The sequence below is a fragment of the Halichoerus grypus genome, chromosome 4 (assembly GCF_964656455.1).
Source record: "Halichoerus grypus chromosome 4, mHalGry1.hap1.1, whole genome shotgun sequence".
Classification (NCBI taxonomy): domain Eukaryota; kingdom Metazoa; phylum Chordata; class Mammalia; order Carnivora; family Phocidae; genus Halichoerus; species Halichoerus grypus.
The window spans coordinates 75,946,131-76,090,309 of record NC_135715.1 but is presented as its reverse complement, the minus strand read 5'-3'; the positions used below and the strand labels follow the sequence as shown (position 1 = coordinate 76,090,309).

At 40.2% G+C, this 144,179-nt stretch overlaps 1 protein-coding gene across 7 annotated transcripts; it reads left to right on the top strand.

The window, feature by feature from the left end:
• Nucleotides 1–49,688: 49,688 nt before the first annotated feature.
• TNFRSF19 (TNF receptor superfamily member 19) lies at nucleotides 49,689–139,573 on the top strand. 7 transcript variants are annotated; one of them, XM_036117276.2, is made up of 11 exons: nucleotides 49,689–50,194; nucleotides 69,222–69,326; nucleotides 70,724–70,834; nucleotides 83,331–83,509; nucleotides 93,260–93,345; nucleotides 125,519–125,683; nucleotides 126,133–126,258; nucleotides 130,926–131,028; nucleotides 131,627–132,026; nucleotides 134,676–134,723; nucleotides 136,664–139,573. In XM_036117276.2, exons 2-10 carry the CDS (start codon nucleotides 69,258–69,260, stop codon nucleotides 134,712–134,714), a joined length of 1,278 nt encoding a protein of 425 aa, XP_035973169.1. In that variant the 5' UTR covers nucleotides 49,689–50,194; nucleotides 69,222–69,257; the 3' UTR covers nucleotides 134,715–134,723; nucleotides 136,664–139,573. The 7 variants fall into 7 exon arrangements, with proteins under 7 accessions (XP_035973169.1, XP_077926686.1, XP_077926689.1 ...); XM_078070560.1 differs by having other exon boundaries at nucleotides 134,668–134,723; XM_036117275.2 differs by lacking the exon at nucleotides 49,689–50,194 and adding an exon at nucleotides 58,483–58,691.
• The last annotated feature ends 4,606 nt before the right edge of the window (nucleotides 139,574–144,179 follow it).

The following is a 144,179-nucleotide window of genomic DNA, read 5'->3' as shown; positions in this document are numbered from 1 at the left end:
AAAAGCAAAAATGAACTTTTGGGACTTCATCAAGATAAAAAGCTTCTGCACAGCAAAGGAAACAGTCAACAAAACAAAGAGGCAACCCATGGAATGGGAGAAGATATTTGCAAATGACACTACAGATAAAGGGCTGGTATCCAAAATCTATAAAGAACTTCTCAAACTCAACACCCAAAAAACAAATAATCCAGTCAAAAAATGGGCAGAAGACATGAACAGACACTTCTCTGAAGAAGACATACAAATGGCTAACAGACACATGAAAAAATGTTCATCATCATTAGCCATCAGGGAAATCCAAATCAAAACCACACTGAGATACTACCTTACACCAGTTAGAATGGCAAAAATGGACAGGGAAAGAAACAACAAATGTTGGAGAGGTTATGGAAGAAGGGGAACCCTCTTGCACTGTTGGTGGGAATGCAAGTTGGTACAGCCGCTTTGGAAAACAGTGTGGAGGTTCCTCAAAAATTTAAAAATAGAGCTACCCTATGACCCAGCAATTGCACTACTGGGTATTTACCCCAAAGACACAGATGTAGTGAAAAGAAGGGCCATATGCACCCCAATGTTCATAGCAGCAATGTCTGCGATAGCCAAACTGTGGAAAGAGCCGAGATGCCCTTCAACAGATGAATGGATAAAGAAGATGTGGTCCATATATACAATGGAATATTACTCAGCCATCAGAAAAGATGAATACCCAACTTTTACATCAACATGGATGGGACTGGAGGAGATTATGCTAAGTGAAATAAGTCAAGCAGAGAAAGTCAATTATCATATGGTTTCACTTATTTGTGGAACATAAGGAATAACATGGAGGACATTAAGAGAAGGAAGGGAAAAATGGGCGGGGAGAATTGGAGGGAGAGATGAACCATGAGAGACTATGGACTCTGAGAAACAAACAGGGTTTTAGAGGGGAGGGGGGAGGGGGGATTGGTTAGCCCGGTGATGGGTATTAAGGAGGGCACGTACTGCATGGAGCACTGGATGTTATACGAAAACAATGGATCGTGGATCACTACATCAAAAACTAATGATGTATTGTATGGTGACTAACATAACATAATAAAATTAAAAAAAAAAAAAGGAAAGTATTTGCGTTCCATCACATCTACTCATAAACCACTTCTCCCTCTTATAAACTAAGGTTGCATGTGGAGCAGGGAGGAAGCAAATGCTCCTGTTCTGAACACCAGGTGCAATTAGAGCTCCACTTATATTCCTGCTCCCAAACCCAGGTGCCCAGCTGTAGAACATCAAGGAACAGGGGTGGAGATGATTTGAATCTGAAACAGTTATGGGTGAAGTCTTCAGTCTGTCTTACCCTCTATTAATTTGGCTCAGACTTTTCATCCATCCCTATAGGAAAAAAAAAAGATAGAAAGAATGAGAGAAAAGCCAAATTCTTTCCCAAGTGGCAAGAAGACCACAATGAAAATGTCTTCATATATTCTTAAAAATCTCACCCAGGAAAGCCATGTTAAACACTCAAGGTAAAACATGATACTCTTGGATTGTTCCAGAAGTGTTGCTCAATCACAAAAATCTAAATGGCTCCTTGGCAATAAACAAACAAAACTATAAATAATGTTGCTTCAGCATTTTTAAATGATGGTAGCCTGGAAATGCTTCCCCACCCCCCCAAAAAAGATTAGTCTGTATGTTAGACAGGTGTACTGGATAGACTGTCTCTCTTAACCACTGAAAATAATATTCCCTTTCTCACTAACTTAATCCAGAATAATCTTCTCATATTATTATGACACTTTCAGAAAGAAAACACCTGTGTGTATCACCTGGCACAATTTAAAACTTGTTAACAAGGTGGTGACAAGGAATTGGATGCCATTTAGCAGTGGTAGCTACATGTTTCCAATAAACAAAGTCGATTTTGATCTCCCCAGTGCCTTGCTCACCAGCACTTTAAATACGTGCCTTTCCTTTAGCGAGAGGTAGGATCACTGTTCTTTGCCAGCAGGTGGTGCAAAAACCATATTGTAGAAAATATTCACAAAAAGACAATAAGATATCTCAAGTTGGGTACTCACGGTACCCATGGGCATTGTTTTTGGAAGAAGTGATGGTAGAGGTCCATTTTTATTATCAGTTTATATGCTACTTCCACAACACATCGCCTTTTCCCAACCCGAACCACCCTGCTAATCCCACACATTTGGCTGGACATAATGTTGATCTATTTTAGCCATGACAAATTTCATTATTTGTTAGATTTTACCGAATTTCTTCTTTTCCCAGCTTCTTGAAGTTAACTTCAGACCTGCACAGGATCATCAGCTGTTCCCCAGAAAGGCTAAGTTATTTGTGATGTGACCCCAAGAACTTCACACTCTTCTTCTCACCTTACCTGGTAGGGCTCAAGATTAAATCAGGGTCCTATGATCTGATGGATCCTGTCTACTGAGCTTGTGTATCCCTTTCTCTGCTTTACTCTCTGCTTCCACTCAGGGATGAGATCCCATACATCAAGACTGGTCCAAAGCAATCTGCTATTATTATTTAGTGACAGAAATATTGAATCACGAGATATACTGTGAAGAATAAACAAAATCAGCTCAAAAATATAAAGCACTTTGTAAATTAAAATGAACACAGGACTTTTGAATAGTTTAAAATCTGGTTATTTCTTATATGACCTCCTTCAAATTCCTTAACTCTTCTATGCCTCAATTTATTTATTTATTTACTTATGTTTGCCACCTGACAAGGGAGGGCATAGGGTAAGTCTAATGAGCACCAGAGAAAAAAAGAATAAACGAGACCCAAATTTAATTCTTATTTCCCTGTTCCAGGCACTGTGCTTTTGACTTTCACAAACTTCAGTGAAACAGCTAGTCAGGGATAGTTCTGGAATTCAAATTCAAGTCTTGGGTCTCCTAATGTGTTTCTTTTCATCTACTGATCCATAAATGCTAATTCAATCTTAGGTTACAGGCTCTAGTATTCAGGTCCGAGAAAGCCCATAAATTGTAAGTGACACCCAATGCTATGGCCCTCCGTCTGAGAATGCTGCTATTACAGGGTTACTGATCAGAGGAAAATCCCCCTTCCAGACACACATACACACACACACACACACACACACACGCACACACACACATGAGTTCACGTTAAAATGGACTCCAATTTTCCAAATGATAGAATGATCCTAGAAAGACTGGACTTCCTGCCATGTGTCACAGAGATGGCTGGCTGCCTAAGAATCAACTCTCTGCTTCCTTCCAACTTGTATCAGCATAGGGCTAAGTACTCAGACTCAAGTAGGAGAGTAGACAAAGTTTCCCTCATTCCCCACTCTTCCGTGATAGTCAAAGATATCCTTGGGTAACCTAGATAGGACTTAAATGATCTCATTGCCACCTGGACCACTTCCAAGATCTGCACCTTCAGCTTCAAAGCTCATGCTTACGTTCCCTGTTAACTCACTTCTCTTATCTGCACCTGCATTCCACAGGGGCTGGCTGGCTCCTAGCAAACTCGTTCAAACTGCCCCCCTCCACTTCTCTGTTCTCACCACCAAGCCCTTATAAAGGAGACAGTCTGGGGACCTGAAGAGTCTCCTGCCCCCAGCCTCTAAGCCTCCTAGGTTCTCAGATGAACCCTTACTTAGTTATGGTTGTGTTTATGTGCATTTATCTTTCACAAAAAATTTAGGGTAGATCAGATTCATCCCCACAAGTTATTCTCTCCAACCTAATTCTATCCAAACCCAGACCTTTATATATTCCATAAATCCTGGATTTTTATTTACCTATTGTGGGAATATAGGTTTTCTATAGAGTCCTATAAACTTGCATTAGATAGCATATTTTGTATTGATTTACATTACCCACTTTCTCTCATTATATTTGCAGATGTCTTACCTTAAGACACGTTCTGATCCTAATATGTTCTAACGTCACACTTAAGAATCTAAATGCTTGATATATGTTTTATCCTTTTCATTGCTAATTCTACTTGTGCCTAGTTCTTCTACTCAACTTTTGCATTAAGTTTATCAAATGAATGACCCAGGTGATAGAAGAGCCCATATATCATTTTTTTATATTACCCATATTGTTCAGTAAATGTTTACTAAATATCGACCAAAATACAAGACACAGAGCTTAGCCCCAGGAAAGAAAAAAATTAAAAAGTGATATCTCAGCCCTACTGAGGTTTATTATCTTGAAAAGGGAAAAGATTAAGAGTGTACATACAGCTCCACTCAGAAGCAGAATGGAGTAAACGTATCTCAGAGGCATAAACAAAGTGGTCTAGAAACACAGGGAAGGAAGGATTTTTTGGGTAGAGTGTAGGCTCTGATCCATAAATGCTAATTCAATCTTAGGTTACAGGCTCTATCAGAAAATGAATCAGCGAAGGGATGGAGGCAAGGCGGTCTGTACCATTTGAGGATAATGGCATTCACATGGCTGAAATGAGCAGAGGGGACAGTCCAGGCAGGGGGACAGCATGGCCAAATCAAAGATGAGAGGACCTGGCACACTTCTTGCTGGAGCCTACCACTGGTGAGGGAGAACAGAGACAGATAATACCAATAGCCACAGGATTGCAAAGGAGGGTATGGGTTCAAGAGTAGTTGAAGAACAATCCCCAGAATTTGGCATGTTGTTGGGTAAGAGAGCATGAGTCCACAGTGCCCTTCCTAAGCACTAGGCAACGTTTTAAATGTGAAACCTTTATCAAATTGCACTGTATTTGTTTACACATATATCTTATTCCTAACTTACATTTTACTCCTTAAGAGAAGGAACAGGGTCTTGTTTTCATCCTTGCACTTAGGTTCATATTTGGTTGCATTGATAAAGACATATAAAGATCATCTTTAGAGCATTACTAATTTAAATCAGAGATCTATGAGATGCCGAGAGAGAGGAAAGAGAAGACCAGATAGATCTCCCCTTGAGGGGACACCTCTATTGAAAGGATAGGAGAAGGTGGAAGAAATAATTGAAGGAGAGGCCAGAGAGAGAAGAGAGGAGTGCCAGAGAGCAGAGACAGCTACATCACACAAGCCATGAGCTCAGTGGTGCCTTGTGCTGACAGAGGCAGGGATGGAAAACTCTCATAAATGCCTAAGGGCCCCCAGGATGCTTGGTGTTGGCCGGGTGAGACACCGCAGGGGAAGCAGGGACCACGGTCTCATCTTACAGGGCCAGCAGTCCTCAGCTCCAAGGGAATGTTGACTCAGTACATTCAAATCTTCCACGGTTTTGATGAAAGCCAGAATGCAGACAGACCTATAAATATTTAATTTTAGCAACTAACTTAAGTTTGAAAGATAAAAATATGATGACCAAACATTACCTTGATCCCCAAACCAGACAAAGGCCCCACTAAAAAGAATTATAGACCAATATCCCTGACGAACATGGATGAAAAATTCTCACCAAGATACTAGCTAATAGGATCCAACAGTACATCAAAAGGATTATTCACCACGACCAAGTGGGATTTATTCCTGAGCTGCAGGGGCGGTTCAACATCCACAAATCAATCAGCGTGATGCACCACATTAATAAAAGAAAAGATAAGAACCATATGATCCTCTCAACAGATGCAGAAAAAGCATTTAACAAAATACAGCACCCCTTCTTCATAAAAACCCTCCATCATGTAGGGATAGAGGGAACATACCTCAACATCGTAAAAGCCATGTATGAAAGACCCACAGTGAATATCATCCTCAACAGGGAAATACTGAGAGCTTTTCCCCTAAGGTCATGAGCACGACAGGGATGTCCACTCTCACTACTGTTGTCCACCATAGTACTGGAAGTCCTAGCCTCAGCAATCAGAAAACAAAAAGAAATAAAAAGCATCCAAATTGGCAAAGAAGAAGTCAAACTTTCATTCTTCACAGACAACATGATACTCTATGTAGAAAACCCAAAAGACCACCCCAAAATTGCTAGAACTGATACAGGAATTCAACAAAGTCGTGGGATAAAAAATCAACACACAGAAGTCTGTTGCGTTTCTATACACTAACAATGAAGCAGCAAAAAGGGAAATCAAGGAAATGATCTCATTTACAATTGCACCAAAAACCGTAAGATACCTAGGAATAAACCTAACTAAAGAGATAAAAGATCTTACTCTGAAAACTATAGAACACTTACGAAAGAAATTGAGGAAGACACAAAGAAATGGAAAAACATTCCATGCTCGTGGATTAGAACAAATATTGTTAAAATGTCTATGCTACCCAAAGCCATCTACACATTCAGTGTAATCCCTATCAAAATACCATCAACATTTTTCACAGAGCTGGAATAAAAAATCCTAAAAATTTGTGTGGAACCAGAAAAGACCCTGAATAGCCAAAGTAATGTTGAAAACAAAAACCAAAGCTGGAGGCATCACAATTTTGGACTTCAAGCTCTACTACAAACCTGTAATCATCAAGACAGTATGGTACTGGCACAAAAACAGACATATAGATCAATGGAACAGAATAGAGAGCCCAGAAATGGACCGTCAACTTTATGGTCAACTAATCTTTGGCAAAGCAGGAAAGAATGTCCAATGGAAAAAAGACAGTCTCTTCAACAAATGGTGTTGGGAAAACTGAACAGAAACATGCAAAAGAATGAAACTGAACCACTTTTTACACCATACCCAAAAAGAAATTCAAAATGGATGAAAAACCTAAAAGTGAGACAGGAATCTATCAAAATCCTAGAGGAGAACACAGGCAGCAACCTCTTTGACCTCAGCCACAGCAACTTCTTGCTAGACATGTCTCCAGAGGCAAGGGAAACAAAAGCAAACATGAACTATTGGGACTTCATCAAGATAAAAAGCTTCTGCACAACAAAGGAAACAATCAACAAAATTAAGAGGCAACCTACAGAATAGGAGAAGATATTTGCAAATGACATAACTGATAAAGGGTTAGTATCTAAAATCTATAAAGAACTTATGAAACTCAACACCCAAAGAACAAATGATCCAATCAAAAAATGGGCAGAAGACATGAACAGACATTTCTCCAAAGAAGACATCCAAATGGCCAAGAGACACATCAGAAAATGCTCAACATCACTCAGGATTAGGAAAATACAAATCAAAACCACAATGAGATACCACCTCATGCCAGTCACAATGGCTAAGATTAACAAGTCAGGAAACAACAGAGGTTGGCGAGGATGCAGAGAAAAGGAAACCCTCCTACACTGTTGGTGGGAATGCAAGCTGGTGCAACCACTCTAGAAAACAGTATGGAGTGTCCTCAAAAAATTAAAAATAGAACTACCCTATGACCCAGCAATTGCACTACTAGGTATTTATCCAAAGGATACAAAAATAGTGATTCAAAGGGGCACATGCACCCCAGTGTTAATAGCACCAATGTCCACAATAACCAAACTGTGAGAAAAGTCAAGATGTCCATCGACAGATGAATGGATAAAGAAGATGTGGTGTGTATATATATACAATGGAATATTACTCAGCCATCGAAAAGAATGAAATCTTGCCATTTGCAGCAATGTGGATGGAACTGGAGGGTATTATGCTCAGTTAAATAAGTCAGTCAGAGAAAGACAAATACCATCAGATTTCACTCATATGTAGAATTTAAGAAACAAAACAGATGAACATAGGGGAAGGGAAGGAAAAACAAAATAAGGTAAAAACAGAGAGGGAGGCAAACCATAAGAGACTCTTAACTCTAGGAAACAAACTGAGGGCTGCTGGAAGGGAAGGGGGTAGGAGGATGGGGTAACCGGGTGATGGGCATTAAGGAGGGCAAGTGATGTGATGAGCACTGGGTTTTATATGCAACTGATGAATCACTACATTCTACCCCTGAAACTAATAATACAGTATATATTAACTAAATTTAATTTAAATAAAAATTTTTGAAAAAGATTTAAAAAATATGATGGCCAACACTATGTGGATCAAACAGATCCTACCTCACCTGGAGGCAGCCAGTGTAGGACGTCCAGGCAAGAGTGAGAGGGTGGAGAGGACAGATGTTGGAAGTGATGGTCAGTGGTTAGTGATCATCGAGACAAGACAGGACACAAATCCCATACGTGGGGCTAAGCAGTGAGCTGAGTGTTGAGGAAATGGAGGCACAACACATGGAAAGCCACACTCCCTTGCAGGTCTCTAGACTTCCTAAGCCAAGAAGACCAGCCATGGTGGGAAAGCCTGCCTCGAAGGCACACAACGGGAGTCACTTGCTCAGAACCGCTCAGGTGGCTCCATTTCCCTATTTATAGAAAGCTTGGCACAGAGGGAAAATAGAAGTTATTATATGTCTAAAAGCCTTACTACAATACTTGCAGGGGCCAGAGAGCTGAGATGATTTAATCAGTTAAGGTCATACCCATTAGCATCCATTAATGTGGTTGCTATCTTGGTGTCTTTTGAAGTTCCACGTGGTCCAGGCAGATTCTTTAAACCCTGAGTGATTTTGTTTTGGCTGTTGCCGGCTGGGAAGCCAAGATGAGAGCCCCAGGAGACTGAGGATACAATGTATCCGCTGGGTCACTGCCATCACTTAGCAAAGCCTCACAGTGGAAGCGGCAGCTGAATCCATTCAGTGAGGTTAGTCTTGCCTTTCAGAGGGCCTTCACTTGTCAGGACACCTGGGTGTTAACTCTCTAGTGAGGACTGAGTAACCAGGGCAACTTGCTTGTCTCTTCTAGAATTTGCTTACCAAATCTATAAAATGGAAATAATGATAACAAGGCTAAGACCTGATCCAGGAGGTTTCCTGTGTTTATCATAGTGCAACATGAAATTGAATACTTAATAAATGTGTGTGTGTGTATGTGTGTGTTTTTAATGGAGAGCTTCCACCACAAGTGAAAAAAAAATTTATTTATTTGAGAGAAAGAGAGAGAGAATGGGGGGAGGGGCGGAGGGAGAGGGAGAGAGAGAAACTCAAGCCAACTCCACATTGAATGCGGAGTCTGACACAGGGCTCCATCTCATGACCGAGATCAGACCTGAGCCGAAACCAAGAGTTGGACGCTTTAAGGGACTGTGCCACCCAGCCACCCCAAAGTGGAAACAATTTTTAAACTGAGATTTTTTTTTTTCTCTTCTTTTAGTCCATTATCTCTAAATCACAAAAGAGACAGACGTCACAGAAACACAGCCAATGAGCTATTTACAACCACATTCTTCATCTCATTGGAAACATTCATAATTGTTTCATTTCAAAGACAGTGCTATTTAAAAGTTATGAAGCATCTTATTGGAAAGCTCTAGTAAACATATCTTATTTCACTGAGCATTTCTGGAAAGTTACTTCAGAATTGTCTAAGATGATACAGAGCAGTTCTGTCTCACTCAAAAGAAGCAAAGGGTAATTTAGTAGCTGTAGGTTGAAACCAAATAATGTTGCCAAAACAGTAAGAAGCCTCTTGCTCAGGACCTTACTTTAATGGATAGCAATAATTCTCATTTTCATGAAAGTTAAGTACAATTTAGGGTTCCTGAAGTTCTCCCTAAATGTACAGTTGGTTCGCTTAATCTTTCCCACTGCTTTGATGTATGGATATGTTTATTTTGTCATCATTTTGTTTAAAGGCACTCTGTGATTATTTGACTGCTATGCCCATTCTTGAAATCCTTGGGATTTTCAAAACTACCTGTCACAGGCAATCGGTAGGACCTTTCTGCCAAAAGAGAATAACGGGATTAAAATACCACACACATGCAAGGAATATCTAGGAATATAGTGGAGTCAATTTAAATATATACTAAATAGAGCATAAATGCATTGGATAGAACGCAGACGTAAGTTCATTCAGACTCAAGGCTTGTACATTCAAAGCGCCTCTCCTCCGGCTAGTGCTGCTGGTGGCAAAGAGCTGGCTTTTGGGTGGCCCTGGAGACATCTATCTCCTTTGGGACAATTCTACCCCAGGACAACAGCTGGGTGAGATCCTCAGGCAACAACACACTGTTTTGGCTTTCCACATACAAAGAAATATTCTTGCAGGCTTAAGAGAAAATTGACGTGATGTGTTTCCTCACAGCAAAACTCTTTTGCCCTTAGGACACCATTTTCCACCTTCACACACACCAATTCATCTGTTTCGAAGCAAAGGAATGCCTTCACAGTGACTGACGAGGCTCTGGGAAGGGACGTTGGGTGAGAAGCATGTGGAAACCTGGTGAAGTTTGCTCCTGAACAGTGACTGGCCTCGGGAACTGGACACATTTCTCATTTTGCCACTTTCCCACCTAAAATGCTTGCTATAGATTAAATGTTTGTGTCCCCCCCCAAAATTCATAGGTTGAAATCCAACCCCCAAAGTGATGGTATTAGGAGGTGGGGAATTTGGAAGTGATTAGGTCATAAAGGTAGAGCACTCATGAATGAGATTAGGGCCCTTTTAAAAAAGACCCCAGAGGGGCGCCTGGGTGGCTCAGTCGTTAAATGTTTGCCTTCGGCTCAGGTCATGGTCCCGGGATCCCAGGATCGAGCCCCGCATCGGGCTCCCTGCTCTGTGGGAAGCCTGCTTCTTCCTCTCCCACTCTCCCTGCTTGTGTTCCCTCTCTTGCTGTCTCTCTGTCAAATAAAATCTTAAAAAAAAAAAAAAAAGACCCCAGAAAGTCCCCTCACCCCCTCCACACATTCAGGATATTTTCCCTCTTTTTACTGATTTGCATTCCTATGCTGAACAGAAATCTCTAGTAAACTGTGGGCATCATTTTGAAACTCTGGTGTGTCCCTGATATCTCTCATCACCGTCTTTTTTCCGTAATGTCTTTGCCGCAGTTCAATGACTCTACAAGATTGCTGATGTGATTCTTTACTAAGCTGCTTCCTGAAAGGCAAACTGCCCCTGTGTGCACTCAGGAAAACAAAAAGTAGCAAGTGGAGTGACTGGGTTACCATAAACTCCGGTGCTCATGGCTTCAATGAACATTTCTTGAGCTCCTGCTAGAGCATGTCTATGCAGCTACTTAATTACAAGTTGCTTTTCTTGGTGGTCCTCCATAACAACAATCTTCCTTCCATAACTCCTTGTTTCCCTTGACAAACAGCTTTTGAACCATTATTTTATACTCATTCTTTTATGGAACTGGATCAGATATATTATTTCATGAGCTTAATCTGGTATATCAGGAAGTTAAAGAGCAAGATCTCTAACAATCCTTCCAACACTGAAGATTAGGGCCAGCAGGGAGGTGAAGGTACCACTTATGATTTGAAGTTGTTTCATCCAGAGGAAAAAAAAAAAAACTTCGAAGGGATTACTTAATAATTATTGGCAAGGTCTGTAAAGCATGGCATGCCCTTAGTGATGATGCTTTAAGATAGAAGAGGATGAGAGGGTCTAAAATCAGTGGTTCTCACAAATGAGGGTGCTTTTGCCCCCAAAACGCATTTACGATGTTTGGAGATATTTTTCACCACCTCAGCTGGAACTTGGGAGTAGCTGCTACTCTCGTGTCGTGGGTAGAGGCCAGGGATATGGCTGAACACCCTACAGTGCTGGGGACAGCCCCACCCCCAAACGAAGAATGTCAGTAGTGTGAGACTGACACCTAAGGAGACTCAAATTAGGTTGAAGCAATAGTCTCTGGAGCACCACTTACTAGACTGAACCACACGATTAGGGAAGTTTTCCCAATCTTTTTTTTTTTTTTTTTTTTTGAAGTATAATTAACATACAGTGTTATGTTAGTTTCATGTATACAACATATGGATTCGACAATTCTATACATTACTCAGTGCTCATCACAGTAAGTGTAGTCACCATCTGTCACCAAACAGTGTTATTATCATCTTACTGATTATATTCCCTATGCTGTACTTTTAGTCTCCATGACTTATTTATTTTGTAACTGGAAGTATTTCACCCATCCCCCCTCCCCCCACATCTCCTCTGGTAACTACCAGTTTGTTCTCTGTGTTTAAGAGTCTGTCTTTTTTGTTTGTCTCTTTTTTCTTTGCTTGCTTGTTTGTTTTATTTCTTAAATTTCACATGAGTGAAATCATATGGTATTGTCTTTCTCTGTCTGACTTATTTCATTAGATATGGAAGATATGGAAGCAATCATAGATGAATGGATAAAGAAGATCTAGTATCTGTATATATAATGGAATATTACTCAGCCATAAAAAGGATGACATCTTGCGATCTAATAGGGTAAAATGCTATTTGAAGTTAAGTCAGAGTTTTCCCAATCTTTTGATCTAGAGAAAATGGTTGGGGATGTGCTGATGATTATTCACATTCTTTTGTCCCCAGTTGCTGATGCTATAAAATCATTATAAACTAACAGAAACATCTTTACTTCATGGCTACGTGTACATACATCAATCCCTTCACATGTTGCTCTCCCCTTTTGACAAGATTTGGAGGAAACCAGACTTGTAGAAGGTTTTCTGAAGACCTATCTAACTAGACATTTTGATCTGGATTTTTTTTTTTTCTCCTCTTCATTTTCTGAACTGATTTAACTGTGTATTAATGTTATCTTTACTCTGCTGTAAGGTGTCAGAAGACACTTAGGGCATAATATATGTCATTCAGGTTAATAACCCCAGTCATCATTAGATCTGAGATGTGTTCTATCTGCCCACTGTGCCTTAAATTGTAGGCTCCATAATAACTAAATTTAATGTGAAAACATTTTCTGTTGAGTTTAACACGTTTTGACCTGCTCAGTCTACAGGAAGGCAGAAGAGAAAATTGTAAATAGATTTTTAAAAGCTTTTCAATTCAGTGCAAACAGTAATCCACATTCAAGGTTAAACCCTGAAATTCCAGGAAGATTTGAAGGTTTTATAAGGCTTACCCACCCATTATATTAATTTCTATCTTTTTTTTTTTTTTAGTATCTATCTTACGGGCTTTGAAAGACAATTATCAGAGTGAAAGATATTTTTAAAACCAAGATTTTGCCAATATATGTAGCTTATTTCACTAACTCTCAAATAGTTGTGGCCTTTTGGGGCTAATATCTTTCAAACTAAATTAGATAGCAGTAAGTTGGCCAGGATGCTGTCTTAGGTGGATAAGAGTTCTCTGGTGGAACTAATTATTTGGACACTGTGTGACATAGCATTTAAAATCCTGAACCAAAGTTAGATTGCCTGGGTCCAAATCCAGCCTTACCGCTCCCTTTGGAGGATGGCGGAGGTGTAGACATGTTATTCATTTTCTCCATGTCTCAGTTCCGTTGTGTGTACAATGGGAATAATAACCATATCTCCCTCATAGGTATTTGTCAGAATTAAATAGGTTAAACCAGTGACTTCCAAAGTGTGACCCACAAACCAGCAGCAACAGCATTATCTGAGGGCTTATTAGAAGTGCAAATTTTCTGGCCCTACCCAGACCTGCTAACTCAGAAGGCATCCAGGTAGTTCTGATGCATGCAGAAGTTTGAGAAACCAAGTTAAACTACATAAAATGTAAAACAGTGGCTGGAACATAATACGCATTCAATATATGTTAACTATTGTTATCAGCAAATCTTTGTAAGTTTTTCAAAAGTATTTTACTACCTCCTTATTTATTTTAAAACATCTTTGAAAACACCTATTTTTGAAACACCCTGGCTTTCATATACTCCTGGCTTTTAGTCAAGCAGGAAGTGATTCACTCCTTCCATATCCCTCTCCCTTCCTGGTTTCTGGGCTTTCCTATCCCTCCATGCTGGCCTCCTGAAGCCTTCATCTTTCCTCTGTGAATCCTGTACGGGTCTTGTCGCTGTGGGATGAGTTCTCATTGCTTTCTCCAGTACCTCTGATTGTGTGAGAAGGAGAATGTACCCCAATGCCGGAAAGTGCAAATACATTTTCAGTTTCCTCTAGGAAACAGATCTGCTGCTCTGTTGTTTATCCCACTGCACAACGCCGGGCTGGGGCAGGGGGGGGTGGGTCGCCATTCATTCTCTATTCTATATAACCCTGCCCAAGGTGTCATCCTAAAGGACATGTTTAGGACAAATAAGGAGGAAAAATGATGAGCCGATGGCACTGAGACGAATTATTTTTGGGGATGTGGGTCCTTTTGGCACTTCTCAAAGTGCTAACCTTGCTCATACAGCAGAGCTGGAAAGGCTCATTTGGGACTTAGACACCATGTAAAAAGCAAAGAGGCAATGTCATCACTTAGTGAAGGACTTCTGATGAGAAAGCCTGGTATGAGGGGGTCGGATACCAGTGGGATTCCTATCCTCACTAGGTTCACAAATCAATTTAACTGATAGAAAAGAGAACAGCAAACTTCCTTCCAAAGAGTACAGAATAGAGAGAGGAAGGATAGAGAATGCCTTTCCCATGGAAAAACCTGACAAACACCACCTCGGCCCCGTGACCTAGGTCAATATCAACAGCCACAGATCACGTTGATAGCACACATCCTTGATTATATATCCTTGTATTTTAAATCCAGCCTACACTGCTAGCTTTACTTCTTCTATTTAAACCTCATATGTCAGCCAACATGACTATAATTGTCTTAAGGTCATGTTTTACTATGTTTATTCCCTGCAGAGTCTTGTATATAGGATGTGCTGAATTCTTTGAGAAATTGACAGAAAGGGAGAAGAAGAAAGGGAGAGAAATAATCTTTTGGAAAAAGAAATGGATTTCTTAGAAGATACAATGGACAAAATTGGGGTCATAAGGTACATGCTAAGGAAAATTTCTACCTGAAGAAACTTAGCAAACAGACATGGTGGCGACAGAAAGTAGCAGTGTTTCATTTACTATGAAAGATTTAGCAAATCAATTGGACACATTGGCTTTTAAAGGCTCTACTTCAAGATACGCATACATTGTGAGGCCTAGTGGTACTGATACCCACCTATAAGTATTAAGCCAACTAACTAGAACTCATCAATTCAAGTAAAACTTTATTTGTGGTTATCTGCAGAATGCTTTTCTATCATATCCTTTGGCTTATCTCTTTAAACAAACTCTGCAATTGTCTAGATTATCATGCAGATATTGCTACTCACCCGATAGTCATTCCATCACCCTCCTTGCAAAGAACCCTACTTGTTCAGGTATCTCACAGAGTGCTCAGGAAACGTAGGCTCCTCCCCAGGTCCAGACAGTTAACCATGACTGCTGTAAGACATCATGGGAATCCCTTTCACCTTTGCCAGTGATGGTTTAAAGGTAGGGATGTTGGGAGGTTACTCAATTCTGGTCAGTGATATGAAAGAATTTTCTTAGGGAGTTTATTGGAATGGGTTTATTTGCTGACTATGAAGACCCACATGGGTAGAAAGCCCCCTCCTTGGTTAGATATTGTCTGGTCTATATGTGTTACATAGAACTGGGGATCCTCCTTTGATGATGAAGGGTCAAGCCAACAAATCAAACCACAGAAGTAAGATGGAGAGACTTTGAATGCCCAAGAATACCACTGAGCTGCTAAATTAACCACAGAACTTCCTGATTTCTGTATTTCTTATTGTGAAGGAGGGTAATGAGGTTGTTGGTTGGGTATTTTTGGTTGGTATTGTAGTATTTGTAATTGGAATTGTCTTAACTGTCAGATACTCGCTCATTGTCAATAACCTCTTTAGCCCCACTGGTGCCATTATTTCATCTCTACCAAATAGAAATTTATTTGAGTAGGGAAAATAATTACCACATTTTTCTAGTTGAGATTATTTTTCCATAATTTAATGTTTCTGAAATCATGATACATCTTACAATCAAATGTAAGCATTTGATATGTAAAAGTTCCTTTTTTCCTTAAAAATATTATTGCATTGATGGTGCAGATCACAACAGTTGTGTTTTAAACACTAGGAAATGTGGTAACAGATTCAGCTTTACCCCAAAGAAGGGAGAGAATAAAGAAAATGTCTAAAGAACTTCGTTGGAATATGCTTAATTTGAAGTCAAAGGTTTTAATCTCAGAGTAAGATTAGGAGCCAGAGGGGCCTCATGATTATTTAATTTGATTCCCTTTATATACACACATATACACACCCCCATATGTCTAGTCACATGTGAACCTACATAAAACAAGATGGAATAGAGTCTGATACGATAATTCTAGAATCGCAGAGCTGAAAGAGGCAAACAAGAACAAATATAAGGCCTTCAATTTATGGTACAGTAAGAGCAGAGATGTTAAATGAATTGATCTGATTTACATAGATCCATGTGGGAAGACAACCAATCTTTTTGCTTTTATTTTTTGCAAAAAGATCTTTCTAGTGATTTTTATAAAATATGGTATCTTATCATTTCTAAAGTAAAATAATCTCAGGCTGAATCACACCACCGACTTTCCTGGTTCTCCAGCATTCCTGGTTCTCCAGCTTGCAAATGTCAGAATGTGGAACTTCTTGGCCTCCATGGTCATGTCAGCCAATTCCTATAAGTCTCTTTTTATGTATATCTGGACATATCCTATTGGTCCTCTTTCTCTGCAGAACTTTGAGTAATACAATATCCTACTCCACTGATTTCTGCCTGTCCTTACATTAATTCCACACTGTCATGATTATTCTTTGGTAAATCTTGCGATCAGGAAGGCAAGTTCTCCAACTTTATCTCCTTGTGTTTAAAAGTGTTTTGACTATTCTAGGTTATTGCATTTCTATATAATTTTAGAATCAGCTTTTCAACTTCTATAAAAAAAGACTGTTGGGATTTTGGTTGAGCTTAAGTTAAATCTATAGATCAATTTCAAGATAATCATCTTTTAAAAAACACTGAATTTGGGGGCACCTGGGTGGTTCAGTCGGTTAAGTGTCTGCTTTCGGCTCAGGTCATGATCTTAGGGTCCTGGGATCAAGCCCCATGTCGGGCTCTCTGCTCAGCGGGGAGTTTGCTTCTCCCTCTGTCCTCTCCTTCTCTCTCAAATAAATAAATTTTTACAAATCTAAAAAAAATAAAATATTTAAGAAATATCAACCTATCCATATTTTCTGTTTCTTCTTGAATCACATTGGTAATATTTGCTTTTAAATTTATTGACATAAAGTTGTTTATAATATCCTCTTATTATTCTTTTAATATCTGTATGATCTGTAGTGATGATCCACTCTCATTCCTAACATTGGTAACTTGCCTCTTCTTTTCTTAACCATTCTACTATACTTCTTTTCACTCCATCTCATTCTTTGAGCTACTGCTCTTATGTATTTTGCTTCTACATTTATTACAAGCTCCACAGCATATTGTTATTACTACTTCTTTATTTTTTTGTTAGCTTATTTATTTATTTTTAATTTCAGTATAATTAACATACAGTGTTATATTAGTTATTACTTTTTCGAACTGGTCTGTTACATTTACCTACACATTTACTATTTCTGGTGCTTTTCTCTCCTTTTGAAATCCAAGTTACTCATATGATTTTACTTCAATCTGAGGAATTTCTTTTAACATTACTTGTAGTACAGGCCTATTGAATAGGGGAAGAAAATCTTTCCAGATTCTGTTTGTCTGAAAGTGAATATTTTGCCTTCATTTTTGAAGAGTATTTTCACTGGACATGTACTTCTAGGCTCTCACTTCTCTTTCAGAAATTTAAAGATGTCTTTCCATTGTTTTCTGGCTTTCACTGGTCCTGAGGAGAAGAGTGGGACATTCTTAATTTTGTTCTTGTGAATGCAATGTCTTTCCCCCCCAATGGCTGCATATAAGATTTTTTCTGCATCATTGGTTTTTAGTAATTTGAGTACAATGTGCCTTGGTGTGTTTTGCTTCATGTGTTTTTCTGCTTGGAATTTATTGAGATTCTTGGATCTATTGCTTTACAGTTTTCACCAAACTTTTAAAAATATTAACTCCTATACTTCTTCAAAAATATTTTCTGCCCTCTCCTCATTCAAATGATACATTGAATCATTGGATATTTTCCCAAATGCCACTAAAGCACTGTTCATTTTTGTTCAGTCCTTTTTTCTCTTTCTGTCCTTCAATTTGGATAGTTCGTAATGTTATGTCTGCAGTTTTACTGACTTTTCTCTTCTTCAATGTTTAATCTGCTGTTAATCCCACAAGTGAATTTTTCTTTTCAGGTATTATATTTTTCAACCTTACAAGGTATGCATATATAATACTAAATTTGATATCTTAAATATCTATAAGATTATGTTATTATATATTATATATAGTTATATATATTATATATGATACATAAATATATATATATAAAGATATATATATCTCTCTCTTAAATTTTCCTTCTGATTATGTGCATGTCTTCCTTTAAGTCCTGAACGCAGCTGTAAACTCTTCCAGGTCTAAAGCCAGGATGACAGTAGGCCTCACACTGTTTCCCCTCCCTCAGGAATCACAATCCCGTATACTCTATGCTCCAATGTGTTTAAGCACTTGTTTCATTATTTTGTCCACTTTTCTAATTGTCCATGGCAGAAGGGCAAGTCCAGGGATGATGACTACAACATGGAAGTAGAAGTTATTTATAAGCTTTGAACACACAATCTAAGTTCATCTTTATTCCTCCTGCCCCCTTTTATGCCATTTCTCTTACTGGAATGTAAGTTCTATCAGGTCAGGGACTTTGGTCTGTTTCCTTCCTGCTGTACCTCCATTACCTAAAATATGCCATAAATATTTGTTAAAGCATTGAATCAATTATTTGTTTTATCTGTAATTTAAAGTGCATCAGCCAAGAAAGAGTGATAGTATATTTGTTCCAGTAAATTCAAGTTTCAACGTGGCACAATTTTTATAATCATGAGTCCACATCTAGGGGTGTTTAGCCAGCACATGAGGCATTACTTATTAGCATAATGTTTGTGAAAAATGCACTCTCACTGATGGAATTAAATATATTTAGAGAATGGGGATAGGCTAACATATTTCAGAGATATTCCTCACCCTTAAAAGACATAAGAATTCAAAGAGCCTATAGACTGAACCCAGAGAGATGCTTTGTGGCTTAATCTTTAAACAAAATTCACTTGGAATTCAGCCATTGGTCAAGGCAAATATCTGTTTGCCTGACATCAACCATGGAATGTTGTCATGCATTTCATGCGAAGTGCTACTCAGAGCACCCAAATGTACAGAGAGCTGGAATTTCACCTAGATTAGAGAACTGGGTGTATAAACAATTTTATATCCACTTTCTAACCAATATTGGTTTAGTAAATGTTAGTATGTGTACAGAATTTTGTCCAAGATATGCTTTCATTATACCCAGTAGGGAGATTGTGGGCAGTAGCTAACCTTCTCCCACCTCAAACTTCTCAGAGATTACTGCTGTCTACCAAACAATCACAGTTATGCAGGACCAAGTTTATTGAGGTTAGTTTGTAATTGACCAATTTGGGTTTATTCTCAAGAAAGTTAACTTAAATTCTATTAATGGGATTCATCTTATTAATAGATAAAAGGAGGAAATCTTACAATCATGTTAGAAGATACATCATAGTTCTGATATATGATTTCAAACAAATTCATAATTTTTTTAAAATTTAGCAAACGAGAAATGGAAGAGAACTTCTTGAACTTGACAAGTGTTGAACCCAAATCTAACATTAAATAAACCTGTGGAATAAAATGAAAACCAAGGAACAGTTTATTTTATATATAATATATATGCAGTACTCTAGAGGCAACATTATGAGCCAGTGAGGAAAGTATGAACTTCTCAACAAATTGTGCTCCTTTTACTACCCAGAAGGAATTTGACCTTTGTTTTTTGCTGTGGTAATCTAGAAGTCCTAGCAACCTTTGATAAAAAGTTTGAATCACTTTAATAGAAAGTCAAAATGACTACCTAATCTCTCACTAATAGTATTTCAAATATAATCTTATTGTGTGCAGTTAGTTTTATTGCATATACTGGGACAATTAGCTGTCCCCTGGGGGAAAAATACTCCATCTATTTCACTCTGTACATAAAAATAAATTCCAAATGCACTTAAAAATCTAAGTGTGAAAAGCAAAAGATTAGAAACTAGGAGAAAAAATAATGGAATGTCTTTGTGACCTTGGAATAGAGAAATATTACTTAAATAAGACAGAAAAAGTGAATACCTGATTGCTCATCAGAAAAGATTTATGAATTTTATTATGTTAATAATATTTAACCTCAGCATAAAAAGGTATCTTAGACAAAGATAAAAGGCGATCTCTGCACATACAATCAGCCACAAATTAGTATCAAAATTTACATGTAACATTCAGCAAGTCCATAAGTAAAAAAAAACCAAGGTGGAAATTGGCAAAGTATATGTATGGGTGGTTTAAAGAAGAAGAAATATAAATGGCTAATAAGCATATGAAAAGATATTCAAACTCACTAGTAACAGGGAAATGAAGCTAAAAATAATGAAATATTATTTCATACTCATTAGCTGGCCAAAATTTAAAACCAAGCATTGGGTGGGGGTTGTAGAGGAATGAGAACTCAGGGAGCATGGAGAATCAAAACAACCACTTTGGGAAACCATTTGTCAACAGCTAGCAAATCCCTAAATGCTATGTTTAGGCGCCCTTGTGAAGCTCTCATATATGTACACATAGAGGGGTATACAAGTTCAGTGGATGTCCATTGCGGCATTTGGTAATAGTGAAAAGCCGGAAACAACCTAATATTCATCTTCATCAGGGCAATAAACAAACATTAAATGTGAAAATCCATGTGGCAGAGGTGTTTGTCTCAAGCCCTTTCCTGAGGCTCAGCACCTAGAACCATGCCTGGTTCTTAGTAGATGCCTGAAACGTACCTGCTACGTATAATGACTCAATGAATGTTCACATCATGTTATATCATACAGCAGATAAAATAATCTATATGCATTGACACTGATCAACCTCAAAGAAAAATGACCTGCAAAAGAATTTGTGGAGTATAAATTTGTATGTATGCATATTTTCAAAGCACACAAAACAATGTCATGTATTACTGATGCAGATGTAGGCACTTTACACAAATTCAAAATCCACCTGGAATTCATGCAGTCCTACGCACGTCCACGCTAACTAGCAGGCCAAACTATCACCAGCCCTGCGCTGGATTATTATTGTTTCACCCTCTTAACTGGTCTCCCTGCTCTGCCCACGTCCTGCCTGGAATCTATTCTCCAAACAATAGCCAGAATGGTTCTGTTAAACATTTGTCTGCTCAAATCCCTCCAATAGCTCCTATCTCAAAAACTCCTTATGATGGACTGCAAGGGTTCACCTCGTCCCCAGCTCTTGGTCCCCTAACCTTGCTCATTCCTCCAGAGCTGCCCCAGCCTGGCTCCCTTGGCCTGGAATGTCTGTGATCCTGATGTCTGCGTGCTTTGCTTCTCTTCTTTCTTCAGATCTTCCTAAAATGTTACCCTGTCACTGAGTTGTTCCCTAGCAACCTTATCCAAAATTGAATGGCCCCCCACCCCTCCCTGTTTTCTTTTCCTGCTTTATTTTTTTCTTAGCACACCTTCTCATCTAATACACTGTTTATTTTACTTACCTTTTGTTCACTGTCTATCCCTACACTCTTTCAAATGTCAGCCCCAGGACTGCAGGGACATTTGTCTATTTGATTTGCTGCCAAATCTCCAGGAACTAGAACATTGCCTGGTGCAGAGTAGGCTCAGAATGAAACATAAAAGCATAGTGGTCAGGATGCAGACTTCTTTCAGAATAGTGATTGCCTTTGGGGACCAAGAAATGTGGGTAGAATGGGGGGATGGTTCCAAATATATTGTATTGTTTTATATTCTAATCAACAAAAAACGAAGCAAATATGGCAAATGTTAGCATCAAAAGAATCTAAGTAATATATATTGTTGTGTATTATATTATTTTTCATACTCTTAATTGATGAATAATATCTATATAACAAAGTACACTAATCTGAAGTGTACAACTTTTTTTTAAAGATTTTATTTATTATTTGTCAGAGAGAGAGAGAGAGAGCACGAGCAGGAGGAGGGGCAGAGGGAGAAGCAGGCTTCCCACTGAGCAAGGAGCCCGATGTGGGACTCGATCCCAGGACCCCGGGATCATGACCTGAGCCAAAAGCAGAGGCTTCACCGACTGAGCCACTCAGGCATCCCTTAAGTATATAACTTTAAAAATTTTTTTTATTCTTTTAGAGAGAGAGAGAGAGAACATGTGAATGGGGGAACGGGCAGGGGGAAAAGAGAAACCCAAGCAGGCTCCATGCTCAGTGCCGAGCCAGACGTGGGGCTCAATCTCACCACCATGAGATCATGACCTGAGCTGAAACCAAGAGTCTGAGGCCTGACCGACTGAGCCACCCAGGCACCCCAAGTGTACAACTTTTTATGTATGTGTACACCCATGTGACCACCAGCTAAGCTAAAATCCAGAAAATGTTTAGCATTCTATAAATGTTGCTTGTGCTCCTTCCCAGTTTATACCACTCCTGCCCCAGATAATCACTATTCTGACTTCAGTTATTAGTTATATTTGCCTGCTCTTGAAATTCATACAAATGGATTTATACAAATATACTCTTCTGTGTCTGGCTTCTTTTACTCAATATAATGTCATTGAGATTTATCCATGTTGTTATATGAACCAGTAGATCACTTTTTAAAAATTATAGTATTCCACTATATGAATATACACAATTATTTATCTAGCTTCCCATTGTGGGCATTTGATTTTTTTCTCAAGTTTTGGCCCTTATGCATAAAGCATCTATAAATTTCTCAAACATATTTGTTTATAAACATATGCCCTCATTTCCCTTGTTTGTATTCTAGAACCGGACTCTCTGACTCTTAGGTTAGGTATATGCTTAGATTTAGTAAAAATTGCCAAATAGTTTTCTCAAGTGGTTGCTAGGACCAGCAATGTCTGAGTTGCAGTTGCTCCCATCCTCCTCAACACTTGTTATTATCAGTCTTTTTAATTTGTAGCCATTCTGGCGGGTGTGTGGCTGTATCTCATTTCAGATTTTAATTTGCATTTTCCTTATGAGCAATAATGTAAAACTCCTTTATTCACTTGTTGGCCATTTGGATATCCTCTTTTGCGAGGTGCCCACTTTAAAACTTAAGTTGTTTGTCTTTGCTTATCTTTTGTAAAAATTCACCTGTTCTGGAGAAGTTTTCTTCAGATACACCTATTGTGAATCTATGGCTTGCTTTCGTTTCCTTAATGCAGTTTTTTGATGAGGAGAAATGTAAAAGCTTCATGAGATCCACCTTCATGCTTTTGGATATTTAAAATACTGTGTAATTAAAAATTTTTAGTTAAAAAAAAGAGAGAGAAAAGACGGTCTTTGCCCTTCCCTCGTGGTTAGAACATTATATGGTCGGAAGGATCCTTTCTTTTTTCTTCTTTCCTTCCTTCTCTCCTTCCTTCCTTCCTTCCCTCCCTCCTTCCTTTCTTCCTTCCTTCCTCCCTCCCTTCCTTCCTTCCTCCCTCCCTTCCTTCCTTTTCCTCCTCTTTCCTTTTTTTCTTTCTTTATTCTTTTCTTTCTCTTTCTTTCCTTTTTGCTATATATTTTATTAACTTACCTAACACTATGGTCAACGTGGGGGTTAATTTTTAAACAGACAGGACCTGCTCCCTAGCCCCTCCAGTTCTCCTGGGCTCTTCCCCCCCACCGGCTGTGCCCTGTCCGGTGCGCACCTTCCCCGCAGCGCCACCCTGCGGCCAGAGGTGGCCTTCCCTCCCCTGTGGCTGGCGACCGGTGGCGCGCAGGCGTGAAGGGGCGCGGGGTGAAGGGCCTGGCCGCCCCAGGGGAAGGTAGGAGGGGAGCCCCGCCAGCGCAGCCAGGTGGCAGGTGCTGCTGCAGCAGACCCGTGAGCTGCACAGAGCAGGCGGCAAAGATTTCTGGGGCTCCTGCTTCATCAGGTTTCTGGAAAATCCACCTGGCCAGTGCTGTGAAACGTGCTGTAGCGGCAGGGCGGGCCCAGATTCACTCACGTTCTAGGATAAATAGTTCAGATTCCACTTGAGACTAATTAAGTCAACTCTGCTTCATCAGCTTCAGGAAGAACGAAGGGAGTAAAATGAGATTCTCCTGTTTGATCAGTGTGCTGAGAAGCCTGCCGCTCACACAGAAGGAACAGGGCGGAAATGAGCCTTTCGGTGCATGAACTTCATGGGCTTCGCGTTCGGCCAGACACCACTCAGGAGCTAGAGATTGCAGTCGTATTTCATGAATGCAGGGAAAATGTCTTCTAAGATGAAAACAACATTTCCAGCCACTTGGAATAGCCACCGCTGGGTAGACTGCTAAGCTGCGGCATTTCAGTTTGGGATCGGAACGCTGCCTTATTCCACGCTGAGCCTTCATTCCGTGCTTTCTTCCAACTCCCTATGTTTGCTCAGGATTGTCTGGGCACACATCTGTCTCTGTCACCAGATAGGAGTTTCTTTAAGGTCAGGGCTGTGTTTTATGCCCTCTCTCACATAGTATGTTGCTTTTGTAAATAATAATAATAAATACTTTTTAGCTGACTAAACTTCTGGTCATCTAGGCAGACAAAGTCTGTTCCTAAATATCGTATATACCAAGAAAGCTTCTTACTATTTTTTTTTGATGTTGCACCCTCTTTTTAAATTCATTTATTTATTTATTTTAAAATTTTGATTCCAGTATAGTTAACATACAGTGTTATATTAGTTTCAGGTGTACAATACAGTGATTCAACGATTCTATACATTACTCAGCACTCATGGAGATAAGTGTCCTCTTAGTCCCCTTCACCTATTTCTCCCATCCTCCTCACCCACCTCCCCTCTGGTAACCATCAGTTTGTTCTCTATAGTTAACAGTGTGTTTTTTGTTTCTCTTTCTCTCTCTCTCTCTCTCTCTCTCTTTTTTTTTTTTTTTTTGTTGTTGCTTCTTAACCACTTTAAAAACAAGGACTGATTCCTTCTGGAAAACGTTCCTTGTTTCAGGGAGAGCATATGACATTGCAGAGTAAATATGCTAGGATAGGAGGAAAACAAAATAGATCTCTAACTTCAGAACTTTTTGAAGCGTGAGTCTGTTAAAACTCCTATTGTGGATGCCACCACAGCACTGGTCCCTTTGTAGTTTCCAGAAGGAAAGTTTCTTTGAGAATTTTTCTGCATCTCAGACACAAATTTCAACAACTGCCTTAAGTAGCAATGTCTGCTTTGGAAAGCTAGTCACAAAGAATTCTGGATTCTCTGGCGTCCAACAGAAGGTTTCTATTTTACTTCTTAAGGTAACTCAAAGGGGCTGGTTTTAATCTACAAAACTCTATTGTCTAGATCTCCTTAGAGATCTCTGCTTTGCCTTGCACACTCTTCATGGTAATTAAGATGCTGGGCTGTGTTACTGCTTATGATGCAGAGATACAGATTTCAGAGAACATGAAATTTGGTCTTGGAAAAGATAGCATTCTCTTAATAATTCTCTTATTAATTCACATTGAATTAAGCAAGTACAATTCTGAATAACGTGGAATCTGTCTTTTTTGGATGATGGAAAATAAAACTAGGTAGGATGGTGAAATTTTCACACGAAATTGAGGAACATCATAAAAAGTCAATAGATTCAGAGAGTAATGCTCAAGAATTTATAGAGGAAAAAACAGAGATAACATATTACAAAATAAGGCAGAGCTTAGAAAAGAGAATACGTGCTAATCCACCCATTGACAGAGTAACAAAATCAAGGTGATAACAGATAATTCCTGACAGAAATGAGTCATTGATTTACTCAACCACTCTCTCTTGGCCGTGAGATGCTAGGAATGGCTGCCAACTTATACAAGGCATTGAGCCAGTCCCTAAAGGAGCCCTAAGGGCAGGATTGGCCCTAAGCCAAATTAAGAAATCTACAACATAACACGTATCTTCAGTTTTTCTACCCTTCTTTTTGCAAACTTCTCCCTGCCCCTTTCCCTTCCTGTGGTTAATTTCCTAATTCTAGGCACCAGAATTAAAAACATTCTAGGAAACATACGTAGTTAGTACAATTATGGCTTACTAGGAATTGAGGTTAATGTCTCCTCTCAACAGTGGAATTCGTATTTTATTTTTTAAAAAAATTTTTTTTGGAATTCGTATTTTAAAGCTTATCTATTTCAATAGAAATGCTTGACTGGCTCCAGTAAAGCAAATCAGAAGAAGGGGGATCTAAATTCCTCAGGAGAGAATGACAATAAAGAGCCCTTTCTGTTACCCCACAGGTAAAGCCATCCCACGTTTTATTATTGTGAGAAACTAAAGGTCAGCTTGTTTCACTGTAAACTTGAAATAACTTTAGTTATAGTCAAAAAGAAAATCTTGAGTTGGGTCAAATGCTTCAGGGATTTACATCATGGAACAGCAAAGGAATATTCTCTCTGCAATCTGCTTTTGCAAAGACTATAGTTGGACTGCTCGGGGCAATATTTGTTAACAGAAGTAAGTTGATATAGTCGAGAGGGTCCGGAGCAAGGCACCAAAATGATCAAAGGAGTGACTTGTGCATTAAGATCAAAAGACCTGGCGGTGTGTAGATTGGCCAAGTAACGGTGGAGAGAGGGTACCTGGGTACTCGATAAGCGTCTACAAATATTTAAAAGGTGTTAACACTAAAGAAGACAAGTCCTTATTTTGCCCGCTTGGAGGTGAAACAGTAAAGGTAAAACTAAAGAAAGAACAATGTACCTACAATATCAGGAAATACTTCCAACAAATAACAATTGAGGTTTTTGCAAAATTAGACCATGTGAAGCATTAGGTCTGCTATGTCCATAGCAGAAACTAAGCCTGAATAACTTTCTTTGTGAATCATTATATCTCACTGTATTTCTTGCCTCTGTGACCCATTACTTAATACTTACTAACTTATTGTCTTCTGCCTGTTGCCCAAATTCTTTCACAGCTTTATAGGTCCTACCGGTTCCACTGTACCTACTTTTTGGCAGAGTATGATCTATGTAGCCAAGCCGTATTGACATATACAAATAGGAAAGCCTTTGAATGGTTGCATTATGCGTTCTACATGCAGCATCTTTGTTAAGCAAGGAATGCCTAGTTTAGAATGACAGAATTTTAAGAGCCAGAAGCAAGCTTGAGGTAACCATTGTCATCAGAGAGGCTGAGTGACTTCTCCAAAATGTACAAGCCTGATGACCAAACAGGGGCTAAAACCAGGTCTTCACCGCAGTGGGACCTGATTCCCACCAGATGGCAGTTCCTTTATCTTAAAAAAAAAAAAAAAAAAAGCGATCCTCTCTGACTCCATGTGATCATCTCAATTTAGTTTTTCTTAAATCTATGATTACCAAATTTCAGGAATGTTTTTTCCTCTGCCAGATTTCCAAATTCTCACATTTTTATTATTGCTTAGAAGAGATTCATTTAAAACTGCAAACTAGGTTCATAAACAGCACAGCTCTTACTCTAATGGGAAAATGATGCTGGGGCAAAGCCTCATTGAAGGTCAACCCACCCGTTGCCTTTGACACAGCGAGATGCTTGAGCTGAGAAGGGAGGCCTTCTTCCTCACACACAAAATGAACAGTGCTGCTCACTGCAACTTCTCTACCTAGATCAAGTTTCACACTTCACGCTCAAGTCTGAGATAAGAAGACCTCAAGCAGTGAAGATCCATGTTAGCCTTCTCACTACAGTCTGGGACAATCTTTCCAAGTGAAAGTGAGGACCATATCATTTCTTTTTACCTAAAAACTTCAATAGTGTTAAGATGATTGTGGGGAATGAACTGCATCGTATGGTAATGAATGATGTGTTGCCCCCCTGACCTCACTCTTCACTGATGGTCCATTTGGTTCTCAGCTAGACTCGAGGGATAGGAGAATGAGTATGACGTGGATCCTGCCTTCAAAGAGCTCAGGGTCAGATGTGCAGAGTGGAAACAGAAACCACTTTGGAAGACTGTGGGAACTGGTATGATAGAAACAGCAATGGGTTATTTAAGAGGGAGAGACAAGGGGCACCCAATCCTGCTGACATTAGGGAAAGCTTCCTGAAAGAGCAGTCTATTTTGGTTTATTAAGCATTCTTCCTGTATTTCCATCATTTATTTAACCATCTTTCTGTTTTGGACGGTTGGGTTGTAAGTAACACTTCCCTGGCAAGAATAAGTGAGCTAAATATCCTAAGATATTTCAGCTTTGTGGGCAGGATGGGAGGATGTTGAGGTCAACAGTTGCTCAACAACCAGACCCTCTGTTGTTCCAGCCAAGATGGGCAATGTGCCTCTGTTTCATTCTTGAGAGGACATTCCAAGTGGATATTCCCTGATTCCCTGGGCCTCTCTCACCTCCCAGGCCTCCTGAGTTCTGACATTAAATCCTCCATCCACGGCCCCCACCCCTGGCTCAGGAAATTGGCCCCCACTGGAGGGTAACAGTGGAAGCGTCAGCCAAACTTCAATGGAGCCTCTCTCTGTTAGGCTTTCATCGCTAGACATGGACAGAGAATGGACAGAAATGGGCATCTCTTGGTGTCTCCCCACCAACGAAGCTGAAACTGATTAGCCTGAAGTACCTGAAGAAAACATAATTTACCACGAATCTATGTGAGGAATTTTTGATCAAACCTATTTCTCTTATTACCTTGACTCTGACCCTATTCCTTACAAGATAATGACCTTTGCTGAACTATGTCAAAGATGCATCAACCTCTCTCCTGGCCTGATTACTAATTCTTTTTTTTTTTTAAGATTTTATTTATTTATTTATTTATTTGTTTGTTTGTTTGTTTAGAGTAAGCAGGAGGGGCAGAGGGAGAGGGAGAGAGAATCTCAAGCAGACTCCACACTGAGCACAACACAAGGTTCGATCCCATGACCTAGAGATCATGACCTGAGCTGAAATCAAGAGTCCAAAGCTTAACTGAGCCACCCAGGTGCCCCTGGCCTGATTACTATTTCTAATGCCTTCATATTAACCAAGAATGCCTCTACATGAGACATCCCGGCAAATGGCACCATGAGCAATAATTTTTTTCTGGTCTCCAAGTTTCTCCACTGAGAGCAGGGGTGAAACTATTATTTCACCTGCCACACAAATAATACAGGGATGCATACCCTTGTCAGTGATTTTTGCACACACATGGGTCCATTCCCAGTACTAGAATGGATCAGTACAGCCATATTGCCAAGTACAAATTACAATCCTTCCATCAGGGCACTACGGTAAATATCCCTTTCCCTATGCATCGCCAGCTCTTCGTGGGTGAAGGAGGAATTGTAAGGATGAGACGGAATTAGGCAGGGAGGAGAGCAAGGGCGGGAGGAGCACAGGAGGTGCTGCTAGACAAAAGAGCACCGAGAAGACACAGAGGAGAGTGAAAGTTCATGCCTATGAGAACTAAATTCATTCATCCAAGCACTCAATGATTTATTCATTCAATGAATGTTCTTTAAGTGCCTACTATGTGGCAACTTTGGGTATTCAGTGTGCTGGACATATGTTAGGCATTGGGTATGCATTGCTAAACAAAACAGGATTTATGCTGCTGGAACTGGAAGTTCAGAGTTTCAAAGAAATCATGTTGGAAGCTCACAGAAGGTCAGAGACACACTGTCTTATAAGAAAGCTTTGTCTCCATCCTATAGGCAAAAGGGAAATGACATGATGCTATGGACTGAATGTGTGTGTCCCCCCCAACACACACACCCTGTTCATATGTTAAAACACTAATCCCCAGTGTGATGGTATTTGGAGGTGGACCTTTGGGAGGTCCTCTGTTACCCTCCAGTGGGGGCCAATTAAGTCATGAGGGTGGAGCCCTCAAAATGGGATTTGTGTCCTTATAAGAAAAGACAAGAGAAGGCTTGCTTCCCTCTCTGTCTCTCTGTCTCCCTCCCTCCACACCCACCATGTGAGGACAGAGTGAGAAGGCAGCCCGTTAGTAGCAGCCTGATCTTGGACTTCCAGCCTCCAGAACTGTGAGAAGTACATGTTTGTTGTTAAACCATCCAGTCTATGGTACTTTGTTACACAGCTTGGTTGACGAAGGTGCATGATCATAAAGGAGGTTTTAGACCACCCAAACTGACCACAATAGGAAAACAGATTCAAGGAAGCCTAGACTTTAGGACATGGTGAAGAGAAAGGCTTGTCCTTCCTCCCTTGGGAAATGTGAGGAGCTAGCACATTTCTGAATTGAAACTGGAGAATGTATCCCAATGTATAAATTTATGCTTCACTGTTACAGGTAAAGAAACTATACCTTAAAACAGTTATCCTGAAAATATTAACATTCTAAGACATGCAAACACTGAAAACCCTTTAGTGCATAAGCTAAGTATTCTGAAGGTGACTTGAGGGCTTGATATTGCTGTTAAAAATAAGAATACTCTATGGGCCTCCTGGGTGGCTCAGTCGGTTAAGCGTCAGACTCTTGATTTTGGCTCAGTTCATGATCTCGGGGTCATGATCTCAGGGTCCCGAGATGGAGCCGCAAGTCTAGCTCTCCGCTGGGAGGAACCTGCTTAAGATGCTCTCTCTGCCCTTCTACCCTAATCCCATGCACGTGCATGTGCACTCTCTCTCTCAAAAACAAATAAATAAAAATGATACTCTAATTCAGAGAAGATAGCCTTTCCTAATCATAACACAAAGTCCAGAAATCAGGAAAAAAAGAAAATACTGAATTGTTTCTTTGTACATTGATGCACAATGGTGCATACTGGGGAAGGGGATAGAAAATGAAATTAGAAATGAGGATATGGGGCGCCTGGGTGGCTCAGTCAATCGAGCGTCTGACTTTGGTTTGGGTTGTGATCTTGGGGGTCCTGGGATGGAGCCCCATGTCAGGCTCCCTGCTCAGTGGGGAGCCTGTTTCTCCCTCTCCTTCTGCCCCTCCCCTCTTGCTCTCACTCTCTCTCTCTCTGTCTCTCAAATAAATGAATAAACTCTTAAAAAAAAAAGAAATGAGGATAGAAGGGAAAACATGCAAAATAAAATGAAGTAAAATATAATTCAATAAAACAAAATAGAGTAAAATAAAATAATAAATTGGAAGTCTCTACACAGATAATAGTATGACACAAGCTAAGAATAACTTATTTAATTGATTGTGTTATATGCATACACAAACACAGACAAGTCTAAAATACAATTAGCAGGTTTGGCGACAATATTTGCAACATAGATAATAGATACATTATTATTTATAATATAAAAATCATTGTTTCAAATAAATCAGAACATATTAAATAATAGAAAAAGATAGCAAAACACAATACTGGAAATACAAATGGCCAATAAATCTGTGAAAAACTGCCTAACTTCACTTGTACTGTAATAAGGAATGAAAATTAAAACAGTGAGGTAGTATTTTTCACCTATCTAACGGACCGTAGAAAAGGAAAATCCTGATAAAATTCAATGTGAAGCAAAGAGAAAGTTGGAAAAAATAGTTCATTTTCATATACTGTTGACAATTATGTTAATTGGTACAACCTTTTTGAGAGTAACGTGGCAATCCCATAAAACTGTAAATGCATATCATTTGACCTAACGATCTTCTAAAAAGCTTTTCCTAAAGGAATATAAGCACATGCCGGCAAAGACATTAACTACGGTATCATTTACGATAACAAGATGATTGGAAATAACCTAACATCCACTCATAAGGGAATATCATGCTAGCATTCAGATATATTTAGTGTACAAAAGTAAGATTTAAAACAACACGGCAGGATACAGCATGGTCCCTTTTTGTTTAAAAAAATCTGTGTGGGCACCTGGGCAGCTCAGTTGGTTAAGCGACTGACTCTTGGTTTTCAGCTTAGGTCATGATCTCATGGATCATGATATGGGGCGCCGTGGCAGGCTCCATGCTCAGTGGGGAGTCTGCTTGAGAGTCTCTCTCTCTACCCCTCTGTGCCTCCCCCTATTCGCGCATATGTTTGCTCTCTCTCTCTCTAACATAAATAAATCTTTGAAAAAATGTGTGTGTGTGTGGTGTGTATGCATGGTGTGGGGTGTGGAGTTTATGTGTGTGTGTGTATGGTGTGATGTGTGTATGACATAGGGATACTGTGTGCGGTATACGACACAAATGCAGTGTGCATAGTGTGTATGCGTGGTGTATGAGCTGTGTTGTGTTGTGTTTGGGCCTGGTGTAGCATGCGGAGTTTGGGGGGGTGTATGTGTTGTGCGTATTGTGTGTGTGCATGGTGTGACGTGTATGTGTACGTGAGGCGTATATGGTATGAGTGCATGGTGTGATATGTGGGGTGTGTGTGTGGTGTATGGGCAGTGTGTATGGTATGTGTGCATGGTGTGATATGTGGGGGGTGTGTGTGTGGTGTATGGGCAGTGTGTATGGTATGAGTGCATGGTGTGATATGTGGGGGGGGTGTGGTGTATGGGCAGTGTGTATGGTATGAGTGCATGGTGTGATATGTGGGGGGGTGTGGTGTATGGGCAGTGTGTATGGTATGAGTGCATGGTGTGATATGTGGGGGGGTGTGGTGTATGGGCAGTGTGTATGGTATGAGTGCATGGTGTGATATGTGGGGGGGGTGTGGTGTATGGGCAGTGTGTATGGTATGAGTGCATGGTGTGATATGTGGGGGGGGTGTGGTGTATGGGCAGTGTGTATGGTATGAGTGCATGGTGTGATATGTGGGGGGGGTGTGTGTGGTGTATGGGCAGTGTGTATGGTATGAGTGCATGGTGTGATATGTGGGGGGGTGTGGTGTATGGGCAGTGTGTATGGTATGAGTGCATGGTGTGATATGTGGGGGGGGTGTGGTGTATGGGCAGTGTGTATGGTATGAGTGCATGGTGTGATATGTGGGGGGGGTGTGGTGTATGGGCAGTGTGTATGGTATGAGTGCATGGTGTGATATGTGGGGGGGTGTGGTGTATGGGCAGTGTGTATGGTATGAGTGCATGGTGTGTGTGGCCCCTGTGTGATGGGATTGGCTTGGCGGTAAGGAGGGAAGCGGTTCATTTCTACTGTACACAATTCAGTGTCCTTTGAGCTCTTACTACAGAGTCCTGTACTGATATTCTCATCTCTGAGTCATGTTTCTCTTTTCATGCTAGACCTTTACAGAGGAAATGGTGCAATTTCTATTCAAATTCCAGCACAAGTGATCTTTCTCTTAGGAACCTCAGCTGAGGACAGTGTCTTATTTTACAATCTCTCCCCCAGTTTCGGAGACATTCCCAATAAAGGGACTGATTGTCGGAGACATTTGTTTCATAACACCGCACGGAGATACAATTGCGAGATAAAGCAGCAGCAACGCATTTCCTGTATTAAATACCACACTGAAGCAGTGCTTAAGATACCAACCAGAAGGTTAAGTAAATAGGACAGAAGAACACGCTTGGCAGAAACCAGTGTGTTAGCTACCTTCTCTGTTTGGTATTTGCCCATCATGAAAAAGGCAGCCACACTAGAGGCAGCAATGGGAGTGGCCTCAAATCAAAAGAATATCTGTCTAGAAGTACGTTCAACGAGCTGTTGACAGGGGTTACTTCTGGGGGCAGGATGAGGCTTTTGCTTCTTGCTTTAATTATTTAAAACTATGTAATTTTTTTAGAGAAAAGAATAAACCAGAATTATGGATGATATGAGCGGATTTTTTTACTTTGTTTTTCTTTAATTACCCTGTTTTCTATAATAAATGTATGCTGTTTTTGTAATCAGAAAAAAAAATCCCAATACTTGAAATTTAAAATTTTTCAGAGGTGGAGACGTAAGCCTCCTACTGGGAATTCCTGCAGCCCAAGAAGCCTAGATTAATTTACAGAGGCTATTAACACTTAAGTTGGCAGGGCTCCCTACGTGTGAAAACAAAAATAGCATTTTAGAAAGATATTTAATTAACAGAAAACAATAGTGAAATAGTGTGATCTTGTAAAAGAGCACAGCTTTAGAGTCATACACTCTTGAGGTTGATTTTAAGCATGGTATCTTGGAAAGTGACATCGCTCTTCTCACCCTAGTCTCCTGACCTTTGAACTGGGAGATTTGGTATGAATCTAGGAGAGTGCCAGCCTGAAAGGAGATAGTTAACCAGGAACTGTTGTTATCAACTCTGCAGAATACATATGAAAACAGAGTTCTACCATGTTCCCAACCTCTCAGACCCCAAACAAGCTGTCAGATCATCATCGAGACATTGGAGAGAGGGTTGAACATTTGTTGCCTCTGATTATAAAGCCTCTCCTGCCAGGTCCCATGGGCATGCCATCGCAGAATACCTCACTTCTGGTCACTCTCCTGACTTTTTACCAGTTGGATACCTCCACCTTTCACTGGCCAAGGTCTTCACTATTCACCCATTTCTTATGCATTCCTGCAAGGCCACACCTTTAATCTTAGCACAAGAATTCTTGTTCCTTCCCAGAGGTTTCTGCCCCTCTCTTTAGGAAGCCCACACCAGGAGAGCAGAATCACAAAATGCTGCCCCCTCCCCAACCCCTGATACACAGAGACCACCTCTATTGTGTTCCCAATTATGCCTCCCTGTCTCCATGGAGACTCCCACTCTCCACCATACCCTCCACTTGTGCACTTGTGAAGGACCAAATATCCTTCTCTGTTTTGGGACACTCTGTCCCTGGGGTAGTGGGAGACTCACTCACTGTCTCGCTGTACCTGTATATGAAAGTCCTACCAATCACTGAAACTTATACACACTTCATTTATTGTTTTGAGAGAATGTTATTTATTTTTTTTTAATTTTTTTATTGTTATGTTATTCACCATACATTACATCATTAGTTTTAGATGTAGTGTTCCATGATTCATTGTTTGTGCATAACACCCAGTGCTCCATGCAGAACGTGCCCTCCTCAATACCCATCACCAGGCTAACCCATCCTCCCACCCCCCCTCCCCTCTAGAACCCTCAGTTTGTTTCTCAGAGTCCATCGTGTTTCATGGTTCGTCTCCCCCTCCAATTTCCCCCTTATACATTCATCTAAAGAATGGTGCATTCTTAACCTTGAATTCTAACGAGAACAGGAATGAAATATCCCCCTTTAAAACTATCAAAATACACTGAACTTTGTGGTTGTGTAATACTGAGATGTCACAGTTGCAATTTCTAAAAATCAAAGTTGTCCACTTTCAAATACTATAAAACATGTTTCTTGCCAAAATGCAAAATATCTTTTGGCTTCAAAATGAGAAATGCTTTTTCAGAGGGGAATACAGAATGCCTTTCTCTTCCAAAGAGAAACAACTTTTTCTCACCTGTTACAGTCAGAAATAACATGTCTTTTTTTCTAAGCAATGCTTTAAATAGTTGAGACCTAACATGTGTTCCATACTTAGGACATGCCGGGACTATTTTAATGTTGACAAGAACTAAAGAGTAGGTACTCTTATTTTCCTCATTTTAGAGATAAGGGATCTGAAGTTTAAAGTGACTTATTCACCCTCAGAAATTTACGTCGAAGTACTGGACTTCAAGCCAAGGCAACCTCGTGCAAGAGACCACTCACCTAAGTTGTATGGTTCTAACTAGGACATTAAAAGGTAGAAATTTGACAAGAACGGTTTCCTTTTCCAAACTCTTTACATTTACTTCCAATGACATATGTCATTGTCATATCTCTTACTTGCTTTCAATAATCTATGAAACTAAAAGATTAAAAAAAACCTAAACTTTGAGATTCATACAATCCATAGGTTTTGACCTTGAATAATGTCAGAAAAGCTCCATAATGTAGTCGTTTTCTACAAATTATAGATAGCAACAGTGCCATGGCATATGCTTTATAGAAAGGTAGTTTTATATCTAAGGAAGAAATAATACCAGTTTTACACAAACTCTCCTAGAAAAGAAGAGATGAAGTAACTCATTTCCAACTCATTTTATGAGGCCAGCATTACCCTGTACACACACCAAAGACATTACAAGAAAAGAAAACTAGAGGTCACTATCCATCATGAACATACATGCAAAAAAAATCAACAAATTGAACCCAGAAATATTTTAAAAAGTTCATGTATCATAACCAAATCTCAAGAATGCAAGACTAACCCAACATTCAAAAATCAATCAGTATAATTCACTATATAAACAAACTGAAGAAAACCATATAATCACCTCAATAGATGCAGAAAAAGCATATCCTACAAATCACCATCCATTTACAATAAAAACTCTCAGAAAATTAGGATTAGAGAGGGCTTTCCTCTATTTGATAAAGATCATCTACAAAAAAACCCCTATAGCTACCATTATACATAGTGGTGAAAACTGTATGCTTTTTCTTTGAGATCAGGACAAAGGCAAGGGTGTCTTCTCTATTTACTCGGATTCAACATCCTAATGGAAGTCCTAGTTAGTGCAATAAGGCAAGAAAAAGAAATAGAAGGCACACAGATTAGAGAAATAATAAAACAATCTCAATTTGCAGATAGCATTATTTGTGTAGAGCATCCCAAAAAGATTTTTAAAAATTCTAGAACCAGTAAGTTAATCTAGCATGGTGATGGGATAAAAGGCCCATATGCAAAAATCAATTGTATTTCTCTAGATTAGTAATGAAAAATTGAAATTCAAAGTTAAGAAATCAACATAATTTACAACAACACCAAAAAATTAAATACCTAGGTGTAAGTTTAGCAAAATATGTGAAGAATATTTATAGCAATAGATAAAACACACTGATCAAAGAGAACTGAGAGAGATCACATTCATGGATTGGCAAGTTTTATCCCTACAATGTCAGTTCTCTCAAATAAGACCCACAAATTCAACACAATATCAAGTAAAATCCCAAGGAGCTTTCTAAAATAGACTTCAGTAAGCTTATTCTAAAATTTGTATGAAAAGTCAAAAGAACTAGAATGGTCAAAACAATTCTGGAAAGAAAAAAAATTGGAGGATTTACACCATCTGATTTCAAGACTTATTGTAAATCCACAGTAATCAATACAGTGTGGTATTGGCAAAATAATAGAGACATGGGTCAACAGAAGAGAATAGAGCCCATAAATAGATTCACACAAAATATAATCAACCGTTTTTTTTTTTGTGGGGATTTTTGTTTTGTTTTGTTTTGCTTACAAAATTACAAAGGCAATTCAATGGAGAAAAGATAGTCTTCAACATATTGTGCTGAAATATCTGGATGGTCATAAGCAAAAAAAAAAAAAAAAAATTAACCTCAATCTATACCTTATACCTTATACAATATTTAACTCCAAACTGGTCACAGATTTAAGTGTAAAGTGTAGAACTATAAAATACTAGAAAAAAAATAAGAGAAAATCTTTGTGGCCTTAGGTTGGTCAAAGAGTTTTAAAATAGGACATCAAAAGTATGTTCCATTTTAAAAAATCACTGCATTGGTCCTTTTTAAATTTAAAATGTTTCCTCTGGAAAAGACACTGATAAAAGAATGAAATGATAAGCCACAGACTGGGTGAAAATATCTTCAAATAATATTTCTGACCAAGAACTCTAAAAACTCAACAATAAGAAAGCAAGAGATGATATGTAATGAATAAGTCACGAGGATGAGAGGTACAGCATAGGGAATATTATCCCTGGTATTGTAACACTATCATATGGTGACACATGGGAGCTACACATGTGCTGAGCCTAGCACAACATATAGACTCGTTGGATCACTCTGGTGTACACCTGAAACTAACGCAGCATTGTGTATCAGCTGTACTTCAATAGAAAAATAAATAATAAAATAAAATAAAATGCATAGTCTGCAAAAAATATGTATAACCTTAAAAAAAGAAAATTAAAAAATACCAATTTTAAAAATGGCAAAAGTTCTGAACAGACACTTCACCAAAAAATGTATACATATGAGTAGCAAATAAACATATGAAAAGATTCTCAGCATCATTAACCATTAAGGAATTGCAAGTTAAAACCACAAGATACCACTACATATCTACTAGAATAGCTAAAATGTGTAAATGGCAATCCCAAATGCAAGTGAGAGCATGGACCAACTAGAACTCTAATGCATTATTGGAAGGAATACAAAATGGTACAAGCATTTCAGACAACTGCTTGGAAATTTCTTGTAAAACTAAACATACCTGTCACATGACTCAGAAATCCCACACCTAACTTTTTACTCAAGAGAAATGAAAATTTTTGTTCGGACAAGAACTAGTACATGTTTATATTTAGCAGTTTCATTCATAATTACCAAAATTTGAAATAACCTAGATGTCCTTCAACTTGTGAGTGGATAATCAAACTGTGATATATCTATTTAGTGGAATACTATTCAGCAATAAAAAGGAACAATCGTTGATCCACACGACAACATAAATCCATTTTAAATGCATTTTGCTAAGTGAAACCGACCAGATTCCCAAGATAGTATTTGCATAATTCCATTTATGTGATACTGTACAAAGGCAAAAAAAAAAAAAAAAGTGAGGGGAAAACATCAGTGGTTTCCAGGGGTTGGTGAATACAGGGGAAGAGTAGAATATAAAGGAACAATACAAGGATATTTAGAGGTGATAAAACTATTCTGTATGGAGCTGAGGTGCTGGATACATGACTATATATTGGATACATGACTATACATTGATCAGAAACCTGTATGCTATAGAGCAAATGTCTTGAATAAATTCTGTTGTTTAGTGGATAGTATTGTATCAAGATTAATATACTAATTTAGAGATGAAGGAGCTGGCTTTGGGATAAATGCGAACTCTCTGTACAACTTTTGCAATTCTGTAAATCTAAAATTATCCCCAAATAAAAAGTTTTTCAAAGGTAATTTTATATTAAACTGGGTATGCTATGCTGAATAGGATCTCTCACACAATTAAACTCTCCTTTATTTTCTATTGAACATATCAGAAAAAAATAATCTGGACTTAGAAATTTTGTTTTACAAGTGTAGTACAAACTATGTTCCCAAACATGCTCTTAACATATTTCTACTGTCTGAAAGTGAATGAGTCATCATCTACTCTACCACTTTGCTTTGCAATTCTATTTAGCAGGACAACTCTATTCTACTTTTTCTGCCCAAATTTTGTCTTTTTCTGATTTTATCAAGAATTATAACTGTTCTGCGTGTTTTATGCCCCCAATTGTGTGGTAGATGCTCTTACAATTTCACAAATGGTTGCATCATTAAATATTTTGACTTTAGATCAGCATTTCTTAAAGTTCACCTTAGGGCAAGCCTGTGTTTATCTAACATTGTACTTTCTGATGAAGCCAAAATATCCCCCTCTGTCCCTCTCTCTCTCTTCTGTGGTGTTATTCTGAAGAAACTTCTTAGTGTGTCTTTCCCCATTTTCTCACCATTCCATTTGCATTTTTGTTAGTATTGTCAAAATCCTGGGAACCAAGACTCATAATTAGTCTGGGGTATTAATCAGCATAAATTCTGAACAGGCAGAAAATGAAATGGAAATCATTTAATTAATTTAAAATACAAGTGTGATAGCTGATCTAAAAGCTAGCCTGAGCTCAGAGAAGTATATGGAGGGTAATGGTGGATAAGATGATACTATAATCTCTTAAACACTCAATCTCTTAAATTGAAGAACAGAAGGTAGCAAGGCTGCAGTTGGGTGATTTGAGGCAACTTCATTGTGAATAAAGTACCCTTTTGATCACTGATGGTGTGTGTGTCTGTATGTATCTGCTCAATTTATTTGTTGTTGTTTTATCAGAATCAGAACCACTGCATTATAGATAGTTTTATCAGATTCACTGTTGCTGGGTCACTACTTTGGAGCATCTTGAATTTGACAGATTATTTAAATCACTAGCTGTTCTGTTGTCTTGTAGTTATAGATAAATATTTCTAATTTCCAATTATATATTTGGGACATTTAAGAATTAAAACCAACAATGCTATAGCACCCAATGTAAAACAAATGTAAGACTATGAAAATTAAGTACTAATATCAATGAAATTAACTTTATTGCTCTGATAACAGAGAATACACCTCTTTAATTAGACCCATGGTACAATGATAGATTATTAAGGTCACAAAGAAAATCATAAGAAACTAATAAAAATGGAAACAACAAAATTCATAGTATCTAATCATACATTTTCAACATAAAGAGAATCAAAATAAGTATTAACTACTTGGAAATGATGAAATTCTTTTTTAAACCACCAATGGTTCAAAGAAAAAACTCAAAACCAAAATTAATGGACATTTCTTTTAAGTAAGCTCTACACCTATTGCGGGGCTTGAACTCACGACCCCAAGATCAAGGGTCGCATGCTCTACCGACTGAATCAGCCAGGCACCCAGAATATATAGATAATAATGATTACTATTAAACATTATAGAATTCAAAGGACTTCTGATTTTAGCTCCTACACGTAAAGAGATTAGAAATCATGACTCCTATCCTTATAACGAAAAAACTGAAAATCAGTGACTTTTCTAGATCCATCAGGGAACTGAGGTCACAGGACAAACTGCCACCCCAAAATCTGGAGAGATGGGGAAATACAGAGAATTAAAACAGAGATCTGCTTACCCGAAGCAGAAGCCACAGGAGCCAGTTACTATCAGGAGCACTTAAATAGTAATTTTGACAAATTCTTGGAAACTGAGTGTAGACTTGTAAGAAATTCTGGGGGGAAGGGTAGCCCAATCTTTGTGGAGCCACCACACTTTCTTAAATATTACCTCCAGAAGCTCCATCATGTTCTTACAGTGACGATCAGAGAGAAAACCCTTGTGTTTTGGTCAGGGGGAGGGGGAAATTAACCATTTACAAAATGCCCAGAACATTCTCCACAACAAAGCCTGCCCTCCAGAGGAAACTACTTTACCAGAGACTTATCTTATGTGAGGGAAGAGCAACAAGTCAACTCCAACCCCTGCCTTATATAAAATAATTTTTTTTAAGGCTAAGAAATATTTCTGTAGTCCATAACTCAGGGACTCAAGCACACTGAAAAACTGAGAGTTAATCATAGAAGCATAGAAAGCTTTCCCTCCCTAGTGCTTTGCCACCACATCAAAAGGGCTTTAGTAAAATAATAATGGATTACATTGAGAGAACTACAAGGCACAGACTCTATTTAAGAAGAAGTTCTTAGGGAACTTAGGGAAAGAAACAGGGGAGAAAAACAAAACAAGGAAACTAGAGGAAACCAAAACATCTGGCACCTACAGCTACAGCAAAAGATAAACCCAGCCTATATCCAAGCCAGCTTTACATAACTCTAACCGCACATAAGAGATTAACCTTATACAAAAAGTAGCTGATTATCTCTTATGTCATGTTCAGGTCTCAACAAAAAATGACAGGCATGCTAAAAGGCAAGACAAAACCCAGTCTGAAGAGACAAAGCAAGCATCATAACCAGACTCATATGTGATACAAATTTTAGAATGATCACACAGAGAATTTAAAGCAACTATGATTAACATATTAAGGGCTCTGATGAAAAAAAGTAGACTACATGGGTAATGTAGTCTACTACATTACGTGGGTAATGTAGTCTACTACATCTACAAAAGTAGACTAGATGGGTAATGTAAGCAGAGAAAGGCAAATTCTAAGAAAGAACAAAAAAGAAATGCTAGAAATCAAAAACATTGTAACAGAAATGAAGAATGCCTTTGATGGTCCCTCTGGTAGACTAGACACAGTGAGGTAATGAATCAGTGAATTTGGAAAAAATATCAATAGAAACTTCCCAAGCTAAAATACAAAGGGGAAGGGGCGCCTGGGTAGCTCAGTCATTAAGCATCTGCCTTCGGCTCAGGTCATGATCCCAGGGTCCTGGGATTGGGTCCCGCATCAGGCTCCCTGCTCGGCAGGGGGCCTGCTTCTCCCTCTCCCACTCTTCCTGCTTGTGTTCCTGCTCTCGCTCTCTCTCTCTCTGTCAAATAAATAAATAAAATCTTTAAAAAATAAAATAAAATAAAATAAAATACAAAGGGGAAAAGAGAATTTAAAAAAATCTGTGGGACAATTACTAAAGGTGGAACATACAAGTAACGGGAATGACAGTAGAAGAAGAAAGAAAGAAAGAACACAAGAAATATTTAAAATAATAATAGCTGAGAATTTTCCAAATTAATGACAAACACCAAACTATAGACCCAGGAGATTTAGAGAACACCAACCAGGATAAACATTCAAAATTCTACAGGGAGGCACATCATATTTAAACTACAGAAAAGCAAAGGCAAAGAGAAAATCTCAAAAGAAGTCTGAAGGTAAATAAATAAGTACATACATACATAAATAATAAAAGCACTTTACCTATTTAAAAGTAAGGATAAGAATTATATCAGACTTCTCATAAGAAAGCACAAAAACAAAAAGAGAGTAGAATGAAATATTTAAAACGTGGAAAGAAATAAAAACCCTCGTCAACCTAGAATTCTGTATCTGGCAAAATTATCCTTCAAAAGGATATAAGAAATCAATTTTTGAAGAAGAAATAAATGCTCTCAGACAAAAAAAAAAAAAACCCCAAAACTCAAGGAATTTGTTGCCTTACAAGAAATGTTAAAAGAAGCTCTTCACAGAAAAGAAAAATTATATAGGTCAAAAACTTAGATCTACAGAAAGGAAGAGTGAGTAAATGAAGGTATAATAAAATCTTTTATTTTTCTTATTTTTTGTCGATCTAATAAATAACTGTTCTGAGCAATAATAGCAACAATGTGTTGGGTGATTGTGGTCTATGGATAAATGAAATAAATGACAATGTTATAAGAGATGGGAAAGAGGAATTGGGAATGCTCAGTTATAAGGTGCCTTTTACTACCCATGAAACATTATAGTATTATATAAAAGTGGATTTAGATTTGTTCTTAGTGGTTGCCCTAGTGTTTGTGATATACTTTTACAAATAATAAACATATTGAGAAGAAAGAAATTAAATTTTCTTTGCTCACAGATCCCCAAGGAACTGACCAAAAAAATTCTAAAACTAGTAAGTGATAACAGCAAGGTTGCAGGATATAGGGTTAATATACAAAGGTCAATTGCTTTCCTACATATGAGCATTGACAACTGAAATTTGAAATTATAAATGCAATATCATTTATATTAACACCTACACCCCTCCCCCAAAAAAATCCTAAAATACTTAGGTATAAATCTTAAAGTATATAAGATCTATATGATGAAAACTACAAAATTCTGATGAAAGAAATCAAAGAAGATCTAAATAAGTGGAGAGCTCTTCCATGTTCTTGGATAAGAAGACTCACTATTGCTAAGATGTCAGTTTTTCCCACTATGATCTGTAGATTCAATGCAATCTCAATTAAAATTCCACCAAGTTATTTTGTGAATATCAGCAAACCGATTCTAAAGTTCATATGGAGAGGCAAAAGACTGAGAATTGCCAACATGACACTGAAGAACAACAAAGTCAGAGGAGTGATATTATCTGACTTCAATATATCCTATAAAGCTACAATAATCAAGACAATGTGGTATTAGTAAAAAACAAGATGAATTGAATAGATCAATGGAACAGACAAAAGAGCCCAGAAATAAACCTACACATATATAGTCAACTGATCTTTGACAAAGGAACAAATAATTCAGTGGAGAAAGGATAGTCTTTTCAACAAATGGTGCTAGAACAACTGAACATTCATGTGCAAAACCATAAATCCAGACACAGACTTTACACCTTTCACAGAAATGAACTCAAAATGGGTCACAGACCTAAATGTAAAACACAAAACTACAAAACTTCCAGAAGGCAAGATAAGAAGTGACCTTGGGTTTGGTGATGAGTTTTCGATACAATACTAAAAGCACAATTCATTAAAGAAAAAATTGATAATATGAACTTCATTAAAACTAAAAACGTCTGCTCTGCAAAAATATTGTTAAGAGTATAAAAAGGTAAGCCACAGACTGGGAGACAGTATTCACAAAGCACATATCTGATATAGGATTTGTACTCAAAATATACAAAGAACTCTTAAAACTCAACAATAAGAAAAAATACTCCCCAATTTAAAATATGCAACGGATGTGAATAGGCACCTCACCAGAGAAGATATACAGACAGGAAGCAAACGTATGAAAAGATGTTCAACGTCATATGTTATTAAGTAATTGCAAACTAGAACAATAAGATATCGCTACACATAATGGTTAAAATCCAGAAAAACACAATACCTTGACAAGGAGGCATAGCAACTTAAACTCTTACTCTTACTGTCAGTAAGATCGTAAAATGATGCAGTAACTTTGGAAGACAGGCAATTTCTTAAAAATCTATGATCCAGCAGCTACACTCCTAGGCACTTATTTATCCAAGTTGAGTTGAAAACTTACATCCACACAAATACTTGCCCAAAGATGTATAGCAACGTTTTTCACAATTGCCAAAACTTAGAAGATACCAAGGTATTCTTCCATATGTAAATAGATAAACTATGGCACATCCATACAATGGAATATTATTCAGCAATGAAAAGAAATGCACTATTAAGCCATGAAAAGACAGGGAGGAACTTTAAATGCATATTACCAAGTGAAAGAAGCCAATCTGAAAGGCTACATACTATATGATTTCTATTAATGACAGTCTGGGAAAGGAAAAACTATGGAGACATTAAACAGATCAGTGGTTGCCAAGAGTTCAGAGCAGGAGGGATGAACAGGTGGAGAGCACAGAGGATTTTTAGGGCAGTGAAACTATCCTGTATGATACTGTACTGGTGTATACATGACATTATGCATTCGTTAAAATCTACAGAACAGCACAACACAAAGAATGTACTTTAGTGTAAACTGAGGACTTCGGTTAATGATAATGGATCAATTAATGGACTCATTAATTACAAATATGCCACACTAATGCAAGATGCGAATAATAGTGGAAACTGTGTAGGAAGCATAGGGGTTAAATGGGAAATCTCTGTACTATTTAATTTTTCTGTCAGTCTAAAACTATTCCATAAAATGAAGTCTATATATATATAAAAGTTAAGTGCTGGCATCAGCAAATTGCAAATTAACACCCTCATGAGGCACCACTGGACTCCATTTGAATGGCTAAAATTATAAAGACTGACAATATCAAGTGTAGTCAAGGATGTAAAGAAAATGGGAATCTCATACATTGCTGAGGGGAATGTAAAATGATACATCCATGTGGGAAAACAATTTGGCAGTTTCTTTAATGTTAAATACATGCCATATAACCCAGAATTTCTACTTTTAGGTATTTACCTAAAAGAAATAAAAATATATACCCACTCAAAGACTTGTGTACAAATGCTCAGAACAGCTTTATATGTAATAGCCAAAATGTGTGCTTTAATTCCTGTCTTTAATTACTTTCAGCAATATTCTGCTTCACTCAATAGTACCCCCAAACTGACATTTTGGAGAAGAAAGAAACTTTTTTTCCCACAGGGGAGGAAGCAGTCCAGCCAGAACAGGGGTTGTCCACAAGAGCTGAGAGGGGTTTTTAGGAAGCGGGTTGGAGGCTTTCTGATGCGACTATAAGCCTTTGGAAATTTTGGGTGGGCTCTGTATTAGTTTCCTAGGGCTACTGTAACAAAGTACCTATTATAGACTAGGGAGCTTAAACAATGGAAATTGACTGTCACAGCTCTGGAGGCAAGAAGTCTGAAATCAAGATGTTGGCAGAGTTGGTCCCTTCTGAAGCCTGTGAGGGAGGATCTGTTCCAGGATTCTCTCCTTGGCTTGTAGATGGTCATCTCTCTGGGTCTATTCACTTCATCTTCCATCTGTGTGTCTCTGTGACTAAATTGCAGCCTTTTATGAAGAAACCAGTCATATTGGATTACAGCCCACCCTAATGATCTCATTTTAAGTTGATTACCTCTCCAAGTGAGGTCACATTCTGAGGTACTGGGGGTTAGGATTCCAACATATGAATTTTGGGGCTACAATTCAACCCATTATAGGCTTGAAGCATTTCTTTTTAAGGTCATGCAGAGCGTAACCAGATAATGTAAGCATGGTCCCTGGCCTCTGAATACTTGAGGACATCTGGGTTACCTCGGACTCAGATTAACTGGACCCAGGACCTGTGTGATGTTTTGCCCTGCTCCTTTGGAATATTGAGCCCAACTCAGATTTGAGTTTGATCTCCCAATAAGTGTTGGTGTTTCATTATTGTTCTTTAATTCTCACCGAGAGAGAAAATGAAAGTTGGCTTTTCTGTTGAGAGTTTTTTCTGCTTGATTCTCAATTTTTCTCCATCTTAAAAATTTTGGTAGAATACACGTAACATTAAATATACTATCTTAACCATTTTTAAATGTACACTTCAACAGTACTAGATACATTTATATTTTTGGGCAAGCAGCCCCACCATCCATCTCCAGATCTCTTTTCAGCTTGCAGTACTGAATATTTGTCCCTGTTAAACAATAACTTCTAATGACTCCCTCCCCCAAGCCCCTGGTAACCACTATTCTTTGTTTCAATTTCCCCTTTTCCCCCCACACCCCAGCCTCTGGTAACCACCATTCTACTCTCTGTTACTATGAGTTCAGTGGGGCTTTTTGTTTTTGTCTTTGTTTTGTTTTAAGATTCCACGTATAAATGAGATCATGCAATATTTGTCTTTCTGTGTATGGCTTACTTCACTTATAGTATATCCTCCAGGTTCATCCACACTGCCAAAAATGTTAGTGTTTCCTTCTTTTTTTAAGGCTGAATAATACTCCATTTTGTGGATGTATACATATATATATGGATATATACTCCACACTATATACATACCACATTTTCTTTATCCACTTATCTGTGGATAGACATTTAGCTTATTTCCTTATCTTGGCTATAGTGAATAATGCTGCAGTGAACATGGGAGCATGGAGCTGTTCATTCTTTGATTTCATTTCCTCTAGATACATACTCCAGTGGGATTGCTTGACCTGCTTTGCATAAGCTTGTCTCAATAACACTGAGAATATAGATACTGTCATCTTCTTGCAGTACAGGAAAATGAAGCTTTGTATCTTGCCCAAATTGTTCAAGCTGTTATTAAGTTACAGAAAAAAAAGAGATTAAACCCAGGCCCTTCTGACTCCAGTGCCCATGCTCTTCCCATAGCATTGAGCTACTTCACACAGGCACGCAAACTATGTAAATGGAACAAGTTCTAAAGTTACTCCTCCCCGTTTATGTACATACAGCTATGTTAACCAATATAAACCAGGATGTATCTAAACAAAAAGTTGAGAAAAGAGGGCATTAGAAAAGAGTTCCAGGTAACTCCAAGAACTTTGAAACTTAATGGGAAAAAATTTGTTACCTGAACCCGTATCTCACAACTGTAGGGATGGATGCGATTCGCCCGTCAAGGTAGAGAAACAAAGGAAGCGTGTTTCAGCTGTTGGAAAGAGGATAGCACTCAGTGGCAATGGAGGGGTACCTGAGGCGCCCCCTCAAGAATCTCAGGAAGCCCCGCCACTCTTTGATATGACAAATGGAAACCTCCTGAGTTTTAAGTGCAATGAAATGTGGCATCAAGCTCCTCACTGGGGATCAGATTGCCGTCCCAGCGCCATTACACAGCCCGGTGGCTGAAACGCAATTTGGCAAAGAGAGTAAAATTAGCCATTAGTAAGTGATGTGGCACAAGGAGTCATCGATAAGATGTTGTAACCTGGTGTTATTGAAACAGATAATTAAGTAGAGTGTAGTGACATATTTCTCATCACTATGGCATCAGACTTCATTTCACTAATCTAAGTCTCTCAGAGGGAAAGAGAAAAGCTTTGCAGTAGCTCCCCTTCATGGTGCCCTTCAGCAATAACAATGGCCCAGGTCACATCTCCACAATGAAGGCAGCTCCGTGGGCTGAAGCACAGCACTAATGAGCCCTGGGTCAAGAGGTCACTCCTCATTCTAGAAGGGCCTTAACCACACTCTGCTTCTGGGGACAGATGGGGCCCTAAGCTCATTCCCTTTTCATCTCACACGTGGGGTGAGGGGGAGGGTTTTGGCCACAAGAGGCTCAATTCATAGTAATTTTCAGTGACTTGGTGAATAAACTCTTCCATTGGAGATGATATTGCATTTCCAGACAAATTTTGAACAACACATCTTCCTTGGTGAGATTTGTATAAATCAAAGATCACTTGACTGGTTTTCATGTGAGTCCCTGCTTTCAAACACCTCCTGTAAGCTTCCAGTGAAGCTGCAAGAATCCTCATTCAGTCCCTCACCTATTTCTGTTGGTGTTGAACTCTATCAAGACACTAGGATTACTTGGTCTGGTGCAAAGAACCTTACCGAGCACTGAGTTGTTGTGCCTTCATCCGTCAGCATTTCGGAGACCCTATTCCTGAGTGAGTGTGATGGAATATGGATCTCATGGTGGTCGCAGGACTGGACGGCCTCCAGGAAGAAATGGGCACATGCCTTCTTAGAAATATTTTGTACATTTAAATATTTTCATTGTATTCAAAGGAGCTCTGGAAACGTTATGTGGAGTCCAGGTATCACAGGATTTTTCCTGTTCTACTTTCCAGAAGTCATAAAGAATCACACCTGTGCTTCAAACACTATCTGAGCTCCGTGCCTCTTTGAGAAATGATGGATGAGGTAGAAAAATTAAAAGAGATGTTGAGAAATAAACGTGACTATTTACATGTTATATATACTGAGCTCATTAACTATTCAAACCAGTATTTTGCTATTAAAATTTGTTCAAGATTCAGAGAGCACATTATAAACACTTCCGGGAAAAATTAGACAAAACTAATTAGGGAGGGAAGTTATATAAAGAAAGATGAAATTCTACTGTCTTCTCAGTTTTGCAAATATGTTTTTAACTGCCCTTCCAAAAGTTGGCAAATTTCCAATATAAAATAGAAAATTTCCCTTCATTCCATGAAAGAGTGGCCTGGGATTCAGAAATGCACTAAATCCTGGATTGTAATGAAGGTGAAATTTCTGATTATCTTCTATTTTGGTAAGTACTAAAAATAAAATAATCTTATTGTATTGAATCCGCCGATGCGAAGGACCAAGTGAGAAAATTCTAAATACTGTGCAACAGGCTTGATTTTTAAATTATGGAGAATTAGACTAATGTGGTGATGTTTTATGAGTTAAGAGTGCAAACTATGGATTTAGGAGAAATAGTGCTAAAGGCACACATAGCTCTGGGGCTAGCACAGTGCTTTCCTCGACCTAATTCTTTTCTTCTGTGAATTTAAAAATGCTCAACAGGTGTTACTGAATTATACCTATCTAAGAACCACACATTGTTTTAAAATCTAATTTTCAGAATCCCTGACGAACACCAAGAATAAAAGTAAGTGTCTGCCCAAAGGCTTAAGTGAAAGGGTGGCAGATATCAGCCACTGATTAATTGTTGGTTATCCGCTGAACAATTACCTTAATTGAAACACCGCTGTTTAACTGACAGTCAACTTCTAATAATTTAAGTTTCAAGGAAAAGACAGCTTACTTAAAATCCGTAAAGATGTGTCACATTTAAAACAAAGACACATTTTCCAAATATTACCGTCTCCATGTGTCAGAGCCCCTGGGTGTTTTCTGGAATAGTCTTAAAGCGATATTTAACTACTCTGAATATTTGACGCCCAGTCTTTGTGGAAAATGGTGATTCTTATCAACGAAGAGGCAATTAAATGCTGTCATTTGGAACCCAGATGGATCAGGGATCTTATCATACTCGAGCAATCCCTGTCCTTTCCAACTGGGAAACAGATAACAGAAACTGTCCTGCATGAGGCACAATAGCCTAACGTGATTAGAAATCAGGCCGACTCTGGCTTCTCTGGAGCTGTACTCCCCCACAGGCTGAATTATAGCTCTCCTACCAGTCCCACGGCGCTGAATGATGTCATGGGATCTGCAGTTCAGCGAGATGAAAGGGATAAAGCAGAACCCGCGGGCACCAGGCAAAGCTTCCAACACACAATCCACAACACAGCTTGGGAACAGAACACGCTACAGATCCAGCCACTCAGCCCAAGCTTGGGAGAGCCACCGGTCTTGCCTGGTTGCAAAGGGGAAGAGAAAGAAAAAAAAAAAAAAGAGGAAAACAACGCGATCCGTGTTAAACAAAAGAATTTGTGGACTAGGAGGCGGGAGGGTGACTACCTGCTGAAAGGGAACTTTCTTGATATCCATGCATATATGTAAACTTAGCTCTGCCTTTGATGTTCTGCAACTGATCACCGATCAGATTACGGGCATTTCATCTCCCTGCTCCTCTGCCTTTGATCTGCATGGTTAATTTTATTTTCCTGGATTTGAAGTTTCGTCTGGGCTTGTGCTGACATACATTTTTGGGAAGGTAGAAGCATTTGGCATAGAAGCGCTGCCAAGGAGAAACTAAGTTGCCGAAAAGGGTGAGTACTGGAAAGAGTTCAGCACATTGCAGGTACAGCGTTTTATGTTTTGTGTAGCTTTCACTTCACTTTTCTCCTGCGTGTTCTAAGAAAAAGATGGCTTTAATCAATTAAAAGCAGGCATTTCTCTACTCGACAGCTACATTATGTTACATGAATGTGTCAGAGGAAATATGATTTTCAATGCCATTTGAATAGTTCATACAAAAGGGTTTGCAATCTGTCATGCAAATTTTACTTGGAAATGAGTTGTTCAAACAGGAGAAAGCGGAGTGCTAACTTTAGCACACAACCCGCCTTCAGAGCCTGAGATCTGTAAGCTATAATTGCTCTAAGTATTTACAGGTTACTTTATTTAGTAAACAGGCAGTGGAACTTTACTGGTTGCCAATGCTTTCCTTGTTTTCTTATATAAAAGAGTATAGTGCATCGCTGGAATACTGTTCCTTTAGTTTATTTATTCTCTCACCTCTAAGATGTAAACCTATCAAATACATTTCCTTATGCAGTTTGCATCCTCAAGGGAATCACTGAAAAAGCATTCAAGTATGATTAAAGCCTTTTATGTGTAACACTGAAGAATTTTAAAACAGGGAGGGTGAAGTTGTGCCAAGTTTGGTTACAAAAATTCTCTAGTGATTTTCTGTAACCTTTGGAAATGGCACAAGCCTTATTTACAGAAACATTCCCAACGTTAGTATTTCTAAATTAACATTAAATTTATAGTGACAGCTGATGTAAGTTAAAATTTGCCAACTGCTTATGAAAACTATCTCAGTAATCAACAGTTACTATGCTACATACAGTTTTTATCACATTTTCACTTTAGTTTATATTCAATTTGGCAAAACCAAAATATATATCAAGGTGGGGAATTTGAAAGTTCACTGTTGGGTTTTTTTGGTCAGTTCAATGATCACACACACACACACTCTCTCTCTCTCTCTCTCCCTCCCTCTCTCTCACAGAAATCTTTACCATGAGATGCAAGAATTTAATACAGTGCAAAAGTAAGAGCTCCGTGTTCACATTAGTTCACTGTAATGTTCTAGTCTTAAGTTTATTTGGGTAGGATAATTACCATCACAATGGTCTATTTTATGCTAACTGAACCACAAAGAAATTATAAGTGATAAGACTAGTTATCCTTTAGTCTGGAATTCTGATGAAACAGGAAAGGTCTAATGAGGCTCATTTCGAATGTAATTAATTTTTCAGAGCCAATTAATTTAATTACTTTCTAAACTTTCTTCCAGATATTAGAAGGAGGGTAATTAGCACTGTTTGCTTAATTTTAAAACTTTGATACCTGTTAAATGGAGATTATTTAAAACCGTTCTAAGCTGACTCTATTTTAGAAATGTGTCCCTAAGAATTTAATCTAAAAGATTTAACTGTTGTTTTTAGTCATGCCAGGAGAGGCATTTAATTTTTTGTTCTACTGACAATGTAACAAAGCACGTTTAAAATATCCTGGGGTATCAGTTTAGGTTGATTCTTTCATTTGTTTGCTTAAAAAAAAAATCCTCTTTAAATCACAAAAGCAGTATTAATGTTCACATTCCAATAAAGAAAATTAAGCTTTTAAAGTAATGAGTGGAGAAAATGCTTGAAGAAATAACATGCTTAGGAATTGGATCATTTAGTTTAGATTTGGGACTTATAAAAATTGTAAATGATTGTTTATTCTGCTACTAGGTTCATTTTAACAGCTACAGACTCTCTTCAGCACAAAACAAAAGGGAGAATTAGCAATTATCTGATTAATTTAGGCTTTGTAGAAAACTAGCTTGGGCAAGTCAAGTCCTTGAAAATCCACTTCAGTGTCTGAATTAATGCAGTTAATTGTTTACTTCTTGTGTCTTGGTTGAGAAATGAAAAGATTGTATTTGATTTTAAAAGAAAGATGGCTGTTAGCGAATGTACGGGTACAGTCTCAAAAGGCATTTCTTAATTAATTGCCACATGATGATCTTGATTGTGACTTAAGTAGCTATACTCTGTGATACTTCTATGAAGGAAACCCTTATGTCACACTTTTCAAAGCACTCTCCTATCCATTGCTTCAATGGCAGCTTTGTTACTGTAGAAGGTCCAAGTCTTCAAAAGGCTTTTATTTCTAGTCCTGATTCTGTCACGGAGTTGCTATGTGACCTTAAGAGAATCGCTTCACTACTCACTTTTCTCATGTGTGCAATGAGGGAGTTGACTCTATCATTATGAAAGAAGCTGGGTGGAATTTTTAGAGCCATTTTACAGATGAGAAAACTGAGATTAGAGAAAAGTTAACTTGACTACCCTAACCAAGGTCACATGGCTGGTTTTTCAAGTCCTCATCCAAAGTTCTTTCTAGTTCACCACGCATAGTCTATTTTCTAACAACTGCACAAAGAAACAAACGCCCTGTGTAGCTGAACAGAGAACAATGTCAGTTCAAAAGATAAAGATGGCCACTTCCTATTGGAGGATATATGTATTTTTTGTTTCCATGATAGGTATGTCAGTTAACTGGATTATTCTGGTTATCTTCCAACTGTTCTTTTTGCATCTGTATTTCTGAGCAGTCTGAACATAGTTACTGTTACACATACTGTACCAGAACATTTAAAATGTTTTTTTACCAAAAATTAATGTATCAATGCAACATGGAATTACATACATTTCTGTGTGTCTGCCTGGGTATACGTGTATATACAAGTTTGGCATTATATAGGCACATCTTTGTGTGTTTTCAAGGAATACATATTTTCTTAGAAGATGTCAGTGGGGTCCCAGAGAAGTTTAATAGTTAATGAAAAGTTGTTATTCATCGAGGGAGATTCCCAGTGGGATTTTTGTGAGATTTCACTTCACAAATTTAATATGGTTCTTACATGATATGTGTTCCATACTACATTTGACGGTATTAAGAATCCTTGAATATATTTCCATTAACTCTTTTTGTTTCTTTTTTCCCGGGGCGGGGGGCGGAAATTTCTTGTGAATAAATTTAATTTATTTATGGACTATAAATTTTGAACAGAGACACTGCTCTTGAAGCCAAATAGCTGTCCCTCATGTCTTATCATCCTCATAAAAGGTTTCACCTGAAGCTTTACAGATTACTATTCAGTAACGTTCACTAATATTTATTAACTCACTAATTATTAATTAATTCACTAATGCTTATTGAGTACTTGTGGGTCAGGCACTCCCATTATTAAAACATGATCTCATTTAAATTTACAACCACTGTTTGTCATCCCCGTTATACAGATGAGGAAAGTGAGTCTCAGAGAGGTTAAATAACAGATCACAGAGGTTAAATGCAAGATCACAAGGCTAATTAAGTGGCAGCACTAGACTACATCTGATTTCAAAGCTTGGGTTCTTTTGTTCTAGGGCTGGGTAGTTAATTCTTTCCATTACAAGAATTTTATAGAGCCCAACTCGACTGTTAGCAAACATTAGAATGAAAATTTTGGTCAAAAAGAAGGTTCTGTATTTTTTCTTTCTTTTGATATATTTTATGAGAGCTATTAGAAATTTCTGATAGAGTTTTCCATCAGTTAGCCTAGAATCTATAGCTTTTAAAGGACCTCAAGACATAAACTATTCTTCTTCTGCTTCACAACTAGACAGAACTCAAGTATTGGCCATTGGCTTGGTCAGACTCTCTGTGATGGCAGAGCCAGGAAAAATTAATAATTTGGTGCCCTTTGAAAGAATGATTCTTTATAATTTTGTCAGCCCAATCTACAAAAATGGGCAATGAAAAGGAGGGCAGAAGGAGGCTCCTTGGTGGCTGTGCTTAATTTCCCCTCTACCGTCACAAGCCATTCAGCTTTGGCTCTGGAGTTGTTCCTCAAACCTACCCACTTGCTGGAATGACCACTCAGAAGTTACCAAGTCTCCCATCCTTAGATTGGGAGGTGGTTTAACACCATTCATGGTCAGTTCAATTTGCTCTCTGATGCAAAGAAGGAGGGAGAGGTGAGATGGGTAGGTAGGGCTTTCCATCGGCTTTATCAAACCATTCCTTCCAACATAAACCACTCTCTGTGAGAGGAGTTCTGACAAGTACAGCTTTCTCCATCCTGCTACATGTCCCCAGTACTTGGGCAGTCCTAGCCTAGCATCAGGGGCTGCTGCCCAGCTAGCCTGTTCCTTCATTAAGGCACACACAAACGAGTCTGCAGTATTTATTGGAAAGAGAGGAGGAGAGTCAAGGGTCCATTTCTTCTCTCATTAGAAACATGAAAAGTCTAGCCAATGGGGGTCTCATAAATTCACGAAGATCAGTGCGAGTGCTATAACTTATAATAACTTTGCTCTATAAATGTCATAAGTTTGACATTACATAAACTAAATAAATAATCCCTTTGGCCTTTTCATGTATATTGGTTCATGCACTAGTGGTATGGTGGAGCTTATATTAAGATTCAGGGAGCCTGGGTTTTGATTCCAGCTTTATTATTAACTTAGTGTGTGACCTTGAGCAAGTCATTCAATGTCTGGCCCCAACCCTACACTGATAGTCCAGAATTGGCAGCAATGGGTATCAGGATATGCGTCTTGATTATTTTTTCCCTTATTTTTTAAACTATGTTTGACAAACCTGATTAATCTTTGAGGTCTGCATTCCCATTTATTAATTAATTCAACAAATTTTAATGATTACCTACTATGTGCCAGGTACTGTGAACTGACAGACAGAATTCAATATTCTTGCGTAGCTTGCATTCTGTTACATTTTCCCAAGGAATAGCGATTTACACTAGAAATTATTAGAAAGTCAAACAATTTTCCTTGAACTTTGCTTCTAGTGAGCTGACTTATCACTGAAACTATTTTTAAAAGAAGTCAGTTACATAATTAGTTCAATTTGGGGGTGGGGTGGTTGAACATCCTAAACAAATACACTTTGCCTCAGCCTAGTTAGTGCTAAAACTAGCTTCTGGAAACCAACCCTTAATATAATCTTAAAAACAACAGCTCTACGAAGATCCTCATGACAATTTGGCTTTTCCTGTAAAAACTTCAACTTGTTCATGATATTCAGTGTTTTAAAGGGAGAAAAATGTTTGCAGCCCTAATTCTAAGCATCGGCCTCATTCTGAGTGGGCCTGGGAATCACATAATTCTTTTTGTACTTCCACTGACACTCATTTGTGGGTCTGGGTTCTTGTTCAGATACTGGAAGAGAGTACCTGAATGAGTGTGGTAAAGTGGGGAGTATTTCTTTAACTTAACCGGCCTCTTCTTTAGAGAATAAGATGTGTACAATAGCCAGAGTACAAAGGTTCAATGCTCTTTGTCCCCACTGTCAAATGTCGTTTCAGTGATCATCTACTTACTGATGCTAGGCATTGGATGCCCTATAGAAGCTGTCCTGCCACTAATAATAGCTGACATTTAGTGAGCATTAACTATATGCCAGGCTTGGTGCTAAGTGCTTTAACTACCTCATTTTATTTAATAACCACCAAAGAAACAACACATTTTACAGATGAAAAAATGGAAGTTGAAGGAGGTTAAGTTCCTTTTCCAAGGGTATGCAACTATGGAATGGCAGATTGGCATCTGAGACCAGATAATCTGATGCCCAGCCCCATGTATGTTAAAAAATAATGTCTCTCTCTGTAGTCAACCAATAGGCTAACCAGGCAGATCAATCAAATACACATGAAATGATGCAAGAACTAATGGACTAAATAATGTCTTACTGTGTCTAAGTACAAAAGGAGGCCAGGGAATAAAAGAGCCCTTGGCTGAAATCAAAGAAGTAGTTCCTGAGCTGGCAGATTAAATTCCACTGAGAAAACATTTATTGAACATTTGCTTGGATGTTTGATATTATCAGAGATGCAAGTTTGAACAAAATATACCCCTTCTCTGAAAGCATTTTTAACTCCTTAAGGAAGAAAGCTAAGTCACAGACACTTAGGACACGAGGGAGATGTGGCAAGTGCTATCATGGTAGTAAGAAGTCCACAAATCTTGGATAGACTCATAAGAGTTGCGACTTTTGAGCTGGTTCTGAAATAGGAGTAAGGTAAGTAAGGAAGGAGTCAGCGCAGTAAGGGAAATAGGTGAGTATGAAGAGTAAGTTCAGAAAGCAAAGGAAAGGGGAAGTTCAGGGCACATTTGAGGCCAGGCATGCAGACCAGTTTGGCCAGAATATAAAGTGTGTGGTCTAGAGGAGAGAAAGATAAGGCTGAAAATGTGGGTGGAGCTCCACCATGGCAGTCTTTGAATGCTAATTTAAAGAGTATAAAACCCATTCTTTACAACGAGGAGCCTCTTGTAAATCTTTTAATTGGACAGTGCCAGTGATGAAAGGCCAGAGGAAGCAGGAATGCTGGCCGGACCAGCAAGGAGAAAGATTGACCGGCTGCGGCAAGATTCAGGTGAAAGGAGCGGGTGCTGTACCTAGGAGGTAGTGGGACCAAGAGAAAAAGAGGAAGGAAGAGTGAGTGTAGTGGGACCTTACAAAGGAAGAAGCAATAATTCAGCTTAACGAAGACACTGAGTGCTCTATGTCCTAGACCCTGAGACAGTAAGAAAATAAGATGTGCCTTCAGTGATTGAAGTCTAGGTGAGGAAAGGAGTTCAGACGAACAGATGACTTCAGTAAAATGGCAAGCATGTTAGTGCAGGACATGTAGTATACTAGGTAACAGTACGGATAGGCTAGGGAAACTCCTCTTTCCCGATAAATACGGCAGACTCGTCTGCGTGTGCCTTAATGAAGGAACAGGCTAGCTGGGCAGCAGCCCCTGATGCTAGGCTAGGACTGCCCAAGTACTGGGGACGTTTAGCAGGATGGAGAAAGCTGAACTTGTCAGAACTCCTCTCAAAGAGAGTGGTTTTTGCTGGAGGGAATGGTTTGATAAAGCTGATGGAAAGCCCCACCTACCCACCTCATCTCTCCCTTCCCCTTTTCATCAGAGAGCAAACTGAACTCACCATGGATGGTGTTAAACCACCTCTCAACTAAGGGTGGGAGACTTGCCTGGAGGTTCAAATAAGATAGTGCATATTATTTGTAAATTGTTTACAAAGAAATTGTTACTGGGGTTTATGTTCTGGTGGGGTTAGATTTGAAGTAGATATCCTTGAGGTGTGACACTTGGAAATGATCATACTTTTAACGTATGTTTCACAAGAACCTGGTCTAGCACTATGGTGTTCTCAAGATCACAAGAGCGGCTGTCAGAAATTAACTAGAACAACTTATTAACTCAATGTATTCATTCAACAAATATTTATTGAGGGACTGCTATGGGCTTTGAGGTATAGTAAGCAAACATAGGCTATCGTTCCATCCAAAGAGCGGTGCAGTTGTGTCAGGAAAACAAAACCAACACACGAAGAACGGATGCCTCTTGGTACCAGAGTTACGCACAGTATCTTACGTTTGAAGGAACTTTCGCTTTTTATTTACTCACTACACAGATGAAACAAAAATTGCTTACATTTCTACAGCATTCTACTGCTGAAAAAGTATTTTTTTACATACATGATTCTTTTACTCCTTCCAACAAATCTGCAAGCTGGGCACCGGTAGCTCTGTTTCATAAATGCACAAACTAAATTCGTAAGTTTCAACACCTTACACAAAGCAATCGTAGAGGTATGGAGCCTGGACTCTGTGCTCCCCCACATGGCCAGCGGCTTTGAGTTTATTGAGCAACCCAATGGGTTGGACTGGGCCAGTGCTGGCATGGAGGAGGTGGACACAGGCGCATACAAGGATTCACCTTAACTGACCACTAGAGGTTTCTGTCCTGGGGGTGGTGGTGCCTTGGGTGTGTATCTCCTGGAAAAAAGTGCATCAGTGAACGAATGAGACGGTTATTGATGAGCTAGGTCATCATGATTTTGATCAACCACGGTAAACGTGCCGCACCGTTTTCTGGGGGCCTTTCCTCCTACGCACAAGCAGGCGCTGGGTAGAATGTGACCAGGCATAGGAAAGGCACAAAAGTCCTGGGGAAAATACGTCCGGGGTAGAAACGAAGGCTCTCTCCCTTCGCTGAAGGCACTTCCCGTAACATGGCCAAGCGCTTGCTGGCCTTGGTGGCCCCGTTTCTCCCCTTCCCCCCGTAACCCCGACTCTAGGGCCCAGGTCGGCCTGCTGGACGCATTCACCAGCACCCGCAGCCGCAGGGGGCGCGCCACCCGCGCCTGCGACCTCTGCAGGAGGAGCCGGGCTCAGCCGAGCCGTGGCGGCTCAGCGCCGGGGCGGGGCCAGGGACGGGCGGGGCCCTGGGTGGGCGGAGCCCTAGGTGGGCGGGGCCCGGGAGGCGGCGGCCGTTGCCGGGCTACCGGAGAGCGCGGAGCCCGCGGCGCGGGGAAGCGCTCGGCGTGCGCGCGGTGAGGAGCCCCCGACCCAGCAGCCCTCCCGGTACACTGCACCCGGCCCTTTCCGCGCGCCCCTTTGGCTGCGAGTCCGGCCTGGACCTGCAGGGCAGGACGGGGAGAGGGGGCGGCGGAGCCTCCCAGGTGACGGCAGGTAGGTGTCCCGCCTCTCCGGGGGCTGCGCGGCGGTCCCTAGCCCTCGCCCCGGGTGGATCCCCGAGGAAGGGCAGCCCGGGAAGAGGCGGCTGCCGAACGGGAGGGTCGCTGGCGAGGGCTGCTCCTGTGCAGAGGAGGGGGGCGAGCGGACCGAGCCGGGCGAAGGCGACCCTCGGGCAGGGGTGACAGCCAGGGCAGAAGGACTTGCCGGGGGAAGAGGCATCGGAGATGCTGGAACCTAGGAAGCCGCGGCGGGAGGGACGCGGGAGGGTGAACGCCTCTCCGGTCTCAGTCGGCAGTGGGAGTGACGGGACTTAGTCTTTCCAGGCAGGGATCTTGTAAATAGAAAACCTGCTTGTGAGGCAAACGTTTGTGAGTATGTAAATAAATCTGCGTGAGGCTTAACCCGGGCCTTGAACGGTGGGGCTGCAGGGTCTGTCCTGGGCACCTCGCAGCCGCGCGGCGCCCCTGCGTGGACTCGCGCTGCTCCGGAGGAACCGTGCGCAGGCCTGGACTGCCTACCCACTGTAGCTGGGGAGGTGCAAAGAGAACACTCACAGCACTTACAAGTAGTCCATAAACATAGCATTCCGTGGAAAAAGAACGTTTCGCAAGTATCAGCACTATTAGTACAGTGATGGGTAGAGCATGTAATAGATTAGAGAGAAACGTCAGTGCTCACAGTCCTTACCTAGGTTCTGATGCCATTTCATGGAATAGAAATTTACTAATATACTCCTGAAGATGAAATTTGGAAGGATTAAAATTCAAGGATGATATGTTTTGATGGTAGCCAACGATTCATCAAACATACATTTAAGAAACCCATGTCACCTTTTGCATTTTCATAAAAGGAGTCAATTTGCAAACAAAACCTTAAGCCTTGTTCAGTATTTCTTGAATTGAAACAACTTAACTCAAAATATTTATGAAGGTGTAATTTTTACTCCATTGACGGTTTTCCTTTACTAGAAGACAATTTCTTCACATAAACAGGAAACAGTTATTGTTAAACATGACTTATGCAAACAGAAGATTTTAATATGCTGTTATTTCATGATCAGATACTTCTCTTCAAAAGGGAGGATTATACTGCATTAGTTCAGGATTTACTTGATATGTTTTCTATTGTGCAGTTTTACCTTAGGCATTTTTGCCAATGCTACTTTCATGTAGTTTACAAATATTTCAAGCACTGCTTATTCTCTAATTTAAAGATCAGTAACTTAGAAGGGGTGAGAATTGAGTCCCACTGTGGAAGAAAGTGTTTGACATTAATTATAATTCACAGAGATGTGGGTAGTTAAAAAGAATTTATCTTTGGGTGATATTTATCAAGTCATCCTGAAAATAATACAAAACATAAAAATGCAATTTCATTGCGAAAATATTACCTTGACATCAATACATAGAACATTATCATGAGCTCTGTAAGTTCTTTATTTTTTAATCTATGAAAATGTCTTATAACATCTTCTTTATTACTGAGGCCACATGACTTTATTGACTTGAGAATTTTTTCCATAGTAAGTGTCTGGGATGTTGATGGAACTTATCTGTCCCTTTGATGAGAGTGTCTTTTGACTCTGAGCCCCAGGCTGCATCTTGAATTTGAAATTAAGGACATGTAAAGACTTCTTACGCACTTGAAATTGCAGTGTTAGAGTACCTTTCCTATCTAGAAACTTGAATAAGGAACACTGCTAGTATATAAGTAGCTGTAAGAGGCTTTTCAAAAGAACAGAAAATGAATTTTTTTACTTCAGATAATCATTAGCTTTAGTTTATACCTACCTACACACATATATGAATAGAAAATGAATGGAGACATGTAATTGTCACATGCTGTCCTTAATATGTTAGTTTAATTTACCAGTTACAGCTCTAGTACATGACTCTAGGGCATGTTGGGGACTTTTGAAACATAAGTGAGGAAGTCTGCTAACACTCATGAAGAGAATTAGATTCTCCTTTTTCACCTATTTAGATCTTTGAACTGAAGCTTAACCCAACCCCCTGTGACTAGTTCCATCATTCAGAAATTAACAGAACACACACGAAAAAACTGCAGGCATCTTGAATATATGGAGAAAAAGCTAGTCCTTTTAAATCTGATGAGTCAGTATTTAAAGTCAAGCATTTAAAATTCGGGAAAAGGCTAACATGCCCTATCTGTGTTGACTACAGGTTGAATGAGAATACCCACCTTGAATAAATGTACACTCCAAATAAATAGATGGCTACTTATGTGATGAGAGCCAGGAACAGTTCAACAGTGAAGTACATTTGTCTCATGGCAGCTGATTATTAAACGTTCATAGCCTTTTTAAAGTAACTTTCTAGCTGAAGAAAAAAGAACAATAAAGCAGTATGAACACAATTTCTTTTCATGATTTACGGGTTAAGCAGTGAGTTCATTCATTCTATTTTATCCGGCTAAAATGTTTACATTTAAAAGTAATATGTTTAAACAGTATTGGGCTATCTTTTAGTCCACACATCACAGAATATGTACCTTTTACACTGAAGTTTTAAAACCTGGGTTTTAAAAAGAGAACAAGGAGCCCTCAGCAATTAGATTAAACGAAGGAACTTGTATATCTAAAGATTAAATATTATGTAGCCAACTCTTCAGTGGGCTTGGATAGGTCTAATATGAGGAGATCTAAAAGAATGGACACCACTTACACTGGAAAAGAGCACTTCAGATGTTTCAAAGAGAGGTTTTGGAATTGATCCAGATTTCTAAAATAAAAATTGAAACAGCTGTGTTTTAGAAATGGTTATGCACTGTGTAAGATACACTGTGTCGGCATTGGAGGTCCCCACAGTCCTTGACGCTACAGTTGTTCTACTTGTATTTTGAGATAGAGAAACATTTATGAATGGGGGGGCATTTATGAATTGCCTGGGTTACAATATGCTACATTTTGAGAATACTGACAGTGATTTTCCGAAAGCAAGGATGATAGAGTCTACCACTCAGAGAAACAAAAAGAATTAGCCTCCAAAAACCCTATCCTAGGTTAAGTTCTGTTTAGGAAAAAAAAAAAAAAAATTATTATAAAAGGCTGACAGTGAGTGGCCCCTAATGTTTTTGAACTTTGGGGGAATTGAAGATATTGTGTTTGGCAATAGAACATTGTAAAGCTTGTTGAGTTTTTTAGGAGAAAATATTTCATGATTTGAAAAAGGGAAATCTTTCTCATTCCCCAGCCAACAACAATATGTATGTGCTTATTACTGCATGCCTTTGAGAGCTTCCTAGGCTACAAAAGAGGCTGCCAACTCTATGATGTAGGAAGAATGATTTTCAGAACATAATGAAATTGAAGGCTAAGATAGAGGAAGACTAGAAGCCAGGGGTTATTGTCCTGTTTGGAAATAGCAGTACCCTAAATTTCTAACTGATTTTTTATTCTCTCAGCGTATGGGACTGACATTATTTCTAAGCCATTTATGATTATGTTCCACCATTAAAATATAAAAGACTGTATGTATAGCATTGGCTTTATTTCAGTGCTGATTTTATAAATTGTAAGCCTGCCAGTTTACTTTAATGTTGATTTTTTAAAAAATATTTCAGTTTATTGCATACTGGAAAAATGTATGAGTTGAGTGTAGCTTTATTACATAATGGTGATACAGTTTTATGAGATGAAAACTGTTACCTATTGCATGCATTGTATGTTAGATAATAAATCAAATAACTTTAAAAGTATGAAAAAATAAATTCATTTGTTCTAGAAAAAATACCCAGGTTATTTGAATTATTCTGAAATTCATCTATTTTGGTCATCTGTAAGATAAAAAATAAAGATCATTCTCAGAAAGGTTACTGAATTAGGGGGTGCCTGGGTGACTCAGTTGGTTAAGCATCCAACTCTTGATTACAGCTCAGGTCTTGGTCTCAGGGTTGTGAGTTCAAGCCCTTTAAAAAAAAAAAAAAAGGTTACTGAATTGTTAAAATTAGAAAAATAAATACCAGATTCTTCTTTAATGATCTTTGTTAATATTATAGCACTGTATTCAAGAAGTGGGGTCCTGAACTGAATTGTGTTCTAATTTATATCTCAATCTCAAGTTATAGTTGCACATATTTTCCACATATATTGCTTTAGCCCTTATAACAATCCTAAGAGCTAAAATGTCATTCCTAGTTAGTGAATTTCTTCATTCATTCAACATATGTGTAATGGGCACATATTGTGGGTGAGCTACAGTTCTAGAGCAAAATCACAGTTCTTGTCATTAAGTCCTCAAACCATAATTGGTTTGGTTGGTGCTGGAGTGAAGGGAAGGAGCTCAGTGTGACAATAGGGAATGGTGAAGACTGGGGCACTGGAAAGTACCTGTTCTCCTGTGTAAGGGACAACTGATGATCAGCTCTAGCTCATGTTGCCTTGATGTGGGACCAGATTTTCTAAGTTTTCAGGAAAATTCTTTATTTTTCTATTGAAAACTTATTTTAAAAAATTAAGCGCTGCAGTGACTGAAGAAAATAATGCCTCTGGCCAGATGCTACACGTGGCCTGCAAAGAGAGTGAAGTAACTAGGTAATTATGCTGTGAGGTAGAGATGAGCCCAGGGTGTAGTGGAAACACAAAGGAGAAGTGCCATGCGAGATTTAGGAAGATCCCAGAAGAACGCTGACAGATTGTGGGGCAGGTATGGTAGATATAGTCACAGGACATATAGGAAGGTTCCCAAGGCAAAAGAGGGGGCAGCAGTCGGGCCCACTGTAGGTTGAAACAACCACTGTGGTTTGGGATCCAGGGGTCTGCCCAGCCAAAAAGAAATGGAGCCTAGAGCTGCTCCTCCCTAGCGGGCTCCTGCGAAGGGCTGCCTGAGACCCTGCCTCTTTGCCTATTGACACACCAGCACAGGGTTTCATGATTTGGACAAGGAAGTAGAAGGGATGTGCCTTTCAGCACCTGTTGGATTTATCCCCTTTAGAGACTGGCCAATTGGGACACGTCATATTAGTTACCATTCATTCAAATGAGCCAGCTGAGCAGCTTGATTTGATAAGCAGCCACTTTCTGTGCAGCTGAACAGAATGTTTGCCAGCTCGATGCTTCCGGCTCCTGTGTCTTCTTTGTTGCTTGCCCGTTGTTCCCGAGACTGCCTCTCTGTCTGATACTGTGGAATGGCAGTCAGTGAGGCAGAAGTTCCAAACTCCCTGAAGACAGTGAATCAGGCATCAGTAGTCTTTTCCTTACTGCTTAGCTAGAGCCAGTTTCTCTGCATGCATGTTGCAAAAATGGTTGCTAGATTGTTAGTAGATGATATCTAGTCTGGATTTTTTGGGCAAACTGTGAAAACCCATGATCCCAATAATTCGTATATCTCATGGTTGATAAGTCATCTCCAATTAAACAGAATGCTGAAGCATATAAAAGCATTTTTCTATCTGGGCCAGACCCTGAATGCTCAGAAGTTAAAAGCAATTTCAATAAATACCTTTTTATTGCCTTATTTTTATTTTAAATATTATTGCTTACATGCTTGTTATTTCATTAAATTTGCCTTCTTTTTAGGAACGCCAAAGCGTTTCACAAGGTTATTTCCTTTTCTTCCAGGAAATGCAAGGTCACACTTAAAACACTCCACCAGCTAAATTGTTTGTTTCTAAATACCTCTTTGCCAGGCTATATTCAAAGGTGTTGAGGAGATGCCACCCACCCTGCTAAGCCGTGAGCTCCCTCCAAGTACATCTTTGTAGTGCGTGCCCCGCCCCACTTGATACTGCCTCCTTTCAAGCACCTAGTAACTGTTTAATCAAAGTGTGTTGAATAAATGGATAAATCACTAAACGTATTATTTTGTTATGTAGTTTTGTTTTTGTTGATCATTTTTGTTCCCGTCATCCTCCTGTGACCTGGCCCATTGGATGCTGCAGCCTAGGATGGTACAACCCTAAGTCAACCTTGCAGAATGCCTGAGCGCCCCATTTTGGAGTTACTAGGCATGGATTTGATTTGGTTTTCACCGTTTCCATTACATGTCCTTTGACCCCCAGTTTTCTCTCGCATTGGATGGAAATAAATATCTGCTTTAGAGTGTGGTAGTAAGGAAAAAAATTATACTTTTTATAAAGCCTTCACACAGTACTCAACATGTAAATGCTTAGTTCAGGCTTTGAATCGATTCTTCGTCTTTGAATGTTTTCTGCACAACTGTAGGTCCAGAGGTCTAAAACGTTACCGGCCACTGGACTGTGACTGTGTGAGTCATGTCTCCTGTGGGTCTAACAAGTTAGTCTTCAAGGACCGTCACATACATTGAATTATTTTGATTTTCAATGCCAATGTCATTAACTACAATAATAATCATTGCCAACACTTATGTAGCCCTGATTATGTATCAGAAACAGTTTGGGTCAATTCACCCTCTTAGCAGTGCTTTATAAGTGCTGTTAAATTCACTTATTCCTCACAGCAATTTCCAGAGGCCGGTATTATCACGATGCTCAATGTAGAGATGAGGAAACTGAGGCTCCGGTTAAGTAACTTGACCAAGGTCACACGCCAGTAGGTGGCATTCTCAATAGCAACTGCCACAGTAACCACATTGGCCCCTGTCGTCCGTTAAGTGTTCTAGTCACTGGGCTAAGCACTTGATGTGCATTATCTCAGGTAATCCTCACAACAGCCCTGTGAGATAGGTTCTATCGTTGTCTCGACAGATGTGTAGTATCAAAGTGACATTGCTAAGAAATGGGGCTGAAAACCTAGGTGTTCTAGTTGAGATTTTCCCCTGACAGTTTCCCTGAAGAGCCAGGCTCTTTTTACCCATATTGGGTTTACATGCAGAAAAGTATTTGAACTTGGACTTTAGATCATCCCATCTGCTGTCAGGACAATCTACCCAGGCTAAATTATTTCCCAGCTTCTTGGTATAAAAAAGCCAGATGAAGAGAGAAGTCACAGAAAAGAGAAGTGACATATTCCAATGGTGCATTTTTGATCTCTAGCTCCCAGGATAAGAAATCTTCTGTAAAAATCTCACATTTTTATTTATTTTTTTTAAAGATTTTATTTATTTTTGACAGAGAAAGAGACAGCCAGAGAGGAACACAAGCAGGGGGGAGCAGGAGAGGGAGAAGCAGGCTTCCTGCTGAGCAGGGAGCCCGATGTGGGGCTCGATCCCAGGACCCTGGGATCATGACCTGAGCCGAAGGCAGATGCTCAACCGTCTGAGCCACCCAGGTGCCCCAAAACTCACATTTTGAAAAAGTGAATTAGGATTTTTAAAAATACATCTCCATATCATTCAATCCTGTCTTCTAGTCCAAAGCACTTAATGCCTTGTAGATATAATGGCATGGTAATAAGATATATCTGAGATAGAATGTTTATTCTTATTCACTACAGAAGAACGAAGTCAGTTATGTGCAACCAAATCTCAGTTGCTTTCCACAATATATTCTTCATTGTTTTGTGCTTCTTTATTCACTAAATTAATTCAGCAAACATTTATGTGCCTATATGAGCCAGGTACTATGCTAGACACTGGGAATACAAAGAGTAATAAGGTGCGGTCCCTATTTTAAAGGAACATACAGTCTGGTGAGTAAAACTGGTATACCAATAAGCATAATTGCTATGCCATATGATTGATGCCGTGCGTGAATGTAGAAAGGCCTATCGGGCCATAGGAAGCAAACCTCTTTAGTGTGCTTGGTCGTGGACAGCATCCCAGCAGAGTGAAAGTTGAGCAGGTTCTCGGAGGGATTTAGCAAGAAATGCTCTCGAGACCAAGGTTACAATCTGTGCAAGAGGGCAAGACCATGGGTGTTTAGGAGAATTATGGGCATCAGGCTATGGCAGAGCTGGATGGGCATGAGAGCAGTGACCAGGGATGACACTGGGGTGGGGGTGGGGTGCTAGCAGGTGAGGTTATAAAGGGCACAGGTTCCAGGCTAAGGAATTTAAAGGATAATTTGCAAAGAGAAACCCACTCAAACTATTCAATTTATCATGTGTGTTGAGAGAATAAGACAAGTCAGCACATAGGATATAGTTCCATTCAGTTTTTTTCTGCCCTATCATCTAAAAAAAGATCTCCTTCTGATGCAAAAAATCATAGTACTTTATTTTTCTTTTTTCTTTAATAGTGTTTATGTGGTTTTTATCTCATCACTTCTTTTAATTTATAGACTTTATTTTTATTTATTCGTTTGAGAGAAAGAGTGAGCACAAGCAAGGGGAGAGGCAGAGGGAGAGGGAGAAGCAGACTCCCTGCTGGGCTGGGAACCCGCCATGGGGTTCCATCCCAGGACCTGGAGATCATGACCTGAGCCAAAGGCAGACGCTTAACCATCTGAGCCACCCAGGTGCCCCATAATTTATAGACTTTTCAAGGAGGACTACGTAATTTACCTTTTTGCTTCAAGAACATTACACATGTATTTTTTTTTTCATTATAAATGAAATACTTACATTAGAAAGAACTTTTAGGAAAAAGAGGAGAAAAAAGTTATCCAGGATGCCCCAATATGAACCTAACCACTTATAGTACTCTGAATTATTTATTTTTGTACATAAAACAGGTGTATCTTCTGAAGCCAAAATCATATTGCCACAACTTCTAACTTGATGTGCATGGTAGTGATTGCCTCTACAAGAAGATGCTACAGTATTTGTGTGCCTTCTGCAGTAATTAGTACAGAATCCCAGTGTAGTGGTCCATCCGAACTAGTTACTTGATAGTGGTATGCCCTGCTCTATCAATCTCTTTTTCTCATATTTTGTGTAAATGCTTTGGTATTTATACCCTCTTTTCCCTATTAGCTTAATCCAACAGATTTTATGTTTTTCTTTTAAAAATCAGCACATTTTTAAAAATTAAGACCATGTCGATAAAGAGATAACCCCAAGCATACCTTTCGGGAAATGTGATTTTATCTACTCATCCCAATCCTGTGTCTGCACAAGCAGGAAGCTGCATGGTTGGGTAATGGCTGGGTCATTTTGAGATAGGCAAGGAGGAAAAAGAAGCTATGACCAAGAAGCTGGAAAAGTAAAACAAACAACAACAACAACAACAAAAAACCCTTTGAATTCAGTCAAAATGGGTCATTCATTCAACAAACATAAAAATGATTTTTCCTTGCGCTGCTGATTGGAGCTACTCAGGCACCTGGAATAACCTTCTGGGTTGTCTGTCTCCAGGCTGTGTTCAGGCTCACCCCCGCCTGCCCTGCTTCCTTTGTTGTTAATTGCTATTGTTTTTCTTAAGGTCTTTGGCCCACAGTTCTGGTTCTCTGCTCTAGTTTCTTTCTAAGTAGTCACATTGTCTGCTCTGGGTCTCTGTTAGTTTTGGAAGATTTAACTTTGAAGAGAAACTGATCCCTTGTTTCTCTACCTAATAGATGGAGCCACCAGCTGAGTCTTCTCCCCCCCCCCCACCTTTTTTTTCTTTCTCTTTTTTTCTCTTTTTAAAATTAATCTCTTCTCAGGACATTGTGTGGATCTGAAAAAAAAAAAGGCAACCGTGTTTGTTTCTACCTTTTAGGTCATTCTCGTAAAGATAAGGAGGTTTGGCTTACCTTTTATGGAAAGGTGAATGCCTCCAATTTCATCATTTGTAAATGATTTTTAGATGTTTTAAAATAAATGCTCATTTTTCTGCTCATAGATTATTTTCACTGTACTGGTTGGAGGAAGAACTCACAAATGCCAAACATTAGCCATATCTGCTTCTTCGTGGGGCTGTAGGCCCAAGACCCAAGTGTCAGGTCTTAATTAAACAGAGCAGATTGTGTCACAGGGTATACGCGACTCGGGGTCACTGGAGCCAACCCACCTGGGTGTGCATCCTGCCCTGTCTCTTACTAGTGTGAACTTGAGCAAGGGACTCAGCCCTCTCTGAGCCTGTTTCCCCATCTCTAAAATGGAGATAATGATCGTGTCTCCCTCCTGGAGTACTTGTGAAGGTAAATGAGTCAGTTCGCTGGAGCCGGCGCCTGGCACACAGTATGTAGCACATGCTTGTTGCTATTTTATTACCGTTATTGGCCTCTTGGCACTAAACCCATCTACATGGAAGGTTTATGTAGTCACTGTTCGACTATAACCCTCTACCGGGTGGAGCGGTCGGACACGCTAGAGACCTGGGTAGAAAATAAAGGCATGTGTAGGGGAGCCTGGCTGGTTCAGTCGGGAGAGCATGCCACTCTTGATCTCCGGGTTGTGAGTTTGAACCCCACGTTGGGTGTAGAGATTACTTTAAAAAGTAAGATCTTTAAAAAAAGAAGAAGAAGAAAATAAAGTTATGTATAGCCTAGGAATTCAGAGCCAGTAGGAGTTTTGCATATAATGTGTAGGGAGACAGAGCTTCCAGTCTCCTCACCTAAACTGTGAAAGGCTTACCTATTATTTGTCCAATTATCTTTTACAAAGCGATTTCCTTTAAAGCATAAATAGTATGACCTAGTATAAACATTAATGGTAAACATTCTAGAGTAAATACAGAATACAGTGACCGATGTCATCCTGGTTAACTAGATCTTCTTGTCTTTTAGAAAACTCTTCAACAATAAATACACGTAATAAGAGCCATGGCTTTAAAAGTGCTCCTGGAACAAGAGAAAGCATTTCGCACCGTTGTAGTTTTACTGGCCTATTTGGTAAGTCAAGTCTGCACTTTCATAAGAACATGGTGGAAGGAGTCATCTAAGTACGCGCTGAAACTATCTTCTATTTCTAATCCCATCTTTTAAATTTTTCTCTCAAATTGTATTTTATCAATGTTGCATTTCATTAAAAAGCAAAGATTGCTGCTGAGTCTTGACATTTGTAGCAATTGTTGAAATTATTTTATTTACATTTGTTGAAGTAATAAAATCACAGCGTTACTCAGAGCCCCATGACAATCGTGCTCCCTTGGGCATATAGGCATATGTCTCTATAATACACCCTAGGCCCTAACGAGACCAGATTCTCTTTGGAGCCCATGACTTACATGGTTTGTGAAGAAATTAGAATCGATTTTTAAAAGAGCTATTCTTCTTATATGGTTATTTATATCCTTTTTGGTTCCAAAAAGCATTAAAGACAGATGGAGAATTTTAATGTTTGAAAGCTTGACACAAAAAGATCTATGAAGGTGTTCAAAAGAATTGAAATTTATTTAATCTGGAGATAGGATCATCATCTGCAAATGTAAAATGAATTATTTATGCTAGAGACAGTACCTGAAGTCTTCTTGAAAGACAGAATAAGAGGAGATGGGGTCACATTGGAGTCTGAGATTCAGGTAGAGGAGAGAAAATGTCCTTTCTTTCAACTGAGGCTGTGACACATTTAAGTGAATGGTCTAGGAGGGAGGTAGTGGGATTTCTTTCTCAAAGAGATTAGTCTCTTTGTGGCTGAATGGAATCTCCTCTCTTAAGACGGGTAGTCAAGGGGAGTTAAGAGGGGCAGGAAGAGATTATTAGGCCTTTAGCCCCAGATCTTTTTCTAGTCCTGAATCCCACCCTGAATTCTCCCCCACGCCTGCTGGAGATGTTCAGACTTCGATTGTATGTAGTTTGTTTGCAGGACTTGATTACAGACACTCCTGCTTCAGGGTGGAGGTAGTTTGTATTGAATAATACATTGAGTACTCATCATTACAACCATCAGGAACAGTTTCCTGTGCCTCTGGTGTAATAGGCATTCTACAGAGCAATAGCGTGCTCACCCACTGCTTCTTACTAGAAAAGAGATCACATCCTAAGTCATTTTCTACCTTGGGCTCTCAGAAAAGTTTCAGAGCAAGATAGCCATGAATTTAAAAAAAAAAAAAAAGGAGACCTCATTCAGGGAATGCAGAGGAGAATCAGGCTTATTGATTTATTTGCTCCACTGACTTATTCAGAAAGTAATTTTTCTTCCTAAAATGAACATTAAATTGGCCTCACTCTGAATTAACATTTACATTCAGTGATCGAGTGAATACTGATGATGTTGTTCCTTTCTTGCAAAAAAAAAAATGTAATTAACTTACTTTAAAAATAAGGTTTTTGCAAAACTTTTTTTTCAGGCATGTAAAGTGATTTGTGAAACAGGAGACTGTCGACAACAAGAATTCAGGGATCGGTCTGGAAATTGTGTTCTCTGCAAGCAATGTGGGCCAGGCATGGAGTTGTCTAAGGTAGATATCTGATGCCTAGTGAAGTTGTAGATCTCTGGTTTGTTTGTTTGCTTGTTTTAAGATTTTATTTATTTATTTGAGAGAGAGAGCATGCACACACAAGTGGGGGAGAGGGGCAGAGGGAGAGGGAGAAGCAGGCTCCCCACTGAGCAGGGAGCCCTATGCGGGACTCGATCCCAGGACCCCAGGATCCTGACCTGAGCCGAAGGCAGATACTTAACCGACTGAGCCACCCAGGTGCCCTAAAGATTTGTGTTTTTAAAATACATTCTTTTTGGATAAATTCTTTTAGCTCATTGCTAGTGAAGATTTGGACACCATGACAGAATTCTTGGCTCATGTCTCACTGAGCTAAAAGGAGTAGGTTCTAATAATTAGAATTTAATAAATGTCATTTTGTGTAATTCGTGTTTATTGTATTTCATTGAAAGAATTGAATTATTAAGGTGTATTTGGATGAATTAAAAAGAATCAATGCTCTACTAAAGATTTAAAAATAAAGGAGTGATAAGAGAAAATGCTAATGCTACCTTCTACTGGGCCTTCCTTCTTTAAAAATGAATATTGCCGTGGCTAGTCAAGAAGTAGCGCCTCCAGTAAGCATGCTCCATGGTGGCAGTTCCTTTCCAAACCAGGGTTCTGCACATTCTTTTGACAATGCAAGCACTATTATTAGTCTCCATATTGGGTGTATGGTATTCCCGGGAGCATTTTAAATATATTCATCTTACCCACTATTTGTTAAGAAGTGGTGTGTTTCAGGAGGGCATATTTCAGAGTCTTGGATATTCTCAGACCTTTCTTTTTTGTGAGCATGTTCAGAGCTATACATCCATTTGCTTTATTCTCTGACCTTTTGAAGATGTTACTCTCGTTGTGGATAATGGATATATCATTTTGTTCTAAATAAAGCATCAAAGACTGCCTGTTAGAAAAGGAACAAAAGATTTTTCTTTTGACTTAAAGTGACTTTTAAAAGAGAAGTCCTTTTCCCCTAGAGATGGCCATTATTTAAAGTTAAGTCTTGTCATTCATAGATTTTTGATCAATGATCTACAAACAGCAGGAAACAAAGCATTCTGCATTCTGCAAGTAATTCCTGGTTGATGGCTTTTCTCTGCTGGTTGTGTTCAGTAAGTGGGGCCATTTAGCATCCTGAGCTTTACATTTGGATTGAAACTGGCTGACCTTTGAACCCTGGGTTACGTTGAATGTTGAGTTAACTATAGCATCTCAACCGGTGTTTTTCAGTCCCTGTTGATTGTAGTAAGGTGCATTTTCAGACGTAGGTTTTGTGCTGTTGGGTGTAAAAGGATTCCTTAGAGCAGACTTGTAGATCTAGGATCAGTGTACAGAGTAGTGAAAAATGCGACGGTGCCCAAGAGGAAAATAGATGATGAAGTTGCTACCCCCCTCTCAAAAGTTTTTCTTTTCCCAAATCTCGGTGAAAATCTGAGTGAAATGTCATAGATTCTGAGAGATGAGTAAATCATTTTCAAGAAGTTCCTCCTTCTCCTTCATCCTTTGAATCTAGAGAATATAACCTAAGAATAATTTCTGGAGGATCAGACCAGAAGATGAAGGTCCTATGAGCTCTAGTGTCTTTTTTTAGTTAGTATGCTTATCTAAGCTTGTTTTATTAAACATTTTTATTTAAAAAATCTAGCTTTTTGATTTAAAAAATAGGATGAAAGTCCTGTCACCCCTAAATATTTTTTTATTTTAAAAATCCACCAGCTAAGATTATCTGATAATAGTTTTTCTATTTCATAATTTTGCATGGATTTCTAGAATTATTATTTTTCTCTAGGTAGTAATTTTCCCCAACTTCTGAAACAAGTGTTTACCCATATGACACTGGAGGCAACCAAGGGGAAGCAATCTCAATAATTCTGCCTTTATTACTTATTTTATATGTTAATATTTCTGTTTCAATATTTATTATCATTTTCTTCATTAAAAAGAAGATCAGGCCAAATTGAGTGAGGGAGAATAAAAGTAAAGGTAATGATGTCACTGAAAAATTAGGGTAAGACCCACTCGGATGCACAAATGTTACAAATATAAATACCATGTTCCTGCATACCCTGATACCCTGAGGTGTCCACCTTGAGGTGGACATGGTACAGCCACAGAGTACATCTTTGCTAAAGGAGTGAACAAATCAATCAACCTCAGAGAGTGTTTAGGGCAAAAGAAATGCCACTTTAATCTTGTCATATAAAAGGTAATGAATTTCTGTGTGTGTGTATATATGTTATAAATTAAATATTTTGCCAAGTCTTTTATCTTGGTTTTCGCTCCTAGTAAATAACATTAGTAACTTAGCCTTGCTCATACCCTAAAGAGAGCAAAGGAATCAAACATATCAATAGAATATCTATATATAGATAAACATAGATATTTGTTTCCTAGTTAACTAATCAAGGCAAAGAGCTTGCGTTTTTAATAAATGATAGCTTTGGGGCTAAAAATTTCTAAACTGCCCATTCATGATTTTCAGGCTGCCTTGATTAAGTCTTTAGCAAGAACATATATCTTTCAGAGGACAAAAAAAAATAAAACAAAACTAACAAACAAACAAAAAAAACCTAAGTTCTGAGTATATTAAAATCAGATAAATCACTTAAATTAGCAAATCTATTCAACTGGTTAATTATGACATCCACGTTTTACAAATCAAGGGAAAGTTTACTTTTTGGCTAAGACTAAGCTTTTTTAAAAAACATAGTCAGATATTTATAAATAATTGAATTGTTTTTTACTTGTTATACTAAACATAAAATTTGGAGGGGGGATGCCTGTTAATTTGTAATGAAATGACTGAATTCAGTAGTCCTTACCTTTATAATTGAGGCTTAAAATTTCGGTTACCTGTGGTGCTTGAAATTTTGAATGCACAATAAACAGTAAATATTTAAAATGACTTATTAAAAAGTAGAAAAGCTGAATCAAATTATTGGTAACCACAACTAAAGTTTTCTTTATACTAAGGGTAAAAAAAAAAAAAAAAAAGTGCATTTTCACCAGACGTGAGAGCTTTCAAATAACCTCTATCCTAACATTATTAGGTTACTTGTTTTGATGTAGTAAACATAACTTAAGACTTATGTCCATTTTCTAATATCATGTCTCTCAACTCAGAATAACAAATGCTGGGTCATGAGGTTCTTTGCTTTACAAACGTGTTATCTGTGTCTTAAAACGAAAGCCTGGAAATGCTTTGGGTAAGCAGGTAGAGTTAAAATTTCCATCTGTGGTTTTATTACTCCTAATGATTATTTTCTTTGGAAGGCATTCAATTCTATTTTTTTCTAAAGGTGTCTGGGCTTACTTTCCCATTGTTAGGTCTCTGCCATTTCAAACACATAGTCGGGTTTGGGGGAGGTTCCCGGAAGAGCCTTCCTGGACACAGTGCACACTCTGGCACACCTGTCCTGTGTGGTCAGGGGTTCCTCTGAGCTCTTTTCACTTCCTTTCAATTGTTAGGTAGTAAGAAGTCTGCACAGAAGCTCCAGGCTCCATAATAACCATTGTTGCTTGTTTAGATTGAGACCCTTCCCTTCAGTGTCCACTTTTTAAATGATTACTTATTTTAACCTTTCACCCTAGATACTTTGGGTTATGTGTGTCTAAAAGATGTCTCTTAACAAAGATGCACTACCTCTCAAATATGTCTTCAGGTGTTATTTTGTAATGTATATCATGCAACCACAATAGATATTAGCTAACATTTGTTATAATGAGCCAGGTTCTATGTGACATTTGTATATTAAATAATGGAGTCCTTTTAACCTATGTCTTAAGTAGGGGGTATAACTCCTCCTGTTTTATAGATGGGGAAACAGACACAGAGACGGTTAGGTGATCTGTCCATTGTCACCCTTAGTAAGTGCTGGGAGAAGGTGGTGGGGCCGCATGGGGGTAGTGATTGTTTTCTCATTTTTGCACAGTGCTCTTGTACAGTGCTGTCCAGTAGAACTTTCTGTGATGGTGGAATGGTCTGTATCTGTGCTGGCCAAGATGGGAGTTACTAGCCACTTGAAATGTGTTACTGAATACTTGAAAGGTGGCTTGTGTCACTAAAGCACTAGATTTTACATTTTAATGAATTAAATTTAAGTTTTGCCACATGAAGTTATGGCTATTGCATCAGACGGTGCAGCTCTAGAAGGATGAACTTCCCTCCAGAAATTCTGGCGGGACCAACTTCTAACACAAAGAGATATCTAAATCCTGTTGACCTGATGCTTGTGCATTCCAGGAGTGGTCTTCCTGGTCAGCCTTCTTCCTCTCCTTCCTTGGCTGAGCCACCCTGAGCCTGGCCACTGGTTTCCAAATATCCATCTGCTTCTGTTCCTCCACCACTCCTGTTTGGCCCAGCCACTTGGGAGCCGTTGCTGTGGCTCCTCACACTGGGTGGCATCCTCTGGGTCCCCTCCTGTGCCATTCGAGCTGTCTCATGGCCTTAGTGCTTTTGGTTTCCAGTCGTTTCCCTGAAAGCCCCAAGCATCCTCTCTTCTCAGTCAGGTTCTCTTTGGTCATTCAGCTTAATGGGTAGTCTTCCCGTACCCTTGGGAAAATATAGGACAGGCCACGGAGCCACCTGGGCTCTGTTTTGAGGACTTTCTCCCACTGAGCCATAGCTAGTCTCTTTCTCTTCCACTACAGGCTTTAGGTTTTGAAAGTTTATGAGAAAGATAATTGATCATGTCTTTTTCCTATTTCTGGGGCAAAAAAATACAAAATGTTGTTTACATAGCTCCACGAGTGGTACGTGCTGGGCATTTGGAGCCACAAACGTGCACAGGAGCGTTCCACAGCTGGCCCTTTGGCTCGCGAAAATAAACAGCATTGTGATACGTGGGAGAGGATGACTTTTGTTTTCCCGAAGTGACCACATTAGCCTTTTAATTCTTACTGTCTAGAATCTGCCCCAGCCACAGCCCCTCCTCCTCACCAAGTATTAATGCCAACAATGTGCTTTTAACATGATCACCTCCCAGCAGTAAACCAGGAAACTAGTTTTTGCATGAACCACTTGAAACAGTCTTCAAGTCTCTGGCATGGTTTTCAAAGTAAGCTTTTCTAACCAATTATTGGGATGACTTTAGTTCATGTGAAGAAATTAATTCTCGTAAACAACAACACACTTTCCTCCACAAGGGTGCATGTCTGGCTTCCCATTTTTAAAGATGTCTACTTTTTGGAAAGTTGTTTTCATCCCTGTGAAGAAAGTCACACATGCACACACAAAATTAATATAATTTGCAAGCATGAAAAAGATTCATTTATGCCATTTAATTACAGTGCTGCTCACTTTATTTATGTTTAATTATACCTAATCGAGGCCAGTGATGTTTGGCAGATATTAGCAAGCTCTAGCTTGTAATTTTTCTTTAAAAAACTCAATTACAGATTTTCATAAACTGGAAGTTGGTGGGGGGGGACTATGTCTTTGGTGTTGTTTTATTAAAGGAAATTAAAAAGCTGATTTCTAAACACCAGCTACATAAATCTAATTTGTCATTTCCATTTGCGTGCGCTCGATTTTCTCCACAAATAACTTCTTCTCTGTCCAAATTTGAGCTTTTAAAGTTCAAAGAACCAAAGTTAATAACTTATTGGCTGTACAAATAAATAGTGCTTTAGACCCAAGGCCCCCAAATGTGTTTCCTGGACAATTGATGGTCTGTGAGGATCTCCCCTGTGGTCTGGGGAACGGCTCCTAGAACATGTAGGTGGGATCTGCTTGTGTTTTTGCTAAGTGCTGAATTCGCAGAGGGAGAAAAGAGAGAAGGGGATTTGAGGACTGTTTACTTTGAGTCATTTCGCCATTGGAAAGCCACCAAATGTGGCTTAAAAATATTGGGCAGAGTGTCAGAGCTACTGCTGCGGCCAGTTTGGGTGGAAATGGCCCAGCTGGATACAGCCCTCTCTTGCCTTGGAACCAAGATAAGGAAGGCCGCTCACAGCTTCTACCCCCACGCCACAGTGACCCCCACCCTCAACTCCTGCCCCCTTCCCACCTCCACCGCCCCAGAGAGTTAACCGGCCTTACCAATCGGGACACTGCTGTGACCTTTATTAGCTTTTTTGTTCCCTGGAATAAAGTAATAATGATACCAATAATAAAACAACACGAACTTCAGGAAATGCTGCCTTCAATGCTATTTGTTCATCCATTTGTTTAGTCAGCAAACATTTATGTGTTACTCACCAGCCTGGTATGTATTGTTAAAGAAAAAAATATTCAGTGGCACTTGTTAATAAGGATGGCAAGGCAGACTTTATTCACTAGGTAGGGAGGGGGACCCCCACAATGGGATTTTATAGTGGGGGAAACCCCTGGGCTCCATCCCAATACAGTATGGGCTCATGGGAATTTATAGCCAGGAAGCATGGGTCAGTGGATGGAAAATTACTGAGGGGAAGCATCAGGGCTAAGAGGGGTCCTGGCTGAAGCCAACCTAACAGTTCTTTGCTGAAGACAAACCAGGGTGATTGGACAGCAAGGCTCCATGAGACTTTAAGAGGAGTATGAGGAACCCAAGCAGATGTTGAGGGTGGGTAGTTCTGGCTGAGCTGACTCAGCAGAGCACTTGCTAAAGCTGGGTTTTATAAGGAAGTGCACAGGTTGGTCTGGAAGAAGGTTAAGGAGCCTGGCTAAAGTTTGGTCAAGCAAAGAATCTTTTAAGAACCAAGTGCCCTGATAGGCTTTGGGTAAAGAGTGGCGGAGGGAGGCATTAGATATCGGGGATTGTTTGCTTATTGTAGGATTTTGGGAAATCACTAGGAATCCTATGGCAATGCTTTAAAAAAGGGTTGTTATTTTATTCATGTGTATATGTTCACACCTTGAAGCTTATTAATAAAAAGGCTTCTTCAGGGATTCAGGGAAGTGGTAAGTATTTCTTTTAAGATTTTAAGGTACCAGGTCATAATTTCAAAAACAAAGACTCTAGGATTACTTTAAACCCTAAATGCATCTCTACCATTGATATTAATGGCAGACCACACTCCATAAAAATAAAACACATATCTACTTCTGACGCCCAGGCCAGTGACTAACGCCCCCACTCCGGCCCCAGTCTCCTCCCACATATCCTCCCTCACCAAACACACACGTACGGTCCTTCCAACGAAATGATGAGAGGGAGAGCTGTAGTGTGTGTAACCTGGAAAGTGTCAGAGAACCAGAGTAGGACAGAGGTGAAAGCAGTAAAAACGGATTTCACTCAGGGACTATGGCCATGGGGGAAGAGAGGCCTCAGTATAGAACTGGGCTCAATTCCAAATACAACATGGACAAGTGGGGATTTTAGCCAAGGAGCAGGGTGGGGGGCAGTGGATGGAAAATTCCTAAGAGGAAACTTTGGGGTGGGGGTGGGGGGGCGGGGATTCTGGCTAAAGCAGACCTAACAGGATTCTTGCTGAAGGCAGGCCAAGTGGATCAGAGGATAGAGGGGCAGGAGGAAATTTGATCAGGGATTGAGGGTGAGCAGATAGGAGGGTGGGGGATTCTGATTTAACCGACTGCACGGGATTCTTGGACAACTGGGTTCTTGAGGACAAGGCCCAAGGCTGGGGCCTAATTGAGAAAGTAGCTCACAGGAGCCTGTGAAGTTTGGTCAGAAATGAGGTAAACCTAACCAGAGTCTGCATGACTAGCTGACTCTCTTCTTTAAGTACTCTTTGTTTTATCTCACCAAAAATCCATTCCTACCATTTCTCTAATTCCCAACGATAGTATACTAGTCTGCTGTGGGAAACCATTTGCCTAGGGAAATTACCCCCTTTATATTCAAAAGTAATAGGGGGAAGACCCAAAAGGTTCGATACTGTTTTCATTAGACACACAATTAGACCACGTGATCAATGCCAACCTACTTCAGCAGACGTCCGTGGTTGCCCCCTGCATCCTGCACTTGGGATGCAGCAGTGACCAGACCCCAGTAGAATGAACTCAGCTGTAGCCACACAATGGCATGCTCTGTGTATGCTGATAGGGAGCACTCTCCAAGATGCACTGAGTGGGGAAAACTGAAAAAGGATGTGCAGAACAGTGTGTACACACACACACACACACACAGGATATTAGGATATTTCTGGGAGGTTTTCCCAAAACCTGGGAACAGTGTTTGCCTGTGTGGAGGGAATAGGAAGTGAAGAGACCAGGGATAGGAAGGAAGGTGTACTGTTCGATTTGTTTATAAAAATCTTGTGTGTAGTAGTAGTTCTTCAGTATAAAAAGTGATAAAAAGAAAAGGGACCAGAAATCTTCGCTGGCCGTAGGGGGTTGGACACGAGTTTACAGAGGCACAATTTCAGCGCATGCTCAGCAGTGCTACTCTGGCCAGGAGACTGTAGACCTGCCCGCACGTCGAGCTGTTCAGCCTTTTCTCTTTTGCTCTTGGTAGTTATTTATTGAACTTAATGGGGAAAGTGTCAAGGCATTTTAACCACCTCGTTTTACTGAATGAAATAAAAACATCAAAGTAGACGTTTATATTGGGGATAATTTAATGTTTATATGCTGTTTACTTTATAGCCTGGATTTCAAATAATTGCAGCATCTCTGTGTTTATGGTGCTTTAGAAATATGACAGTCCGCTCTAAACGCCGTTGTTGCTACACACCTACTGTGCTGTCACATAATTCCTTGGAAATATCTTCCCTGACTTTCTAGTTAAGTCAAGGCTTCGAGTTAATTTAACGTTGAGAACGATCACTTCATAAATTTCTTAGAGTGTTATGAACTGCAAGCATTTTTTAAAAGCTTAAAAATAGTATTAGCTTTTGGTATTTTCATACTATCTTTTTAAAAAATGACAAGTACTTTAGAGAAAATGTATTTTAAACTAAATGCCCCCAAATAATCAGTCTCTATAAAAGTTCCCAGGAGACTGGTTCACAGTACCTGTTTAATACATTTAGGTATTATTTTGTGATCGTAATGGACATACAGCCTTATCTCAACCTCTCATATAAATCTACTCCGAAATTACTATTGTTGTCACTAAGACATATAAACTCTAAGCAGAAATAGTAAGTTAATATCCAGATAATGAAGGCAAATTATAATGCATTTAGAGACCGGCTTTGTTGTTTTTTTCTTTCTTTTTTTTTTTAAGCTTTTTATTTACTTGAGAGAGAGCGAGCAAGCATGTGTGCACAAGAGTTGGGGGAGGAGCAGAGCAAGAGGGAGAAGCGGGGAGTCTGACGTGGGGCTCGGTCCCAGGACTCTGAGATCATGGCCTGAGCCTAAGTCAGATGCTTAGCCGACTGAGCCACCCCCACACCCCTGTTGTTTTTTTCTATAGATGATTTGGTCCAATATGGAATGGACCAAAAAAAAAAAAAGTTTCATGAAAAAAGTCTATGAAGTACAGTGACATGTAAATGACACACAATGATATGTGTGGCAAAAACACCATGGTCAAATTTGTCCTCATGTATGTGCAACACAAACCCTAAAATACAGTCAGGAATCAAAAAATAAGCACAAAGATCTTCCCAACACTTACATGCCCCTTATTTTTCAAAAGAGATGAGTCTGTCAATTCCTTCAAGTCCATGTCCGCTCAGATAGGCATCTAGTTTCTCAGGAATGGAGAGAGGAAGTGAATTGTCGGAGACAATGAAGGAATGAGAGTTGACTGCCTGGCAGGGCCATTAAAACAGCAAAGCTGCCTGTACAGACACCGGGGCTTCCTAGTTTCGTGTATTACAACACAACGCAGTAGTTGATTCAAGTAGGTATGGTTAAATGATATTTTATGTACCATTTTCATTGTAGACATATTTTTATTCTATAAAAATAATTTAGATGTAAATTGATGTTTCAAGTAACTCAGAAAAAATTGGAGTCTAAAGATCCTCTTGTTCCGCAGTGAGGCTTTATTATACTTGAATCAGGAAAGTTGGTTTGTTGGGTTGTTGAGAATCTAAAAAGGTATCATTTATTTGGTGAATGCCTGCTCTGTGCTTGATTTATAGATTACAGATTTTATATGGTTTTTTTCCTGTTTATTCCTCAAAACAACCCTGTGGGGCAGATGTGTACTATCGCCATCTCAGAGATGAAGAGACTGAGGGTCAGAGAATTCCCAAAATAGCTTATTGGACAAGTGGCAGAATCGGCGTTCAAAGTCATGTGTCTTTGGCTCCATTGAAGGAAGATAATATACTTTTTCTCCTATGTCAGCCTCGCTTGAAAAACAGAATTTCAGACATTTATTCCCAGTTAATACACCTTCTTCTCATTCTCATTTCTCTTTCCATTTGTTTTCCCTTCTGCTCTCTTCCTTTTTCCTTCCTTTCTTTGTTGTGTTGTAACTTGCACATGACATCCTTACAATCCAAGCTGCCTGGATCAAAGTATGATTTTGGAACTTTGCTCTCGCATGAACCTTTGACATGGAGATACTGAGCCTGTGGACAACGAGGTCCCCATCCCCCTTCCGAATGTCACATGCACCACACTTTGATCCTGGAAGATTGTGAGAGGGCGGCTCCTGTCACACTGAAGGAGAGTCTTTGGATGCACTCGGCTCTCTCAGCAACTACTTAGCAAGAACACACTTCTGCCCCAGTGCAGAAACACATTGCCCATAAACAAAGCACCCAAAATGGCAGAGACCTCCCCGCAAAGACCTAGTCCACGTCCCCAGGAGATTCTTTTTGAATACGTATCTTCGGTGTTTTCCTGATTGTCAGAGTAATAGATGCTATTTGGCAAAAATTAAATGTTTTCAAGAATTATAAAAATTCAAAACACCTCATGATTTCACTCAAACCCCCCCCCAAGATAATCCCTGCTAACAATTTTAAAGAAATTCTAATTGTGAATTAGTTCTTCAAATTTTTTTTCCTTCCGCCGTCTGTGCCTTGGTTTAGAACATTGTCTAGTTGGAGCACTCAGGATTCAGAAGGTTGGTGACCTTCTGCTTTTTTTTCCTTCCCCACTCTTTGTTGTGCATGTTCATGGTACACATTTGAAAGGTTGGTTGAGTAACTGAAAAGAGGAAGGAAGGTATCGCTCCTCCAAGATGTGCACGAGTTAACTAGTAAAACTGAACTGCAGTGTTATTCGAATCTCTTTTGTTCAGTAGTTTGTTGAGTACAGGGAATACTCTAGGGAATACTATCCTTTGTGTTGGTTTTGATTTAAATTTTGACCAGTACTGCTTAATTGACTGTGCATTTAAATACAGATAAAGGACTTTAAGTATATAAATTTGATAGGCCAATGGGAATTTTGAACTAGTGGGGATTTGCATTCTGCATCCAAAGTTTACAGGTGAGGAAATTCAGAGATTTTGTTGGAGTCCTTCCTCCCTCTGCTGCACTGAGCTATGTTTGTGGGCTTGTTCAGCATGCTCTCCATGTGGAGAGTAAAAGTACCAGGTGGATCCTACAGTGTTGGGGTATAGAATCTGACTCCAGAATTAAATGGTGTAGGTTCAAATCCTGGTTCTAACATGAGCTATGTCACCTTGGTTAAGGTACGTACCTTCTGGGAAGCTCCATACCCCCATTCATGAAATGGGAATAATGATCGTGCTTCCCTCATTTGGAAGACATATGAATTAATAAGATAATGTGTATGAAGTTCCCAGCACTGAGTAAGCACCCAATAAATGTTAGTAGTAATTATTAATATTTTTGTAAGAGATGGGATCATACTTCTAATTCTGTATTATAACTTTTTTAAGCTACCATGAACCCATATCTACATCATTCTTCTTATGGTTGCATTGTATTTACATTATATGATAGGCTATGATTTATTTGGTTCTGGACCTTGTGGAAATGATCATATGGTGCATCAAAGAACCATCTGTTTTGCCCATCCTTGGAAAGCAGTACTGTGTTCTGACGTTCAAATCTAGAGAAGCTTGAGACCTTTAGTATCACACAGTTTAATTCACACAAGAATGTAGTGTTCTTTTAAGAAATATGTCAGAATCTTCCTGCTATCACACAACAATACACAGCTAACATGTCAAGATGCTCTCTACTGGATAGATTTCTAGGTTTGTCAGCTTAGGAAATTTCTTACACGTTAACCTCGTTTCTAAAATATCACTGTTGATATCAAAGTACTTATTTTCTGCCTCGATAAGTGAGTAAGTGTCTGGATATTTCCCTGACTTTAGTTTCTGAACATGCCCATGACTGGCTTAATTAGAAAAGAAGAAAGTGCCATAATTCTGCCATAAGCTAGCAATAATGCAGCAGTGGGGGTCCTGGAGAACCTTTATTATTCAAATGCTCGTGGCTTCTTGAATAAAGTGGATGACTAAGTATACTTCTGGTAGTAAGAGAGATTATTAGCAGTGGGAGACACATTTGAACTTGCTGAAAGGGCCGCCTTTGTATCCAGGAAGGCTGGCACTCGGTAATTATTAGACCAGGTCTTCCTTTTATCCCAGCCGTCTTTTTCACGCTTGCCACGTCTGAATAGCGTTCTGTTGCCTGTTAATCCCTGCAGGAATGCGGCTTTGGCTACGGGGAGGATGCCCAGTGCATGACATGCAGGCCGCACCGGTTCAAGGAGGACTGGGGCTTTCAGAAATGCAAGCCGTGCCTGGAGTGCGCCGTGGTGAACCGCTTCCAGAAGGCCAACTGTTCCGTCACCAGCGATGCCGTCTGCGGGGACTGCTTGCCGGGGTACGTCGGGCGATTTCTTTCCCTCGTAATTATGGAATTATTTTTAAACAGGCATTTCCCTTGTTCCCTCCCAAAGGTGAACGCACACCAACAGGAACCTGAACGCCTCTGTCGGGTGGTCATGACTTCCTCTGTGCCCACCGTGGGCTGTGCGCTGTGATGGGCGCCGGTTATAAATAAAATGAATAAGCGCACTAACAAAGGATTAGTGTCACGAGAATCTAAAGAGTTCCTGTAAATCGATGAAAAAGAAAACGTGGACAAATGGACAAAAGAGGGGACGGGCAGCTCACAAAAGAGGAAACACGTGCGGCCTGTGATCATACGGCCGTGTTCATCCTCGTTAGCGATCAGAGAAATGCAAATCACGGCCATTCACTCATTTCCACGGGTATTTGTGAAGCAGCTAGGAGGCATTGCTTTAGCAGAAGCTAGGCGTTGCTGAGGTAGAGGCCAAGAACCCTACCCACGTGGAGATTATATCCTAATAAGGGTTTTAGAAAGATCTAAACAGTAAATAAAGACGTAAATTCTGCAGAAAGGTAGCAGAGGATGATTTCTGTGGAAGAAGGAGACCCTAGAGCACATAAGGCGGATTAGGCATGCGCAGCGATGGGTAGGCAAAGGGCAGTGTTTGGGTGGGTGACCTGGGTACAGGAGCTCCGAACAAGACTCGGAGGAGTTGAGGCAGTTTGCTAAGTAGGTGTGTGGGGGAAGAACGCTGTGGACACAGGGAACGCAGAGACAGGCCCTAATGTGGACATGACCCTGGAGTTCAGGGACTCTAGGAGTCTAACACAGGAATCTGGGCTCCCAGTCACTGCAGAGGCAGGGCTCTAACTAGACTTAGCCAGAACATGCCCACAGATCAGAGTAGTTCTGGCCAAATGGCACAGTGGGGCTCTGGGGCTCTTGTCGAGGGGCAGAAGATAAGACAAACCTGTGGGCCTGAAGGGCAGGGTAAGAAATGGCCTGATGGGCCAACTGCGACCCTATGCAATATTATGCAATGGTGCAGCACCTGAACAGGTATGAAATGTAGTGGTCTAACAACAAAAGCACAAGCAATAAAAGAAAAAATAGCCCTTGCACTTCACCAAAATTAAAATCTTTTGTGTTTCAAAGGATATCATCAAGAAAATGAAAAGACAACCCACAGAATTAGAGGAACAATTTATAAATCATATTTTAAGGAACTGTCTTATCTAGAATATATAAAGAACTCTTATAACTCAATAATGAAAAGACCAATAACCCAATTAAAATATGGGCAAAGGATTCGAACAGACCTTTCTCCAAAGAAGATACACAGCCAATAAGCACATGAAAAGATGCTCAATGTCATTAGCCATCAGGGAAATGCAAATTAAAACCACATACTTCAAGCCAACTGGGATGGCTGTGACCAAAAAGACAATGACAAGGGTTGGTGAGGATGGGGAGAAATTGGAAGCATCGTCCACCATTGGTGGGAATGGAAAATGGTACCGCTGCTTTGGAGAACAGTCTGGCGGTTCCTCAAAAAGCTAAAATAGAGTTACAATGCGACTGAGCAATTCTGCTCTTAGGTATAGAACCAAGACAATTAGAAACCTGTCCACACAAAAATGGGTACACAAATGTTCATAGCAGCATTATGCATAATGGTCAAAAAGTGGGAAGAACCCAGATACCCATCCACTGATAAATGGGTTAACAAAATGGAGTACATTCAAACAAGGGAATGTTATTTGGTGATGAAAGGGGATGAATCACTCACACATGCAACAAAATGGATGAACCTAAGAAACATTATGCTAAGTGAAAGAAGCCAATCACAAAAGACGTATTATATGATTCCATTTATATGCAATGTCCAGAATGGACAAATCTATAAAGACAAAAAGTAAATGAGTGGTTACCTGGGGCTGGTGGTTGGCGGGGGGGTGGGGGCGTGTTGGGAAGAGTGAGGGGTGACTGCTTAAGGGTACAGAGTTTCTTTTTTGGTGTGATAAAAATGTCTAAAACTGTTCTGATGGTTGTACAACTCTGTGAGTACACTAAAGGCCATTTAATTGTATGCTTTAAATGGGTGGATTTAATATATGTGAATTAGATCTCAAGTAATCTGCTACTTAAAAAAAAGGAATGGTCGGGCGCCTGGGTGGCTCAGTTGGTTAGGCGACTGCCTTCGGCTCAGGTCATGATCCTGGAGTCCCTGGATCGAGTCCCGCATCGGGCTCCCTGCTCGGCAGGGAGCCTGCTTCTCCCTCTGACCCTCCCCCCCCTCATGTGCTCTCTCTCTCTCATTCTCTCTGTCTCAAATGAATAAATAAAATCTTTAAAAAAAAAAAGGAATGTCTATAACCTCAGGTGATGCTGATACCTGTGAATATCAGTACCCAGAGTTTTGACCTTATGCTAACATAATTGAGGAACACGAACCAAACATCTGCCTCATCTCTGCTGTTCTTACTCTACAATTCTGTTAAAAGCATGTCAGTCTCCATCTGCTCTCTTCCTCTGTGGGGCAGGGAGAAGAGGAGGTCCACAGGAGACTCAGGGGCAGAGAGAGTAGGGAAAAGCACAGGACCAGGGGATCCGGTTTTCACAAAGAGGGAACCCACAGGGGTATGCAGCTGGAGTGTGAGAGAGGGTGTGTTCTCCCCACGACCTCCCACCAAAAGTGCTTCCTCATGCTTAACCTCATTCATTGTCATCTGAGCCCATGGCTCTAGCTTCTACAATGTTTGCTCATTCTTTAAGTAAATGCTCAGATGTGGGAAAGTCATATATAAGTGAGTAGACATTTGAATGATGTTTCATAGTTTATTTATATGATTAGTTTAAAATTACATCCTTTCTAAGCCAGCATGAATGTACAAGGCAGGCAATAATTATATAGTGACTTTTACCCAGGCCTTCCAGAGTGTTTTAAAGTGCTCACCCAGCTTCACTATATTTGTGTGAAGAAGGTAAATAATTGAAACCCATTTTATAGACAGGAAAATTGAGGCAGAAAGAAAATAAACAAATTGCATATTGCTCCCAGAAAAGTGATGCCCAAGGCAGTCAGAGGGTGGACATTTTCATTTCTGATGTTACTCCTGCCTTCTGAAGCCTCAGCTTCACCCAGATAAGGGTCTTGTGCTGCCCAGAGGCTCAGCCCCAGCAGGAGAGTAGCGGCCTCTTTCCCAGTAGTGGTACTGTGTGGGAATACTCTGTCCTCTGTGCCCTCAATTTGAGTGATTGGAGATGGCCAGTGCCCTTGTTCCCAAATAAGTCCAATGACTTTAGGCCAATTCCTTAGTTTCTCTGACACCCATCATCTAATAATACCAACCCGCAGATTAGTGGAATGATTGAGACTATAATGCATGCAAAGTGCCAAGCAGAGTGCCTAATCCACAGTAAGCATGAAATACATATTTGACCTCCTCACCAATTAATGTTCCTGGGAGCCAGTGAAAGATTTACATGACCGTTTTTTGTTTGTTTGTTTGTTTTTTGTTTTTTTTGCAGTGGGCCTCCGGCCTCCTCCTCTGCCTCCCATATTCCCATCCTTTCTCTGCTAAGGGGACCTGGGGCCCTGCCTGAAAGAATAACCTGGCCCCTGCCAGTTCTCTGCTGCTTCTAGTAATGATGATAGCTAACCTTTTTTTAAGATTTTATTTATTTATTTATTTGTCAGAGAGAGAGAGAGCACAAGCAGGGGGAGCGGCCTGCAGAAGGAGAAGCAGGCTTCCCGCTGAGCAGGGAGCCGATGCAGGGCTCAATCCCAGGACTCTGGTCATGACCTGAGCCGAAGGCAGACACTTAACTGACTGAGCCACCCAGGTGGCCCTACAACCAGGCTTTCTTAAAAGAGCACTCTTCAAACATGGTGTTCATTAGGCAAACTGTGTTATTTGGATTCAGTTCAATTAAAAATTCCTCTCCAAATTCAGTGTTGGAGAAAATTTGGGGTCTAAAAGATGTATTTACATGCTGCCTCTCATCAGACCATGACTGGGTAAAATCCAATGTGATTTCCTTTTGTTTTTTTGCATTAGCTATCTGAATGCCCAGAGTAAAATTTGAAGTTCAACTATAGAAGCCAGTTTAGCCAGACACCTGTAAATGTCCCTGATCCCTTTTATTTTATTTTATTTTTTAAAACTTGTGTCCTTCCTCACTTGGTCAGAAAGCAGAGTTGCAAATGTTTCTGTGTCCCCAAAACCATGGCAGTCTAAGCAAGAAAAAGTAAAGTAATTTTTCAAGATTGATACATTTATTTATGCACTTAATATTTTCAATTACATGTTGAAACTCTAATTTCTGTACCTTCATCTTCAAATTGGAGGATAATTTTGAGGCAACTCTTCTAAAAATTAAAAACACAATGTCCATGATGGTTAGTATATCATTTACAATTTAGTAAATATTCTGTGTTTTAGGGTTCTGATTTAATCTCACTTTGTACAAGACAGGAAAAAAGGAGAGTCAGTTGATGATTTTGAAAATTTTGTTAAAAAATTATTTTTCATTAAAAAATTTAATTTAATTAATTAAATTAAATTTTAAAATTTAATTTAAGAATTAAGTTAAAAAATCTTAGATTCTGCCATGAAGCCATTGGCATAAAGAAACTGGCAGAGCAGATTCTGAGTGCTTTTGTATAATCTCTGTGTGGCTGCTGTTAGCGGCTCTCAGAGTAACGTCCAAGCATCATCTCTCCTTGTGAGCAGTGGTTATACACACGGGAGCCTTGCGACTCCATGTGCCCACTCAGCCTCATTTCCAGGTAGGATTTCAAGCTATTTCTACTTCATATTTAATGATCATTCAAAACCTGATGTAATTTGCTCACCTTCTAGCCTCATTTCCATGATGGCTCAAACCCATATTTTAATCAATAAATTTTTGGCTATTTTATTCAGTTGTCAGGGAAAGCTCAGACTCAAGACTCTCCCGTCACTAGATTTCTTTATTTTAAAAATGTTAAATGTCTATGTTTGTTTCCCAAGAAGTTTTAAAGTATGTATTTCTATATCAATAGTTGATAGAGAAAATGTTTAAAGTATGTATTTCCATATCAATAGTTGATCTAGAAAATGTATGTATTTCTATATCAATAGTTGATATAGACAATGTTTAAAGTATGTATTTCCATATCAATAGTTGATCTAGAAAATGTATGTATTTCTATATCAAAAGTTGATATAGAAAATGTTGGCTATTATATTTTTTATTTCACTTTTTGTCCTGATTATATAGAATGAGTGTTTATGTATAAAACTATTTTAGACTGTGTCAATGTTCAATTACTTATAATTTGGCAAATTTTCTGGCTGACAGGATAAATAATATTAGTTTGTATATATTACAGGGTTTAGTAAGAAATACATCTTTAATAAGAAAGCTCTCTTACATTGGCCTATGGTTTTTACCTTATTTTAAATTTTTTATGCATTTTTGTTGTAAAAAACACATAACATAAAATTTACCATCTTAACCATTTTTAAATGTACAGTTTAGTAATGTTAAGTACATTCACATTGTTATGAGCGGATCTCCAGAACATGTTCATCTTCCCAAACTGAGATTCTATACCCATTGAACGATAACTCCCCTTAGCTCCTGGTAACCACTGGCTACGTTCTGTTTATATGAATTTGATTACATACCTACTCTGAGTGGAATCATGTAATATTTGTCTTTTGTGACTGGTTTGTTTCACTTAACGTGTCCTCAAGTTTCATCCATGCTGTAGGATGTGAAAGTACATTTCTCCTCAGACATTTGGGCTGCATTCACCTTTTGGCTATTGTGAATAGTGCTGCTAGGAGCATGGATATGCAGATATCTCTTCCACACTCTGTCTTCAGTTCTTTGGATACAGCCCAGGAGTGGAATTGCTGAATCATCTGATGGTTGTATTTTTAAATTTTTGAGGAACCGCCATACTGTTCGCCACAGCAGTTACACCATTTTCCATTCCCATGAACAGTGCACAGTGGTTCCAGTTTCTCTCCATATCCTCCCCAACACTTGTTATTTTCTGATTGTTTTGTTTTAGTTTGGTTTTTAGTAGCCATCCTAATGGGTATAAGGTGATACTTCATTGTGGTTTTGATTTGCATTTTGCTAATGATGAGTGACGTTTGCTGTTGGCCATCTTTTCGTGTGCTTATTGGCCATTTGTATATCATCTTTGGAAAAATATCTATTCAAGTCCTTTGCCCATTTTCTTAATCGGGTTATTTGATTTTTGTTGTTGAATTTTAGGTGTTCTTTATATATTCAAATATTAACTCCTTATCAGATACATGATTTGCAAATATTTTCTCCCCTACTGTGGGTTCATTTTTCACTCTGTTGATTGTATCTTTTTTAATCCTGAAAAAATTATTATTTTATTATCAGTTAATACTTTTTTGATGTGACTTAACTTTTTTTAACCACTTTATTGAGGTATAACTGACATGTAAAAAGCTGTACATATTTAATGTATACAACTTGATGAGTTTGGGGATAACTATACATTGATTGTATCTTTTGATATATAACAATGTTACATTTCATGTAGTCCAATGTATCTTTCCTTTTGTTGTCTGTTTCACATATGCCTTTCGATTGCCTTTTGGTGTCATATCCAAGAAATCATTGTCAAATTCAATGTCATCAAGTTTTTCCTGTTTTCTTTTAGGAGTTTTATAGTTTTGGGCCTTATGTTTAGGTCTTTAATTCATTTTGAATTAGTTTTTGTATGTGGTGTCAGATAAAGTTCCAACTTCATTCTTTTGCATGTGGATATTCAGCTTTCCCAGCACCTTTTTTTTTTTTTTTTTAAGATTTTATTTATTTATTTGACAGAGACACAGCGAGAGAGGGAACATAGGCAGGGGGAGTGGGAGAGGGAGAAGCAGGCTTCCCGCTGAGCAGGGAGCCCGACGCAGGGCTCGATCCTAGGACTCTGGGACCATGACCTGAGCCGAAGGCAGACGCTTAACGACTGAGCCACCCAGGCGCCCCTTCCAGCACCATTTGTTAAAGAGACTATCCCATCCCCTTTTAGTGGTCTTGGTACTCTTGTTGAAGATTATTTGACCATATATGTGAAAGTTTATTTCCGGGCTCTCTGTTTTGTTCTGTTGGTCTACACTCTGTCTTTATGCCAATATTGATTATTATAGCTGTAACTGTTTATTATACTGTATTGTATATTGTACACTGTATTGTATATTGCACAGTACATTGATTATTATAGCTTTGTGATATGTTTCAGTATCAGGAAGTGTGAAAAGGAAGGCTAAGCAAATACTGAATGTATCTGGGCATTTGAGATAATTTACCTAGTTTTAAATGCAGATTTTTCTTCAACCATAAATCATACATATTTGCTACTACAATACCCAATTTCACAAAATAATAGCATCTATCTTGCCCTCTATAGACTTGGTCTGCAAATTTATTCTCCATATCACTATTTCATCATAGAAAAATATATTTTGAAATATATTTAGAAATAATCACTGTTAATATTTGGTATATAATATCCTTCCAATTTTTTTCAATGCCAATATATATGTGTAAATTATTTTAGCTGCTTTGGTAAAAAATCTGAAAGGAGCTATATACCAAAGTATGTGCCTGTACAATATAAAATTATATTACTCACCTTTCCTATTTTTTTACTTACTGCTATTTCATGAGTTAAAAAAAATACATATAGGAGATCTACATCATTGTTTCTTAAAGGACATTTTGTATTCCATTGCCTTGGGACTACCATGGTTAGTCATATCTCCTGTTGCATTATTGAAATTGTGCCTAACTGGGTTTTTCCCTTTCATAAACAATACTGTGATTGCATTGTTATAAATACAGCTTCACCCACTTGATTGTTTCTTTAGGATAAACCTCGAAAAAATGAAATTACTGGTTAAAGGATATATAAAAAATTTTATTGCATTCTGATGACGTATTGCTATGCTGCCCTCCTACAAGTAGCAATTTATAATGCCACTGGTCACACCAACACTTTCCCAGTTTTCTAAGTAAAAATGGGATCTTTTCATTGCAACTTGCCTTTACTCGATTAGTTTAATGAGGTTAAACATTTCCATGTTAAATTTTTAAGAATTTAATTGCATCATGCTCTTTAGAGTTTCAACTATGCAGTTTTAAAATTATGAAATGTTCTTCTTTGGGGAATTAATGTCCTTTGCCTGTTTTTCAATTGCAGTGTTCACCTTTCCCATTATGATTTTTAAGGTTTCTACTACAGACTGAAGTTATAGAGGATACTATGATTAGAACTATTTTTCAGTTTTCTTTTGCCCATTAACTGTGTTGCTGATGCTTTATTTTTGCTCTTCAGATGTCTTTAATACTGTATGTGTGTGTGCGTCTGTGTGTATGCATGTGTGTATGTATGGGTGTGCACGTGTGTGCATGTGTGGGTGTGTGCAGGTGTGTGCATCTGAGTGTATGCATGTATGTATGGGTGTGCATGTGTGTGCATGTGTGGGCGTGTGCAGGTGTGTGCGTCTGTGTGTATGCATGTGTGTATGTATGGGTGTGCACGTGTGTGCATGTGTAGGCGTGTGGAGGTGTGTGCGTCTGAGTGTATGCATGTGTGTATGTATGGGTGTGCATGTGTGTGCATGTGTGGGTGTGTGCAGGTGTGTGCGTCTGTGTGTATGCATGTGTGTATGTATGGGTGTGCATGTGTGTGCATGTGTGGGTGTGTGCAGGTGTGTGCGTCTGTGTGTATGCATGTGTGTATGTATGGGTGTGCATGTGTGTGCATGTGTGGGTGTGTGCAGGTGTGTGCGTCTGAGTGTATGCATGTGTGTATGTATGGGTGTGCATGTGTGTGCATGTGTGGGTGTGTGCGGGTGTGTGCATCTGTGTGTATGCATGTGTGTATGTATGGGTGTGCATGTGTGGGTGTGTGCAGGTGTGTGTGTCTGTGTGTACGCATGTGTGTATGTATGGGTGTGCATGTGTGTGTATGTGTGTGTGCAAGTGTGTATGTGTGTGTGTCTGTGTGTATGTGTGTGCAAGTGTGTGTATGTACAGGTGTGTGTATGTGTGTGTGTGTGTGTGTGCAGATGTGTATTATGTGTGTGGGGATGGTGTGCAGGTGTGTGTATGTGTCTGTGCATCTGTGTGTATGTGTGTGTATGTATGGGTGTGCATGTGTGTGTGTGCGGGTGTGTGTATGTATCGGTGTGCATGTGTGTTTATGTGTGGGTGTGTGTGGGTCTTTGTGGGGGGTGTGAGGGGGTGTGGTGAAAACTGTTGATTTCCGTTCTGGCTGCTGTTTCTTATCATGCCTAGATCCTTCTAGATCCCCTTATGAAGACTGTATAAGCATCTCCCTAAATTTTTCCATTACTTTTATAGTTTGCTTGGTTTTTTTGGTCTCTGAATTTCAAGTGTTTAAAAACTGGCACTTGATTTAGAAGGGGTTTTGTCGTTTAAATGACAATAGAAATGCCAAAGACCACTGATTTCCTATTCCCTTACCAGCACCACCACCTCAATATAGTGGGGCTGAGTAGAATTTACAAAGTTATGTTTAGTAAAATTGATATTTCTTAAGTAGTCACTGCATCTAAGGATGTGTCTGTCTAAGATACTGTTGTATTTAAGCCTTTGAGTTGCTATTTTTTTTTTTAAATAAAACCGGTAATGGAGAGGACTGATAATTTATCATGAATCTGTTGTAACTTTGAGCTTAGAAGAAAGAGCTAATGAGGATTCTTTTCTTTTCTCTTTTAGATTTTATAGGAAGACAAAACTTGTTGGTTTTCAAGACATGGAGTGCGTACCTTGCGGAGACCCTCCTCCTCCTTACGAGCCACACTGTGAGTGAACTCCATACAAACACAGCAGAAGGGCTCTTGGCCTTTTCTTAGAAACTTTTCTACAGTTAGCAAATGGAGCAAAATCTCTCTCCACGGTGGGGCTTATAGCATGCTTTCTTTTATCAAGCTTCTAGCAGGATATAAAGCCCTTTTGTTATGTGCCTCAGTCAGCCAACTGTGTCCCTTGATTTGAATCTCAGAGTGAAATACAGATATTTTGCTGCTGCTTGTTTCATTCAAACTTTTATCTCTCACTCTAGATATATTACTCAGGCAACTCCAATTAACTAGGTGATCCAAATCCTAAGGCATAATGTCTTTGCCTCAGCCCCATGAATTCCTGTGTTTTCCCTTCTTACTCCCTGTACTATCACGTGGTGGCTTCCCTGCCTTTCCAGAGACATTCCTCTCCATGAATCACCTGCCCTAATTAATGTATTTAAATTAAATATTGGCTCATTTCCTTCACTCCTTCATTTTTTTCATTTAACAAGTAAACAGGAGGAGAAAACCCACTGCATGGTGGGAATACAACTGTAAATGAGAAAATTTTGCCTTTTATTCTTTGTATTTAACAATAATCTTTTTGATCGTATTTTTTCTTTCCATATAAAAGGTATTTGTTACAAGTTATCAATTTGCATTGATGTTGAATAGGAAGGAGAGTAGCTCCTCACTTTTCTTGATCCTAACTACAGATCTGGCCAATGGAAACTCACAGGTGATGGGTGGGGAAAGAAATCAGCAGGTGGGCTCCCCCAGTGTGCTCAGGGCTTGTCTTTGCTAAGCAGGGCTCTAGTGAGCTGTGCTTCTAGTACACAGGCACCAGCGAAGTCCAGCAGGGAGGGTGAGGGAAGGTGCTTGATCCTGTGAATAGGTTGCTCATGCCTTTCCAGAGAGCATTGCTAATATGGATGTGCATATTTAGGGTTGCTTTGATGTCCCCTTGCTTCTTTCTGACAAAAGCCCCCTCTGAACTAACTGGAAGTTATTGCATTATTGATAAGGCCACACAGTACTTACGTTTCCAAGAATGTCATGGAATTTGCAGTCCATATTATTATGTCCTTTACTAAAGTGCATTACTTTCTGTTCTTCGTTTGATGTAGTAGAAAGGCAAAAAAAAAAAAAAAAAAAAAAAGGGATTCTTTCTAAGTTTCACAAAAATGTGTGGTGACCCTCTTCTTTATAATATGCAAGCAATTTGCCAAATAAGTCTTTGCATTTAACAAATGGAGTATCAAATGTTATGTATCAGTCATAATAGGTAAACTGTTGTTTTACTTAACTTTCTCACTGCCCCATCATCAGCCTACATTTGTCAGTGAGGACACCAGGTCCAGAAAGGTTATGAACTTTCCCCTGTTGGGTGGGAAATAGTGGAGACACAATTCAGACCCAGGTCTGTCTAACGCCCCCAAACATTGTGCTTTTGTCATCACACATTGTCTCCCTAAGAAAAACCAAGCTGTCTAATCTGTCCTCTGTTGGCTGATGTAATCTACTACATGTTGACTTTTTGTTTGCTTTAATATTCTTTTTTTTTTTTAAGAAAGAAATATATCTTTTTAAAAAAGATTTTATTTATTTATTTGAGAGAGAGAGAGCACAAGCAGAGGGAGCAGGCAGAGGGAGAGGGAGCAGCAAACTCCCAGCTGAGCTGGGAGCCCGACGCGGGGCTCGATCCCAGGACCCTGAGATCATGACCTGAGCTTAACTGACTAAGCCACCCAGGTGCCCTGTTTGTTCTAATATTCATAATTTAAATAAAAACTCTAAAAATCAAACATAGAGGAGATCTTTTATGCTACACAGTCTGCAAAAGGACATGTCCTCTTGCCAACCAAAATGGGGCAGTGACCTGGGCTTGCCTGTGGGTTCGCTCTTCCATCATTTCATCCAGAAGGCAAATTAAGATCATGCACTTCATCCCAAACTACCATTAAAAGATTTAGTAAAGTAACTGCTATTGCCCAGTGTAGAGTTGGAAAGTACTAGGATTATTTTTTTTTCTCTTTAATTTACTCGGTTTAAATTTAATATGATCTGGTCATAAGTCTGAGGCATTGGAATTTTTGCCTTTAGGGATCTGGCTAAGCTCAGACGTCATAAATTAGACTTTAAACATAGTTTTCACATTTAACTTCCAATGTCTTGTAAAGCCCTGAGTAAGTTACAATTTGAAAAGAAAATTAACTAGCTTAATTTATATGTATAGATCTATTTCTTCATATATGAAACTCTTTAGAAAGCAAAGAAAAACAAATTATTTTTGTAAGTCCCAAATGCAGTGCACAAGGTAATAGCCTTTCAAATCATGAAACAACAGTCAGGGGTCTTTAGTAAGTGTTAATCCTTATCTCTGTAAAGGAAAGTTTGCTGCCTTTGGCACAGGTCTTGGGAATAATTCCAGGGCACAACTAATCTCCTCAAAAAGAGATCTTGAAGTCTTTTGGGGGAATTATGTAAGGCGCCTTATGTTTTCATTTCTTCTACTTTGAGTATTTCAACTCATCCACAAAGAACTACTTCTCCAGTAATTTTTCCCTGCTGAGGAGTTCCTGTTTTATTTAGACTCAGCTGTAAGAAAGTGACACCACTCAAGCTTCCTCAGGTAATGGGGTTTGGGGCACCTGGGTGGCTCAGTTGTCTGCCTCAGGTCATGATCTCAGGGTCCTGGGATCGAGTCTCACGGTGGGCTCCCTGCTCAGCAGGGAGTCTGCTTCTCCCTCTCCCTCTGCCCCTCTCCCGGCTTGTGCTCTCTCTGTCTCTCTCAAATAAATAAATAAATAAAATCTTAAAAAAAAAAAAAAGTAATGGGGTTTGTTTCAAGGATATATGTAGTAGTGAGAGGCTGGGACTTCCCTGAACTTGGGGGCAGCTCTTATTTGGGACCTGGGGCAGCCCTGGAGTCTGGGGGCTATAGCCCCCTGCCGCAGGAGAGGCTCTGAGTTCTGCCCTGGGCTCTGGTCAGCACCACTGATGCTTTCTTAGCCAGCGGGACTCTGTTTACATCTCCTCCTTTCCCCTCATGCTTCCAAGGGACTGGTCGGTATTTCCTAGTCATGCTTCTGAAGGAGAGAATCTGATTGGCCGAGTAAAATACCATCGTCCTGTGAGACAGAGCCTTTTTCATTTAACTGTTGAACAAATATTTGAGTGCCTACTGGGGGCCAGGCACACAATGATGGACAAATAGACCCCAATTCTTTTCTTCTTGGAGCTCATGGCATAGTGGAGGAGTCATCAAATACCTGCTCCAAATTAAACAGTATTCAGATACTACCCACATAGATGTAGAAGCGTGACTGGCCAGTCCTGTGCCGGGAGGGATCTGCAGGGCCCTGAGAATGTGTAATGGATAATGAGGTAGGAACATCAGGGAAGACTTTCCAGAACCATGACTTTCGAGCTGTGATCTAATAGATCAGTTAGAGGAGGATGAGCCAGAAAAGGAGACCAACCGAGGGCCAGGGAAGTTGGAGGGAGTAAGGAGAGTATGAGAGCATCCTCTCCTGTGCAAGTCGGATCAGTTGACCCTGGAAATTTCCTTTGCACTTAACACCCTGGACATCTATGGTGACATTGACAAGCACAATCTTAGTGAGTAATGGAAATGAAGCCAGATTATAATGAAATGACAAGCTAACATAAGGGGAGGAATAGAGATGATCACGGACAACTGTCCAGAAGTTTGCCTGTGAAGGTGACATGGGAATATGCAGGCATTGGAGGGGTTTTGTTTTATTTCATTTCTGAGGTGAGAGACACATTTGCTTGTTTGCAGGTTAAAGGAAAGGGTCCAGTTGAGAGAGGTTGACTATATGAGAGAACAGTAGAATTATCAGTCCTATAAGGTTTTCTGGAAAAGGATCCTGAAGCACACTTGTTGGGTTGGCCTTCTCTGGAAGGAGGGAGTGCTCCCTGCTCCAACCAGTGAAAGAGGGGAGTGGGGCAACGAATATGGACTTCTGCATTCAGTGGCAGGGGGTGAGGGGCTCATAGACTTGGCTTGTATGTGTGTGAAGTAGGAGGCATTGTGTTCTGCCAAGTCAGGCAGGAGCCAAGGAAGTCAGAGGCTGGAAAAGCACAGGTCTTTGAGATTCTCATCACAGAGTGTGGGAGGGAAGTTGATTTGAGAAAATAGTGGGTTTCCTGGTAGCACCAAGAGTCCAAATGAAGTTCGTGGTCATAGCAAAGCATTGTTTGCTTCTTATATGACGTCTGTAGGTACTTCTGCTGCAGGGATGACTCAGGCCACCTCTGAGGCTGCCCCAAAACATACGTAAATTGTGCTCTAAATGTGCAGCTGATAGCACGCTACAAACAAGTCTTGAAAATATTGTCTGTGTTGATAACACAAGAATAATTTTAAATAAATGTAAATACATTTTCTTATATTTATATAATACCCAAAGTAAACCAAAGTAATGACTTAACAGAAACACAAAAATTGAAAACTTTCCATATTTCTGTCAACTCTCCAAGGGATCCATGTCACATTTTCTGTATCCATTCATCCATTGATGGACACTTAAGTTGTTCCATGTCTTGGCTATCCTAAATAATGCTGCAGTGAACATAGGGTGCATACATCTTTTTGAGTTAATGTTTTCATTTTCTTCAGGTAAATACCCAGAGGTGGAATTGCTGAGCTGTATGATAGTCCTATTTTTATTATTTATTTTTTTTTAAGATTTTATTTATTTATTTGACAGAGAGAGACACAGCCAGAGAGGGAACACAAGCAGGGGGAGTGGGAGAGGGAGAAGCAGGCTTCCTGCGGAGCAAGGAGCCCGATGTGGGGCTCGATCCCAGGACCCTGGGATCACGATCTGAGCCGAAGGCAGACGCTTAATGACTGAGCCACCCAGGTGCCCTGTTTTTATTTTTTTGAGGAACCTCCATACTGTTTTCCACAGTAGCTGCACCAATTTACATTCCCACGAACAGTGCACAAGTGTTCCCTTTTCTCCACATCCTCGCCAACATTTGTTATTTCTTGTCTTTTTGATACTAGCCATTCTAACAGGTGTGAGGTGACAGCTCATTGTGGCTTTGATTTGCATTTCCCTGGTGATGAGTGATATTGAGCATCTTCTCATGTACCTGTTGGCCATCTGTATGTCTTCTTTGGAAAAATGTCTATTCAGACCTTCTGCCCATTTTTTAATCAGATTTCTTTTTGCTATTGAGTTGTAGGAGTTCTTTATATGTTTTGGATATTAACCCCTTATCAGATGTATGATTTGTAAATATCTTCTCCCACTCAGTAGGTTGCTTTTTCATTTTGTTGATAGTTTACTTTGCTGTGCAGAAGCTTTTTAGTTCAATGTAGTCCTACTTGTTTATTTTTGCTTTTGTTGACATTGCTTTTGGTATCAGATCCAAAAAATCATCACCAAGAACCAATATCAAAGAGTGTATTACTGATTTTTTTCTAGGAGTTTTATGGTTTCAGGTCTTACATTCAAGCCTTTAATCCATTTTGAGTTGACTTTTGTGTATGGTGTAAGAAAGTGGTCCAGTTTCATTCTTCTGCATGTAGCTGTCCTGTTTTCCCAACACTATTTATTCAAGAGTGTCCTTTCCTTATTGTTTATTTTTGGCTCCTTTGTCATAAATTAATTGACCTTCTATATGTGGGTTTATTTCTGGGCTCACTATTCTGTTCCATTGATCTAGGAGTCTGTTTTTATGCCAATACCATACTGTTTTGATTACTGTAGCTTTATAATATAGTTTGAAATTAGGAAGCATTTGTTCTTTTGTTCTCAGGATTGCTTTGTCCATGGAATTTGTGGTTCCATACAAATTTTAGGAAGTTTTGTTGTATTTCTGTGAGAAAAAATACTATTAGAATTTTGATAGGGACTGCATTAAATCTGTGCATTGCTTTGGGTAGTATGGGCATTTTAATAACGTTAATTCTTCCAATCCATGAGCATGGACTATTATCTCATGCAGATTTTAAATAGAACTAAATGAACTCCTATCCAGAAACATACCAGCCTCAGAGTGAGCTCAGTAATGACTATCTACCTGCTGGCCTGCTTTCTTCTAAATGGTGACTACTTCTGCCCTGAGTCTCCTACAGTCCCATCCCAACCCAGGTGTGCTCTTTGGAGGATATGGAAGTTGGGACTTGTCCCACATGGGAAGGATCTCATGATGCAGCTGGCTTTGATTTTGTCTTGCTGTCCTTCACCCCCACTGGCAGGTGAGCGATGAAGGATACTTAGAAAGGGGCTGCAGTGGATTTTTGTGTTTGATTACTTGAAATCCTAGAGTACCAGTCTGAAGAAACCCTACTTAGGCTGGTCTCTTTCCTCCCTGTCCCACCGCCTAAGGCCTCAGTCCGCATGCCCAACCAACATGAGCTCAAAGCTTCCCTCCCCTCAAAATAATGATGGACGTGTAACTGTAATTGATTATCCACTCATAACCTCTTGGTCAGGTCACCAATAGCATTAATTCGTGAGAATGACTGGTTGGGCATGGAGCACAGAGCTGATTAGTGACATCACTGTAAATTGCAGATCAATAAAAGGCACCCTTTACATAAAAATCCCTGCTCAAGGCTCTGTTCCTCATCACTTTATCTTCACTTCCTAAAAATGTGCACCCATTTAGAGCGTTAAGGGGAAATCGAGAAAAACACACAAGAAATTTTAGAAGAACTATATCCTGCCCTGGGCCTGATAAGAAATGCAGATTTTGTATGATTTCTTTTAGCAATGTTTACTTAATTTGGAACAAATACCGTGGTTGGAACAAATGGTTTTGAAAAAATTCAAAGCGGTTTTTCATCCGAGTACAGCTTTATTTAAGTGTGTTTAACCTAGATGTTTGCTTTGTTCTTGGGGGCTTTATAAAACAAGCCACGTGATTCTGAAGAGATAAGTGACCAGATAAGTCACTGTGGGGGAGCAGGGTGGTTGGGGGGGAGAAAAGCAGGAGCTCTGTTGGCCTGGAACTATTTAGGAATTCTACATGGCTTACTGGCCTCAAAGAACAGCAGATCTCTATACTAATAAGTAATAAATGACATTAAAAAAAGAATCCTTTTCCAAAGGAAACTGAAACTACCTTCTAAGTAACAGATAAAAGTAACATCAAAATAAGCTTTTAAAAGAAATATTTGCTCATTGAAGATAATTTTTAAAGTTTTGTAGAAAAAAAGAAGGCAGACTACCATAAGTAAAGCATTTCCCGCATTAGAGCTTACAAAACAAAAACCAGCATCTTGGTGGTTTTCTTCCATCCCTTTTTTGTCTATGTCGCTGATTTTTGAAAAATGGATGTAATTATGCTGCACATGCTACTTTGTATCCTTTTCCCACTTGCAGTATAATTTTTTTCATCCACTAAGTATTATTTTAATGATCTTATTGATGAAAGTACCATGTAGGTATTTGGGCTCCAGCTGGATTTTAAGGCTGCTCTGTTAGACATGTTGTTGCTATTCACATCTCTGTGCAGGAGGGAGCCTTCCCTATCTCTGCACTGTGGATGGGAGCCCATAGTTATGTGTCCAAAGGGATTAACATTCGACGTGCAATTATTGCGAGGTTATTTTAAGGTAAGGGTGCCTGGTAAACACCTCTTTTAAAGAAAATACAACACATTTAAAAGGAAATACATTGGGAGTGCTTTGAAATCAGTACCAACCTTAAGGTTTTCTCTAAAAGCAGAGGAGGAGGAGGCTGAGGAGGAGACCTTGCCTTTGGTGAATTACAAGCAGACTTCAGCTGTTGCCTGAATATTTTAGGCAATAGACTGGTGAGGTTAAACACCCAGTTCCTGGCATTCTCGGCAGCAGCCAGTACCCTGCATCTTGGGGCACTTACGCTTAATGAATCTGATCAGAAGAAGTGGCCATATGAGGGGGTGTGGAAGAGATGCATATGATCCAGGAGTGTTTGGCATTTGCTTTGGAAACAGGATGTGATTTTTATTCCATCTATGGGTGTTTATCATTTCTGCAGCAGAGTTCTTGTGATGAGTGCACCAATACTTAGTGGTCTGACTTCCCAGGGTACTCACTGGATCGATCCTCTGCAGGATGGGCCCACAAGGCCACAATGTGCTAATGAAGGGTTCCCTTTACTGAGGATTTTCAAGTCGTCCTTGGTCCTCAGGCCAAGACTCTAAGTGTCCGGCCAGGGGACAGCTGCCATGAGTTGCGTGGCTGGAACGTGGCCTTGGGGATGTTGCAGAAACAGACAGGTGCCACTGGGCATTCTGAGCAAGTCGTGAATGCAACAGAGAAGGGGAACTTCTCCAAGAGGAGTCTTACAAGTTTAGCTCTTTCCTGTTAAACAGAACTTTCAGGGTAGGGGATAGGAAGACAATGAGATCAAAGAGAACTCAGCACAGACAAAAGAGCCCCTGGTTTGAGGCTGAGGGTTTACAGAGCCAGCCATCCCCTCTGATGAGGGAATGGGAGCTTGTCTCTGCTGTACACTCACTGATTTGTTGGTCCCTGAAGGACTGTCGCTCTTCTCTTCTCGCACTCTCTGCAGTTCCCTGCTTTTCCCTACGATCTGCCTTCCTTCTTGTCAGTAGGATGCAATTCCATTATTATATTGGAAAACGATCTAAAATAGCAGTGGTTAAAAGTTGCTTATGTGGAAACCGAAGAAACAGGTATCCGCCAGTCTCCCCATAGAACCCAGGAGAGCTCCCTGCCAAGGGGAACAGCTTTTCAGCTCTCCAGCGGAATCCATTTATTTTTTGTCATAAGCATTGTTATGCCAATCAAAGGAGCCACAGTGGAGGGAAGAAGGGAGGGAAGGAACTAGCAGAGGCAGAGATGGAGACGGCAAGAAGCAGAAGGGCAGCCTGTGGTCCAGCGGGGAGGAGTCCCAAACACTCACAAAGCAGCCACGGAAGCTCCAAACCTGCTGAGATTTGGTGCCATTTAGTGTAGCGCAAACAGACCTATGCATCCCAGTGACTGACCCCTGAGGGTTTGTCCCTAATACCACTGGGTCCAGTAGTCCTAGTTCTCACTATTCTTTCTGGACCCCACAAAAGGGGTGGGGGACAAAAGGGGTGGAGAGACAATCAAATTATATTTGTTGAAATCTTTTTTCTTTTAATTTTTATTTATTTATTTTTGAGAGAGAGAGCTCACACACAAGCAGGGGGAGTGGGAGAGGGAGAAGCAGGCTCCCCACTGAGCAGAGAGCCAAATGCGGGACTTGATCCCAGGACCCTGGGATCATGACCTGAGGCGAAGACAGACGCTTAACTAACTGAGCCACCCAGGCACCCCTGTTGAAATCTTTTTAAGAAAGCAGAAACCCATTATAATTGTTTTAGACTGATTTCCATAGAAAATGATTAATCCTTCATTCAGCTTATTTGCTTACCAAGAGGTGAACAATGGTAATCTACAAAGAGGTTAAAAATGTGTTATGGCAGACTCCTCCTTTCCCAAGGATGTGGGAAAAATAGCTGGACAGTTTAACTGTGTTGACCTCTTTAGAGGAAAAGTGTGCTATAAATGCTACTGCTTTGTATGATGATGTCACTATTTCAAATATTTATCTTAGCCCTAGTTTCATTCCAGTTCTAGAAATCAAAACTTCTTTAAAAAAATGTTTCTTAACTCGACATTCGTCCTTTTGCTCCAATATCGAAGTGCTAAATATTTGTAAGCTACTAACTGTTCCAAGTGAAAAAAAAAAAAAAGGAAAGGAATGTTTAAATGCCTTGACTTGGTCAGGTGACAGTGTCCCTTGAACTTGGAGATGCTCTGGAGAAGGGCTTGTGTGCCTGTGATGTCAGGGAGGCAGGAGTATCCTGAGCTGGAGGCTCAGCGGTCGCCCACGGGCTTTGATCCCGCCCCCAGAACGGTAGCTGTTGATTATTACCCCGTCAGCTATAAATCTGACTTCTCTGCCCTTTATCTTCAGTCTCTTTGAAATGTTTAAAGCCAGTGGGCCGGTTTAAATATTTACTCATGAAGAAACAAGTTGTGGTTTGTTAAAGGCCATCACTAAATTAAATGAATGTTAGATTAAATACAGTTTATTTAAAAAATATAAAATCCAACAGGCCTGTTTCACTAAGTTACGGACTTTTGCAAATGGAACCGTGATTTGTGGGTGTGCCCATTAAATGCCTAGCATATAAATAAACGTGGAGAAAGCATTCTAACAGTTTATGCCAAACCTATAGCGGAAATACTCAGCGTTTAAGCTTAGAATGCCCTCCCCTTCCTCCGGCAGGACATTTATTCTCGTGAGGTGGTATATAAGGCCTCACCTTGTGCCAGGAGACCAGAGTTTGGTCCCCGGTGGGCTCACATTCTAGAAGGGACTGGAATATGTCGCCTTCACCAATGGATTGAGATCTTTTTGTTTTTAAACAAGGGTGAATGCCTGGCCACTTCCTACAGCAACTACTTAAGGAAGGAGATTTAATTTAAGGCACATGATTTTGAGGAGGAAGAAGAGAAGCACCAGCAGAGTTTAAAACAGCAAATCTTGAATTCTGAAGGGGACCAGACATTTCATCTGCATTTCTCAGCCTGAGCTTTGCAGTAATTAGTGTTTTCTGAACATGTTTCATTTTCTGTCATGAGACCCAAGAGTTGTGAAATGAAATGTTGAATTTTGTCTTTAAATGAGCAAAATCTTCAGTATCAAATCAAAAATGTCATTGGAAACTCATCACTTCTGCAAAGCTTTCCAGTGGCTATAAGAGGCATGCTTTTCTTTAAAATGAGAAAAATCACTTTTTGGTGTTAGGCTGTTTAAGTCAGGAAGCATGTCAGGGAGTACTTTTTGAGTGCCTAATGCTAGTCTAGATACAGTGGAATCAGCATAAGGACATCTCTGCGGTGTTGTGTTTTACCTGCGGATCAGTCTGTCCACACGTTCGTTGACAAATACATTGAATGCCTTCTCTGAACACTGATGTGGGCGCTGGAGACCCCGCAGTGAAAAACACAGATGAAATTCTCAGTGCTCAAAGAATTAGCATTCTAATGCTCCAGAGAAAGGATGTTTTTTAAAATAAGGTAGTCAACGGAAGGCCTAGATAAAGTGATCCTAGGACAGGGCCCTGCAGGAAAGGAGGAGGGAGGGAGCTGAGCACCGCGTGTTGGGGCAGAGCCAGCAACACACTTAGCAGAGCTGGAGCCCAGTGAGTGGGGTGGAGGGACTGGGGAGAGGGCATAGACGGAGCGGAGCTGGTAGGCCATTGTAAGGACCCCCGCCTCGCTGCAGGAATGACACTGCCTGATTTCACCTTTACGAAGTCCGTCTAGCTGCTGTTCAGAATAGACTTCAGGGGAGCAAGGGCGGAAGCAAGGAGACTAGTTAAACACAATATTTTTAGCTGATACAATAAATGTATGCACTTTAAGAAATAGGCTTTCCATCCTTTTCTCTAAGATTTAATTATTAATTTATTTAATTTAATCATTTAACTAAATTTAATTTAAATACATTTAATTAATTTAATGATTTGTTATACTAATAATATAATATTTGTTATATTTTGCTTGCTCTGTGTGATGCCGAAGAAAATCACAGAGGAATAGCATTTGATTGATTTTTTTTTCCCTAAACTCGGGGGAAGCCACAAATTTGGAAGAGGCTAACTGAAGATTTTACATCAGTGCCGAAAGATTTTAGTTCATCACAACTGTTTTCTATTACTTTAGGGCTTAGGGACACAGATGAAGATCTGAACAATAAAATTGGGGGAGTTTCTCTCTAACTTCCAATACTAATTAGCGCTGAAAGGACACTCATGTAACTACCCACTTTGATCATCCCAGGACGAATGGAGACCACTATCCACTGGATGTTTCTCATGCGTTAGCTCATGTAACCTCTGTGAAGAGGACGTAATTTTGAGTCCTGGTCCTAGCACTAACTCTCAAACCAGTTATTTAACTTCTCTGGGACCCAGTTTTTTCATGTACCAAATGAAGATTCTAATAATTTTAAAAGAGGAAATAAGGCATTGGTTGAATTCCTTAACTTGTTTCATGTTCCAAGCCTCCAGAAAAGTGGGCTCTTTCCAACTTCACCCAGGGTTTCGTTCTTTACAATCAGTTATATCAACTGTAAAATTATAAATAAATTAGTGGCAGTATCCATTCTGCTGGACTAGGAGATAGCAAGAAACCCGATCTAGATCCAGATTCCCTTTTCAGCGTAGACCCAGCCATATGAGGCTGTGCAAAAACATGTATGCCTTTTTTTCCTAGTTGGAAGGTAATGGGCAGAAATAATTTTAAGTTTCATCATCTTAGAGTAATTTCACAGGAGATTACTTCTTTAAATACTGCAGTGAGGTAAATAAAAATTATCCACTTTACTAATAACAGGGAACCTGACAATTAGAGGATGCAGAGTCCTTGGGTGAAAGCGTGCCTATCCTGACGCTGCCTTCTCCACTTGGAGGCGGAACAGACAAGGTCATACTTTTACAAGGACATGGCGTCCAGGCGCCTAAATGGAGCCTAGCACTCAAAGGGTTAAGCAGTCTGTGCGGAAGAGGGAGGGCAAGGGCCCAATTTCGTATCTTTGTTCCAGTTCCCAGATGGCAGCCCTGTCTGTTAGTCCCAATTGAAGCAAAACTATTTTTGAGCTTGTGTATCCTTCAGCACAGATGTTCAAGGCCATAATAATGTGTTTCTTTTATGGTGTCCTTTCTGTTTCTTGGTGCAGAAGTTTCAAAGCTTCATTGTTTCATCGGTCAAATAAACACAGCAAGACCTTACAGGACTGTGGGATAATAAAAAGAAGAACATCCTTGAAAGCAGGAAAAAATTGTTTCACTTTATCGTATGTGCAGAGAAATACTATAGACAATCTGCTGCCATTTTGTGGCTTATAATTTTTTCAGTGTTAATTATGGTGTTTATCATAATTAAAGTACCAAATAGTTATGCTTATAATCTACCCAGCACTGAAGAGAAATTTAAAGTAATGAGCTCGCTCTTGGCATAACAGAGTTTCTCAGAACAGCACAGCGCCCTGTAAAAGTCCTGAGTCAACCCCGTGGATCAAAATGTGGTCAGTGAAGGCCTGTTCACCTCCCTGACCAGCCACCAGCTCTCCTGTGATAACTGCCTTCTCTGCTCTTCTTCCTTCTTTCTTTCTCCCTCAAAGACATGCATGATAATATTTGTCCTATACAATCCTGGTGGGAAACAGACCTCTAGGCCAAGTGATCTGGAAACAGGATTAAGAACAGAAACGGAGTCTAGTGAAGTAATTTACTCAGTCTCAGCTACTGTGACGTCAGCCTCCGGTCACAGGCTCGCTACCTGGGATTTTCTCCCTTCCAGGGATGCTTCTTCATGTCATGATGGAGCCTCAGCATCCCCTCTGACCTCCAGCCCTTCAGATAACTCGCTTCCTGCCTCCCAGGCCTTCACAGATGTCTGTCTATCCATTGCCAGCCTGAATCCCTCACCCACCACCCCCAACACCTCTCTTAGCAACACTCCTGACCCCTTGGTCTGCTTAACCCCACATCACACTTGCTCTAGTCCTATCATTGGGCTGCTGAGAGTCCGTATAGCCCAGGTCCCTTTCACTTCATGGTTGCCTTTCTGATAGTGCATTCCATGACATACGCATCTTAAAGAGTAGAAACTTGGTCGTCTTCATCTGTAGTTCTCTTTTGTCCTGTTGAAAAGAAATACAGCTGTTCGGTTCAATGCCTTATAAATACAGTTAATTTTCATTTTCCGGATAGAAACATTCACATTTTGGACTAATAAATAAAATCCAAAGCCAAGGGGTGCCTGGGTAGCTCAGTCAGTTAAGCAGTTAAGCAGTCAGCTCAGGTCATGACCCCAGGGCCCTGGGATCGAGTCCCACACCGGGCTCCTTGCTCAGCGGGGAGTCTGCTTCTCCCTCTGCCTCTGGGCTCCCCCTGCTTGTACTGTCTCTCTCTCTGTCTCTCAAATAAATAAATAAATAAATAAAATCTTTAAAAAAAAAATTCAAAGCCGAATTTAAAGAAATTTAAAAAATAATCTCTGCCACTCCACTGTTGGTAACAGAGTCAATGGTGATGGAGTAAAAGCACTCCACCACATCCGCACCCTGGGTTGATCTGTCGTCCCCTTCCCCTGCTGTCTCCCCATCAGTGCTGGGGAGCAAACCACGGAAGATGATGGCTCTGAGTCCACACTTCGTCTTCGTTGCTTCGGCAGCTCCCCAGCCAACACTGTGTGGTCCAAGCAAAACAGGCTCCTGTGGCCGCCCAGTGGTCCGCAGGGCCTGGCCTGGCAGGACGCAGGCCGGTTAGGAGGCCGTGGTGTGCAGCTGAGGAGGAGATGATAAGTGAGAACCAGGGTAGTGGCTGAAGGGAAGAAGAGGAGGAAGATCCCAGCATTCAGAAAGACGATTTTCAAAGCAGTATACGGTGCTGATGTGAAAGAATAGTCTAAAGTCACTCTTTATTTTTCTAGCAATTTAAATACAAAGTACTTATTAGAGCAGTCAGAATGAATGATGACACTGTGGGTTTTTGGTTTAGGAACAAAACAAAACTATATTGGCACGATTGGCTTTGTACTTGAGTTGTTAAGTACCATCAACTTCCTTTGCAGTGTGAGTCGGCGTCTACGCCGGTCTAATCCATCGGCATGGTGATGCCTGGAGCAGGGGAGAGGGTCTGGGTGGTGCTGCCAGAAAGGAAAAAGGAGCTTGGCTGCCCCCAGAGACTGGTAAAACATGCTGTCGGAGGCCGTGTATTTAGTTGGAAGAGGTTTGCAATGGAAAATAATGGTCTCAGTTGAAAGGGGAACCAAGCCCAAGTCTACACACACCAAGAACAGACTTGGTACCTTCTGCCTTATTTTTTAAAATCAGTTTTTATAAACACACAGGTTAGCAGTTCAGGTCAGAAAATGCACCAGGCTGTGTTGATGAGAATTCGAAACTGCCACATCTCTACTTAATTTTGTACCGCGTCCGCTTATTGCCACGTAAATGCTGCTGCAGACTTCCTTGACGACCACAACGCACCCAACTTGGAGGGGGAGTGTGACTCTCCAGGTAAAAATAGAAAGGTAATTGGAGGAGCGAGAAGAGGCATAGGATACAGTAGTGCCAACCCGGGATAGAACTTTCCGTTGGTAGTGTATGTGTTTGCTTGCGAATGCTCTGCTGGGCCAGATGACCTTCCCGGCGTCTTTCTCTTTACCATCTCTTTTCTTTACTCCTCTCAAGTGAGAGTACTTCTCTTCCAAAGCTGGCAATCCCAAATGTCCAGTGTGTCCATCTGAGTGCCACCACCCACCTTCAGGAAGAAATAGAGTCAAATTGCCTTGTCCAAGCAACTGGTCTTTTTTTCTGCCATAATTTTGTGGTAAGGGAAGACCATTTAAATACTGGCAGGAGAACCAGACAAATGTACGTATACATGAGAAAACAGAGATTTCTCCTCTGTGCCTTCCTTTCAGATACCATTTCTATTCGTGGCTTTTCCTTCAGTACCCCTTTTTTGCATGTAATTTAAATATGTAACATTGTTTTTGCCTAGTGCTTGTTGGTGTTTCTGTTCGTCTGTCACTATGTAGTTAATAAGTCCAAATCATGGTCTTAGTGCTCAAGGAGCTAGGAAGAAAGAAAAATCACATTGTTTTAGTTCATTCTCTCCAAATATCTATACCAGTCATACTTAATGTAAGCCTTTGAAAAAATTTGGAAATCTTGTACAAAAATTGGGCTCATTGTGGAACTATCAGTGTGCGTCTCATCCATGCAGAATTCTCTACAGATGTGCTTAAGGAAGAGGAAGTGCAAGTCCTAGACCTTGTCTTCCATGTTCCTCCAGTGAGAACATGAACCACGGGGTGGCTTTAAACTCTCGGCCAGTGTGTCCTTGCTCTGTATCACCAGAGCTATCACTGTAACCGATAGATAATTAAAATTTTTCTTTTTTGCTTATCAAAGGATTTTCTTAGTAATGGTTTTACCATTTCAGTCACAATATTCCTTGAGGTTTAGGTATTTTGTTAATTGTTGCTTATTGTTATATGACATTGCTTAATGTTACCAGTTAGATCACGTTGGTAAGATTCTTTGAGATGCTTACATAAAATGCATCTGAATGTAAGAAATGCACCTAAACTTCTGGAGGGAACTATTTTGGTTTGTTTTTATTGTTAATTTTCCTTCTGAACGTTCCAGTGCTTTAGGGATGTGTTACGAGGACACATGCATGCACACGCAGTTACAAGTAGCTCATTCTGTTGATTTAGTCAATGGCCTATCTACTACATAGGTGGTTTCAACTCAGTTAAAAGACAGTCCGGGTTCTGACATAATATAATTACAATACAGTGTCTGATTCTGAATAGTAATGGGGAAAAGCATGGCTAACACAGAAGTTTTACTGTGTATGAGGAACTATGCCAACCCTTTTAAGTGCATTACTTCACCTAGTTCTCACAAAAATCCTGTCAGGTTGATATCGTTATATCCTGATTTTACCAATAAGGAAACTGAGGCAAACAGCTGTTATTGCTGGTTCTAGGGCTGCTGGTAAATGGCAAAGTGGGGATTCGAACCCAGACTGTTCACGACCCAGCTCTTAAACATTAGAATGTGCAGTGCTTTACAGTAAGTTTTAAAGCTGGAAAAAGACCGAAGGAAGAAAGGATGAAGACATGCTGGTATAAATGTATGACATATGGACTAGTGGAGGGAGGCTTCTGTCTCAGTCCTTTTTAAAGATTTAATCTATGATCCTTCAGAAGCAAAGTGCCTACATTGGTCAACAAGCAATGCTTCCAGCTCTAGTCATACCTGCCAGCAGATTCCCAGTAAAAACAGCAGGTCAGACCTCTAGAGTATGTGTCTTTGCTATTTTAGTTCTCACTTAGTAAATTCAGGTTCATGTAAACACAACTTGAATATGCTCTTGAATATTTGAGCAGTCTATTGCTAGAATCTCGTTCAGTTTGTTACTATGTATATTAATTTATCTGGATGGTCATTGGTACCATTTTCTACTTCATCAGTGGGTCTAATTAAAAGCAACTATTCTATATAACTAAAATAGTGATGCTGCATTCTTATCTTTAACCCTTTGATTCATAACAGTGTTCTGTCAGTACCAAATTATTAACAATTGATTGCCTTATTTTACTCTCCGAGAGATGGTTTAAAACCATGGACTTTAGTCAAGATTTTCTATGAACAGAGATAAAGTTGCAAATAAGAACTGATAACTAATAGGCCTATTTTTTAAAGAACTTTATACTTTTCTAATTACACACCTGTTCTAAGAAACTTGGTGCAGTGTTTTGGTGAAAGCTTTCCAGAAGGCAGTAAAAGGCTTTGATATTCATATAACTCATGTTTTAATTGCAGTATTTGGACCTTTCCTTCTATAATTCAAAAGGTAATAATGGAATAACTGGAATCATTTTAGAATATTGACTATAACCATATATTTTTTCTTTTTTTATGTTATGTTAATCACCATACATTACATCATTAGTTTTTGATGTAGTGTTCCATGATTCATTGTTTGTGCATAACACCCAGTGCTCCATGCACTACGTGCCCTCTTTAATGCCCATCACCAGGCTAACCCATCCCCCCACCCCCCCTCCCCTCTGGAACCCTCAGTTTGTTTCTCAGAGTCCATAGTCTCTCATGGTTCCTCTTCCCCTCCGAATTCCTCCCCTTCATTTTTCCCTTCCTACTATCTTCTTCTTCTTTTTTAACATATAATGTGTTATTTGTTTCAGAGGTACAATGGTCTGTGATTCAACAGTCTTACACAATTGACAGCGCTCACCGTAGCACCTACCCTCCCCAATGTCTATCACCCAGCCACCCCATCCCTCCCACCCCCCACCACTCCAGTCACCCTCAGTTTGTTTCCTGAGATTAAGAATTCCTCATATCAGTGAGGTCATAGGATACATGTCTTTCTCTGATTGACTTATATTTTTAAGTGTCTTGTAACAGAGAGTAATGTTTGTTGATAATCTAAGGGAAATTACTATTTAAATGACTTATTACAAGAATATGACATTAAATGTAAACATGAAGGACACTCCTTAGTGCTTTGAATTTAAGAATGGATATGTTTTCCCCCTCCCTCCCTGCTCCTCCAAGAGGGCATTTCACATTTTCTTCGTGGTTTCCTCCCAACAAACATGGTAACAGGCTGTTAATGGCAATAAAACAGTGATGGGCAGGCAGCCCAGAGGAAGACAGAAATTGATTCAGTCAGAGCTGGCCGATGAAGAGACGGCTCAGAGATCCTTCATGGAAGCTCTCAGGGTCACCTGCTCTGCACTGCTCTCAATAACAGAATAGCCTCCATCCCATAATGCCACAATCAGAGAGCCTGTCGGTGCCATTACAATATACTAGATTTCATATAGATAGATTTTTTTTGGTTCCAGGGATATCTTTTCAGCTTTCACATTCCACTTTCTTTACATTCGGTGGCCCTTAGATACAACTTGGCCAGGTGGGAAATAAAGATATAAAAGCTTACTTCTTAGGGCTGCATCCTGTTTATAATACAGCCATATTTGTGAATCATCTGTATTAGTATTAAAAGAAAGGAAGCTTGAGGCCACTTTGGGACTCTGCCTTCATTCACTTGCATTTAAATTACAAAAAAACTGGTGATTAGTGTGATGCCTTGAAGGGAAGTTACAAGAAGGAATCAGGCTCGAAAGTTCTGTATTTATCAATAGATGTTAGTTACAACATGGCTCAACAAAGGAAAGGGGCTTGCAAAGCTGTGCTATTTTTGATGTGCTCTCAGTTCAAAAAAGAAAATCACTAAAAACATTTAGGGCACTACCTTGGAAACTCAGCACTCGGAGCGTGTTTGAAACTGGCCTGACATGATGAATTTTTGGTTCTATGTGCACACAATCGACTATCCTAGATACAGGTGTGGGATGATACTCTGTCCAGTGTTCACTAGTCTCAGATCCTGGTAAACAGATGTCAAGCTAAAAATATAGATATTTGGGTGATGCTTCACAAGTAAAGTCAGAACAATTCCTTAGGAAAAAGATGCAGATCCTGGTCTGATCTTTCTATCATTCATTTGAAAAATGGTACTTTTTTAATTTAAATAATCTTGCATAAATAATGGGATCTTGCTTAAGTCATGATTGCTATTTATTAGATCATGCTAAGTCAAATTTAAGTTAGGTAGAGAAAGTCAATTATCATATGGTTTCACTTATTTTTGGAACATAAGGAATAGCATGGAGGACATTAGGAGAAGGAAGGGAAAAATGAAGGGGGGGAATTCGGAGGGAGAGACGAATGAGACTATGGACTCTGAGAAACAAACTGAGGGTTTTAGAAGGGACGGGGTGGGGGATGGGTTAGCCCGGTGATGGGTATTAAAGAGGGCACGTACTGCATGGAGCACTGGGTGTTAGGCGCAAATAATGAATCATGGAACACTACATCAAAAACTAATGATGTAATGTATGGTGATTAACATAACATAATAAAATAAAATTTAAAAAAGAAAAAAAAACTTCCACTGAGCTTTGCTCCTATAATTTTACTTTGTGACATCATATTTTTAAATCACATTTTGGTTTCATCTTAATTCAAAAATTCATCCAACTATAAATTTTTCCAGTGGCTACAATGGGCAAGGTCACTAATTTTTTTTAAAATCACAAACCTATTTAACTTTCTGCCGGAATATTAAGATTTGCTTTCTATAATTAGTCCCTAAAATAAAATATCATGATGTAGCCTAGTTATTTAAGAATCAGAATTCATCCCATTAAACTTTGGTTTACTACTTCCTTCTTGAAATGCATCTTTTCCAGGCTACCTTGACACCATTCCTGCTCATTTTCTTCTGATGTCACAGGCTAGCTCCTCCTCTTCCATCAGATTTCCAATTTCAGAGTGTACCTGGCTTCTTTGCTAGGTCCTTGATTTTTATCTACATTATACATGGAGGGGCTTTTAACAGTCCTTTGGCTTTGGGTATTATCTGTGCACTCATGATTTTCAAATTTGTATCTCCGGTTACTATCTCTCTTCCACCTTGCTTGTATAGCCACCTGCCAACTCAACAGCTCCACGTGGGTGGATAATAGGTATCTCAAACTTAACATTTCAAAACAGAATTTTTTATTCCTTACCTCCCCACCCCCCCACCATCCCTAAAGTTTTCAGTCTCCCAAAAAATAATAAATGGCACCATAATTTGCCCTGTGGTTTACAGAAACCTAGGCATCATTCTTGGTTCCTTCTTGCCTTGCATCTAACTCACATTCAGTATATCCAGTTGCTCTTACAACAAGTATTTCTCAAATATAGACAGTCGACAACATCTTCCTGGTTATAACTTAACTCGAGCCATCATCATCTTCATCTGAACCACTGCAGTCCTTCCCACCAGATGTCCTTCTCTCTTTCCCTCTGCAAGCAGTCATCTTTCTAAAGTGTAAGTTAGATCTTGTCACCTTCCACACCCTAAACCCTCCAATCACTTCTTGTTCTTCTTTCCTTATGGTGATAAAACTTGCCATTTGTAAATGCACAATTCAGTGGCATTAACTACATCCACAATGTCGTGCAACCCTCACCACCATCTACTTCCATGACTCTTCATCACTCCAAACAGAAACTCTGCCAATCAAGCAATATCTCCCTGTTCTCCTCCCATCTCTGCCCTTTGTAATGTCTGATCAGCTTTCTGACTCCATCAGTTGACCATAGTGGTATGGGTTTATTTCTAAATCCACATAATCATACCCCATTGGTCTGTATGTCTATCCTTATGTCAGTACCATACTTTTCTTATTACTATAGCATTTATAGCAAGTTTGGTATTTGGGAAGTATGAGTCCTCCAACTTTGTTCTTTTTCAAGATTGTTTTGGCTATTTAGGGTTCCTTGAAGTTTAATATGAATTTTAGGATTTTTTTCATTCCTTAAAAAAAAAAGCCATTGGTATTTTGACAGAGATTGCATTGAGTTATGCATATCACTTTGTTATTTTTTTAATGGATTTTTTGTTTAAATCTCGACTTTTTTTTTTAAGTAAGCTCTATGCCCAATGTGGGGCTTGAACTCACAACCCCGAGATCAAGAGTTGCTTTCTCTACTGACTGAGCCAGCCAAGCACCTTATGTGTGTCACTTTGGGTTATATTGTTATCTTAATAATATTAAGTATTCTAATCTATGAACATGGTATGTCTTTCCATTTATTTTGGTCTTCTGTCTTTCAACAATGTTTTGCAATTTCCAGTGTACAGGGTAAAAACCTCCTTAGTTAGATTTATTCTTAAGTATCATCTTTTTGATGATATTATAAATGGGATTATTTTCTTAATTTCTTTTTTGGATTTTAGTTCTAATAGTTTTTTTGTGGAATCTTTAGGGATTTCTATGCATAAGATCAAATCATCTGTGAACAAGGAAAGTTTTGTTTCTTCCTTTTAAATTAGGATGCCTTTTATTTCTTTTCCTTGCCTAACTACTCTGGCAAGGACTTCTACTACTGTGTTGAATAGAAGTGGTAAAAGCAGATATCGTTGTGTTCTTCCTGATGTTAGGGGAAAGTGTTCAGTCTTTTACCATTGAATATGATGTTGGCTGTGGGTGTTTCATATATGACCTTTATCATGTTGAGGAAGTTCCTTTGTCTTCCTAATTTATTCAGTATTTTTATCATGAAAGGGTGTTGGATTTTGTCAAGTGCTTTTTCAGTGTAAAATTTAGATGATCATGTGTATTTTTCTCCCTTTCATTTCATTACTGTGTATTATATTGATCGATTTTTGTATGATTAATCATCAGTGCCTTCCTGGGATAAATCCCACCTGGTCATGGTATGTAACCCTTTAACATGCTACTGAATTTGGTTTGCTACTATTTTGTTGAGGGTTTCATGTCTATCTTTATAAGGGCTCTTGATCTGTAGTTTTCTTTCTTTGGAGTGCCTTTATCTAGCTTTAGTATCAGGGTAATGCTGGCCTCCTAGAAAGTTTGGAGGTGTTCTCTCTTCATTTTTTTGGGAAGAGTTTGAGGAGTGATGTGAATTCTTCTTTAAATATTGGTAGAATTCAGGGCACCTAGGTGGCTCAGTCAGTTAAGCGTCTGCGTTCGGCTCAGGTCATGATCCCAGGGTCCTGGGATCGAGCCCCACGTCTGGTTCCCTGTTCAGCGGGGAGCCTGCTTCTCCCTCTCTCTCTCTGCCCCTATTCATAGAATTCAGTGGGGCCATCAGGTCCTGGGCTTTTCTTTGCTGGGAGGTTTTTGATGACTGAGTCTGTCTCCTTACTTCTAATAGGTCTTTTCTGATTTTCTATTTCTTCTGTTTTGTTTTTGTTGGTTTGTATATTTCTAAGAATTGTCCATTTCATTCTGGTTTATCCAGTGTGTTGGTGTACAGATGTTCATGCTATTCTCTTATAATCCTTTTTATTTCTGTAAAGTCAGTAGCAATGTACTCTGTTTCATTTCTGATTTTAATAATTTATATCTTTCCCCTTTTTTAGTCAATCTGAGGTTTTGTCAATTTTGTTGATCTTTTCAAAGAATCAACTCTTGGTCTTGTTGATTTTCTCCATTATTTTTTCTATACTCTATTTGTTTATCTCTGCTCTAATGCTTATTATTTCCTTCCATCTAGCTTTTGGTTTAATTTGCTCTTCTTTTTCTAATGTCTTTGAAAGCTGAAGTTTAAGTTATTCACTTTAGATCTTCTTTTTCAATGTAGATATTTACTGCTATAAATTTTCCTCTAAGCATCACTTTTGCTGCATCCTATAGGTTTTGTTATGTTGTGGTTTTGTTTTCATTCATCTCAAAGGATTTTCTAATTTCCTTTGCAATTTCTTCCTTGACCCATTGATTATTTAAGGGTATATCATTGAATTTCTTCATATTTGTGAATTTTCCAGTTTTTTTTTTCTGTTACTGATATCTAGTTTCATTCCATTGTGATTAGAAAAGGTATTTTGCATGATTTCAATTTTTAAAAATTTATTGAAACTTGTTTTGTGACATCACATATGGTCTATCGTGGATAATATTCCATGTGCCCTTGAGAATGTGTATTCTGCTATTGTTGACTATATCCTATTATTCTTAGAATAGAATCCAAACTTCTCACTACAGTTTCTAAATCCCTACATGAACTGACCCTGACCAGCTTCTCTAACATCATCTTCCTCCACTCTCCTCTTAGTTCTTGCTCAGGAAATACTTCCATTTACTGAATTATTAATTAACTTAATGTTTTAGTATAATAATAATGTGTCTTTGGATAGCATGTGAAACAATATATCTTTGTGAAAAGTTTTAAAATATATGGGAAAAGCTTATATGTGAATCTTAATAGCAGCATTATTCACAATAGCCAAAAAGTGGAGACACCCCAAATGTCCATCAGCTGATGAATGGATAAACAAAAGTGGTATATCCAAACCATGGAATGTTATTCAGCCATAAAAGGAATGAAGTTCCTATACATGCTACAAAATGGTTGAACCTTGAAAACATTATGCTAAGTGATAGAAGCCAGACACAAAAGGCCACATAATATTGTGTGATTCCATTTATATGAAATATGCAGAACAGACAAATCCACAGAAAGCAGATTAGTGCTTGCCAGGAAGTGGAGAGAAAGGAGAATGGTGATTGATTGCTTAATGGGTATGGAGTTTCCTTTTGAGGTGATGAAAATGTTCTAGAATTAATGATGATGGTTGCACAACATCATGAATATCACTAAGTGTCACTAGTGGTAAATGTTATGTTATATATATTTTACCACAATAAAAAAAATCAGTCCAGTTTAAATATATATGGGAACACACAGAAAAAGCTCATTTTGGAATAATATTTCTATCAGCTACTAAAAAACAAACCACATAGTTCTAAGACCAAAGTCTAAAATGAAAAAAAAAATAAATGATGAAGGCTCACTCTTTACATTTATCCAGTGTCAGAATGCTTGGTATAAAGTGGATTAAAAAAAATCCAACTATTTTGTTTGGTGACAGACTCTTTTGTGGTACATCTGGAATTCATATGTTGAGTGTTAACATAGATATTTTTGTTTAGCCAGTTTAGATTAACAAGATAAAGCTTACACTCCAGAACTGTATCCTTGCCCTCAGTTAACATTGCAAAGAGCTCTTTGTTAATATTTTTTTATTAAAGAGCATTACTAGAAATAGATTCTTTGGGTTTTATTTTGTTAAACCTTTATTTGACATGGGATTTTTATTGGTGGTGGTAGAAGAGCACAGAAAGGAATGGATCGAATTACAGTTTACTTGAAACAAGTGAAAAAGTCAAAGATAAAATATTTCAGTGAAAATTATTAGGAAATGTCTAAATTGTATGTTTATATTTCAGAACTAGTTGTTATTTGAATTGCATGTGCCAGAACATTGTCATCAATGCTCACACTTCCAATTCTGTTGGAGTGACATGTCATAGGGCAGGAAACCTGATGTATTATTTGCATATGCTAAACTCTCTGATGAAAACACAAGGCATCATTGAAATCTTGAAAACAGAAGCTTAGAAAGCATAGTTTGCTTACAACTTGTTCTTCCCTACTATATTTATTTGATACTCATTTAATTATATCGTAGAGACCTTAAAAATAACGTTTAAAAAGGCCATACATTATTTTTCCCTGCAAAAAAATACAATAGCCTCTTTAATCTTGGGGATAAGACAGTTTGAATTTGTGAAGCTAGATTTGTGTTTTTAAATTAGGTCATGTTAGGGCGCCTGGGGCGCTCAGTGGGTTAAGCATCTGCCTTAGGCTCAGGTCATGATTTCAGGGTCCTGGGATTGAGCCCCTCATTGCATCAGGCTCCCTGCTCAGCGGGGAGCCTGCTTCTCCCTCTCCCCCGCCCCCACTCATGCACTCTCTCACTATCTCTCTCCCTCTCAAATAAATAAATAAAATCTTAAAAAAATATTAGGTCAAGTTATATTGTATATGTTAGCTGATTACTTAGAATTTACCGGTCTGTGCAAAATTTCAGCCAAGAATCCTTCACACTATAGTAAATTTTTTGCTCTACATGGTTGGAAAAAGCGTAACATAATTTACAAAAAAAAAAAAAAAACCACAAGAAACAAACAAACAAAAGAACCATAAGTTTTAGAGTCAGACAAACTGGGCTCAAATCTAGATCGAACCACCCAATATTTGTTTGAAATGAAAAAAATATGTATATATGTACAGCCTTCTTCATGGACAAAACCCTCACTGTAAAGGATTGTTATGACATCTCAAAAGTGAGTAAGTAAGGGTCTGGCCCTCTGTAGGTGTTTGGCATATGGAAACTGTGATGGTGTGATGGTGTGATAATCTAGGTAACTGCCTCCAAAAAATAATTATGGGTTCCTGTCATTAACAGGTCTCTAGATGCTCATGGCATTTTCCCCATACTTCTACATAGTTTTAGGGGGAGATGCTCAGTAAAAATGTAAGATTAGTATGCCTGGTTTGATAAAATGATAGGACTGCTTAATCATCACCTTTATCCAATTTAGCTAGTAATCAGTTTCCAAAATTGACTTGAAAGCGGCTTTCGCTGGAAGATGTGGTTGGCGTCCCGAAGGTCCTCCCCTTTTCTAACCTCTTTGGTCATTCACTATAAATTAGTCATCACGATGTATGCATTGTTAAGTAAGATTATATTCGGCATATAATAAATAAAATAAGATCCCTTTGTGATGAGTCCATGGAGTGCTAATTAAAATTGACTAGAGAAGGTGAAGTTTTTGTTTCGTATTCATTCTGTGGTTATATATAATCCTCAAGGTTTGTGTATTGATAAATCCGAGCAACACTTGCTCTTCCACCTGTGGTCACATTAACATCACATAAAGAACATGCCAATGGAACTCTTATTTGCCACCAGCTGTTTCCATCTGCACTGTCACCAACTCTGTAGCCAAGGGTGGAAGCCTATGAGGCAAACATTCTTGGCAGAATCTCACCTTATTAATTAGAGAGGTCCCTGTTAAATAAACCTTTGGATACTTCAAGTTTTCCAGTTTCTTTCACATATATTCATCCCATCATTGATCAAATACATATGGGCACCAACTATGTGCCAAGAACACTTGTAGGTGTTGTAACTCTGGTAGTTGACAAAACTGACGAAAATCCCTGCCCTTATGGAAGCTGGATTTAGTGAGAGGTGAAATTGATTAGGGTAAATGCTAAGTTGCTGTTACAAGAAGACCCCAAAATATGGCCACTTAATAAGACAGATGTTCCTCTCTGCATTCTGCAGGCCAGCATGGTGGAGCGGGTCCGCTGCAGAATATCATTCAGAGGCCAGCAGCTTGCTCCCCAGCACTTTGCCAGTCTTTGGATATCTTCCTCATCTATAGGATCAGGACTGGCCATAATCCAGCCATAGCCCGCTTGCAGCCCACAGCGAAGGGGAGGGCTGGAGCAAGCAATTTGTCCCTAAATCAGAGATGACAGATACTATACACATCACTTCCGTCCATCCCTCCCATTCCCTGTTGACTCTGATTTCGACATATCATCATGCCTAGCTGCAAAGGAGGCTGAAAAATATGGCCTCTGGCTGGGCTCAGCTTAAACACAAGCCCAGCGGGTTGTGTTCTTTTGCTCCCACCAGAGGGGAGAATGACAATGAACCAAACAAATTAAACACATAAAGTGCCGGATGGCAGGTAAGTCCTAGGAAGGAAAAGCCAGCAGGGAAGGGGGTAGGAAGCCCTGGTGAGATACTGTAGTTTTAAAAGAGTTTGGTGGAGAAGCCTCGCTAAGTAGGTGATGTTTGCAGAAGGGCAGCTGAAGGAACGATCTGTGCAGCCTGGGATGAGCCTTGCTGACTGGCAATGATGGGCAGGAGAGGTCTGTGGGGAGGGAGGGATTGCGGAAAGAAGCAAGGAGGTCGGGGTTGTCAGAGGTTGTAAGAGGTCATCTTTTGGACTCATTTTTGAGTTTAAGATGCATATCCCCATCCAAGTGGAGATGTTCAATAGGCTGTTGGATAGATGAATCTAGAGTTCAGGGAAACAGGTTAGACCGGAAATAAAAATTTCAGAGTAGTGAAATACAGCATCTACTTAATCTTATTCTTTAATGTGAAGGTCATGGTCATTTCTGTAGGAAGAAATCAGCCAGGCCACAGATAGATCATGAGACTTTCTTAATAACCAACGTGTCCCAGTGTGCCTGGCAGCTAGCTCCATAGGAGCTCATCTGGCCCGAGAGACACTTTCACTGAGCCCTCAGCCTCACTGTTGGTGGCTCTCGGTGTCTGCATGATGAGCCACTACTTAATCTTGTCTATGAGGAAACCAAGCTTCAGAGAGGGGGAAAGTCTTGTCCATGACCAGGGTGGAAAGTAGTGAGAGCTAGAATTGGGAGCCCAGTTTCCTTCCTCCCAAGCCAGCCCTCCCTTTGTCAGGAGGATACGCTGGGAAGAAGGATCTTCTGTTTAGTGGGTTTTTAAACAGCATGCTAGGAAGTTGGCATGGTTAAACATGTAGGGAGATCAGTAGGAAGCAGAACTGTGGAAGTACCAATGAAACCTCGCAGAGTGCACGTGGGAGCCTGATGCTTCCCACCTGTCCCAGGCTCAGTCGCCTTCGTAAACATGCCTCTCCTCCCCGCCTCAGTGACACTCAGGCATTGCTCCACGTGCCCGCCACCAGGTGCGACACCGACATCCACGCTGAGGCCGAGGCGCCCTGAAGTACTCTCCCAGCGCAGGTGCCCTTGTGCGGAACTGGCTTCATGCACGCCCGGAAGGTCTGCTGTTCAGAAAGTCCCCGGATCTCTCCGTGGTCTGGCTGGTTTCTCCCTGCAGAAATGAGCATGGCCTGCACATAGACATGGACCACATTTTGCTCACCTTACCTGGCAGAAAGTTTTACTCACTTACAAGCTACGTGCACCCACGGACCAGTGCGGTCCACTGGTTTCAGGTCTTGAGCACCCTCACTTTGCTGTATAGACTTGAGCAAACTACCCAAAGTCTTGGTTTCCCTGTTTATACAATGAGGGCCATCAGTGCATTCTCACAGCTCTGCCGGCTTGTAAAGGGAGCGAAATCCCTGGAGGTACGTGAGCAGTGTCCAGGGGTCTAGTGAAGCCCATTTCGGTCAAGTCAAGCCTGCGCATTGAGTTCCTAATTTGCAACTTCTGAGGGGTCCCTCTTCTAAGACTTTTCCATGACTCGTCAGAGTCCAGTAACGCAGATCTCTCCGCTATATGCGTCTCTCCAGCTATATTCTGAAGCTGCTTAGGGGGTGAGATATAAAGAGAGTATCTCTGCAATTGGGATATTTTGCACCTTGGTCACACTCCAAAGAGGGTAAAAGTGAACTTGTATAAAAACACTTGCCAGACTTTGTTGACGACCTCTCTTTTCTCTTCTTCTTCTATTCAGATTCTCATTCAACTTACTTAATGCCTCGTAGGATGTCTTATTCACAGTAGATACTCAGTATGTGATTGTTCCACTGAGCTGAACTCCTAAGGAAATGTATAATATAACATTGCACTTATCTAATGTAATATAAAATTTAAGCTAAGAAAACAGTTCTCACTCTGAAGTAACTTTGCCAGAGGGTAGTGCTAAGATTATAGTGGAATTTAATAACTTAGGGTAAGAGATGCCTTTGTATTGCAGAAAAGTTAAAACTTTCCAAAGACTGTGGACATTCCTGTTCCCAATTCTTCAGAAGTACTATCAGAATCCTAATAAGGTATGGGTAAAATTCCTTGCAGGCATTCAATACACTTGGTCAGCTATGGACAGGGAATTCAGTCGAGGCATGTGGGTGGAAAGAATCTTTAATCTCAGTATCATTGCAGCGGTCACAGGTCAGCAAAACAATACTTTTTAGTTTGTACTAGATAAATCTTTTTCTGAGAAATTCTCAGCAATACCTCAATTAACCAGAACTTAACAGAGTAGAAGCCACTTCATATAATTGGCACCAACCTCCTCCTCCCCCCCACCCCCGCTTTTTTTACTACTCAAATCAAAAAGATTTGATCAAAATCAGAAAGGAAACAGACTTTTAGCAGAAACTTATGTGAGTGAGTTTCTAGGGTTGTTCTTAAATCAAAAGATAGGCAGCCCTATCTCCCATAGCATCCACGTAAATGTCTGCATTGTTGTATGTGATGATTGAACCTAAAAATGATGAGCCCATTTCCTATAAGACAGATTGTTTGCTGGTCATAAACTTGTACATATAAACAAAAAATCTAGAATGTGGTTTCCAGAGCCCTGATTCCCATGGAGACCTCTCTGAGAGGGTGTCTGAGTTAAAAAAGACACCTTTTCTTATATAGGTGTCAAACATTGAGAGGTAAAACTACTGTATTTTTCTTGTTCATCTTCAGATGCTACTTCCAGGGAAATGTATAGAGAAGGGGCTTACTGAGTGCACTTTTTAAAAAAAATCAATATTATTATGGCAACTCAATATCATTGAGATTACAATATTAGTACCCTACCATGGAAAGATACTTATTCCTAAGACTTCTACAATTAGTTTGGGGAAAATAAATGCTGAATCACAAACCACCAGACTCAAAATCCTCATCGGGTGCATTTTAGCATGTTTATAAAGCAGAAACATTTCCTTTCATATGAAGGTAAGTAAGATGACTAATTTACTTTCAAAGAAGTTCAACAAGAACTTAAAGGATTCTAATCGTGATTCTACTTTAACCTGAAGTCCCAATTCTTAGTAGCGTTTTCCTGAATATCCAATACTATGTGAATTGATGAGCTTAACTTGATAGTTACAACAGCATTAAGAACTTTGAGATCTTCAGCTCAAATCATGTACTGTGTTTCATTCTGACGACAGCTCTTGCTAAAGCCCTGCATTGTGTGGAGCTGGGTTATTTGATGAAGAGTTTTCAGCTGATCTCGCTCTGAAGTCAACCACCTTTCTCACAAACATAAGCGAGATGGCAGTTTTCCACAACTGTACCATTTGGTCCAAAGAGATAAGAGTTACATCTCCCAGATCCCTTACCCTGCGGTGTAGTCAACTATTTCCCTTGCGCAGGATATAAATTCCTCTTCGGTTATTGATTTGTCAGTGTTTGTACAGCTGTGCCTGTGTTCATACATCCTCTTGTGAATTTGTCCACTGATAGAGGCTGTTTCAGATTTAGATTTAATCTCTATTAGGTCAGGGATGCAATTTGTTTAGCTTGCTGTATGCTGAACTTCAGTATGTGCTGCTTGGTGATTATAGGATGTCTACATAGCTATAAGTGGTAACTATTTTTTATGAATATTAAACATGTTTACGAACAAATATCCTTTAAAATGTATGACTGGACTATGATTCCTAATCATCCAAGCCCAAGGCGTATGGCTTAGGTGCCTTCTGGGCGGCCGTCAGAAACTTTTATCAGTGTGGCCCCAGAATCATTGAGCCTAGAAATACCAACACTTGATGTTCCCAGATGATCACTCCTGCTATCATATTTTTGTGATTCAATATTACTAACCCAGAAGTTTCTCTCTGGTTCTAGCCTCAAGTGTCATACAGTGGAAATCAATCTTACAGGGTTGGGGGGATATGTAGCCAGGGACGAGAAGAAGGGTGCCAGCTGATGAGTTGGCTTGTGTTTAGGAGCCACGCTGCACAAATACAGATACAAACATTGAACGTCTCGAGTTGTTGTGTCCGTCCAATAGCCATGAGCCACATGTGGCTAATGAGCGCCCGAAATGTGCTTAGTCCAAAAGGAGATGGTGCCGTCAATGTGAAATCACATTGGACTTTGAAATTTTTGTACAAAATAGAGGATGTAAAATATGTCATTAATGATTTTCATATTGAATACATGAATACATAATATATTTTAAGATCTATTAGGTTAGGTAAAATAGATTAATTTTTCCTCTTTATTTTTCTTTTTTTAAAATGGCTTCTAGACAACCTAAAATTACATGAGGGGCACATGTTACGCTTCTCTCAGGCCACAGTGGTCTGGAGTAACCCTCAGCCTCGGGGGAGCTCTTACTGAGTGGCGCTCAGGAGCTGAGAGCATCCTAAGGGGAGGATGAGGGCCCACCTCACCTGGGCGGGGGGCACCCAGAGGAAGAGAAAGCATAACTGCCCCTCTGTTTAGGGTTCAAGCTCCCTCAAATTCTTTTCAGGTTAGTTAGTAGGTTCTGAAGTGACTGCACTGAATATAGATTTCTGACCTAAATGAGTTCATTCTTCCCAGTACCCTAAAAAAGTTAAGTGCTAATTATTATCGTCATGAATAATAATAGCAATCAATAGCTAATGATTCTAGAGCACTGAGTAAGGGGCTGTTCTACATGCTTTATCTGATAAAACATGATTTCATTTTTTCAACAGCCGGGTGAGACAGGCCCTCTCCCTACCTCCATAGAACAGAGTTGCGTGTGAGACTCCAAGAGATTAATTGCTCAGGGTTACACATCCAGAGATTAACCCAGGCAGTGAGATTCCAGAATCTTAGCCCTTAACAATGACACAATACCTCCCTCTAAAAGAGAATGTCTTTCTTGACACTTTAACATGTTACTGGGCTGCCCTGCAACAGAATAGCAACACTATTCGGTTTTTTCTCTAAAACTTAGATGTTGTTCAGTCATTCAACAGCCAGGCATTAAAAAATGCTTACTGTCTCAGAAATTGGGAGTTACTATTAGCTTGTGAATGATTTTTTCCTTATTTTTCCCTCAAGTTGCCCCCAAAAGCATCCCTTAATTCAGTGTGCTTGAAATGTAGGTAGTCTAATTCCAATTAAATTGCAAATATTACATACCTACGATGTGCCAAATGCTGTGTCAAGCACTGGGAGACAGAGAACGATGAGGAATTCCATCTTGCCAACAGCTCTGGTCTAGCGGGCCTAAAAGCACATCCTGGCAACGCAGTGTGTTGAGAGTTGTGTGTCCACAGTGCTGTGGGGAAAGGAGAAGGGGCACATCCACACACTTTGGGGTATTAAAGAAATCTTCTAAGAGGAGGGAGCACTGAGCCTTCTTCAAATACCTCCTCTTGTTTTCTGGGGTCTTTCTTGCATCACATGAAGGCCATTAATAAAGGTGGCCACCAAGATGGGGGTAAGCGTCTGAGTCTTCTGGGTTGTTGAGAGTCTGCTGACTCCATTCCTGCGGTTTCCAGGTACCAGCAAGGTCAACCTCGTGAAGATCCCGTCCATGGCCTCCAGCCCACGGGACACAGCCCTGGCGGCCGTAATCTGCAGCGCCCTGGCCACCGTCCTGTTGGCCCTGCTCATCCTCTGTGTCATCTACTGTAAGAGGCAGTTTATGGAGAAAAAACCCAGCTGTGAGTGTTGAGCTCTTTCTGTTTCTTAGCATTTGGGTGAAGTGTGTTTATCATCATTGTCACCGAGGGTTCCACGAGGCCTTGACCAAGACCACAGTCAGGAGCTATTAAAGGGACAGAGCGCACCTGGAAACGCAGCTCACAGTCCCCTGGTCCCCCAGAGGCACTGCTTTATAAGGACATTGAAAAGGCAGCAGCGTCCCGTGCCACTAGGCAAAAATGAAAATCCTTCCAAGTTCTGGCAACTGAAGTACTCTATAATTTGAGCTTTAACAAATTCATTCCTAGTTGTTTCTCCACGTAAGAAGACATATTTTTAAATGTGAACGATAGCCATCTTTTTCTTCAGAAATATTAAGAGCTAGAAGGGTACCTGTCCGTGTTGTGGTGGTCATGGGCTCTTTTATAGAGGCAATGGTCTTCACTGACAGAATTCTCGCCCCTTGTAGGGTCTCTGAGAGCACAAGACATTCAGTACAGCGGTTCTGAACTGTCATGTTTTGACAGACCTCAGCTCAATGAATCTGCTCCCAGAGCATGTTGTCAGTGCCATCGGGACTCAGCCCAAACCTGTGGTAAGTGCCACCGGGCAAGGGGCCATTAGGGGGATCCTAGGGACACGGACACTGCAAAGAATTGGCCCTGTTCACCCCACAGCTTGCTTGCTCTGCTTGGTTTTCTAGTTAAAGCTAATCTTGTTAAATGATTCTCTGTCCCCTGATGGTTTGGGTGCTTTGAGCCTCTTAAGTATTAAAAAGAAAGGAAGCATCTCATTAAAATTCTAGAATTGTTCAGCAACTTTTTAAAGCAAGTTTGCCTTTATTGTTTTGGGTCCATTGATTGAAAATAAGATCATCCTTTTGTAGAGAAGGAGCGTGTTTCCTGTCTTGTCCAGTGGATTCAAGCTGAGCTTTGATGGGTCTTCTTAATGTCTCTTGGGTTTCTTAAAGAAGAGCAGGAGGGAGACCTATGGCAGGGGTTTCCACCAACTTCAATTGCCCTGGGGACTACTGACAGAAAAGGAAGTTTAGGGAAGTCGTGCAAATGGAAATTGGTTTCTCACCAGGGCAAAAAACGGGCAAAGATAATACTAACTTTCTCTGCCACTTATTTATATTCCTCAACACAAGGCTCCCACACTTCTACTTCCCTCTCGGCCCCCACTCTGCAAAGCAGAACGGATGGCAGTGCCCTTCCTAGACATCTGCCCCTGCCCGCCTGGCTTCACGTTCTCAAAGCACCTTTGAAGCAAAGCTCACAGCACCATTTTGTCTCTTTGGAGCCACTCTTTAAGCTGAGTGTTTCCCACTTAGATTGACTGACACTCTTGGAACGGTGCAGTCTTTCCTACCAAGAAATTACAGGATTTCGTTTTCTGATCTGACGTTCCATATGTGGAGTAAGAAGTTTTCAGCAGACTGATTTCGTTACTGCTCGTTACTGTCTTCTGCTTTAGGAATGGGTCGGGAACAAAATATAGGACTTTCTGTGGTGTGTGTGGGTCTATTTTTGCCTTTGCCTACATAGGGAATAGACTTCTAGACAGTATGGACGATAACTGGGTGATCCTCAAAACACCCCCAGAGCTGGGGTTCCCAGACCCTGAACTGGTACACTAGGGTCAGAGGGAGCAGGAATCATTTCCTGAGACATGAACTCGGATGTAGTAAAATGCAGCATTGGGCAAAATCTGCGTCCTCTTAACTTCTGTCTGAAAAGAAGGCTTAAATGGGCAGATGGCCTTGGTGCATGTCCTCTTAACAGAACAGCATGCTGAGCCTGGAAAGAATTCGCCCGCTACTGCCCAGGTTCTGTATAGCTTACCACTTATGTGGTTTCCTACTTCATGGCGGTGCCTTTGTTCTTCGAACTTTTTACTTTGACATCATTTAAGACTTACAAAAATGTTGACAGAATAGCACAAAGAATTCTCACACCCTCTTCACCCAGATCCCCCAAAATTAACATTTTATCTCATTTCCACATCTGCTTTATCATTTTTCTAAGTACGGTAGAGATATATGTATTTATACACGTTTTTTCATTTCCACTTAAAAATCAGTTGCAGAGATGATATCCCTTTACCCCTTAATACTACGGTGTTTGTTTCCTAAGAACAAGAACATCCTCTTACAGAACAGCACAGTTATTAAAATCAGAAAATCAGCATTAAATCAAAGCTTATTGTGTAATCTACAGAGCACATTCAGGTTTTCTGAATTGTCCCAAAATTTATAGTGAAAGAAAATCCCGGATAACACCGTTGCATTTAGTTGTCAAATCTCTTTACCTTATTTTTATCTGGCACAGGTCCTTAATCTTTCTTTGTGTTTCATGACATTATTATTGTTGACAGGCACAGGCCAGTAATTTTGTAGAATGACCCTCAGTTTGGGTTTGTCTGATGTTTCTGTATGACTAGAAACAAATCCTGCAGGGGTGATGCTGTGTCCTTCCCGGTGTCCCAATGAGGAGGCACAGCGTGTGCAGCTGTCCCTTTCCTGGTCAGATCAATTTGGGTCCCTTCGTTAATGGGGCACCTGCCAGGTTTCTCTGCTGTAACATGACTGTTGTTCTCTTTGTAATTAATAAATATTTTGCAGGAGACTCTTTGAGACTGTGTAAATATCCTGTTACTCTCCAAACTTTCGCTCAAGAGTTTCGTATCTGAATCAGTCATTACCACGATGGTTACAAATGCTTGTTTTGTAATTCCATCATTTTCTCCACATTTATTAGTTGGCTTCCTACAGTAAGAAAGAATTTCTTCCCCATTTATTTATTTACTTGATTTAGTGTGGACTCGTGGACCCTTTTCCACAGCCTCTACTCCTTTGCCATCATCATTTATCTTGGTGCTCACGTTTTCCTAGGTTGGGCCAGTGCAGGTCCCTTCACGCTGGCTCATGTGTCATTTTGACATGTCCTGATTATTCTTTAGCACTTTCTTCATCTCTGGCCCACAAAAAAAGTTCCAGGCTCGTCTTGCACTTTGGCTGCTTGAGCCCTAGAACCAGCCATTTCTAAAAGGAAAGCAGTGTCTTTTGCTTTGAAATAATTTTGAAACATCTTGCGGTGAGCATGACACGGGCTTGCCAAGTTGCTTGGCCGTGGATCTGGGCGAGTTCCCCAAGCTCACGGCAGCGTATATTCACACAGTGAGGGCAACGTGGGCCCTGCGCTGAGAGAGATCTGGGCGAAGGTGTGTGGATATCCGTCCTGGTTGGCAATTGCATGTCGATGTTTAACACTCATTTTTAAAAAAGGAAAATTTCACCATATTTTTTCCTTTTTATAAGAGTGAGGAGATCATTTCTCATGCAAACTTTGGATACACAAACATACATGTATATGTAAATATCAATTTTTTCACATCTTTTTCTCTCTCTAGATGTGTGTCTTTATCTTTGTATGCTTTAGTATGTGTATGTGTAGAATCAGAATTATATATGTATGTATGTAGAGAGTTCACCAAATGTTGACAGCGTTCATTTCTAGTTTATAGGGTTGGGTAATACTTATTTTTAAATTTCTTATCTTAATCCCTCTCTTTTTAAATTTTTTTTTTCTTCAGTACACTTGTGTTATCTTTGTAACCAAAACTTGATGCTGCCTCAGTGAACAAAATGATTTGTAAATATGTGTGCACACCTCTAGTTATTCCTTATGTTCCGTTCCTGGCAGGAAAACAGTAGTAACTCTGTGTGTGCATGGTATGTGTGGTGTGTGGTATGTGTGTGGTGTGTGTGGTGTGTGTGGTGTGTGTGTGAGGTGTGTGTGGGGGGTGTGGTGTGTGTGTGTGGTGTGTGTGGTGTGTGTACATGTGGTGTGTGTGTGGTGTGTATACATGTGGTGTGTGTGTGGTGTGTGTGGTGTGTGTGTGAGGTGTGTGTGGGGTGTGTGTGTGTGTGTGTGTGATGTGTGTACATGTGTGTGGGGGTGTGTGTGTGGTGTGTGTGGTGTGTGTGGTATGTGTGTGGGGTGTGAGTGTGTGTGTGTGTAGTGTGTGTGGTGTGTGTATGTGTGGTGTGTGTGTGGTGTGTGTAAATGTGGGGTGTGTGGGGTGTGTGTCTGTGGTGTGTGTGGGGCGAGTGTGTGTGGGCTGTGTCTGTGAGGCGTGTGTGTGTGTGGTGTGTGAGGTGTGTGTGTGAGGTGTGTGTGATGTGTGTGGTGTGTGGGGGGGTGTGGGGGGTGTGTGTGGTGTGTGTGGTGTGTTTGGTGTGTGTACGTGTGGTGTGTGGGGTGTGTGTGAGGTGTGTGTGGTGTGTGAGGTGTGTGTGGTGTGTGAGGTGTGTGTGTGGTGTGTGTGGGGTGTGTGTGTGGTGTGTGTACGTGTGGTGTGTGGGGTGTGTGTGTGTGTGAGGTGTGTGTGTGGGTGTGTGTGAAGTGTGTGTGTGTGGTGTGTGTGTGGGGGGTGTGTGTGTACGTGTGGTGTGTGTGGGGTGTGTGGGGGTGTGTGTGTGTGGGTGTGTGTGGGTGTGTGTGTGAAGTGTGTGTGTGGTGGGGGGTGTGTGTGTGGCAGGGGTGTGTGTACGTGTGGTGTGTGTGGTGTGTGTGTGGGGGGTGTGTGGGGGGGTGTGCGTGTGAGGTGTGTGTGAAGTGTGTGTGTGTGTGGTGTGTGTGGGGTGTGTGTGTACGTGTGGTGTGTGGGGTGTGTGTGGGGTGTGTGTGTGTGGAGTTAAAGGGTCGAACGTGTCTCTGTTCCTGTTCTGTACCGCTAGCCCACGCGGCTGGACAGCGCTCCTGTTTCCACCGTCCCCTCACGGGACAGGGGAGTCTGACTTCACACACTCTCTCACACACTCTCAGGCTGTGCTGTTACCTTTCATTATGATTTTTATTGTGGTAAAACATACACAACATAAAACTTGTCATTTTAACACTGCTTCGGTGTGCAGTTCAGTGGCACTGAGCCCGTTCACTCTGGTGTGCCGCCGTCTGCAGAGCCCTTCATCTGTCCCCAGTACAGAGCCGCCGCCCCCCACAACCCACGTTAGCCCCTGGCACCCACCATTCTGCTTTCAGTCTCTATGGGGTTGACTACTCTAGGTACTTCAGATAAGCACTGCATCATTATTGTAAGTTAACAAAAAAGAGAAAGAATTAAACCTCATGTTTCCTTTCCCCCAAAAAGTCACCCAAAGGGGAATAGCTGAATTTTCTCCAGCAGTGTTGAGCCAGTACTGAAGAGAAAGTTCCCAGGAGACAACCTTGTGCTTCACACCTCTGCTGGCTTCCCTAGGGCCTGTTCACTTGATTCCATCTCTGTGCTGTGACGAGGCCTGCAGTGTGGACCGGGTGACTCTTGGCTGTAGGGTGCATTCCAAGGCCACTCTTCAGGAGAGGTAACGCGGGATTTTTAATCCATATAATGTCATATTCCCTTGTGCAAATATGCATTCTACTAGTTTACCAATTTTCGTGTCAAACTATGAGACATCATATTTAAAAAATATTACTGATGACATTCCGGACATCGGAGGGGGACAAATCCTTGGCAAGAGGTACATGAGTCTCTGAGAGTTACTGATATGCAGTGCGACATTCTTTATACTTTACACTCCATTAATTTTGTTTTTGTCTCATATTCATGATTTGTGACACTTCTGTCATGCGTAAGTAATTTGTAACATGTCATTTACTCCTCGAATTTTAGAATAGCCATCAAGAAACTCAGTTAAGACACAGGAAACTGCCTGTTTTAGACATTGGGTTAAGTATAACTATACTGGTTAGAAATATGTACACAAATTCAGTTTGAAAGTAAGTGGAATAATTAAACTTACTGTATGGAAGCAAGTTTCTAACAAAGGAAGCACTAGAATTCTAATATAATCAATTGCTCTTTCATCTAGAAAACTTAAAAGCAGAGCTGGGTGTTGCTTTGTAGTGGTGTTTTTCCTCCCCGTAGATGACTTGAACAGCTTTTGAATGTGTGTTCAGACACACAGGTCCAGCAGGGGAGACGGTGCCCACGTTCTTTGGGTCCCTTTCGAGGTCCATCTGTGGTGAGTTTTCAGACGCCTGGCCTCTGATGCAAAATCCCATGTGTGGCGACGACATCTCTCTTTGTGACTCTTATCCCGAACTCTCTGGAGGAGATACTCATTCTCTCAATCCAGAAAACGAAAGCTCGTCCTCCTTGGATTCAAACAGCAGTCAGGATTTGGTTGGTGGAGCTGTTCCGATTCATTCTGAGAACTTTACAGAAACTACTGATCCCTCTAGACGTAACCACTCGCTGACAGAGCCAGTGCTGACTCAGGATACGCTGACGACCAGAAGCCAGCTGCGTCAGGAGAGTGGCGACATCGTCAGCCTGACCACGCAGACGTCCCTCCAGGTAAGGCAGTGACTGGCCTTGAGAAGGACACGGCATTGACTCATGCCAGACCCAGGGGATGGGAACCCGGCTCACCATAGAATGTGGGGAGACCCGATGAGAAGGCTTTTCCATCTTTCATAACTTCTTGCTCTTATATGTATGGAGAATATATTTTAAATTAAATTTCAAGAGTCTTTTTTTTTTTTTTTTTTTTTTTTTTTAACTAACGGGTACTCTGTAAGGTCATAATGAGCAGCTGCATTCTTTTACTCCTTGCAAATCCAAGTACTTAGCACAGCACCCCCTAGCTCCGTTCCTGATTGAGAGAGATAGTCAAGGGAGCATCTTGTAAACAGTTCCTCACCTTCATTTACCCTATGATGTTTTCTGCCCAATACTTAAATGCACTTCATTCACCATCAGGTTAATGGCAATTTAGATCTCCCGAAGCTTCTCTTTTCCCTCTCTGTTCCTGTTTTTTCGAGATTGCTCTGCTTTGACTGATTGGTTTGGCTAGAAATTGATTGTCGGTTGTGATCCAGGTCCAAATACTGCAGAAGAACTTTCTAGAAAGAAGGTTTAAAATCAGGTTTGCAAGGAGATGGTGACTACAGAGAGCTGGGGCTTTCAGGCAGGCTGCAAGGCTAGAGGCAGAGAAGCGTCAGGGAAACCTGGGCACCATCCCTGCTTTCCCCTTCTGGTGAGGATGTGGCCGTTCCTGAATTTGACTTAATGTCTACAAGCATTTCCCTAATATAAGCACATATACTGTTGGAATACATTCTTTTGGGGAAAAAAAAATGATGCCAGCCTTTAGTATAAAAGGGCCTAGTCACAGCAAGAGTGAGGCTCCCAGGCGCCATGAGGTCCTGCCTGCACACCCCGCCTTGCTCTCACTGCTCACGGGCAGCCAGCTCAGGGGCCCCAGGTCCTGGGGAGGCACTCTGGCACATTCTGCGTCTGCTCTCGAGAGGGGCCTCCATTTCCACGAGGTCATGTACCCTGGTCTCATGATGTTAGACACGGTCAGAAGTCAGAGTGTGAATGGAGATGTGTTCCTCTCAAGAATAGCGCATAGGTTATATGTTGATCTAAATCTGCAATACTTTTTCTCTGAACTACAAATTCCATAGAGAATTTATAGGGAGTTCTATGCAGAAAGCATTTGTTGGCTTTGGAGAAAAATAATTTTGTTTTTCTCAAAATAAAGGAAGAAGAGCTAAGGGAAGAAAAGCAAACAAATTAGGCATTTAAAATGTAAAATACTGGGGTGCCTGGGTGGCTCATTCGGTTAAGCGTCTGCCTTCTGCTCAGGTCATGATCCCAGGGTCCTGGAATCCAGCCCCAAGTCAGGTTGGGCTCCCTGCTCAGCGGGGAGCCTGCTTCTCCCTCTGCCTCTGCCCCTCCCCCGGCTCGTGTTCTCTCTCTCGAGAGCTCTCTCTCTCAAATAAGTAAATAAATAAAATCTTTTAAAAAATAAAATAAAATAAAATGTAAAATACATACCTCTGTAGTGGAGAAAGAGTCTTTACTTGACCTTGTTCTTCTGAGCCATCCCATAATTTGTATAACTTCCATGATAACAGTAAGAAAAGGCAAGAGTTAGCCGAGTTGCGAGTAGGCCCAGGAACAGACCGTGGCCCACAGGCCGTGGGGGCTGAGCATGTGTGCTGCCCTGAGGAGGAGGTGACAGGCCCTAAGAGCAGGGGAGAGAGGCAGAGAGGTCCTGCCCCTTCAGCAGCTAACCCCACCTCCCCAGTCAGATGCCTTGCCAAATAGTCTAAAATACAAGTCTTGGGAGACTCTTAAAGTTAAATCTGAGACACAATTTCATTACAAGATGCTGAAGTTTCTTTGATATCAAGTCAATTGGTTTTGATCATAAACTTGCTTTACCTTCACAAATGTTGTTAGGGGCAAGTCTGAGTAGCTAGAATTGTGTTCCCAGTGACTATCTATGGTTTTTCAGAGTACTGTCAGCAAATAAAATCACCACTCATCTTAATTGTGTAGCTCGTCCCCAGTTTCGTGATGTAAATTCTACGACTAAGGAGTGAAACATCTCGATTTCAAGTCATAGCAAAACCAACTCATTCTCTACCTTTTTCTGTTTGTGTTGTTGGTGAGGTGGGGGTAGGAGTAAGCATTATTATTACAGCCATATGAATGTAAAATCGTTTAGTGTAGAAGATTGGTGTATATAATGGCATTAACTTCTTTTCAAAGACAATTGTCAAGGTAATCATAATCTACATAAAGATATTTTCAACTCAGATTATTATGACAAGAAAGTTATAATTATATGTAAAATGAATGAGAAAATGTTACCTTCAAGATACACAATGTAATTTATTAGTGAAAGGTTTATTAGCCTTCTAAGATGTGTTGTCTTATAATTATCAGATACTTTGGTAAATATAAATGAGGCATTCTGAATTCAGGAAAGGAATTTTTAAAAAGTGAATCGTTTCAGTTTTCCCCCTATAATTAAAAACAACAAATAATATTTTGAACCCACTTTAAGAGATAATCTTACCCAGGTTCTGAAAAGCCCTTTGTCTTTGTTGCATTTACTGAGTGTGTGATATTTGGGGAGATTGACCCTCTTTGTTTCAGGAGCCGGCCAAGTATTTAGCTCAACAGTTCTATTTTTTTTCAGTCCATTAGATTCCAAAAGGCAATTCAGACTTCCTCTTAACATGCTGATTCTACAAGGTAGGGAACATACTTACTTCTCATAAAGAATTTCCTTTCAGCAGCTTGGTATTAGGAACCAAAGGACTTTCAGTTCCTTGAGTTTGTGTTTAGTTAGCTTGGTCCATGGGCTCATTCATAATTCAGGAAAGCACAGAATTTGTTTGAGAAATGCATAAGAGCAGCTAGAGCCTATATATAGTGCCCCCCCCCTAGTTTTAGTGATTACTTTTTATTTATTTTCAATGGAACTTGAAATTCCTACCTAGGCATTCACTCATATTTTCAGGTTTTTTAACCTCAATTCCCTCCTTTTATCCAGCTTTATTGAGATATAATTGACATTTGCCATTGTGTGAGCTAAGGTGTGCAATATGATGATTTGATACGCATCTGTATTGCAAAATGCACAATGGCACTTTTGTCTTACAGGGTCAGATTGCTAATGCATGATGCGTTTGTTTCCAAAAATTGTATTTTTACACAGCAGTTTTCTTGTGGGTGGTTTAAGACCACCCAGAATCTGATGATGATAGTTCTGGTGCAGGATAAAGCAAATAGGTGGGAGAAGCTTCTTTAGTCTGAATGACTCAGTTCTAATCAAATTTTCCCTATACACGCCTCCCCAGAAAGGAACAGACCGAAGATATTTGGGACATCATTTGCTAAGGTACTTGGGAGAATGAGGCCAGCCTGTTTACTTACAGGAAAAGCTCTTTTTGGTGATGTTTTTAGCCGTCATTGGAAATGTCAACATGAAATAATAGAAGGAATGGTAGAAAAGGTATGAGATGATCTGGATTCTAGTTGCTCAGTCTTTGAAAATACCCATTTTTTTTTCCATGCTGGCAAAATGAGTATCATTTGTCTCCCACAGTAGCATTAATGAGGTTATTATGGTCATACCAATTAATCAACATATTTGATGAAACTATCTCAGATTACTGAGAGTTCTTTCAGAAGCTTCTATTTCTAGATTCTCTCCTTTGACCTAGGGAAAAAAAAAAATATTTTCCTGTAAACTTACCTGATATGTCACCAATGCCAAATTAGTGGTAAATAAGTGAATGAAAGCTTACTGCATAAAATGAAGGTTCTATTCACTTGCAGTAACGTGCCTCTGGCCGATGCCTCCAGAAGTCAGGTTGCTGCCCTTCTATGATAAGGGACAGATCTACACCACTTTGCTGAGGATATTTGCCCTAGGAAGAATGTGAGCCTTCCAGGAAGATCATTAAAAGAGAAATCATTTCCAAACCACCTCTAAACTTTCTCCAGTGGGTTAGCAGAAGTTTTAAATGCAAAGAATGAGAGTGTCACTATTTATTAATCGTCTTTGTTCTTTCAAAGAAGAGACTAAAAGGATCCTAACATCTTTACCTACAAATGCTTCAAAAGAGTGCAACGTAGAAACAAGCTTTAAATGTTTGAATGGGGGCTCCTGGGTGGCTCAGTTGATTAAGTGACTGCCTTCGGCTCAGGTCATGATCCTGGAGTCTCTGGATCGAGTCCCGCATCGGGCTCCCTGCTCGGCAGGGAGTCTGCTTCTCCCTCTGACCCTCTCCCCTCTCATGTGCTCTCTTTCATTCTCTCTCTCTCAAATAAATAAATAAAATCTTTAAAAAAAATAAAAATAAAAATAAATAAATGTTTGGGGTCGAAAATGAGCAAAAGAATCGTTTGTTAATACATTTTGTTTCCTATGGGTCACATTTTCATCTCTGCAGTGTTATTTGGAAATACTGAGTGACTGTGAGTTGTTATAAAATCTTTGTTTTATTCTCAGAGTACATATGTACCTGGATATTCAAACACCATTAATGAGCTGCTGGTCCGTATGTTATTGAAGTCATGTGTACTACTAGTAAAAGTTATTTACAATAATTTTTAACAATGATAGCTCAGTAGCTTTCATTTGTAAGGTATTGTTTTTCAAGCTTTCCTTTCTGTTGCTGTTTTAGGAAGCTTAAAGGACTTGCTTCTTTCTGCAGTAGAAGAATATGGATGGAACCCAGCGGGCACTCACCCCTCCTCTTAGGCTTATGGACTGAGCACAGTCTGGACCCTGTGTGGCTTCTGGAGGAAAAAAAATAAATCTGAACCAAACTGATGGCATTTTAAGCCTTTCAACCAGTTGCTTCTGAGCCAGACCAGCTGTAAGCTGAAACCTCAAGGAAAAACAAGAAAGGACTCCAGGCACTCATGATACTCTGCATCTTTCCTAAACAAGAAGCTTCCATGCCACAAGCGTAACTTCAAAGGCTGATGGCTCGAGTTTGCAGCCTACGAGATTATGAGCATATAACAAGAAACAGAAATGCATTCATGCTTATTTTCGTGGCAAGTGTGGTTTTACCAGACTGAAGACCCAGAGTATAAGTTTTCATTTACACTTTCTTTCCAGAAATAATTTCGTATAGCCAATTATCCTACTAAAAGTCAGTGTCACATTAGTTACCTTAGTTTTTATGTAGAGTGGTTCAAAAATGAGTGTTTGTATTTGATGAAGCTCACTTTTTCATCATCTGATTAGCTTCGGAGGTTAGAATAGACTTCATACTGCCTGCCTAAATCAGGGGTTTGTTAGATGAAGTTAACTAGCCTAACTAGGAATCAGAGGAGAGCAAGTCTTTTCCAGAATCGACACTTGTAGCCTTCGCCACTGAACCCCTGCTGGAGCTAGCGGGGAGAGGGGCCTGAGCTGGGGAAGTGGTGGGGAAAGAGTGCCCACCGCCCTGCATGAAAAACCACTTAGCACACATATCCTAGAGACTTGTATACAATGATTAACATATTTCTGTGAAAATCAGTTGATATGGAAGCATTTGTTAGTTCTGTCCCTGTGATTGAGCTTAGAAGATCCAGAATTCCTCTCTTATAGAAGAGTGATAATTTATAAAGATAATGGTTTCTTTTCCTCCACCCCGCCCCCACCTCCTGCCTCTGACAACCACCAACCTGTTCTCTCTACCTGTGAGTTTGTTTTTGTTTTTGCTTTTTTGCATTGTATCTTATACCAAGGGCTTTAGAAATTACCGCCTATCTTGTTCCCCTACTACTGAAATGTAACACCACGTATGTCATCTTAGGAGACTACACTACATACTAGAAGCCCAATTTGTAAGCGGCCTATAGGTGAACAGTTCCTCAGGGTCCTCATGGAGTCTGACCAAGTAGCCCTCCGACCGTGCACATTTCGTTAGCACAGTAATCTCCTACTTTAGCCAGTGATGCTGGACTTAAGTGTGGTGTCAGGCGCCCCATCCCTGGTATTTACACACTAGAATTTTCTCTACAGCTAAGACAGAAATGAACCCAGTTCAGTCATGAACTGGGGGACGGTTCATTTGCTCTTAATTTTTATGCCCTGGAGAGGAATTACTAGAGCAGGATTTATCTGTTTCCTCCTTGAACCTACATGATCAGCTCTGGCCTTTGTCTTTTAACTGATTACTATTAGCTGAGTCACATTTGCACTTAAAGAAGTCAAACATGACTGTGTCTGAGTGCACTAAAATACTTGGTTTCACAGTCGCCCCCTCTCCCCCCGATCAATGTCTTTTACCTAATATTAAACTGAACATGCAAAAACTCTTTCTTAGGACATTTTTTTTTCTTCTCACTTACTAGACCATGCTTTTCTCTCTCTGTAAGACATGAGAAAAATCTAATGAGCCCTCTTCCTCATGGCTGGGCCAGTTTCTCTCCCCATAGTCTTAGGCTCTAATATGTGTGGATTAGCTTGCCTGGGCTCCGTTCTTCTCGGGACCTCAGTTCCTTGAACCAAAATAAGAAATTGGAGTAGTCTCAGGGCGACCCATAATCTTTTGTGTCCGTCTAGTGCCCTCTTTTCTTTTCCTTTCTTAACATTAACCAATGGTTTTTAAACTTTGATAACTCACCAGCTCTTATGAGAGTTGCCTTTAGGAAAGTCATGTAAAATATTTAGGATTTGACCACAAGATGTCTATGAAAATGCACGCTAGAGTTTCCTCGAGTGGCTTCACTGTAATTCACATATGTATGCCATTGTTTGCAATCTGATCGTTTTGTTTTGACAGAGGGATGATCAAAGTCGGCCAGGGTTGTGTTCCTTCTGGTGACCTGAATATATTTTCCACATGTAGAAACCCTCCTCGACTTCAAAGACAAATACTTGCTGGAGAAAGCTAGATGGATGGGCATGAGACTGTGGCCCCAAACCCTGAATCATCACTTTGGATCAGTAAGGAAATGCTTAGGTTGAAAGTCGATTTCATTTGATACTGCATTTGAAAACTCCTGGGGCTGTTTTACCAAGATGAAGACATTTTACCACCGCCCGCTGCAGAAACATATAATAATGTTAGATTCTATACTCTGTGTAAATACTTGAGAGGGAAAGCCCAGTCTGCATTTCCCACAGTTGGAATACCCTACAGCGCTCGCAGGAACTCGGCCGCTAGGGTACGGGTACCAGGAAATCATCATCGGGTCTGGGAGTGAGAATCGGGGTGACTTCGAATGTTGCAGAAACCCACCAACAAGAATGAGACAAGGATTTGGGGAACGACCATGTAAAGGCATGGTTTTCGCATTTTGTGTATATGGAATATGTTTTTCAAATATAGAGTTTTCTACTTTAGATAAAACGTTAAGTTGCTATTACCTAGTTAAGCTCTATTGTCTGTGCTAAGGGTAAAAAAAATGTTGAAAAGAAAATGAAAAAAGTCCATCATTGCTTGAAGGTCGCCAGCTTGAATCGATTTAGATGTCATCGTTACTATTTTGCATACTGGAATTTATAAATTTGTAAATTTTCATTTTCTTATACAAATAGTTTTGTAATGCCCTTTTTTATATGTGAATAAAATTGTTACCTGGTATTAGTATTGACATGTCCAGTACAAAAATGATTGGTGATGAGAAAACGGATTTGCTCTCCTCCCTTGCTCTCCATATGGGGGCCTTGCTAAGTCCTGATCCTTCCAGTTTAACCCTCTGGTCCTTCAAATGTTATGAGGGGGATTTGAAATCCTTCCTGGTGAGCTGGTTGTATTTCTCAGGCATGTCAAGCTACTGAAGAATGCTGTGAGTTATTTGAGAAGCTTTGGCATCAAGATTTTATTATGATCTCTTCTTTTTCCTCCTTCATTTTATGACATAAAGAGGGAGAGAACGAAAGGAAGGGGAGGTTTGATATTCATTCTTTCCGGAGGTCAGTAGGGTGTTCTGCAGAGGAGAGGACTAACTCCCACAGAGTAGTACTGGTCACTGAACGAGTTTCTTCTTTCCTTCCCAGCTTCTGACCTGCCTTCCCTTCAGTAAAGCTTTTAACACTATTATTAGATTTTGAGAGAGGACTTTAAACTCCCTGGGAAAAAAATTGGGTTATTTTAAAGTGACACCATATTCTCTCAGCTTGTTAGTCTGTGGTGTTAAATGACACTATGGATTCCCTGAAGGGGAGGACATTAGCTTCTTTCCCCCTTCCACACCTCCACCCACACCCCAGCTCCTTGGCTCAAGTACCCTTTTCCTGTGTGCGTGCAGTCTGGTTGGGCTTGTGGGTACCATCCTCTCTCTGAGAAAAGGAACTCAAAGCTCGCGCGGTTCTAACAGGAGGGCTGCAGTACTCTGTAGTCACATAAACAACTTATTTTTCATTATTACCACTATCATGAAGGTCTCTTTGCAGTTGGCTTCTTGTCATTCTCAATTTGTCTATTTATCCCATTTTACCTTGAGGAGGTATTGTCTGATTTTCTTAAAAGCTATTTGACACCCGATAAGCTATGTACACGCAGGTTAAATTTATCATCAGTCATCTTGAAACTGAACAACAGGCTGAGAATTTCCAAAATCTTCTATAATATCTAAGAAATTTCGGTATGGGGGGTATGTGATTCTAGTCACGTAATTAGACAGAATCAAGTCAACAGCTCACAGTAATGGTGGTAATGTCACATTTCCGCCAGAGGAAGGTCACGGGGTCTCTCCTGTAGAGATCAAGCAGATCAGGGTCCGGTCTGCCCATAAACCAGCAGGGGCATTTGAATTAGTGTGATTTATGGCTGCTTTCAAATTAGCCTCTCCAGAAGACATGAATTTTAAAAACCACTTTCTCTGCAACCATGGGTGGTCTTGTGAAGCAGGTTTCAATTATTAGTCCTTAAAGACAGGATTTTGTCTTTTTATCTTAATTTCTAATGGCATTAACTAGTCCTACTGAAGACAGAACTAGCTATGTTCTGTCAGTTTTGTTTGGTGTTGAGTTGAGCCAGCAGAACTCTGCAGAGGGATTTTCCTTACCTGGGTTGACTGTTTACAGTCAACAGAAGATCTACAGAACAGTCGGTTGGCAATCCTTTAATAGCAGGTTAGGGAGGCCGGCTCCTCTCAGCCAGGCGCATATCACCCGCTTGGTGTTACCAGATACGAATTGTTTCCCTTGAAGTTCTAAACACAAATTTAGTTCCTCTTGGAAGCCTCGTTCTGAGAAGATCATGTTTCCTATGTCCATCCTTCCTCCCTTCCTTCCTTCTCTCCTTCCTTCCTTCCCTCCTCCATTCATCCATCCATCCATCCATCCATCCATTCATTCATTCATTCAGTATACATGTGTATACAGTAGTTGCATAAAGTATGTACTTGGTTGCAAATGCAATGCCTGTGCTAAAGCAAACAAGGAAATATCAGGGAGAGAAACCTTTTAAATTTTTATAGACTAGGTCTTTGTTGTAAAGACCTAAGTGCAAATTCTTCTGAGGCAGGGGGAGCAGTGACATCCTGGGGAAGGTCTGAGCGGCCCGGCAGCTGGGGGAGGTTCCAGGTAAGCCAGGAAGGAGCCTGTGCCCCGCCACAGGGATGGGTGGAAGGAGCTAGCACGTGGAGAAACCCTGCTTGCTCTGGGAGTGCCGAGAAGTGCCGTGTGGTGGGAGGGTGAGGAGCAAGGGGAAGTTGCTGAGGCCTGAGTGCCAGTTTGACAGGTGTCTAGTGTTCTCTGCCCTGGGCCTTCTTGAACTTGACCCTGTAGGGAATTTACTTCCCTTCCCACAAGTGAGTGACATGACATAAAAACTTGAAAATCTCTGGTCTTTCAGAAGCTTGGAAGTCATCAAACTAGGCAAGGTAGACCTCTTTCCAGACTCAGAATAATCCCAGTCATTGAGAGGACATGGCCACAGGGCTGGGGCGTGAGGGGTGGACCGTCAGTCCCTGGTTAGGAAATACTGACCTGAGATCTTTCTCCTGTCATCGAGGTCACCTTGGTCCTTCTGATTTTGAGAGGGATAGCGCTGAACATGAGATCTATGTGTAGGACTTAGCTGAACCCCCTGCTAACATCAAATCAACACTCTGACCAAGTCCCTGGGAAGACGTAAGTCAGCGATGACGAATCCTACTCCCCTCCCCCACCCGCCCCGGCTCGTGCAGCCACGCCCTCCCAGAGCCCGAGGACAGAGTCACCCACCAACCATGGCCTTTCTGTCCTGAGCCTGTGGCTCAGACTCCTGGTCCGGCTTGACCCTGAGCTCCAGGCACCCCTGTCATCACATCTGAGTGAACTTCTAGGGTGAAATGTGTTTGTCCCCCCATTTCTCAGTCTTAGCCAGGCACCTTCACCCAGGAGCTAACATCTTGCCTGATCATTTTTTTCTCAGCTCCTTGCCCTTGTCTTAGAAATGTTGCTGCTTTGCCCTTTGTTCCTTGCGTGGCTGAGCAGCCACTCCCAGGAGATCCAGAAGGAGGCTGGCCTCTGGTTTTGCATGGCAGCAACTCTTGGAGGCCTGTGCCTGTCACTTTTCCTGCTTCTTCACCTTCTGTCACTTCCACGAGGCACCACCACTTATCAACCTCAGATAAGTCCACTGAGAGGTAAACAAACGGGCCGGCTCAAGATGCAGCCCAAGCATACAGTTGAGAGAGGAGCCATGCAGAGAACCCCAGATCCTCCCCGAATCCTGTTCTCACCCTTGAGGGAGTTCACCCATGTGTTCTTTGGGGGCCCAGATCAAACAGGCAGCGGCCGTTGCAATCATGTGATGAAGAGTTGGCATCTTTCTGTAGAATGCGGTGTTCATGCTAATGTCACTAAAGCCTAGCCTTGGATCTCAAGAGAGAGTAGGATGTACAGTGTTTTTTCAAATGCAAGATTTAGGCAGTACAGTGCTAACGTGGGGAGGGCAGATTAGGATTAGCACTGGTAAAAGGAAAGTTTCTCCTTCTTCAGTCATTGCTTTCTTCTTTCCCTCATGTCCCTCACCACCAGACCTAAAATCTTGGTCTCCAGCTTTCCAGCTAATGTGGAGGCTGCCTCCCACGTTGTCCGACAGCCCCTGGCGGGATGCACAGAGCAGCCCACAAAATGAAACAAGGAGAGGCAGCCCAGGGCTGCGTTCAAGTCCTGTCCGACTTTAGAATGCCTTCCCTGGAGGAATCTCACATCTAATAAATCTGGCAAGGGAATCCCTGAGGTTGGCCGTCAAACCTGATGACAAGGCACCTTTGCAGATGCCCTTTCTCAAATTTAAGTGTGATGAGGAAGTTATGGAAGGCCAGGTTCCAACTGACTGATGCCTTTTTGGAGAATCTAGGTGTTGACAAGGCATTTATTTATTTATTTATTTATTTATTTATTTATTTATTATTTTTTAAAGGTTTTATTTATTTATTTGACAGAGAGAGATACAGCGAGAGAGGGAACACAAGCAGGGGAGTGGGAGAGGGAGAAGCAGGCTTCCTGCTGAGCAGGGAGCCAGATGCGGGGCTTGATCCCAGGACCCTGGGATCATGACCTGAGCTGAAGGCAGATGCTTAATGACTGAGCCACCCAGGCGCCCCTAGAAGGCATTTTTTTAAATGAGATTGAAATCAGTAGACTTTGAGTAGATCAGATTATTCTCTATAGTGTGGTAGGCCTCGTCCAATCAGTTGAAGGCATTAAGAGACTAGACTGAGGCTCTCGAAGGGAGAGGAAATTCTGCCTCCTTTCTGCCTTCAGATTCAAGCTGCAACATCAGCTCTCCGCTGGGTCTCCAGCCTGCTGGCCTGCCCTGCAGATTTCAGACTTGTCAGCCCCCACAATCTCCTGAGATTTGAAAATAAATCTCTTTACACACACACACACACACACACACACACACACACCATATTGGTTCTGTTTCTCTGGAAAACACTGACTAATACAAGGACTAACTGATCACTCAACCCCCCTACCCCCCGCCCAAGCTAAATAGATACCAGTGACCAAACTGGTGAAGTGTCAATGTAAGTGAAGTGTTCTCTCTCAGGCAGACCAGTAGAATCTCATGGGGCTCAAGGCTTTCTTTCTTTTCTTTTTATTTATTTATTTATTCCAAGAGAGAGAGTGAGGGGAGGGGGAAGGGCAGAAGGAGAGGGAGAGAGAGAATCTCAAGCAGACTCCACTCAGAGCGTGGAGCCCGACGTGGGGCTCAATCCCACAACCCCAAGATCATGACCTGAGCCAAAATCAAG

What these genes read in the sequence shown, in the direction of transcription:
- TNFRSF19 (XM_036117276.2), top strand. Translation starts at nt 69,258, where the DNA reads ATGGCTTTAAAAGTGCTCCTGGAACAAGAGAAAGCATTTCGCACCGTT. An exon ending in TCCTCCTTACGAGCCACACT is followed by an intron (nt 93,346 to 125,518) that starts GTGAGTGAACTC and finishes TGCGGTTTCCAG; the next exon opens with GTACCAGCAAGGTCAACCTC. An exon ending in TATGGAGAAAAAACCCAGCT is followed by an intron (nt 125,684 to 126,132) that starts GTGAGTGTTGAG and finishes CGCCCCTTGTAG; the next exon opens with GGTCTCTGAGAGCACAAGAC.